Source organism: Grampus griseus, assembly GCF_964374135.1.
Source record: "Grampus griseus genome assembly, chromosome: 5".
In the NCBI taxonomy this organism is placed as follows: Eukaryota; Metazoa; Chordata; class Mammalia; order Artiodactyla; family Delphinidae; genus Grampus; species Grampus griseus.
The window spans coordinates 139,347,944-139,491,532 of NC_138998.1; the positions used below are offsets into that span (position 1 = coordinate 139,347,944).

Sequence of the window (143,589 nt, forward strand, 5' to 3'; positions counted from 1 at the left end):
GAGGTGACATAAGTGTTTCCTGTGGCAAAGTATTCGGAGCTCAGTTAGAAAACTGCAGACAAGAAGAAAGTATATTCAGTTACAAGACAGGTTTTTCTAGTTTTACCTAAAATTTCCAAGTAAGGTTAGTAGCCCTGGGGATAAATCAGGGCAGCCCTCCTAAATCAGCAAGGACCAGGTTAACAGGTGTTAAACTATACCAATAAGACAACCAGTTATTTTACCAGCCACGCAGGTTTCTTTGGGGGCAGCAAGGCACGGTAACTCAGGACAGGCAGCTCTGCGGACCCACCTACTAGCCCAGTAAAGTAAAGGAGAGGAAACACAGAGAGGAGAAGGGGAGGTGGAAGAGGCTCTCACAAACAAAAGGTCCATTGGAGGAAACTGGGCATATGAAGGATACTGGCTTGTCATTGGCTGAGCTGTTGCCAGGCAAAGAGAAAGTCTCCCTTCCTCCTGCTGGGGTTAGTAAAGCCGGGTCCCTTCCTGCCTGAGATACCAGGTACTTCTCTTTTCTGGGGATCTGTGTTGATGTCCAGTGGTAGGTGCAATCAGAGCGCCCCCTTCTGGCCTCCCAACTCCATCTTGTGAGGTTTCTCTTTATTAATTCTCCCACGAGATGACCCCACCCATCACTAGCTTGTTCCCACCTTCCCCCTCACTCCTTACTTTCCACCTTTTTCCCTCTCTCCTTCCCCCACCCCAGGTGTGTCTCTGATCCAACAGCCACTGTTACTGAACTCTATGTGTCCATCACTTGGGTACATAGCTAATGAACACACCTTCCATCAAAGCAGAAGCTTTATTATCTGTGACAAATAAGGAGTCAGGCAGAGAGCTCTCAAAGCACTGTCCCCCCCGGACAGCAAAATCAGGGAAGTTTTAAGCCCAGGGTGCAGGCACATTCATAAAAGGGCAAGTGTGACCTTCCATGTAGAGGTGGAGTCCTAGAGCCCTTGCCCAGTGTGACAACAGCTCCAACTTAAGTTTCATGTCCAAATATGGCAGCAACCCATGCCCTCGGGGCAGAGATATTAGCATTAAAACGAGGCAACGCTTACTCCAGGTTGGTGTCATGCAGGTACCTAGTTGAGTGACATCATAAGGGTCAGCAAAGGTCAGCGTCATCAATCCTTAGGCTCCAGTTAGCCTGGTGGTTGAGCACTCAAAGGGGGTTGGATCCTGCAAAACAGCTCAAGAACATACATCAGGCTGATCTTCACCTTTGGAACAGAACTGGGAGTCTTCGAGACCGATTCACTGTATCTGCTATGGTGACTTCTCTTGCCTGATAATAGTCATTTCTCTCCACCTTCATTGTTCCTTTAAAATCATCAATTACTGAGACCTACCCTTTGTTCCACATGAAGACCTAGGAGGCGATAGTTTGTCTTTCTCCCAGTCATCAGTAAAAAGAACTCAAAAGGCTTCTGAAATACACGCTCTGGTTCTTAACTTCAGCTTGTCCAGCACCATGTTATTTAATTTCTCTTATCACCCGGTATTCACACACCCTGGTTTAACCCAGCCCTCCCTTAATACTGTCCCACGAACACCAGCACTCCTGTTTTCACCTGCAGTTCCTACCTGAGGCTCCGGAGCACAGGTGCCCCGACATGGGTTCCTGTGCTCGCTGGGGCTCCCCATCTGCTGAACCTACGGCAGGGCAAGCCCCCCCACCCCAGGGCCCCATCCCTCCTCCAGGAACTCACAGTACATGGGCTCTGTGGCGCTCTGAGTGGATAAGACACGATCAGTGGCCACTGTTCAGTAAAAGGGCTGTATTGTTGAGATGATCCACCACCAGTCTTCAGGTAGGAAAAGCTGTGGTGAGGATTTGCTTCAATCGCAGAATTACGTAGTTGCTCACTTTTATTCATCAGGAAAATTGTCCAGAAACCCTCCTTCTCCAGGTCATGAGGCGAGTCTAGCCAGGCCACATTCTGCAAACTTTGGGCAGCAGGTGTGTCCCCAGCACGATGCCAGGGATAGTGGGGCCATCCAAGACTGTGTTGATATATCAGCTTCCATGGAGAAACTGGAGGAAAAGAAGCGTGAAAAACGAGTGAAAGGTGTGTGTGGAGGGTCGGCGAGGGGCCTGTGTTCTGTAGGTCATCGGAAAAACAGAGAAGGTGCATCTCTGAATGGCTGCATCTGGTGTTGGGAGAATGTGCACACGTGCACCCACACTTGTTTTTGGTGTCTATACCCAGAAGCCATAATTCTAGGAAGGAATTTGAGGTCTACAGTAGAAAAAAGTCAGAAAATCTAAAATCAAATCAAAACCTACTAGTTATTGGTGACGCCTAACAGTTCATCAAGTATATAAGCCTCGGTTTCCTCAAAATGTAAACTAGAAATAATCTTTCTTGCCCCCGACCCCTGGAAAGATGGCTGAGACAATCCAATTGAATGAGTGAATTGAATGTGGATTTTTTTAAACATAAATCACTGTAAAGACGCAAGGTACTTATTCGTCCCCTGAAATAAGGAGAACATTAGCATACTTGGTGTCGTTATATTCACTTTCTGCTCCTAGGTTTTGTGATGGTGATGATGTGCTATAGATTGTATAGCCCCCTGAAAAGCTTTATTAGACACTGATCAACGACCAAAAAACCTTTTTTCAAATATGTGATGTCTGAAAACGGCAAAATGTTTATTATAAAACCTAATAAATGCCTCTTTAGAAAGATAATCTAGCGTCTACCCATTTTCCCGTGGCTATCGTGAGGTGCGGAGGACATAGTGAAGCTGAGACCTTTGAACTCTGGAAAGTTGTTGCTGGTGTCACTGGCCGTGTCAACTGGGGAGTAGCATGTGACCAGTTCTGAGTGCCACCGAAGGGAGGTTCCAACACCATTGGAGGCTAAGGAATGACGAGGGGCGTGGGCACGGGATGATAGCCATGAGAGGGAGGAAGGTGGAAAGGAACGACAGGGGCAGAGAGCACAGAGGTTCCCTGGGCAGGAGAGGGCCTCTCCCCAGCCCCTGATGGCTACCATTACCCTCACCCCAAAGACTGCACTCCAGCTGCCCCTGAGCAGGGCACCCCTGGGCATCGGACAGGAGCATCTGGCCCCCCCTAGCCCAGTGAAGGTCATGAAACATAGCATGTCTGAGACACATGGCCACCCTCAACGGACACTGTGCAGCCATTAGGTCAAGGTCCTGAGACTAGGCGCTTGCCTGACTTTCTTCCTGGTCTTTGAGACCAAAGCCCTTGTCCTGGGTTCTCACGTCTGCTTCCCACGGATGTGACTCTGCTGTCTGCCTGCAGTCACAGTGTCCCCTTCACGTCCTGGAGCACCTCATCAGGAGAGGATTGTGAAGCAGGTGACACCTGAGAGGGCGGCAGGGACAGCTGACACGCCCCCCACCCCAGGAGCTGAGGACTTCGGGACACATTCCTGGGCGGAGGGTGGGAAAGGCTGCCAGGGCTCCCCAGAGCGGGTGTCTCTCCTGAAAGCACCCGTATTCTTCTTCGCCATCGTGGTCCCACTGAGCAGGGAGGTCACAGCCCTGGATTATTAATTAATTAGTGTGATAAAACTGGTATTTCCAGATGGCTCTGAGCCAGGTGTTACACCAAGCAAATGAGGTCTCTGGAGCAGGGTGTGGACAACACTGGCCCGACGGACCTCATTCCTGCGAACTGTGCTAGGGAACGGCCCCCCAGGGCTGTCCCGTCCCAACTGGCTCCATCCTGAGATGATCTGCAAGTCCATCTCCTCCAGAAGCAGGTCTCTGAGGACAGAAATTGACCCTGGTAATGAGGAGGTTGGTAGGTCACCGTTTGGGGAAAAAAGAAAATAAGCAGCTAAGAGATGCGGTTTCTTCAACTCCACTCCGTTCTGCGGCAGTCACTTCCTCAGCCACTTGCTTCTGGGAACGTACTCACTAGTCTGGAAATACCCCCTCTCTGTTGTTCCTTGAAAACAAAGAACGGAAACACAAGAAAAATCCTTTCATTACCTGGTACAGTGCTACACATGGACACAAGACGGGGGGAGATCAAAGCGGGGTTTGTAGTAGCGAACAAAGAGGGATTCATTGACTCAGCTGCAAACAGGCTGACACACAGCAGACAGACCAACCTAGGCCTTTTCTTTTCTTTTCTTTTCTTTTCAAAATATTCTAGAAAGGAAAAAAAAAAAGTTTGATTCAGTGAGAGGAAAAATCAACCAGGGACTGAATGGATTCCAATGGATCTGAAATCCACATTTATATTCTTAAAAGGAACCCCGGGCACAATTTCCCTGCCCACATAAGCAGGGGGCCCTGGAGAAAGTTAACGTTTACCCCCAAGGGATTTCCCAAGAGGGACGTGATTATAAACCGGCCCAGGTGTCACTTGAAATGTTTTCAACGATTTCTTCAATTGTGAAAGTGGATTGCAGACAAGACCCAGGCTAATCCCTTCTGCCCTGGAGCCCAAACCTACATGCTTAAGGGAAGGTGCTGGTGATGGGTGAGAACTGCCAAGCTCGCGGGATCTTCCAAACCTCTGTCAACTGATCAGGAAAGAGAACTATTTGCAGACACAATGTGCCCCCAGGTTTATAAATTCCTATCATGGGATAAGCAACACTGTTCATTTTCCTCACACACAGGGCATTTCACGCACGTTCCCTGACTGAGCTGCCTTGGCTGGAAGGGGGTGTGTGGAGAGGGGACAGGGGTCAGGGCACAGAGGGGCTGTGACTGAACCCCTCCTCTGCAGGGAAGATGCACGGCTTCTCAGGGGACTGTGCCCCCAGAGAGCCTGCAGAGTCCCCCAAGATTAGGACCCTTGGGCTCCAAACCACATCCCCAGGTGCCCGGATATGTTCACGGCAACCCATCTCTGCTGACGCTCTGGGCAGAACCCTCTTTTTTTGTTCTAAAGGAGTCTGTCCGGAGTCAGAGTGCTGGGCAGGCCCAGGAGAAACCTTTGCCCACGAGAGCAGATGCCCAGGGGCTGTGGCTTATGAGCCATCAATAGGAGGTCTGTTTGCTTGTGTGTGTGTGTGTGTGTGTGTGTGTGTGTGTGTAGTGTGTGTGTGTAGGGTGTGTGTGTGTGTGTAGAGTGTGTGTGTAGGGTGTGTATGTGTGTAGGGTGTGTGTGTGTAGGGTGTGTGTGTGTAGGGTGTGTGTGTGTGTAGGGTGTGTGTAGGGTGTGTGTGTGTGTGTGTGTGTGTGTGTGTGTGCCGCATGCGGTGTGTGTGATGGCAGAGGGCAGGGGTCACTGTGGACTGGGGTGCTCTGGGAACCTTCCAAGTGCGTTAGGACTTGTTGGTGCTCCCCAAACAGGAGGATGGGCAGAGCGCTGTTTGAACTGCAGGGAGTTCACTGCAGATGCAGGGAGGTGAGTACTGGCTGGTGGGTAACGGACCCCAGATCCCAGATCTCCTCACCATGAGACACGATGATGTGAGAGTTAGGATGCGTGTCAAGCTCCTCTCAGGCAGCCAGCGCTCCACAGAGTTGCCAGTGAAGCCCTTAATGATGTTGTGAACTGTGCCCTGCAATATTCTCATTTTAATATTGTAAAATGTTCTTGCAGTAAAAGATTTTATTCAGGCATTGGAATAACCTATCCTTCCTCTCCTCTAGAGACGCACAAGTAATAAAGCCCTGAGGCTTCCTTTAGGTTTGTATAGGGTTTTACATTTTGCAAAATACTCTCAAATGAAAACTCATCTCATCCCAGTTACCTACCCACCACTTACTCTCCAGGCTACTGCCCTAACCGTTTCGCACCCTAGTTTCTGCTTCTGTGAAACAGGGTTGATTGTTTATAAACAACTTAATAAAAGTACAGCATCTATACCTGTGTACACAGTGAGTTCCCAATAAATGTTAAGCAGCCTCCCAAGCTGGTCTCCTGGGCAGGTTCTCTGCTCTGCTTCAGATGTTTGGTCCTGAGGTTCCAGGGTCAGTCAGCCTGGTTGATAGAAGATACCCATGAAAGTGAACCTCAGAAAGCAACAAGTTCAAAAGGAAGAAGGAAGGGAGGGAGGAAAAGAGAGAAAGAGAAAGGAAGGAAGGAAGGGAGGGAGAGAGGGAAGGAGGGAGGAAGGAAGAGAGAAAAAAAAGGGAGAAGGAAAGAAGGAAAGAGAGGGGACCAGCCAGAACACGTATGGGAAAGGTAACCAGACCACACGTGGCTCCAAGTACAATATAACATGTTTCCATTTTCCTCTTTGATTTTCTCCCTAGCAGAATTTCCCAGCATATAGAGCTGGGGCCAAATCCAACATCTTACTGTGTTGTCTCTGGCTAGAAGTATAATTGAAAACCATGTACTATGTCCATATCCAGATCTACTCACATTAACACTATTTCAGAGTTTATGCATCTGAACTCCCAAACAGCACAGTGACTTTTTTTTTTACTGAAGTATAATTGACTTACAATATTATATTAGTTTCAGACGTACCACGTAGTGATTCAAAGTTTTTATAGATTATGCACCATTTAAAGTTGTTATCAAATATCGGCTATGTTCCCTGTGCTGGACAACATACACTTGTAGTTTATTTGTTTTATACATAGTATCTTATACCTCTTAATCCCCTACCCCTATCTTGCCCCTCCTCTCTTCCCTCTCCCCACTGGGAGCCACCATTTTGTTCTCTATATCTGTGTCTTCTTCTGTTTTGTTATATTCATTTGTTTGTTTTATTTTTTTTAGATTCCATATGTGGTAACATAAGGTACTTGTCTTTCTCTGTCTGACTTATTTTACTAAGCATAATACCCTCTAGGTCCATCCATGTTATTGTAAGTGGCAGAATTTCATTCATTTTTATGGCTGAGTAATATTCCATTGTATATATATATATATATATATATATATATATATATTTATTTATTCCAGGGATGCAAAGATGGTTCAATATCTGCAAATCCATCAGTGTGATACACCACATTAACAAAAGGAAGGATAAAAACCACATGATCATTTCAATGGACATGGAAAAAGCATTTGACAAAATTCAACATCCATTCATGATAAAAACTCTCATTAAAGTTGGTATAGAGGGAACATATCACAATGACTTTTGTAAAGTCATTTTAGTGCAAAACTATATAACATGGGAAATAGGTGTAGTAAGAAATAAATGGACTTAAAAGAATCATGCCTTAGAAAAGTGTTTAACATATATATATTCTGGGAATCAACTGGGTTTACGTGACATGTGTAAGATGAGTTATATATATCCTAAATATTTAGTGACAGAAATGATGAAAAATTATCTCATCAATCTTTTGCCAAAAATTAGAAGCTTCAGTGACCACTCACTTGAAAGTGACTTAAACCCCCATGACATCATTTTTAATTAAAGTTTTATTTACTAGGATATTCTTGTCAGTATCGGCAGAAACAAAACAAGAATTTTGATGTCCTCAGTTTGTTCTTCTAGCTTTTCCTTTAATATTTATTTTGATTGAAGTCTAGTCGATTTACAATGTTGTGTTATTTTTTTGGTATGCTGCAAAGTGATTGTTATACATAATTTCCATCATAGTTTATCACAAGATATTGAATATAGCTCCCTGTGCCATACAGTAGGACTTTGTCGTTTACTTCTAGCCTTTCCCTGATAGATGTTTCTTTTGGTCTGCACCCGGAGTGTCTCCCGCCCAGGAGAAGATGAAGAATGGGTTACAACCACATGTCTTGGGCCCAAGGCACCGCCATTTTCATAGCTTAGTAGACAATTCAGCTCAGCTAAGAACTAACACAGCCTCCCACTCACGAGAGCGATGTCACTGGAGAGTGGCCAGCAGAGCACCCAGCAGTGCACCGAGTGCAGCCCACGGCGGCAGGAACCACATTAGCCAGGAGAATTTTTAAGGGCTACCCAGGCTGTAGGACATGCTGGGACTCTAGGAAGGAAGAGGGGCCCTGGGGGCAATCGTGGGATTCCTTCAATTCTTTCCTTCCCTCCTTCCTTCCTTCCCTCCTTCCTTCCTTCCCTCCCTCCTTCCTTCCTTCCTTCCTTCCTTCCTTCCTTTCTTGCTTCCTTCCTTCCTTCCCTCCTTCCTTCCTTCCCTCCCTCCTTCCTTCCTTCCTTCCTTCCCTCTCTCCTTCCTTCCTTCCTTTCTTTCTTCCTTCCTTCCTTCCTTCCTCCTGCAAATATGCACTGAGTACTTACAGCATGCCAACCTCTGTCCTAGGCGTTTGAGATGTGTTAACAAACAAAACAGGCAAAGATTGCTGCCCATGTGGAGTTTATGAGCAGTGGGAGGGGGGTACGCAGGGAGATAGACAGTGAGCAGTAAAGAGAAAACAGAATGAGTGATTCACTTGTCTGGTTTGTTATAAAGTGAAAAGTGCTATGGGAAGAGAGAAAGAAGGAGGGAGGACGGAAGCAAGGAAGGGAGGGAGGGAGGAACTGAAGGAGGGAGAGAGGAAGGGGAGGGGAGGGAGGGAAAAGAAAGGAAGGCTGGAAGACAAAACAGTAGAGGCAGGCAAGGGTCAGGGAGCACCTGGGCCAGTCTGGGGAGAAGGGCGTGGTTGTGACTGGGAATAAAGAGGTAGCCTCTGAGCAAGGGCTTGAAGGAAGTGAGGGCGTGCAGTGTGAAGCTGTCCAGAGGACGAACACTCCAGAAGGAGCAGGCAACAAAGAGCCCTAAGGGTGCAGCACATCTGAGCATTCCCTGGAATAGCAATGAGGCTGGATGCCCCGAGGGTTCCAGGAGGAGGGGCCTCCCCAGAGGGCCTCGCAGGTCACTGCAAGATGTGAGCCCCTGGGAACGATTGCAGAAGTCTGAACAGAGGAGTGACATGATGTGACATATTTTAACAAGGTCACTGTGGCAGCTGGGCAGAGAACAGACTACGAGGACAGGGGTGACAGCCAGGAGACCAGCTGGGAGGCTAGGGCAGGGGGGAGATGATGGTGGCCCAGACCAGGGAACGGTGGAGGAATGCGAAGTGGGTGGTCAGTTTCTCATAAATTTTGAAGGTGGAGTCAGATGGTTCCTGATGCGTGCACGTGGGGTGTGAGGGAAAGAAAACTCAAGGGTGTCTCCTGAATTCGTGTTCTGAACAACTAGAAGAATGGGTGGGATATTAACTGAGGTGGAGAGCACAGCATGGAGATGGTTTGGGGGAGGGGTGGAGGGGAAGGGTAGTAAAGCAGGAGTTGGTTTTGATCATGTTGAACTTGGGATGTCTATTAAAGATCCCAGTGGATTGTCAAGGAGGCAGGGGCCCTAGGGCCCTAGTGTTGGGAGTCGAGGAGAGGGCTGAGCTGATACTGAAAACTGACGTGATACTTCACATCTGGGTGAGACCCCAAGAACACAGGAGTGGACCAAGGATGGTACCCTGGGATCTCCAACAGTGAAGGGTTGGGGAGGGAGGAGCCAGAACCTGAGAAGGAGAGAGAACAGGGAGAATAGAGGAAAAGTGGGGCAGAGATGGCAGAGAGATCAGTAGAAAAAAAGAGTGAAGGTGGAAAGGTCAGCCCTGAATCAAACGCTTCTGAGGGCCCAGATCAGATGGGACCTGAGAACTCACCAACTCCCTTCTGGGGCTCAGAGCCAAAGATCATTTTCATACCCTTGATTGTCCTTCCTGGGTTGTGCAAGCTCATCCCTAGGGTTCATGCCTGGTTTTCTTCAAGGGAGTCCATCAAGTTCAATGTCCAATGTGGTGAAAACAAGACTCAAGGAGAGGAGCTTATTTATTTAGCCTTGAGCTTCGAGTACAAAATGCCCCAGCCCAAGGTTATCGCAAAGAGCTGGGAAAAGAGAGCCGTGGCAGCCATCACATCCCTAAGCCGAAAGGCAAGTTCACCACCCTCATTTGTAAACAGAAAGCCACCAGCCTTCAAGACCCGATAAGGCAAGGTTGCTTCCCCTTCACGGGGTGGAGGTCGGGAGAGCTGAGCTCCAGGACACCCTGATAAACTACAGATGCCTTAACAGTCGTTTCTTTCAAAACCAAATAAAAGCTTCACTCAGATGGAAGTAATCTACAGGTACTGATGAAAGAAAAGCCTAAGGAAATATATTGCCCTCAAATTCTTCCTGAAGCTATGCGGTGAAACTGTTACTCCAGCCTGGGGGCCAACATCCTCTCCACCTGCCACGTGGCAAGTTCCTTAACTTGTCGGGGTCTCCATTGCCTCCCCTGTAAACTGGGGGTGATAATGTTCACTGCCCACTGCTGCTTAAGGATTCAATGAGATAAAGTGTGTAAGAGCCTGGCATAAGGGGGCTGATGAATAGGAACTATTATGATGGTGATTGTCTGGCTTTAAACACTTCCCAGGAAGATAAGTTTCGCCAGAGGTCCTCATCCCCCAAGCCCCCAGGAAGCCCGGAAGTCCAGTACTGAGAGCTCTGGATCCACCCTCCCTGACCAAAACCCCTGAGTGACTCTTACGGGAGGGTAACCCAGGTGAGAACACCTGGCCCCCAGGTGTGTGGGAGAGGTCGCTCTTGACCTTTTCTCCTCTTCATGCAGGGAAGTAAGGCCCTTTGCAGGGGTTTGGCTGGCTGAAGGGAGCTCCTCAGTGCACTGCTGGCTTGTGGTTCAAATCCTATTCTTGTGGTTTAAAAACAAATAGTTACCATCTCACTCTGTACACAGGTCCACATCCTGCTCTTTGCCCGGAGGCAGAAGTCTCCTGCGACTTTCTTTTTCAGGTGCTTTCTTGTTGGCTGTAGGCTCGGCCCCCATCCACCTGAGTGGGAGAGGCCCCAACCTCCCAGGAAAAAGCAAACAACTCCATCCTCCAGACCCAACCCAAGCCAGTCAGCCTGGCCGGGTCCACCTGCCTGGCTCACTCAGGGACAGGGCACCACACCCGCCTGCCCCAGGTCTTTAGAAAGGGATTTCCTCCACAGGACGCCATGGGGCACATGTATGTCACCAGGGCAGGAGTGTCAATACTCCAAACGCAGAGTATACGTTGAAAGGGTTTCTGGTAAGTTTTTTTCTTTCTTTTGCCGTACGCGGGTCTCTCACCGTTGTGGCCTCTCCCGTTGCGGAGCACAGGCTCCGGACGCGCAGGCTCAGCGGCCATGGCTCACGGGCTTAGCTGCTCCGCGGCATGTGGGATCTTCCCGGACCGGGGCACGAACCCGCATCCCCAGCATCGGCAGGCGGACTCTCAACCACTGCGCCACCAGGGAAGCCCTGGTAAGTTTTTATAATGGTATAAATGAAGTTCTACGTTTTTAAATTTAAAAAAATATGTTTAAACATGGTTGAACCTGTATTTTTCTATCCCATCAATAATAATAATCATTGTTATTCATTAAAATAAAAGCTAGTGACTATCAAGCAATTAAAATGTGCTAGCTCTGGATGAAGTGATTGGCATTTGTTATGTACTAATTTCATCGTCTCCAGTGAAGTGGGTTTTCTCTCCCATTTTACAGATAAGGAAGGTAAGGCAGTGTGAAGATGGGACATAGTGGAGAATCCTGCGTCAGGATTCAGTCCTTGTTGTGGGACCCGGGGCATCTCCCCTCTCTCCTCAAGTAACCCTTCCCACACACACCCCCACCATCCCCACCCTAACCCAGGCTAGACCCCTTCCTCTCATCCCCGCCCTACCCTTCCTCGCCTAAATGAAAGAGCTTGGCGAAATAATCAGGACACTGGGTTCTCAGTTGTTGAGCGGTTTTATTTTTTCACATCCTGCCTCCTCTGCTTCAAGAATCCTTCCTCAACAATTGCGTTAAGCCTTTCAGTCCTATTCTCGACAGCCGTTCAGATTCAGCTCTGAGGTTTACAGTATCACTGGTCACTGTCTCTTATACACTGCGCCTTCCTTTTCTTGAATTCCTCCTTCTAATTCATTTTTTTCCGTTTGGTTGATGTATTTCATGAATAAGATCTTTTTCAGAAGTGGCACAGGAAGGCACACCACACTCCCCGTTCCCTCCCAAAGGAAAGAGAATCCTGGTGTTACCAACAGATCCAGCTGCTTACCGCTCAAAAGTCAATCCTCAAGAGAGGCAAAGGTAGGTAGAAAGGAAGCTTGCTTTTAATCAGAAAGACAGCAATCTGGGGGAACAGTAGACTCAGTGTCTCCCAAAAACCGCCCCCGAAGATTCTGCTCAGCCATGAAAGCTTTTAAAGGGAAACAAGGGGGGACTTCCCTGGTGGTCCAGTGGTTAAGACTTTGCCTTCCAATGCAGGGGGTGCGGGTTTGACCCCTGGTCGGGGAGCTAAGATCCCACATGCCTTGTGGCCAAAAAACCAAAACATAAACCAGAAGCAGTATTGTAACAAATTCAATAAAGACTTTAAAGAATGGTCCACATCAGGAAAAAAATCTTTAAAAAAAGTGAGGCGGGGGGTGGGAGGCTTCCCTCGTGACACAGTGGTTAAAAATCCGCCTGCCAATGCAGGGAACACGGGTTCAAGCCCTGGTCCGGGAAGATCCCACATGCCGCGGAGCAACTAAGCCCGTGAGCCACAACTGCTGAGCCTGCGTGCCACAACTACTGAAGCCCACGTGCCTAGAGCCCGTGCTCCGCAACAAGAGAAGCCACCGTAATGAGAAGCCAGCGTACCTCAATGAAGAGTAGACCCCGCTCACCGCAACTAGAGAAAAGCCTGTGCGCAGCAACGAAGACCCAACGCAGCCAAAAATAAATAAATAAATAAATTTAAAAGAGGGGGGGAACGGAAGTAATCTCAGTTAATCATTGAGATGGGGGTCAGAGTGATCGCCATCCCCCACTGTGTGCAGGCTTGTTGACTCCTTGTGGTCTTTCTTTAGTTGCTACATTGTTCCTACAGTTTGTTCGTGAGACTACGGAAGGGGAAGCTAGGGAAGAGATCTGGCCATCTGTTAATTACTTAGTCTTCATTTCGACTTCTCTGATCTACAGAAAGAATCCAAAAGTTAGGCAAAGTAGGGCTTCCCTGGTGGTGCAGTGGTTGAGAGTCCGCCTGCCGATGCAGGGGACACGGGTTCGTGCCCCGGTCCGGGAAGATCCCACGTGCCGCGGAGCGGCTGCGCCCGTGAGCCATGGCCGCTGAGCCCGCGCATCTGGAGCCTGTGCTCCGCAACGGGAGAGGCCACAGCAGTGAGAGGCCCGCGTACCGTTAAAAAAAAACAAAAAAAACAAAAACAAAGACCAAAAGTTAGGCAAAGTATTGTGTGAGCAAAAGATTTGAAAAGTGCGCTTCAGTCTAAGATGAGTAGAGTATGGGGGTGCCTAGTTTAAGGTTAGTGACAAGACAGAGAGGCCTGGGGCAGAGAGCTCTTTCCCTCCAAAAGCTGCTCACACTGGGACCAGCCCCGTTCACCTCGGATTGGTTGTTCTGCCGCCATTCAGGCTTCTGGAGACACTCCCCTGCCAGCCAGACAGTTGAAACAACTTCCTCTTTATCATTGAAATTCCTGAGTGTCCTTTTCAGTAATTGCACCCAGTATTTGGTGAGGAGTTTTGACCTGATGTCTTTAGCTCAAGGAATGTTTGTATCTTTGGTCTTTGCTTCTCCTCCGTCATTTCAGTTCTACCTTCCTGAAACTTGTGACATGAAAGTGAAAGTCCCCGAGATCCCCTTCCCCATGAATCTATCCTTTCGTGGTCCCCACCTCTTCATCTCTTTACTCTGGGGCTGCCAGCCATTCCCTGACCTACACTGAGCCGCTCACTTACACTTTAGATTTCAGCTCTGTCCCTTTTGCCATGCACTGCCTCTATGAGTTTTTCTTTTATTCTCAAAAATTATGTTTTTATCTCCAAGAATTCTTTTTTGAGCTCCACTCGCATTTTTTTAACAGTAAAATCTCTTATTTCCTTCTTAGAATAGCTCCTGAAATTTCCCTCAGGAGCAAAGTCTTAGAATTCTGTGTTAAGTTCTCCACTGCCCCCTCCGACCAGTGGCTCCCCTTCAGCCGCTGGTTCTCCTGGAGTGTCTGGGAACTTCTCACTGTCTGCACGTATTGGGAAGTAAAAGCTAAGGCTGATGAATCTAGGTAGTAGCGCAGGTTCTCTCTGTAGCCAGTTTAGTGGGAGTCCTTGGGAGAGGGGAGAATGGGATGGGGGCCGGGTGTCAGCTGATGTGCTTCCTCTTGGGGATGGAGCAGGGGCAGGGTGGGCGCAGGTGCCCAGACCTAAGAACCAGGGCGCTGGGGGTGGTGCTATTTTGAGCCGGGGATGGGGGATGGGCAGTGCCTACCTGCAGGCCACGGCTGGAGAGTCACCCTATATGTGACGCTCTGGTGGAATTTCTGAGATTTTTAATGAGTTCTCCCGTAACTGCTCTGGGTTTGCCCACCCCATTTCCAGCGTTTCTGCTGGTGGGATTTTATTGGTTTCTCTGCAGTATCAAGACAAGGGCCCGGGAGCTCAGGGCAGGGGCCGGGCATGCTTGGGCATTCCACTGCTGCCTGGAGCCCTGCTCCCACCTTTGACAATGGCATCCTACAAGGAAATGCAGCACTGCCCTCTCGGTCTCCACTGTCTGCTAGGACATTGCCAGACCAGATGTCCCACATCACACAGCAGGCCACCCGGGGGGGGGTTCTGAGGTCAAGTGCCAGGGTTAGCTGCTTTTTGGAGACCAAGGGCCTTTCTGATTATCTGCCCCTTGGGGTCCTTTGCCTTCACTCCTCCAGCCCCACCCCGATGTCTCACATGGCTGCTGCACCCTGAGCTTGTGGGGGAGGGCAGTAGGGAGGGCATCCTGTGCCCTGAGCTTGAGAGAGAGGGTGGTTTCTGGGGCCCATGTTGCTTTTTTCTCCTGTGCGAGGTGAAGCTGATCTGATTTAAACTGGACGAGCCAGGGGCTCTGAAACTGCACTGGGCACGGGAATCTGCTGGGAGGGGGAGGGGGAGATGATGCTGTTTCCCAGCCGTTCCCCACACCCACTGCAGTCTGACTCACATTTTCTCCTGCCCTTTCTTCCTTATTCTTTCTCCTTCACTCCCTCCCTTTTTCATGCTTTTACTTTTTTCCTCCCACAAACTCATAAATCCACATAAAAGACAGTCCCATTCTCTAAATGGCCCCTGTCAAAACAGATGCTTTTGCAGGCGCTAGCTTGAATTTGTCTTCCTCCAGACTTCTACCAGGAAAGGGAAGCGATTTCAGACGGTGACCGAAGTAAAAACAGCACATAAAGAAGACTTTCGTGCAGAGAATGAGTTGGTCTGTGACCGGCAACCCACTTCTGAGTTCACCATTCAAGGACTCTGCCTGCATTGGCACGAATATTCATTAATTACGATGATGTAAAAATCACCGAACTTGAAGGAGCTCTGAACTCCAGAGCTTCGCTGAATGCGGCGGAGATTCCACCCTCTCACCTGTGCCATCATAACCAAGTGAGTCCCAGTCTCTTGCATGAGAAATGGAAACCGTTCCTAGTGCAACGGAAAAGAGCAGCGAAGTTGCAGAGGGGGAGAGAGGGCATCCCGACCACACCCTAGAGCCAAGTGACAGGAAGGATGACAGTGAAGACGGACACTCCCCCAAATCCCAGATATACACAGCCACGGGCACAGAGTCTTAAAATCTAAGACAGTATTTTCCAGAAAGGTACAGCATTTCTTGAGTGTCTACCGTGTAGCAAAGACTTCCACAAGTGCTGTCCATTTCACCAACTCTAATCATGGTAAGATACACACCTCAGCGGAAAGAACCACTATTTCATGCACCACTGAGAAAAAAAAAATGTTACCGTTAAATCATCATACGATACTTTCTTAGCACTTAGGTATTTTGTTTAATGCCTAGAAAAGAGGTTTTCGGCCCAATTTAGGTATTGCTATATAAACATAAAATATAGGTGAAATAAGCTGGTAAGTGATTCTTAAAATTTTTCATACTCCAGCCAGCTCTCCTGAATCCTTTTGGGACTCACAGTCATCAATGTCTGTGTTTTTCCCTACAACATCAGTCTCTGTGCTATTAAAGTTTGAAGGGATACAGTTTCCTAAGAGTGGTGTGTTAGTTTCCTACCGCTGCTGTAACAAATGACCACCAACTTGGTGGCTTAAAAACAGCATGAATTATTATTATCTTAAACTTCTAAAGGTCAGAGTCTGACTTGGATCTCGCTGGGCTAAAATCAAAGTGCCAACAGGGCTGCTTTCCTTTCTGGTGCCTCTGAAGGAGAATATTTCCTTTGCCTCTACAACTTTCTCAGGTCACCTGAATTCCTTGGCTTGTGGCCCCCCTCCTCCCTCTTCGAAGCTAGCAACATTGCATCTTTCTGACCGTTCTTCTGTAATCATGGCTCCCTCTGACCACAGCTGGGAAATTGGGATACTCCAGGCTGTTCACCCAAGCTCAAGGGCCTTAATTTAATCAGGTTTTCAAAGTCGCTTCTGTCATACAAGGTAACTTATTCACAGGTTCCGGGGACAAGGACATGGACATCTTTAGGGGACCATTATCCTGCCACCACAGGGGTTTCCTACTGTGGTCCCCAGGAATCCCCCAGCTCCTGACACCTTTTTGCAAGCATTTATGCTGGGCTTTCTGGACGTTAACAACGGAAAGTTTCAGACAATCCCATGACTCATACACCTTTCTCAAATGATCCTTTAGTGGTTTGGCAACTGAAACGCCCAGGACAGTGGTCTCTACCCATGGCACAGGAATCATAACCAAATGCATGCCTTCTCAGGTGACTAGCATCTGCATCCTGGCTTTGCAGCAGTTACAGTGTGAACAAAGAGAATCAAGGGAGCCTAATAAAGCAATCAAAACCACGCTGATACACAACTCCAGGGGGCGCCATTCATGCTGATTCGATGACAACACACCCCTGGAGGAGGGTGTTTCCTTAGAAACCAAGGCTGAGAGAGCAGAAGAAAGTTGTCTGAGGATGTTCCCGTGGTCTGTGGCAGAAGTCGATCCCAGGTCTCTGGGCTCGCAGTCTTTGGGCCTTCCTTTGGCTGTTACCTCCGCACTCATTCAAAGAGCAGGGCTGGCGGTAGACAAACATTTGGAAACGTCCACGAGTTTGGCAGCCTACCTTTCTAGGCAGAGCCTTGCCTAGGTGGAACCCAGCTGATGTAATATAATACTGATGGGCCTTATTTATCCAAGTGATGTGTTCCTGAAAGTGTACATGGCTTTCTGTAAAGTCATGACCTGTTTTAAATGCACGAGGGAAGGTTGGTATAAGGAAGTCGGAAGTGAGCCCTTACTTCCCTGTGTCCCAAGATCTGCCTGATGAGTCATTTTAAGAAGACAATGTATAAAATAACGACATTTTCAGCAACACGGATGGACCTAGAGATCATCCTACCAAGCGAAGTAAGTCAGAAAGAGAAAAACAAATACCGTATGATATCACTTATATGTGGAATCTAAAATAGGACAAAAATGAGCATATCTACAAAACAGAAACAGGCTCACAGACAAAGAGAACAGACTTGTGGTCACCAAGGGGGAGGGGGAGGGGGAGGGGAGGGAAGGATTGGGAGTTTGGGATTAGAAGATGCAAACTATTATGTATAGAATGGATAAACAACAAGGGTCTACTGTAGAGCACAGGGAACTATATTCAATATCCTGTGATAAACCATCATGGAAAAGAATATTTTTAAAACATGTATATATATGTATAACTGAATTACTTTGCTGTACAGCAGAAATTAACACAAGGTTGTAAATCAATTAAACGTCAATAAAATTTTAAAAAAATAAAGAAGGCAACGTGGTTTAGGAAAAAGAACATAGGCTTGGGCAGTTTATGGACCGGATTCATATCAGGTTGGCTAGTTACTGGCCGTGATCTCAGGCTGACCTTCGACCCTGCCTGGGCGCCCATCTCCACGGCCTGAGCACAGGATGCCCACCTCGGAGAATAAGTCAGAGGATGTGAGTTAGAGCTAAGAGCGTCCAGGATGTGGTGGGAGCTCATTGCTCCTGTCCCTCAGCATCCCCTCATAAACAGGGACATCCGCCACCCCCGCCTCCCACCGTTTGAGGATCAAGGTGAGATGGGATTTGTGGCTCAGCTCTGAAAGTGGACGGGCACCAGCCGTGGGCACACAGAAGCCATGATAACACAGATGTCTGTATACTGTGTGCTAATGTGAGCCTTATCATCCTTCTACCCTATGTTGTGCAGGTTTAACTTCTCAACATGAAACGCTAAACTCTCCTTTTCAGTGCCCGTTGCCATCATCCTCACGGACTCCTGCCGTGACCTCCAAATTGGTCTCGTCTCCAGGCTCACCGCCCTCAACTCTCCTCCACTCAGAAGCTGGAGTGGTGTCTCCAAAAAAGAAGTATATTTACAGTCTGTCTGTGGTCTCTGATGGAAGGGGCTGTCTGGTCTTATTGGTCCATGTGGCTCTGGCTGTAATGTGGCATCTGACACAGAGGGGCACTCGACGTGTGTCTTTTAAAGGAGCGATGTGGATCCGTGGACGCTGTTGGTAGGCTCTCCCCGGCAGGTGTTCCTCTGGAGGTCCTTCCCAGCTCGACCATCCTGTGATCTTCAGAAAATCCACATCAAAGGGGTGGCCCAAGCCCCGTGACGAAGAGCACAGGATCTGAAATCAGAACTCAGATTTTGAATCTGTGCCTCGGTTGTCATCTGTAAAATGGGAGTAATAATGATGCCTGTGGATAGGGTCAGTTATTAGATTATCTCTTTCACTGAGAACCCTGCCTGGTACTTTCCCCACCAACCCATATTATTTTGAAACAAACCTCATTTCATTCGTAAACACGGCAGTGTATGCCCCCACTAGATGAGAACTCCACACACACACACACTCAGCGCCATTATTCCATCTAAAGTGTTAATAATTCCACGTCATCCAACTAGTGTTCAAATGTCTCTGTCTCATAAGTAACTTTTTCAATATGTTCAAATCGGGATCTAAATAAAGTCCCTAAATCGCAGTTGATTGATAAGGGTCTTGGGACCCTTGTGATCTAGAGCAGGGTTGGCAGACTTTGTCTATAAAGGGTTAGGCAGTACATATTTTAGGTTTTAAGGGCCATACAGTCTCTGTTGCAACTAATTCAGCAAATAGGTGTGGCTGTGTTTCAACAAAGCCTTATTTATTTTTTTTTTTCAACAAAGCCTTATTAACCAAAACAGGCAGCAGGCCAGATCTGTCTCCCAGGATACGGTTTGCCAACCTGTGGTCTAGAGGCTTAATCAGATTCAGGTTTGATTTTTTGACCAGAACATTTCACAGGCAGCACGGTGGCCTTCCATCAGGAAGCACAGAATGCTGTGTGCTGTTATCAGCTGTGTGTGCTCAGTGCCCAGATCCATTAATTCTTTAGGGGCTGCAAAATGACAACAGTCTAATTCAATCATTCCTTCACTTATTAGCTCCAATACTTCTATAAAGAGGAATTTCCCTTCATCAGTTATTTGGTTCCACTGAGGCATGGTTTGTACAAGAAAGTCAAAATAATAAATGCTCGATTCTTTTCCTTTCTCTGCCAGTTTTTAAAAACAATGAATTGGGTTCCTCAGCATTCTTCAAAGATAAACAATGGACTTTTTAAAAGAACATTATGAACGAATAAGTTTCAACATAATTGAAGTGTTCTGAGCCATTGCAATTACTACTTTTAATGATGTTTCAATTGTTGCAGCTCTGCCCCAGCTCCTGATAGGACCACAGGAATCTTTGATAACATCCTTACTTTCTGGTATGACAGAATGTCCCAGGGTCATCTTGTTGGGTTTCTGTTCCAAGCCTGGAGTCAGCCTTCTCCAAGGAGGCCTGGTATAGAGGGAAATGATATTTAGAAACCCTAATTCAGGCACTGGGGATGCTCACGTTTTCTAGGTCTTTTCAGTCAACACAGCAAGGAATCGTTTTTTTGAATTTGAAAGACCTCAGGGATGCATACTGAAATTTCAGGATTATGGGGGCACTGAGCCTCTTCCATCTGACGTTTTATCTCATTTCTTCCAGGCTCAGATTCCAGATCCTCCTGGAAGCTTTGAAAACTAGCAATTCTGGAGCTCTGCCTCAAGGCGCAGGCAGGATCCCCAGTGATCCTAGTGAAGAGTCAGGCTTGAAAATGCCAGGCGTGGATGAAGAGCCCAGTGTGCAATGCTGTCAAGGGGGTGGGTAGGGACAAGGATGGAGAACTGTCCACAGGGACACAGCCTGTCAATGTGTGGGCACAGAGTGGGAGGTGAGGAGTGAGTGGGGGAGGGGAAGAAGTTGGGACGAGGGGTGCAGGCAGCATTTCCAGTGGGGGGGCATCAGAAGCAGTAGCTGCAGAGAGGCAGGATCAGGACAGGTTTAAAAAGCGAGAGAAGAGGAGCCTTTAACTTCAACTTTCTTAAGTTGCTGAGAAGGAGCCTGGGGGCAGGTGGGACATGAAGCCGCAGGGGAATGAAGAGATAAATCCACAAGCTTCCTCTGGGCTGCAGGTGGCCTGGGTCCCCCTCCTGCTAAGTCTGGGGGGGCCGCCGCTAGGATAAAGGAAAGCGCCCCTCCATCTAGTCCGCAAACGTAAGGACCAGCTCTTATCTTGCCTTTTCCGCCCAGTTGTTGACACAGTGCCTGGTACAAAGGAATCTTTATATATTGAGAAGGACTTAAGATGCAAACATAGAAACCATAGAAAGCTAGTGCAAAACAACTGTTCTCAAAGTGTGGTCTGACCCTTCAGGGGGTCCTTTAGCTCAAAACTCTTTTTATTTCCTTGTTCACGCTCATTCACTCCTGCCTGTTGGTAGAATTTTCTAGAGACTTCGTAATAGACTGAATGTATCATAGAAGCAGATATGAGAATCCAGCTGCCTCCTATTAAGGCAGAGAGGAATTTGCAAAAATGCAAAATAATGTCACTTCGAACTTTTCTCAGAAGTTAGTTTTCATTAAAATGTTATCGATCTTGTGGTGTGATGGGTTTGTTATTATGATTTTTACATGAATGACTACATACTGTTAAAATGTCTCAGTTCTAGTTCCTCATTTGCTGACTATTGGTAGATATGATCCACATAAACAAAGGCTCTTTGGGGTCCTCAATTTTTAAGAGTGTAAAGGGGGCCTGAGACCAAAAAGTCTGAGAACTGCTGGTATAAAAGGAACTCAGAGCTAGTCCTAAGAGCCAGGGAACATCAACATACGCATCAATGACAATCTTTCTGGCCAAGTGCACCTCGTATTCCTGGAAGGAATCCCTGGTGAGCTCCTTGGGCTGGGAGGTGAGACCCTTCCTCACCTCCTGCTGTCCAGGGACACGATGATGGTGTTTGCTCTTTGCAAGGAGGGAGGGCCCATCCCACTGTAGGGCTTTGGTTTTCCTGAATGGACCAAGGAAGTGTATGGCTGAAAATGGAGGTGCTCAGGCTGGAGGGAGGGAGGGGGAGAAGGGGAGGCTATGGGTGAGGTGAGGGAGCATGGGCCAGTCTGGAGAGGATGCGGGGCTGCTATCAAGGAGTGAGGGGGTCACCTCCTCCCTCCCCACTGCATGGGTCACCAGCACCATGGAAAGTGGCTTCTTTCTTGGAGAAGCCCTTCAAGGTTGCTGCCGAAGCCAGCCAACGGGAAGACTGCCACACACGATTTCAGTTAAAACACCTGGGAGGTAAAATGATTGTTCCCCAATCCAGCCAACACCATAGTTCTGAGTAGGGACCAAGAACTCTAAGACCATTCATAAAAACAGAGACACAAAGGGTACGGTCATCAGATGCTGTCCCTTCTGCCTGCATCATTTTCTGACGCGGCAGCTCTGCCCTCCATTAAAACTGCACAAGTTTCTCTGTGACTATACCTACTGCACTTGTTTACTCACAAACCTAAACTAGCCCCCTTAAAATGAAAAGCTCATGGATACTCATACTAGATGGAGTCTGGAGTGTCCTGAAGGACCAACCTTAATTAAACTGGATTTTAAAAAACTTCTCTTGTGCTGTTTAATTACTAGAGCAAACGTCTCTAATGTTGCAACTTCTATGTCATGTAGCCCATATGTCAGTGTCCTTAATAAATTTCACGGGCTTTTTACAAGGTTACAGTCTTCTGAGAACTGTCTGGATGTCTTTGGAAACCCCTCAAGACTGGACATTGAATAGTATAAATAACCATTTTTGAAAAAAATTACACTTTTTCTACAACCTTGAATTTGAAATGTGAATATATGAATGTAGTAGTTCTGGGATAACTATGCAGATTTATGGGGAATATCAACTTAGGTTATATCACGGGACCCAACCAGGACTTTCTCTGTGTGGCTGGGGATTCGTCATAGTTGGGATATAGTTTGGGGAAATGTGATTTATAGTTAAAGCCATCTGAAAATCAATACAGCTGAAGATCTCTGACATAAGGGTCCCTTGCAGAGCTAGACCTGATTCTAAAATTGGGAAGACAGCAATAAAAATCAAATCTTGAGTAGAAGTAACTGGAAGCTACAGGGAGGAGGGAAGCTTTCCTCCAACCTCCCCGCTGTTTGAAGATGGGCTTGTTTTTTTTTAAAACAGCCAACGCAATTCAGCTGGAGGAGGTAGAGTTTTCTACTTCTTGTTTCCGTAGAAATCGATGGACTTTAGCTTATGGAATTGTCTCCCCTGCGTTTCGTATCTAAAATAAAATAAAAACCCTTGTGGCTCGCATTACTGAACGCATTTCTGGGTCTCGGTGTCTGTGGCTAAACAAGTATTAATTAGATAATCCGCGGAGAGCCCGGGGGGAGCGGGGAGCGGGAAGCGGTGGGGGGGGGGGGTGCGGGGAATGGAGGCAGAGCTGTAAATTCAATGGCCCTGATTTTGGATGATGACTGTAACTTGCTGGGTGGACTGAGGGAATCCTGGGGCAGGTGAAGGAGCAGCTACTGGCAGCATCGCATCTGCATTACGGTCGAGCAGTGGGCGGAGAAGCCCAGGCTCAAAGCCAGCTGCGGACGCCACCTCCCCGGCTCAAACGGTGGGCGCAAAGGGAGAACCGAGGCTGGTGCAGCTACAGCAGCCAAGCCCCCTACCTCCCCCAGATTTCTAGAGAGAAGTCTCCAAAGCTCTCGCGTCCTCCCCGGGTTCCCGCAACCCTTGCCTCTCCCAGCCTCCACTCAGACCTCTTCAAAATCACTCAGGGGCCCCCAAAGTGGGGACGGGGGATAGGCAGGAACGGGGCTGGAGGGGGTGGGCACAGAAGAGGCCCCGAGAAGCAGCAGGACCCCAGGGGGCGGGCGGCTGCAGGGCTGCAGGGACGTACTTGGCGAGGGGAGGCGCAGACTCTTTCACTCCTAGAGATGCTCGCGGCTTTTCTGCGTTTCCCTACGCTTCCCTCTGACCCCCACGTCACCCCTGGAAGTCCCCGCCACTAGGGGGCCAGGGAACACCGGCGGGGCAGCCGGGCGCGCGCGGCCAGGGAGCCAGTTGAGGCCCTCGCTGCCCCTTTAAGGGTTCCCGAAACTTTCCCCCCTGGTATCCGATGAGTCTCGTCACATCCGTTGGCCGTGGCAGCCGGGGCGCGTTCCGAGGAAACTGGGGACTCGAGTTTCCCGGAGAAGAGGCGCGGCCCAAGACAAGCGAGGGTGAACAGGGCAGGCCTGGGTGGACCCGGGCGTACCACGCGCCTCGCTTTGACCTTGGCCGGGGAGGGGGGAGGGGCCCGGTCCTTGCGGGGCAGCCGCTGCCCGCCAGAGGGGGCAGCGGCGACCAACTTGCTTAACTTGGCGCGGGCTGGAGCGGCTCCGGCGCCTCCTCCCCGGTCCTCCTCCCGTCCCCCGCCGCCGCCGCCGGCCCCGCTGCGCGCCCAGCCCTGCCCCGCAGCCCAGCGCGCCGCAGAGTCGCTGAGCCGCTGTCGCCGGACGGGACGGGCCCGGCCAGGCGCGCCCCCCGAGCCCCGCCGCGGGCATGGGCGCGCTGGCCCGGGCGCTGCTGCTGCCGCTGCTGGCCCAGTGGCTGCTGCGCGCGGCCCCGGCGCCGGCCCCCGCGCCCTTCACGCTGCCTCTCCGGGTGGCATCGGCCAGCAGCCGCGGGGCGGCGCCCACCCCTGGGCCCGGACCCCCCGCCGAGCCCCGCGCGGACGGCCTGGCGCTCGCCCTGGAGCCCGCCGGGGGTGCAGCCAACTTCTTGGCCATGGTGGATAACCTGCAGGGGGACTCTGGCCGCGGCTACTACCTGGAGATGCTGATCGGGACGCCCCCGCAGAAGGTAGGTCGGTGCGCGCTCGCCAGCCCGCTCGGACCGGGCGCCCTGCAGCCGGGGGGCTCTTGGGGGCGCCCAGCTGTGCCTCCACGCAGCTTAGCGTCGCCCCCAAAACAGCAGCTGTCCCCGGAGAACAGATCTTGGGGACGCAGAGGGGCTCCGGACCGGGAGCCGGGGCGCGCGCACTCGGGACTCGGAGCGGTGGCAGTCCTGCCCCGGGCGCAGCCGGAGGTGTGTGCAAGCGCTTCAGAACTTGTTAAGCTCTCCGTCTCCGTGTGGCTGCGAGGCGAGAGACCTGTAACTTCCCTCTAATGGGATTGCCTTCTGGCGAGCGACACGTCTTTTCAGCGAGGAGACCTTGCGGTGGGCCCAGGGAGCGATGCTGCTGTTACCGGGGGAATCACTTAGCGTTAATATTCCCGCCCCCTACCCCCGCGCTGTCTCATCGCTAAGGAGGCTCGTGGACGGCCTCCAAAGGCGCAGTACCCTTTCAAAGGGATTCTTGCTTTATCTCAGCTCAGAGCAACCCTGCCCAAGGAGACTCGCTCGCTGGCTGCTCGCGGAGGGAGCAGCGTTTCCCCGGCTCCACTTTCCTCTCTCGGGGTTGGCTGGTCAGCTTCCTCTGGGCTGGCCCTGCTGCTTAGCCCCTCTGCGCCGATCAAAGAGTCTACACACGTGTGGGGAACGTGTTAAATGCAGTAGAGGGACTGGGAAAAAAAAAAAAGCGCTGAGCCAGGCTTCCGGGTACCAAGAGGTCTCCCAGTGACAAAATAGAAATAAAATCAAACAGCGATCTTATCCTCATTTTCAATTATTAGCACTTTTTGTAGCAAGAAACAAATGTGCCCAGGCCCGGTCATCTTAAGAAAAACAAAATCCCAGGAGTTGGTTTGGCCCCCTCCTCCTTCCTTCGAAACTACCTAATCTGTGAGTTGAAGTCAAGTTTTTCTTATCCATTGAATACGGTGTCTGAAGATACTTTATTTTTAACATTGTCATTTGGGTTTTAATTCAGCCATGATTCCCCCATAAATAGCACATACTCATGACTTTGGTGTAATTCTAATTAAATTATTCAAGACTTTCTTAAGAGGAAAGACATGCCATGCTAATCTCTTTAAAAAAAGAAACTCTACTGAATAACTTCTATACTTGTTTAATTAGTTTAAAAAAGAAAAGCCTTCAAAAATGTATTTTGGCTCAAAACTTTGATTCTAGTTGCCTTTCATCTAAGCGCTGTCTTTGGCATCTCATCGGGTGGATGGTGGCTGGAGAGCAGGGGGAGGGCGGGGGGGTGTGTGGAGAGTCAGCTGAGGAAGCTTAACTTGACAAGAGGTTGGAGCTGATAAAAGCCACCACGTGAGAACACGCGCTGGTGTGAGAACCTGGTACATTTCACTTTTCCCAAGATTTTATGAGATAGTGTGAACCTCTTTTTGTGGCCCAAGGATAATCTTTTGGAACAGGCCTTAAATCATTCACCACTTGGGAAATGTGTGCCTTGATGTTTTAAGTGGAAGGGAATTCTCTCAACTAAAGTAAAGTAAATTTGGGCAGTTTGGGTCCTGACGCCTGTCTTCCTCCAGAGAGGAGGGGAAGGGAAAAAGGCATCTAGAAGAACGAGAAAATATTTCTCTTGGGCTTGCAAAAAAACAAACAAAACAACTTTTCTAAATAATAGTTTGTCTTTATTAATTAATCCAATGACCTTTACTCTGAAATAATGAAGTTTAATGAATTAACAAGAATGTATTGAGTATCTTATGCCGATATCTTTACCTTGGCCAAGGAAATAGCTCATTCAAGGTTAGTTCTCAGTTACACATTCGCATGTTTCCGGGGAGGGCTGTTTTAAACAATCCGGATTTAATTTTTACACTTGATGGGAAGTGAAATATTCTGTGCCTCCTTCTTGGCCTGATTTAGTAATAAGCTGCTTTATAGAAGAATTCACGTGTGCGCTTTCCAGATGCCTACTGTAAACTCTTAGGTGTTAATGACGACTGCATCGGGATTCATTTCTTGCCTACCTCCCCCTGAAACATCTCCGACCACCAGTCAGGTATTTGCAGCAGGCAAGAGGGGGCAGCCATGGGGGGACTTTTGAACTTGAAGGAAGTTTTTTCCTGCTCTGTTCATCGCCGAGAGTCACGCATATGTTCTCTGCTAATTCTCTGAAGCCTAAAAGAAAACTTGCTTAGGTGGCGAGAAAAATGGAATTGTACATTCAAGCAGTAAATAATCAAGAATTTTTTGAAAATTAAATAATAGTCATAGCTAGTGTGGAGGGCTCCCCTCGTGGCTAGCACTGTGCCGTGTGCCTAATGTGCCACTGTAGGAAATCCTCACAACAGCTCCAAGTTCTTACCCTGATACAGGGGATGGGACAGCTGAGACTTGGAGAGGTTGAATGACTTTCCCAGGGCAACGGGACAAGGAAAAAGGAAAGCACCAGAAGTTGAACCCAGGCAGCTGGACTCCAGAACCCAAGTTCTCAATGACCTGGCAGATACCTGGTCCCTTCCCTTCCTCCCTTCCGACTTCTTTTCTTTGGTGTTTGGCCTCCTGTCACCCTTTTCAGCCAGAGATCCCTGAACCGTACACCCCAAGGTATTAGGAACTTAACACGTGACACAAACTGGACTCTCCCAGTCCCTGCCATTCCCTCCATCGAGTCCCCTTCCTTGCAGGCAAAGCTCAAGGCTCAGCTTCGTGAATAATTGGATCCAGGTGTGCATAGGAGCCACCATGTGGCAAGATTCAACAGGAACCAGAGCCCCGCCATCCCTGCTCTCCCATGGGGAAGGCAACTGTTGGAACTGTGCTCATTCCCTGAATGCGTTAATCAAGAACAGGGGTCCCTCATTCTGCCTGACACCCTTCAAGACATCGCAGTCGTGCGCCCGGAAGGCCGTGTGTGAGCAGCCTCACGTTGGCATGGAGATGAGCGCCGAGGCTCTGACACCATTCTGGGACTTCTCTCTAACAGTGGAGAACCAACAGCTGCTTGAACCATGTAATTTGGTCTTATTAATAATAATAGTGGTGTTCTAAAGTGATTATAATTACAGCCGTTTCCATTATTTTTTTTAAAAAAGACTTCCACGCTAACACAATAAATCCAACTGAAGGAGCTGAAGGTCTGAGGCTATATGCCTGGTAATGGCTTCAACAAGTCTTTTGGGGTTTCTGTTGAAAGATTTTCTGTCATCTCCACTAATAGAGATAAAACAGCAAAATGCGTCTCGGATTTAAACATTGGAAGGTATGTGAAGAGCTAACGAATTATTTGGGGGACTCACATTTTAATCATGGCACGTGGGCTTACTTGCTTCTTAGTACCCAGTCATCTGGGAGATTTTGGATTGAAGATATGTATCTGTCGTCTACAATTTAAAAGTTTGTCCTTTTCAGAATAAGCCACCCAGTGTCCTCAAATTACATGAAGCTCACTGCAGGGGAGGCTGAAAAAGGGTCAGCAAGAAGAAATTTGATGGAAAAAATTGAGACGGTAAACGACTAAGGACAATGAAGAAAGAATGGACCACTGGGATGGAAAGAGCCAGAAAGTCAAAGCTCGGTTCCCACCAGCTCCTTTCGGGGGGAAAGATGCCCTTCCTGAGCTTTGGAGCAATAATTCAACACCAAAGGCTTTATTATGGAGGACTGTGAAAGGCCAGGCCAAGGAATCCGCTCCGAACAACTTGGAGAGACAGAGTCTGAGAAGTGGTTAACAACTGTGTATTAATAGCTAACCTTGATTTCAGGCTTATTGGGTCCTGGACACCATGCTAAGCGTTTTGCCTGGATCACTTCATTTTCTCTTCACAACAGCATGTACCTGCTGAAGTACGTATGGTTATTTGACTTGGTTTTCAGATGGGGAAACTGAGGCTCAGAGAGGCCAAGTCATTTGGCCCAAGTCACACGGATGAGTGCCTGAGCGGGCTTATCCGTCAGGTCTGCCCCAGTCCACAGTCTAAGCACTTCACCGCTCTGCACGCTGCTGTTTGAGTTGCAGTGACTTTCTTTCTTAAAGAACCATCTTTATTTATCTGTGAATGACTTGGAGGTAGTGGGAAGCGTCCTGGACCCACTGCAGGGGCCCAGATCCTAGTGGCATTACATACTTGACGAGGGGCAGGTGGCAAGCTCCCCGTGCTTCCTTTTCCCCATTGGTTGAAGATCTTTTAAGTTCTTCTTAGTTCCCTGCAGCTGCTGTAATAAATGACCACAAACTAGGTGACTTAAAACAATAGAAACATACTCTCTCAGAGTTCTGGAGGCCAGGAGTCCAAAGTCAAGGTGTCTGTGTGGCTGCGCTCCCTCCGAAGGCTCTGAGGGAGGATCCTTCCTGCTGCTTCCAGATTCTCGTGGCTGCAGGCAGTCCTTGGTGTTCCCTGGCTCGTAGCTGCATCCCTCCCATCTCTTCCTCTGTCTTCCTGTAACATTCTCCCCCCAACCTCATGTTTCTATGTCCAAATTTGCCGCCTGTTATGAGGACACCAGCCTTTCGATGAGGGCCGTCGTGATCCATTCTGACCTCGTCGTGGCTTGATACATCTATCAAGACGGGAACTGGGGTTTAGGGCCTCAGCATTCCTTTTTTTTGGTGGGGTTTGGGGGACACAACCCATAACAAGTTCATTCTAAGTTTATCATTCTGTGGATTTTTTTTCTTTCATTCTACCCCATCTTTTAATTGCTGATAATTTTAATTTGGAATTCAAGTATAATTTTCATCAAAGGCAGCAGCACATGGTGGTTTTGGTGTTGTGTCGGCACAGAGTCTGTGACAAGATATTGTGCTGGGAACGGGGGAGGGGGGCGGGGAGGGGAGGGGAGGGGAGGGGAGGGTTTGGGTTATTTTCTGTATTTTGGTATCAGTCTCCTCACTAGAGAGTAATCGCTTAAATTTTTTAAATGTCTTTTGTCGTGTTGCATTAATTCTAGAATTGCTGTAATTATTGCATAACCTGGGAAAAGCCCACTTAGACAAGCTCAGATCACTGGTATTTAAATACGGATGACTCACAAATACTCATGTTGAAAGCTGTGTTTCATGTTTTAAAGACTTTGTAAGGCATCTGTCACCCCTTTTCAATGGAATCTATTTGATATGAAATCCACTCCTTTTCCCCTCAAGCATCTCCAGCGTTTTCTAGACTCTTCTGCCTGACTTCCTTTGTTGTCGGTAGGTGGCTTGACCTCCTCTGGGCTTCCTGTTTCCTCCTAGAATGATCGCTGACCCCGTTCTAACTAAAACCAAAAGGGAAAGGTCGAGGTGAGCCATGGCGAGAGGGATTTCTCCTCCACGGTGGGCTGGGTCAGGCCTGAGGAGAGGAACTCAGAGGCGGCATTTCCCTTCCTCGGGGTGTGGGACAGCACGCCGTGGGTTTATTTTATATTCCAGACACTGAATGGAACAGGTCAAGCCTGGATTCAGGGTCCACCTGGGCTGAGGATGGGGTTGGTGGCTGCGGACTCTCGCCCCAGCCCCAGGCAGAGGGCAGCAGGGGTGGGCGTTGGGTCCCGTCTGATGCTGAGAAAGGCGCTTCTCCCTGGAGCCTAAGAGCCTTCTTTTAGGACTAACAATGGGCTTTCTGCTTACACTTGGCTCCCCTGCCATCTGTCACAGGTTCCTCCTTTGCACTCACTCTGTTCTCCTTGCCCAGCCCGGGCTGAATGTTGACAGTGGACCTCATTGTTTGTTAGTGACAACGGATACCACCTGGAAAACAGAACCCACCTGTGAGGCAGGTGGACGGCCCACCTCGGCTTCTGTGCCTCGTGCATGGATACTGAGGGGCATGGTGTGAGTTAAGGTGTGTGTCCCATATTCTGGGCCAGTTTCCCGGGCTGTGGAGAATGTGTGTGTGATGCCTGGTTGGACTGGCTGTCATGTGGCCCCCCTTCATCCTCTCCTGGACTATTTGCTTTTTTTGCCTATCGCTACTCAATCAAAAAGTCGCTTTTTTGCTCTTGGAATTCTCAAAGAGGTGAAGAGACTCTTGGAGAGCCGACGTCACCACAGGAAGGAAACAAAACGCGTAGGTTTGTTTCTGAGTGAATGCTTGCTACCCCGCACAGGTCTCAGGTTGGGCGTTTCCTAGTTTTATTATACGGCGCATCATATTCCAGTACCTAGAAACACACAGTCTCAGCCCTGCCATTTTAGAAAGATGAAGAGGACTGTCTGCGGGGTAAAGGGTGATGTCCTGGGCCGGCTTCATCGTGCCCATGAGCCATAAAGGGCGGTGGAAAACCTCTCCCTCCATTTCCCACTAGACTGAGGACACAGGGGAGGAGGGTTTACACCCGGCCCTCCTAAGGAGCCTGCGCACCTCCAGCCCTCCCCAGCCCCCTGCTGGATACATGCACTTCTTGGCAGTGGGCTGAGAACGACTTCAGCTTGTCTGCCCTGCAAACCCCCTGCCAGAAACCCAAGAGGACCACCCACAAGGCAGCCCCCTCAGAAGGGGGCACTGTGGGGAAAAAGGGTGGAAAGCGCGAATCAAAAAGGTTTCCAGGTAGCCTAGGGAGGGCGGGATAATCAGGTCTGACCCCCTTTCAGGGCAGGATACGTTGCCAGAAGGGAAGCTGCTGCTTGGTGAAGGTGGGTGTGGACTCCAAGCCCCACACATCGGGCTGCCTCCTGGGGAAATTCATTAGCTTTTCCCAATCAGACAGGCCACCAAGGAGCAGGCAGGTCGGCACGTTTGTCACAGCCTTTGGGAATTAGGCGTTTCTGCTGCTCATCCCAGATGGGCTGCTTGCCAGATATTGATGTGGGTGAGCAAGTTCTTCAGCCTTTCGGGGCCTCAGTTTCCTCGTCTGTAAACAGGGGATTTCACCGGGTAACCTGAGACGCTTCCTAGAAGCTCTGACACTCAGTGATTATAATCCGTTTTGTTGGGGAGAGCTTCCGATAGCTCTAATTTTCAGCAGCTGCATGCAGGTGCGTCCCCTGGGGGTCTGTTAAGATGCAGAATCTGGTTCAGGCCCTGGGGAGCTGGGGGAGGCTGGGTGCTGCAGCCTCCAAGGGCAGAACTGGAGTCCTTGCTCCGCCAACCAGGGGGCTGCAGGGAGGACTAAGCACGCCTTGTAGGGTTGGTTACAAATACAGATTCCCAAGACCCAGGCCAGACTGACAGGGCGAGAGAGCCTGCACCGGGGCCTGAGAATCTGCATTTTATCACGTCTCTCAACTCCGTCCGCCACTTAAGCAACAAGCCTGGCCCCATCCCTTGGACACTATTTGGAGGGGAGGCCACGAAGAAGCCAGAGTCTCCTCTGCTGGGTGGTTTCCTGAACGGAATCGGTAGGTTCTTTCATCTTCCTAAAGGCTGTTGTCTGATTAAGTGTTAACTCTGCCCATTTAGGAGATCTCTACCTGTAGCAGACTGGGTTCCGGAAGCTTCCTTGCACTTGGCAGGTTGGAAAGGTGGAGTGCGCATTCTCCAGAGCAGGAGCTCTAGGGCCGTGCTGTTCAAAGTCTCTGTGCTGACTGTATCCTTTTTAAATTTCCAGTCTGTCCCGATCAGTCCGTTGTAAATCAATGAAAATGAATTACTTGGAAAAGGAAAGTTTAAAAGACATACACGTACAAGAGCCGTATTTTAAATGATTAGATTCAGCGGACATCCTGTGTTCTGCGCTGGAAAGTTTGCTTGCGCTCAGAGTTTCCAGGGCTTCCTCCCCCATCCTGTGGTTACCTTATTGCTGACACGTAACCATTTGTTTGTGGATGGGTGCTACCAGCAGGGCATTCATGGAGTACAGGTTAGAAGTTGTTACAGATGGTTCCACTTACGTTTGTTTTGCCACTTCCCGTCTTTAGCGGGACAGTGGTCATTTTCACTAAAGCAAAAAGGAAATGTGAGTGTTGGGTTCTCGGGTTTTAGCCCTCTCAAGAGGGGGTGGGTATAGAGCTTTATCCTAGGGGTAGCAAGTAAGTCTAACTCAGTGGTTCCCGATCCAGGGAAATCGTGTTCTCCAGGTTACATTGGGCTCTCTCTGGAGACGTTCTTGGTGTCACAGTTTGGGTGGTACCACTGGCATCTGGTGGCTGGAGGCCAGAGATGCTGCTTGACATCCTACAATGCACAGGACAGAGAGCCCCTCACCCAACAGAAGATTACCTGTTCCCAAATGTCAGCAGTACCAGGGATCTGAAATCCTGCCCAGAGCAGGGAGGGAGGCTGTCCGTCAGAAGCATCTGTGTGGGCACCAGTGGGGAGTGGCAGCAGGCTCACACCTGTGGGTCTCCGGATCTTTGCAATCCTGTCTTGTTCCAGTGCCGTGGTTCTCCTTGCCAGATGCAGTAAGGCACTTCTAACTCGAGTGATTGTGGATTAAGGAGGTGAAAGAATTTTGAACTAGACTCAAAGGATGAGCATGCTTTATTCCTTCATTCTGTGTATTTATTAAGCACCTGCTGTATGCCAGGCCCTATCCTAAGCCCAGGGATGCAACAGTCAACTAGACGAAGATGACCTTTGCTTTTCTAGAACCTGCGTGCTTGTTGGGAAGACAGATTGTAAAGCAAGTAAACAGAATTTTTGATGGGTACCGAGAGACCGTACAGCCTGGTGATGGGCGTGGGTAAAGACCCCTTTAGAAAGGGGGACCAGTGTTCCAGGATGAAGCCGGGCAGCAAAGCCTGTACCAGGAGGGCAGACAGCACCAGCACAGTGGGCCACGGGGAGCCGCTCCGACATGCCCGGCCTTTGGAGCAGTTCCTTATTCATCTGCTTTAAAATTGTGCTTTGAGGTTCGATGTTATTAGAACCAAGGCCTTGCAAAGTATGAAAACATTATGCCACATGCTTCTAGGTCACGTGTGTGCAGGGTGTGAGGAGTTGGGGGAGGGGAGTTAAGTATGGTTGTCAGGGAGAGTTTCTGAATAAGGAAGGAAAGTTAAACTCGGGGTGCCAGGGGTGGTGGGGTGCAGGAGACCACTTAGACTTGGGTCTTGGTTTGGGTTTCCCCAGAAACAGACTGAGATGAGCATGTGAGTTGGACAGTTCACTTGGAAGGGGATGGGGCAGTGAGGGGAGGGGAAGTGTGGGTGAGGAAAAGGTTGCAGGCATGGGCAGCGGGCTCAGTCCCCTGGGATCTCTGAGAGGGAATGTCACCTAGACTCAGCTGTCCCAGCTGAAGGGCAAAGGAGCTGGACAGTTATCATCCACTCCGGTTGGTCCTGGGTGAGGGCTAACGGGGGCAGGTTTGTGGTCCTGCAGCTGCTGGCGAGAGAAGCCGGCAGGCAGCGTCCCAGGAGACTTTAGGGTCAGGGGCACAGAATTATCGGCATCAGCGCAATGTACGGCGGCCACGGCATCCCTCCTGCCTGGAGCCATGGCTGGCCCAGGCTGGGCTAATATTTGAGGAATAAAAGAATGATTACTCTCTACCGCTGAATGTATTTGAGAGCATCGTTTGGGCCCACGAGTCACAAAGCGGTTTTAAAGCTCTGCTTTAAAATCCTAACTTCCTGGAGTGTTCTAGAATCTAACTCACGAAAGCCTCTGTGAGTCAGTCCGGAGCGAGCCTCTCATTGCTGCGTGTACTTTGAACTTCTTTCTGGAAAAGGAGGATGTGATGTGTAAGCACTGGGAGAACATGGTTGGGGGGCAGAGAGAGATTTCGTTTGAGGTTAAAAACAACCACAAAACCTCCTTTGAAAATCGAATGCTGTGAACATAAGGATTTTCAAAACCTTTTGAGTGGCTGGCGCCTTGTGATGTAGAAGAGCAGGGATGCAGAGGACACAAAACTGCCAAGTTCCTGATCCGGGGACACTGACGTGTCATCTAATCCGTAACCACGTTCACCCAAGCGTCGCTCCCATGTGTGTGTAAGAATTCACTACCTAATAGTTTGCTTAGCGTCTCCAGCACATCGATTCTTCAGTAGACACAAATTTCAAAAATATGTAAGAGATTTTTTGTTGTCCTTTGATCAGGAAGCGTGTGTACGTTTTCGCTCATTTACCCTGTAGGATGTGGGTGACTTCCGTTTCCCCACCTCCCTGGTTGCTTCACCCAAATAGGAGATGCTGCAGTGCCCGTTCGGGCTGGGCTGGCGGTCGGGGCAGAGTCCTCACCTTCCTCTCCACGTCTGAGCAGGTACTTCACTTGCCTGCTCATCTCTGTGTCTTCGAACGCACGCCTTGTTGTCCTGGGTTTATGAACCGTGAGGCTGGCCGGAGAACTGAGAAATCCCAGTATTTTGTGTTCAGACTTCTGGGGAGGCAGGGACCTGCTGAAACTCAAATCCGAGCTCATGCCCCAGCCGAGCTTCACCAGAGCTCTGTGGGGGGATCCTGGGGGTCAGCACAGCCAGTGGTCACTGGGACCCTCTTCCCGTTTCCTGCTGGTCCTTCAGTCAGCACCACCTCCGATCCCCACCCAAGGGGGAGTGGAGACACAGGAGCCGGGCAGTCCTGGCTCCTCTGGCCAACAGCACCTTGATGTATCCCTCAGAGACGTTTTTCTTTATTATTGAAGTATAGTTGATTTACAATACTGAATTAGTTTCAGATGTACAGCATAGTGATTCAGTATTTTTATAGATTACATTCCGTTAAAAGTTACTACAAGAGAATGGCTATAATTCCCGGTGCTGTACAATATATCCTGTTGCTTATCTATTATGTTCATAGTAGTTTGTATCTCTTAATCCCCTAGCCCGATCTTGCCCCTCCCCCTTTCCTCTCTCCAACTGTATATACACTTACTACATCTTCTTTATCCATTACTATTGATGGACAGTTGGCTTGCTTCCATATCTTGGCTATTGTAAATAGGGCTGCTATGAACATTGGGGTGCATGTGTTTTCTTATTCTTTGGCTATATACTCAGGAGTGGAATGGCTGGATCATATGACAATTCTATTTTTAGTTTTCTGCGGAACCTCCATACTGTTTTCCATAGTGACTTCACCAATTTACATTTCCACCAACAGTGCAGGAGGGTTTCCTTTTCTCCTCATCCTCACCAGTGTTTGTTATTTGTAGACTTTTTGATAATGGCTATTCTAGCAGGTATGAGTTGATATCTCATTGTGGTTTTGATTTGTGTTCCTCTGATGATTAATGATGTTGAGCATCTTTTCATGTGCCTATTGGCCATCTACATCACTTCTATGGAAAAATTTCTATTCAAGTCTTCTTCCAATTTTTTGGTTGGGTTGGTTTTTTTCATATTGTGTTGTATGAGCTGTTTATATATTTTGGATATTATCCATTGTCAGTCATATCATTTGCAAACATTTTCTCCCATTCCAAGGGTTGACTTTTCATTTTCTCAGTGGTTTCCTTTGCTGTGCAAAAGCTTTTAAGTTTAATTAGGCCCCATTTGTTTACATTTTTGCCTTAGGAAACAGAGCCAAAAAAATATTGCTACGATTTATGTCAAAGAGTGTTTTGCCCGTGTTCTCTTCTAGGAGTTTTATGGTTTTAGGTCTTACATTTAAGTCTTTAAACGATTTTGACTTTATTTTTGTATATGGTAGGAGAAAATGTTCTAATTTCATTGTTTTACATGTAGCTGTCCAGTTTTCCCAACACCACTTGTTAAAGAGGCTGTCTTTTCTCCATTGTATTTTCTTACCTCCTTTGTTATAGATTAATTGACCATAGGGTGTGGGTTTATTTCTGGCTCTCTATTCTGTTCCATTGATCTATGTGTCTGTTTTTGTGTCCGTACCATGCTGTTTTTATTCCTGTAGCTTTGTAGTATAGTCTGAAGTCTGGGAGGGTGATACCTCCAGCTTTGTTCTTCTTTCTCAGGATTGCTTTGGCAATTCGGGGTCTTTTCTGGTTCCATATGAATTTTAGGATTGTTTGTCCTAGTTCTGTGAAAAATGCCATGGGTGTTTTGATGGAGATTGCATTAAATCTGTAGATTGCTTTGGGGGGTAGTACGGCCATTTTAACAATATTAATTCTTCCACTCCAAGAGCACAAGATATCTTTACATTTCTTAGTATCGTCTTCAGTTTCTTTCATCAATATTTATAGTTTTCAGAGTACTAAGTCTGAAGGTAAGGTTAAGTTTGTTCCTAGGTATTTTATTCTTTTTGATGTGATTTTAAAGCTTTCTCTTTCTGATAGTTCATTATTACTATATAGAAGAGCAACAGATAACCGAATATTAATCTTGTATACTGCAACTCTGATGAATTCATTTATTAGTTCTAATAGTTTTTTTGGTGGAGACTTTAGGGTTTTCTATGTAGGGTACCCTCAGTCTTGAAGCTATTTTTACATTGTCATCTGCCTTGATGCTGTTGATAAGCCCAGTGCCATTGTGATTTCTGATTTTTGTCTATGAACTGTATATGAACTATACATGAGATATTGTAAATGTGTTATTATTAGACCTGGTATTCTGAAACTTCATGATGATGTCTTTTTTTTTTTTTTTTTTTTTTACACTGGATGCTTGGTGAGTCTTTTCAGTCTCGAATTTGAAGACATTCAGTTCTGAGAAATTTTTTAGTAACTGTTCTCTCCTTTGGACCTCCTATTATCCAGATGCTGGGGCCATCCTGTGTGGTCTCTCCTATTTCCCATCTCTTCGTCTTTTGGTTCTACTTTCCATATTCATTTCTGCTATCTTAATTCCAATTTTCAAGAACACTTCTGAATGTTTCTCTTTTGATTGTGCCTTATTCTTGTTTCAAAGTTGCATATTACTCTGAGAAAATTATGATTTTCTATTACTCTGAGAAAATTACTCTGAGAAAATTATGATTTTTTTTTGAAGTTTTTTCTTCTATTACTCTGAGAAAATTAGGATTTTTTTTTGAAGTTTTCTTTCAGCTTCCTGCCTTATATTCTGAATTCCTTTCCTCAGGGTGTTTGTCATGGTCTCTGCATATCACCTAGAGGCTTTTCTCAAACAGTGGTGATTGTGGCTGTCTTTTTGTATTTAAAAGAGAAACATGACAAGGCTGATTGGAAGTTCAAGGCTGTGTGTACACAGGGTATGGAGTATGTTCTCATTATGTGTGTCCATGTCTAGTTTTTGAAACATGGCAATGGTAATGATTCTGTTACCTGACCTGTGACAGATATTTTCAGTTGAGTGATCAAACTAAAACACTTTCCCCAGTCTCTTCTCTCCAGCCTGAATCTGTTCACTGGAGCATTCTTTGCGACTAAGGACACAGCTGTGGACAATGGGATCTAAATGGGGTCTCCTGAGGGATTTCAGGGAAAGTGTATGTTTTCCTGATAAAGGTGGCAGGTGTGGCTGGGATTATAATTTCTCCTCCCTCCTGTGTTTGATGCAAATGCAACGCCTTCCACAGGGGCAACCAACTTCTGACCTTGAACAGTAGGTCAGGGGGAACAGCAGAGATCTGACACTGACTTTCCCTGAGATGTTTATCTAATACCAACTTTCTCAAGAGACTTCGTGATATGGAGAAAAATAAACCCCTACTTGTTTGGGCTACTCTAAACCTATAGTTTTCTGTTTACTTGCAGACAAAAGCATTCCAAATGATGCATCATCATATCTTTGGGGGGGAAATAATAGCTTAATAATAATTTAAAAATAGTTTAGAGCAATTTGTCCTACTTTTCCTCTCCTTGAACTCTCCAAAGAAGAGAAGAACACGTCTAAAAATCTTGTCACTATCATCTTTGTTGCTGTTATGGACAAGGTGCTTATTTCCAGTGATCAAGGTGTGTCCCTGTTACAGCAATCTAGGCTTTGGTCGCCACAGAAGGAACCCCGCCAGAGAGGACCACCAGGGGGAGTTTGTATGGGGTATAGACCAGAGCTCAGCCAGCTAAGGCCTGTGGGCCACGTCTGCCGGTCTCCTTAATAAGGTTTTATTGGAACACAGCCATATGGTTTGTTCACATGTCATATGGGGCTGCTTTCATGCTGCAGTGACGGAGTTGAGTGCATGAGACAGACACCATTTGCCAAGGTCTAAGATCCTGACCATCTGGCTTTATACGGAAAAGTTGGCTGACCCCTGGGTTGGACTGTCAGGTGCTAGAGACTAAGGAGGGAGTAGTAAGGGCCAACGGACTAGCAGTGGTTTCTGCCCACTGCAGGAAGCTGCAGGTGGGAGCCATCTGTGATGGGGATGGGAAGGAAGAGACAGTGGTTCTAAGGAGCCCCCTGCATGTAGACATCAGCCACATCCAGAATCTACCAGGCATGAAGTCAGATAACAAAGTTCCCGCCTCTTACCTTTCCACTCCCCCTTGTTTCAGTCCTGGAGAAATCTGGGGCATCATTGTGATCGAGGTGGGGAAATAGAAATAAATCCAGCCGTACCTCCCCTTGCCCTCTGTCTCTCTGAGCCTCAGGCGGGCCCATTATATTGGATGCCAGAAAGAAGCTTTGACGTTAAACAGGATGGGACTTATAATACCTAAAAATAAATTTATTGCCACAAAGCTGTTAGAAAAATATAGCTTTGGCCAAGATTTCATTAAAGCAGGGGCAAGAGCAATTTACAGAGCTTGTTTGAAGGCATTTGTATGACAAGAGAAATTTCTATTAAAATATTATCCCATCCTACAGAGACTATGGAGGGGAGTTTAGAAATGTCTGGGCAGATTCATATGCATTTAGCCTTTGGCTGGGAAAGCCACCCCTAGGAATTTACACGAAAGTTACATTGGGCAAAAGTATGAAAAGTAATTCACAAGGCTATTCTTTGGAGTCTTACTTGTAATACCAAACGATTGGAAACGACCCAGATGCTCATGGGAAGGGGACTGGGGGTGTGAACTGTGGCACATCTGTCCCATGGACTGTGAGGCAGCTGCAAAGAAACGAGGACGCTCTTTAAAAGCTTCAAGTGAGGACAGCAAGGTGGAGAAAAGAGAGGACAGTGTGCATCTAAGAAAGTGGATCCAGCGCATGCAGGTGCCTCTCTCTCAAGATTGTCCAGGGCAGAAGTCTCCAGCATTGAGCAGGTTCTGCAGCCGTATGAGCACAGCTTCTGTTCCCACACACACTCCTCTTCTTACAGAGGCCGCTGGAGTTTTCAAGCTTCAGCACATCATTGGTCTGGTTTGTTTTTAAAGACAAGACCTCTGAAGGTGAGTTACATGCCTTTATCTCCCAGAAAGCCACAGTTCCAGATGTGCTGGCTTTTATTGCAACTCTAAGTGGCCGTCAGCAACATGCTGCTTCATAAGTATTAAAAAAAATAAATATAATTAAAACATGTCCTTTAAGGTGACATTTTATTTTATTTTTTTATTTTATTATTATTATTTTTTTGCAGTACGCAGGCCTCTCACTGTTGTGGCCTCTCCCATTGCGGAGCACAGGCTCCGGACGCGCAGGCTCAGCGGCCATGGCTCACGGGCCCAGCCGCTCCGCGGCATGTGGGATCTTCCCAGACCGGGGCACGAACCCGTGTCCCCTGCATCGGCAGGCGGACTCTCAACCACTGTGCCGCCAGGGAAGCCCTATTTTTTTAAATTTATTTTGTTCAGTCTTTTTGGTTTTTTTTGGCTGTGTTGCATCTTCATTGCTGCAAGAGGGCTTTCTGTAGTTGAGGCGAGCAGGGGCTACTCTTCATTGCTGTGGGCGGTCTTCTCACTGTGGTGGCTTCTCTTGTTGCAGAGCTCGGGCTCTAGTCACACGGCCTTCAGTAGTTGTGGCTCACAGGCTCAGCAGTTGTGGCTCGTGGGCTCTAGAGCACAGGCTCAGTAGTTGTGGCGCACAGACTTAGTTGCTCCGGGGCATGTGGGATCTTCCTGGACTAGGGCTCGAACACATGTACCCTGCATTGGCAGGTGGAGTCTTAACCACTGTGCCACCAGGGAAGTCCTTAAGGCGATATTTTAACCCTGAGCTGGAAGCAGCTTTTCGACAGAAACTCCTGCTTTGGAGAGTCCTTTGAAGATGATATCTTTAAGTGTCTCCATCATGATTTGGTTTCTACTACCAAAAATGATATAAGTTTGCTACCTATAAAAATAGTTTTCAACCCTTGACCTGGAAACTGAATTTTCTACCTGGGTAAAAATCTTCCAGAGGATTTCAGCTGTTTAAGAAAAATAACAACCTAGAGATAAGTTGTACCTTATGGTTGGTTTGCCAGAGCTACTTATTGACATTTGGGAAGATGAAAGGGTACCATCCACTGTCCCCATTTTACAGATGAGTAAGCAGAGGCGCAGACGGTCACAGTGTTGAGGCAACACACTGCATGAGGCCAGAGCCAGGATTTCAAAATGAGTGAGCTGGTCCCAGACCGTGTGCTCTGAACCACTTCCCCAAGCTGCCTCTTAGCACATAAGTTATGGATAGACACACATATCGGGGTTGAATACTCAGATATATTTTCCTTGATGGGGCAGTTTATCCAAAAATCTCACTAGTCTGTGAGAATTCAGGAGCCTTGTAAGGGACGGTGGACCTGGTTGGTTCAAGAGAAACTGCCCATTGCTGAACGGAGCCAATGTGTCTGGTCCTCAGGCCAGCTCTTGGGAAAGCACAGATGCTCAGAAAATAGCCATTCATTTGTTCATGCGCCAGTCTGTCCCTGACACTTGGCCTTCTGGAGAATGGACCGGCCGCCTTCTTTAATAAGCTTCTCCGCCAGAGCAGTCCCAGAATAGAATTAGACAATTGAAAGCTTTATCTAAACCATAAATATCAACTCGCAGCGGCGGTTGCCAGGCGGTGCCTGGGTGCGCATACTTACCCCTCTTTCCAACTAGCCTGTAGGAGTTACACCCCTTCGGTTTTAGCAGTGCCCACTTTTTCACGAGACAGTCTCAGAAGTCAGGGCGGCATCTGCTCCCCTTTTTCCGCCTGTGTGTGTCGTGGGGAGGTGGGTTGGCTTCCAGTGGAAAGCAGAGGCCGGAGGAGGCCAGCGGGGAGCAAGGCGCTGGAGACGCCTCTGTGGGTGCTGGAGGCCCTGCCGAGCGCACAGCTGGAGGCATCTGAGCTGGGTGCCCGGATGAAAGCGGCATCGCCCAGGCACTCGAGTAGGGAGTTTTCCTGGGACGGCCCTTCTGTCCTCCATCAGGGTGGCCAGCTTCCGTAACTGGACCGCTCAAGCTCCCTTCTCTTCTGGCTTGGGACTGGGCTCCCGACCCGCCTTCAAGCCAGGATGGGAAGGTTCCCATGGCTGCTGTTGGGTCCCGTGCAGGCCTGTGCTGACCCTCACTCCTGCCCCCCACTCCACGAGGGCCCTGCATCCAGCCTCCTCCCATGGAGCCTGGAGCAGTATCCCCTCTCCTGCTGGGCTCTGGTGGTGAGGACATCAGGGCAGCTGGTGATGATGACGGTGAGAGTGACACTTGTTTATGAGTCTGTCCTAATCTGTTGAGCCTTTGTATTCAGGCCTCAGTTTATTTGGTTTGGACAGTTTATTTGAATAGACTGAGATGCACACACTCAACCAGGTGTCCAATCCGTCTTCACCGCCATCTCCTCCTACCCTGGATCTGGATGTCAGTGTTCCCGTGCCCACGGGGTCTCGGATCGAAACTGCGTCGTCTGCAGGGTCTCAGGGCCTCACCCCCGCACTGTGCTGGCCTGGCCCCTGTTAGGAGCTGAACTGTGTCCCCAAGATCCATACGTTGAAGCCCTGACCCCCAGTAACCTCAGAACGTGACTGCATTTGGAGATACAGGGCCTCTGAAGAGTAATAAAATGAGGCTGTCAGGGTGGCCCTAATCCCATCTGACTGGTGTCCTTTCAAAAAGAAGAGATGAGGGTACACAGAGAGACACTGGGGAGCCCGGGCACAGAGGGATGAGCGCGTGAAGGGGCAGCAAGAGGGCTGACGTCTGCAAGCCAAGGAGAGGGGCTGCAGGAGAAACCAGCCCAGCTGACACCTTGATCTTGGACTTCCAGCCTCCAGGACTGGGAGAAGATGAATTTCTGTTGTTTCAGCTCCCAAGCCTGTAGTATTTTGTTCTGGGCGTCCCAGCAAACTAACACCTCCTGCTTACGTGCAGCTCCTGGTGGGGGCGGAATGCATCTGGCCGTTCCAGCTCTGGCCCCCGACCCCTCACTCAGACTCCACAGGTTTCCAGTGTCCCAGGCCCCCCCCCACCCTTCCCATCCCAACATCTCGGATCATTTTATGTTGGCAGGAATGAGAAGGGGAGGACCTCCCGGGCTAGAATCGTCCCTGTGCTGCAAGATCCCATCTGGACCATAAAAAATACTTGTCCTATGAAGTCTTTTGTTCTTCAGTAAATGCATGTTAATATGACAGAAACACACTGAACACCCACTGTGTGCCGGGCACTGTTCAGCTCTCTTCTTGCACTGAAGGTAGACCTACGAGAAACACATTTCACAGAATTAAGTTTCTTTGTTTTTCACAAATCGAGACACATCCACTCGGGGCAAAATCGTGACATTCGGGTGAATCAGAAAATTGTGGCTTCTTTTATAGCCAGTTATCCAAAGGCTAAGACCGTCTCGCTGCCTGTCCTTCGGAGCACTTGAAACCAAAAGGATTGAGATGTTTTGTACAAAACCTGGCACTTAAGCGTCTGAGGCTTTCAGCTGTGACTCTGATGGTCTCATCTCCATCTGGGCAGTTCATTGATCTCCAAACCTGGCAGCCTCCTCCAGGGAGAGAAGATTGAAGACTGAGCAGCTCAAATCTCCCTTTTGTCCAGAAATCAAGAGGTGTGGCGGGCGCACTCGTTAGGCACATATTAACACTCGGTGGTAAGGCTGCGAGACTCTTCTTTTAAATCAGAGTTCGGGAAATGGTGTGGGGAAATTTCTTTCCAAAGTCTGCACTCACACTCATTTCTGCAGGAAATCTATTTTGTCAGTGAAGGAGATGCAGTTTGAGGTAATTTTGGTAGTTTCAGACAGTAATCTATATTTTCCAAACTTGCAAGCCCAGCCTTTTTTAGGATTGTTGTCAAGGATTAAAACTTGATTGTTTTAAAACTTCAGTTGGCTGCTAACAGAGGCCCTGATTGGACAGAGCAGGGTGTACTGGAGCTCTAAAAAAATCTTTATCAAGTTCATATCCCGCCTTTGTTCGATGTCGGCTTTTCTATACTTTTTAATGTATTAGGGAACTGTGAAATCATGTAATACAAGTTTTACTATGAATTATTTTCACAGGTCTTTGTGCTAAGTGGGCAGGTGTGACTGCAATTCAGTGTTTGCTGTGTGTATCGCGGCGTGGGTAACGTTGAGTTGACATGTATGGAAATTGATCATTAGGTGATTGATAAGTGGATTGTTGGAAGTTCCTATGGAGGCTGGATATTAACTTTCAACGGGACCCTGAGAAGCTACCAAGGCGGGGAAGGGGCAGGGAGTCAGGTCATATGACCAAGGCTTGGAGGACTCCAGGGAGATATACCTCCTGCCCACCCACCATCCCAGGGGAGGGACGCCATGGGCTCTATGTAGGGCACACTCCACCACACTTCAGATATTCAACAAGCTGCTTCATGGAAGAGGGCGTTGCTGCAGAGGGCAGGCTAGGTCTCCTGGGAAGCCGTGGGGACCGTGAACTATTTAGCTGACTGGAAACTCCCTGAGGACAGGCACCGAGTCCCTCTTGCTACCCCTTCATCCCAGGATGGAGTATCATGCCTGGCACAGGGTAGGGCCTTAAAAAAATATTTGCTGAATTAAACTGAGCAAGGAAGAGCATTCCAGAATGAATACCCTGAACCTGTGACAAGTTAGGGCATAAGGTAATGAGCTCCCCATCTCTGAGGCATCCGGCAGAAACCTGACCACCTGTCAGGGTGGTTCTAGACAGCAGTGCTACGTTACGGGGAGGCTGGACCACATCAGTGGTCCCCATACCTGGCTGATAATTAGTCATCTTGTTAAGTGCTTGAACTCCAGGCTTCATTCTCTGGATTGGAGAGTCTGTATATTTTTTTAATTCCTGGAGTGATTCCAGTGGACAAAACAATGACCCCCTAAGGTTCATTTCAATGCTTCAATTTTTGTGTTCTGTAACATCTAATCTCGTGGCTGAGTTTGGTTATTGTTTTGTTAAGGCGGTTACTATAATTCACAAGTGACTAAACACATTCAATAAATATTTGATGTGCCCTGAATACTTGCCTGGCCCTCTTCTAGGCACAGAGGCTACAGCAGTGAGACATGGTAACAAGAAATCCTGCCACTTTGAATCTTACAATTTAGTGAGGAAAGACAGACAAATCAAGTCAATGTACTGTATTTGGATGGGGGTAGAGGCTATGAAAAATATTAAACCATGGGCAAAGTCATGCTGAGAGTGTGACTAATTTGTATAGGTTAGCTGGGGAAGGCACCTTTGACTTGGGAGCTGAGACCTAAAGAAAGAGGGAGTGAGGTACGTGGGGAAGGGTGTTGCCTGCAGGAGGAACAGCCAGTGCAAAGGCCCTTCTTGGGAAGAGTATGTGCTTGTGTTAGGGGGAGCCCCAAGGAGTTTCCAGAGGGCTGTAGGAGAGGGGGTAAGAGAAAAGAGGGGGCTGGGATTGTTGTGGATGAGTGCGACATGGTTTACTAGGTAAATTGGGAGGTTAGTTTTGGAAAAGCCAAATTGAGATGCCTTTTGTAACATCCAAGGTGAGTGGTCCAGGAGCAGCTGAATCTGCATCTGGAGTTCAAGCAAGAGGTTCCGGATGGAGACCTATACTTGAGAGTCACTTGGGTAGAGGAGATGTGTACAGTCTTGAGGTTGGATGCAATCCCCGTGGGGTGGGTCTAGACAGAGGAGGTGGGCTCCAAGGATGGGGACTGAGACACCCCAAAACTTAGAGGCTGGGGAGAGGAAGAGGGATCGGCCAGGGCCCTGAGAAGCCACAGAGATGGGAGGAGACTAGAAGATGGTGTGTCCGGAAGCCGAGGGAAACAGAGTTGTGATCAGTGACAAATCCTACAACGGCCCCGGGGAGGGGGGTTTAAGGGTTGACTTAGGCACGTGGGATCGTGGTTGATGTAGGGAAGAGCTGTTCCCACCGGGTGGTGGGTTCCAGTGGGAATCAGAGGAGAGGATTCGCTGTCAACTCTTTGGAGTTGCAGACACGGATGAGAGTCACAAGGAGTGCAGAGAGATGGGGCCGAGGTGGGAGGAAGATGTGGGGTGAAGAAAGTTGTGTGTCATCTTTCTTAAGATGGGAAATATCACAATCTGCTTATAAGGTGGGTGTGGTCCTGGTAGAGGAGGGAAAACCTGACGATGTGGAGGAGAGACGGGGGAGTTGGGGGTGTATTGTCCTGAGTGGTCAATGGGACGTGGGTCCACTGTCCGTGGAAAAGGCTGGAATTAGGAAGAGGTGGATCTGTGTCTACTTTTGCAGCATCTGTCATATTTGATGATGATACCCAAGAGCAGTCACATGTTTGCTAGAGATTTTGCCAAGGTTAATACGTTGCAGTTTTTTTTTTTTTTTTTTTTTTGCTAGGTCTTTGTTTCTCCCACCTCTAAAATGTTCTGGAAGGTTTCCGTGTGGCTGTTCTATACCCTAATTAGGAAAACATCTGTATTTTGCCAGTATAGATGCAAAAGAGGGATGCATCCGTTATTTCTCTTCTGGGCTAGCATTCTTTCAAAATATCTGGCCACCATAAATAATGTGGAGATTTAATGTCTTTCCTGAGAGGAATTTACTTGGAAGGGCTTTAAAAAATCTTTCCAGCAGAGAATGATATCTTTGATCGCCATAGGCCTATTAAAATATTTTTTTTCCTCGTGGGTTTAATAAGAAGAAAAAAAAAAACCAAAACCTTTTAGGAACCTCATAGAAATGTCTGTTTCTTAAATGGCTGAACTGAAATTAGCGAAGGGTAGCAAATCTGAAAACAATGGCATTTTTGTTTTATACATTCCAAGTTTGGGCCTATCAGATCAGTGTGCAAAGAGGTTCTGTAAAATGGAGATACCATTTTAGATGTTGAGAAGATGTCGTCCTAAAGGCTAGGTCACAGCATTTGACACAGAGATGCATGTGAGGAATCTTAGATTATCAGTCATTACCATTAACATACCCATGTACAGTCATCACTGCTGCTAGAAGGTGTTTGTACCCTTGTGATACTTAGGATTTAAATCCCAATTTCTGCTTTCAAAGCACTTGATGATAGTATTGTACGTGTATTTTCACTACACGCACGTGGAGTTTATTTCAAATAAACTCCGAGAGGCTAACCTCGAAAAGCTATTTGGCCAGGTCAGTTTCAGATTCAGTGCAGTTATGATGCAGTCCTTTGTATACTCAAATGCAAAATAATATGATTGGCAGTCCATTTCCCTATTAGGAAATTTACTTTCCTAATTCTTTTGTGTTTTACACAGTGTTAAAATCGATTATAGTACCCTGATAAATATCATCATAACTGGGGGGATTTTTTTTTTCTTTAAGAGTGTTGATTGGAGTGAGAAAGGGCTTAGAAATTAAACTTTTAATTCAGTGGAAAAACCTCAAACAAGTCAACTACAGTTATTTGTACTTTATTCCTCACCAGTCCTATAGCCAATTCAGCAGAGACTGAAACCCATTACAGAAGAGAAGGCTGGTCTTGGGTCTGAATGTTAGGTGATAAATTCCATAAAGGGCCCATATCTTCTGTCTCCATGGCCCCAGCACGTGGTCACCACTCACTAAATATTCACTGAAAAAAAATGAATCTTCCCAAGAAAACTGAAATGGGATTCCAAAGAGATATTTGTACACCTACATTCATAACAGCATTATTTACAGTAGCCAAAGTTGGAAGCAACCCATGTGTCCATTGATGGATAAATGGACCAAAAAAAAAAAGTGGAATATACATACAACGGAATGTTATTCAACCTTAGAAGGGAAGGAAATTCTGACACCTGCTACAATGTGAATGAAACTTGAGGACATTTTGCGAAGTGAAATAAGCCAGGACAAATACTGGATTCCAGAGGAGTCAAATCTATAGAGACAGAAAGTTGAATGGTGGTTGCCAGGGGCTGGGGGAGTGGGGAATAGAGAATTAGTTTAGTGGGTACAGAGTTTCTTTTTTTCTTTTGATTTTATTTATTTATTTTTGGCCGCACCACGTGGGATGTGGGATCTTAGTTTCCCGACCAGGGATCGAACCCAGGCCCCCTGCAGTGGAAGCGCGGAATCTTAACCACTGGACCATCAGGGAAGTCCCTAGTGGGTACAGAGTTTCTGTTTGAGATGATGCAAAATTCTGGAGATGGATGGTGGTGGTGGTTGTACAACAGTGTGAATGTCTTAACTCTGCTGAACTGTACACTTAGAAGTGGTTAAGATGCTAAATTTCATGTTCTGTGTATTTTACTACAATTTACAAAATGAATCTTGATACCTAGAATAATAGTGAGGAGTAACCATTTTATAGTAATAGTAACTTGAAAATCTTGCCCGTTGCTGCAGTGAGTATATATGCTTTATCTTAATTTTTTTTCACATTTACTGAAAGTTGTAACAATATTTGAATGTTGGGAGCCAGGATGAAGTTAATCCCATGTCTTTTCTTCTGCAAGTTCAGATCTGAAATGGCTTTCCATTCAAAGTTACCAACTCTTGAGCAAAAGGGAAAATTTAGTGAAACTCCAGAAATGTCTTGAGGGTTAAGACATTATGCCTTTGTTGAGAATCTGTTTAAACTCTTCTGAAAAATGTGCAGGAAGAACCGATTTTTAGCTAAAATGATGTCCCCTAAAAACGCTGGAAATGTGTAATGGGTTTTGGAGGGAGCGGCTATAGTCATCTCTTTGGGGAAGGAAAGGCTGACTTGCCCTCTGTTAATCACACTTTCCCTATTTAGCCCTTCCCCCCACAATCACCAAAATAAGGAGACAGACCTGCTTTTGTCCTTTTTAATAGTGCTTTCTGAGAGGCAGTTCGGCGTGAGTTTTCCTTTCTGTGGGAAAAAGGATCATGTTTATTGGCGTCAGTGAATGAGGTCCACCCAGCCTTGTGACTCTCATCCGTGTCTGTTTAAATATCCGCTTTCATTCTTCAATCGGTGGGATTGCATCCTGCCAGCAGGCAGACTGTGTAAGCTCAGAGGCTGAGGGGAACTCCGCAGCCCAGGGAGGTCCCTGGGGCCCTGACATCCGCCATAGAAAGGGCGCCCCTTGTGTTCTTTCTGCCTCCCTAGCCCGCTCCCCGAGTTTGCCTGCAAAGAGGGAGGAGCTGGCCAAGCAGGTGGAAGCATCCAGCCCACCTGTCTCTGAATTGCCCCTTGCAAACATTGAGGTACTTTCTGGCTTCCAGCTCTTACTTCCAGAAGCTTGGTGGACGCGAGGCTGCTTAGAGCATCTCCCCTTGTAGCCCGTGATCCCTGGAGACTGTGCTGCCACGTGTAGCCCTTGGCAGACAACCAAGTACCTTCTTCAGGTGTGATGGCAGCTACTCTCTGAGCTCTGAGCCCAGAGGCGAAGTGGCTCCGGCTTCTGGCCCTGGCTCAGCTGGACCAGGGGCAGCCCTGGATGCGTGATCACACCCTTGGACTTGAGTACGGATGTTGTCTCTAATTCTCAGCAGCCTGAATGGATGGCTGGAGCCTTGGAATATTAAGGGAAACTGGACCCTGAGAAAACCCAGGCCGGAGAGAGCAGAAACTAGCTGGACTTAAGTCTCTTGCGACAGGGTGGCCTCAGTGGTGTTTGGGCACCATTCATTCATTCAGCAAGCTTTATTGAGCACTTACTGTGTGCCAGGCACTGTGCTCAGAGCTAGCGACACAAAGACCCCGGGGTGAGCCAGGGAGGTGGAAGGGGAGAGGGGAGCATGAACTGTTTTAGAAACATTCTGGAAGTAGAATAGATAGGGCATACCGACTCCATGGTGGGGAAGAAAAGACAGGGTGAGCGAAAACTGCATCCCTGGCTTTGGGATTAGAGCGTTCCCGGACGGATCTCTGCCTGGTTCCGGCCAAGTGCAGGTGCCGCTGACACAGGGCATCCCCAGATGTTTCAGCGCATGGTCACGTCCCTCTCAGCATCACCTGCAGCAGGACCAGCCACGGTGCATGGGGAAAGGCTGCTAAACACACAGGGGTGCCAGTTCTGGAGCTTATGCACGTTACTTCTGGGCTGCGTCCACACTCGCTGCAGTGTGGAGACTCGGAGTGAAAGTCTGGTGGGGAGCTGGATGCGTGTGATGTTTGGCACAGTGATGTATTTGAGAAGTCAGCCCTGTAGCAAGAGGAAAACACGTCACACTGCCCCTCTCTGAGGAATTGAAGCACCCCAATGTACCAGGCACTGTTCTGGGTATATCACACATACATGAGGGGCATCTCATGTGCCCCTCAGAGCAACACTCTATCATCTTACCTTACAGGTGAGGACACCAAGGCTCAGAGATAGTAGTTTACTTAAGGTTCCATGGCCAACAGGAGTGTCAACTGCAAAAAAAAAAAAAAAAAGCATAACATAAAAGTTGAGTTATGTTTTACTCAGCGGGCAAAACTGAGGACTTAAGTCCAGGACACAGCATCTCAGATGGCTCTGAGGGACCGCTCTGAAGAGGCAAGGAGGGAGCCGGGACATACAGGAGTTTTTGCAGCAAAGACCAGGTAGTCGGAACATCAAGATATTATTGTTAATGAAAGAAAACCAGACATCTCAGCTTAACGGATTTAGTGCTTTTCTCTGTATGGGAAGATGCAAGAGTCCGGGTTCACTGAAGTCATTCCTTTGATGTGCACCTCAGCTCCCTGGGGCCAGTACTCTGTGCTTTCTCATCCTGAGTTTCCTCAGGGGGCACCATCAAGGAGGCTGTGACGTGATGGCTCGATGGCTGTAACAGCCTTTGTTTACCGATATGGCAGGTGGTATTCTTCATTCACAGGAGGCTGAGCCAGGGTTCAAATCCAGGTCTAACAGACGCTAAAGCTGATAGTTTTCATGCCACTCTGCTTTAGAGAAAGTGCAGGGTGTATCCTGGGACCACAGGTAGAAAGTGAACTTGAAACCAGCATCCCACGAATGGACATAGTTGCAGCACGTTTAAGGGCATCAGCTCTGGTGTGTGATAAAATCTCCTCCCCCCACCTTAGAAATCCGGCCTTTCCACTCATCCTAACAGGGATGGGTTGTTTGAAAAGTTAGGAAACTCAATCACAGAGCAGCCCCTCCCTCCAGTAACTGTCCCATCACCCCGGTGACAGGTTTCAGCTGCAGAGGTAGTGACAGCTCCTGTGTCCAGAAGGATTCTGATTTCGGGGTGACTTTTAGTCTCCTAGAACAAGGACCGCCACACTTAACCTTCCTACAGCCTACGACCTCTGCAGCCGGCCTCAACCTGCCAAGCCCTAAGCCTTCAGTGGAAAACTGCCGCCACGTTCGGATCAGACACAGCCAGGCGGGTGTCCCTTCTCCTCCCAGCATCCTTTCGGCAGTTGAGGTTTCCCAGGAACCAGGGAAGCCATCCGCGGGTCACAGAGCCTGAAAGGATTGTATAATCAAGCCCCTCGTAGCTAACTTCGGTAACATCTGTTTGTGTTAAGTGGAGCCCTTTGAAAATGATTTCTTTTTCCTTCTCTATAAAAACAACCTTAATTTTAGAACGTGGAGAAATGGCGCGTGGCAATTATTTTTGCTTCCTTCAACAAGGCGTGTTGAAGTAAAACGAGATTCATTTCCAGAATTGAAGCCCCAAGAGACCCTGATTAACAAGATCGGCACCTACAATCCCATGTCACAACTGTGGGCACACAGCCCTGCGGAGCCAGGCCGCCAAGGACCCCGCCGCTGTGCGTTCTGCTTGCTGGCAGACTTCAGCAGATGGGCTGCTAATGTAATTAGGAATCGTTGTGTTAAATGAGCCATTATTGAAATTATCTGCTCATTTTCCTATCTATTAACCTGCTGAAAAAGAGGCAGCGATATCTGAGAGACCTCCGGCTGCTAATCACTAACTAGACGTGGAACCAGTGCTTCTCCTTAATGCCGCCTTTTTCCTTATTACAGCAGAATTAGCAAATGGCTTTCTGTGGGGTCATTGCCCAGTGCATCACCCGCCAATTGAGAACAGACAGTGGGAGCCGTGCACAGTCTGGAGGTTTCCACAGGTGGTGAACCTTGGGGAGGGAGCCCCTCCGACAGACGTCTGGTCTCTCTGGGGCACAGGAGGCAAGGCTTGTGTGAGTCAGCCTTCCCTGTTCCTCTCTACCCGGAGGCACTGGTAGGGGCAGGGCAGCAAGGCAGGAGGGAGGAGAAGACTAATACAGGGCAGCGCTACGGGGAATCCTGGAGGTGGCGCAGGGCACACTCAGAGCCGTCCGCCCAGGGATCAGGGTGTGGGGGCTTCATCCGTCAGCTGTGTATTTGGGGTTCAGGGCTGCGCCCAGCAGTGAGCGTTCATTCCTGGGCACCTCAGGCCTGACATGGATGCTGGAGGGCATCTTTTTCTTTTTTCTGTTTTTTTGCAGGTATGACTAGGGCTTTACTGGGAATCAGACAGGGCTGGGAAGGAAGCACACTGCGCCCTGGGTGCTGGAAGAGCCCCAGCTGCTGGAGTGAGTGTGGCGTCAGGTGGAGGCACCAACAAGCTCCCCCCACCCCATCATCTTGTTCCTACCTCTGGTTAGCCTTGGATAATTAAGAGGAAGCGTGTGATCATATAGCAACTGGGAAGTTAAGTTAGCCACTCTAGCCAATTCTAGAAAAGCTAAATAAAGTATGTGCACAAGTGTATCAGGAATTCGCCCAGTGAATTCTCTCCAGCTTCTTGGCAGGCTTACCTTCTTTATCAGCTTTCCACTCCTAGGTGGAGTTCATGTGTATTTCCTCCCCATCTTATGAACCAGGTGATTATCGAATTCCTATCAAAGGTAGTCATTATGGAGATTGTTCCAAAGACTAATAAAAAGGGCTTTGCCCTCGAGCAACTTACAGGCTCACTGAGAGGAAACCTGTGCACCTCGGAGAAATGAGAGGCCAGTAAAAGACATCAGACAAGGGAGGGGGCCAAAAATCAGGCCACGGCTGTCAGAGGAGAGGAATGGATCAGGGCCGCCACTGAAAGGCCTTTTGGAGGACGTAGGACTCTGCCTGGGTCTCAAAGACAGCACTGTGTGTGGTTTGTAATTAACCTCCGCTCGCTGGCAGAGAGCAGGAGAGGTGGCTCATAATTGTATGAAAACAAAAGGAGGAAAATAAAACCCCATAAGATGTGCCATTTTAAAAACAAGCGGCTTCCCTGGTGGCGCAGTGGTTAAGAATCCGCCTGCCAATGCAGGGGACACGGGTTCGAGCCCTGGTCCGGGAAGATCCCACATGCCGTGGAGCAACTCAGCCCGTGCGCCACAACTACTGAGCCTGTGCTCTAGAACCCGCGAGCCACAACTACTGAGCCCGCGTGCCACAACTACTGAAGCCCATGCGCCTACAGTAGCCTGTGCTCCGCAACAAGAGAAGCTGCCGCAATGAGAAGCCCGCGCACCACAACAAAGAGTAGCCCCCGCTCGCCGCAACTAGAGAAAACCCGTGCGCAGCAACGAAGAACAAATGCAGCCAAAAATAAAAATAAATAAATTTAAAACAAACAAAAAAACAAGTAAGCTTTGTCTAGGCAGAGCAGGGCATGGCGATATAGAGTCCTGACTGTCCCCTAAAGGAATCTTCCTGGAGAATCTGTTAGCTTCAAATCGTTCCAGAACCGGCCCTGGCCAGAGGTTCCTTGGAGTGTCATGGAGTTTGTGGCAATGGCCACCGATGACTGACCTCTCTCCCCACCTCCTGCTGAAAGTTGCGTGTGTGATCAGCGCTAACAGTTATTACTCGCTTCATATGACTGAATTTACTCCTCGCAGGCATCCTGTGAAAGAGGTCAGCGGCCCCCTTCCCGCACGAGGGAGCAGAGGAACAGGACAGGAGGACGACGTGGTCTTGGTCCCAGGCCTTGTGTGCTCCGTCACTGCCCAGCAAAATGAAGAGCCACAGTGACGTGAGGACAGGACTGCCCTCCTGACATGGAGAAAAATCTGTCCACCATCAAAACCCGTCCGGTTCCCTCCCAGCAGTAACTTGTGCATAATGGCTGTCCTTGTTTCATGATTATTTTATAAAATTTCGTTCTGCAAGTTTGAGTGGGGCTGCTAAAACTGGGGAATATTGTCAAAGAAGCATCCTGCAAAGAAGAAAGTCTTCACTTAGAGGGTAATGGGATTTTCACACCCTGTCTTCTGGAAAAGGTCATCTGAGATCTTTTGCCCTCTCCACATTTTGTGTAGAATTGGTCGGTGCGTAATGCAGGTTGCTTTTATAAGTCAATAAACACATTCCGTTTGTCTGGAATGTGCATTTTTCCTATATTTATTTGTTTATTTTTAACATCTTTATTGGAGTATAATTGCTTTACAATAATGGTGTGTTAGTTTCTGCTGTATAACAAAGTGAATCAGCCATACATATACACATGTCCCCATATCTCCTCCCTCTTGCGTCTGCCTCCCACCCTCCCTATCCCACCCCTCTAGGTGGTCACAAAACACCGAGCTGATCTCCCTGTGCTATGCGGCTGCTTCCCACTAGCTATCTCTTTTACATGTGGTCATCTCCATTCGGTGGAAGTCTCTCAGTCCCCCACTTTTTCATTCATTCAACAGCTGTTCGTTGAGCACCTAGGTCGCCCTGGGCACTGTCCAAGGTGCTGGATGGAGAAAGGCTGGTGAGCCTCACGTGGGCCCCACTTGCATGGGGGTGCCCTGTGCTTGGATGTTCTCTGGAGAAGACAGGCTCCAGTGTGAAAATGATGCACAGTGGGGACCTGCTTCTTCCATAAAAGAGCCCTGAGGTTGGCAGAAAGATGGGAGCAGTGAAAAGCCAGTGACCATCAGAACACAGGACGCTTGCTCCTTGTGGAGACAGATTTTTGTCTGCATTCCTAAATTCTGGAAGAAATGGCACGTGGGTTCTACAGGAGGCTGCTTAGTGTAGGGCAGGAAGCGGGGACTTGCAGCTCTCGGAGGCCTTTCTGCATTTCTTGTTGTGAAGCAGGGATGATGTTTCTTACACACTTCTGCATCATTTTCAGTTGTGCTTCGAAAGTGCAAAGCATATCCCGATTTTGTATGTATTTTCAGTGTCCCTTTATGGGGCTGAGCGACAGGCTCTGTGGTTAGACTGTTGTGTGTACTTGGAGCTGAACCCAAGGAGACAGGAAGTGATGTTGGAAGTTCCCGGGATAAGGACGCAGCAGGGCATGTGCAGCGAGTGGAGTAGGGGTGAGGCATCCAGAAGACTTCTGCACCCTGAGCCTTTGCCTGTCAGTGGTTTCAGGGTGGATGCTGCAAAATTTATAGGGCAAGCGACTGTATTTTTTTTTTCCTTTGCAGTTGAGACTAGGACTTGCAAAGGGAAAATCATGGCCCTGGCGCGAGAAGTCAATGTGAGAAAAGTCCGTTTCCAGGTCATCGCACAGAAAAAAGGTGTGGGCAGCTCAGAAGCATTACTTGAAGCCCAACTCAGAGCATTTACTGCTCTCTAGAAATCCATTCCTTCCCTGGCTTTGTGGCTGCCTCATTTATCTGGGCCGTCTCTCGCCTCAAATCTTATCCTCCAGGAACGGCCGAGGTGGTGACCAACTTGGTCGAGCCGTGACTGCAAATTGAATTTTCTTGAAAGCTGTCTTGTGCTGAAACAGCTGGGGACGAACGCCTGGCCATTAGGAGTCTTCTGTGTAAAATAACGCTGTCTATGTTTGGGTGTGACTTTCTGTTTTGTGTCGCCTGCCTCTGCGAGGAGGGGTAACGTGCAGCGTGGCAGAAGCGAGGACGGGAGTGTATAAGAGGACTTGGTTCTGATGTGTGATGCGGAGGCTGTAGGTGGGATTCCACACCCAGGAGAGCAGACTGAAATGTCTGCAGGGAATGGGGCCATTATGCCCAGGACAGCGGTCCTGTGTCTGCTCTGCCTGGGGCTGGTTTTGCAGGAGCATCGTGTGTGGATGTGGAATGCCAGCCTGGGAATCGGCTGTCAGGTGGCCTGGCCTTTCCACAGGCATCCTGCTGGGCTGTTGGGTGCGTGTTTGCCAGTGAGACCCAAGAAAGGCTTGTAAAAACGGCCTGCTTTCATGGCTGCCGTGAGCCTGGAATTCTGGGCTTTTGGGTTTCTTTTCCTTTCTTCTTCATCTCTCTACTACCTTCACCAGAGCAACTTTAAAAGCTCATCTTGCCTTCAGGAACCTTTTCAATCCAGGACGTGGAGACGGCACTGAGGACGCAAGGCCGTGTGAGTTACATATATTATTAGGTCAGCTTGGACTATGTCTGCTGTGAGGACAGAGTGAGCTTTATTCCAATGATGGGTGAGGCTCCGGCCCTTGCTGAGTTCCCACTGTCCATATGTGATATTGTGATTTATATGAAGAAACACATTTATACAAAGAAATATGTATTTGGTCTTTGTCCGAGTTCCTGGCTCAGGGCTCCTGAAACCCTTGGGACTTCCTGGGTGATAAGGGTGATAAAGGTGTCTTTTGTTTCTCATAACAAGTCCCTTCCAACCGCACCTGCGTCACGTCAGTCAGCTGGCTGTTGGAAAGCCCTGAAGGATGGGAACCAGCCCTGAGAGTAGAGAGTTGCAACTTTCAGCCTCATTTCCAGGGAGGGGAGACGGGTTGGAGGTTGAATCAGTCACCAGTGGCTAATGATTTAATCATTCATCGCTACAGATGAGGCCTCCATAAAAATCCTGAAGGGCAGGATTAAAACAGAAAATGTGACAGAGGAAGTGATAGGATTAAGAAAAATGTGTATAATTGGATGTAAATGAGATAAACCCATCTCTTAAAAAAATTGAAGTTAAGGAGGTATTTTTAAAAACATGCAGAGGGCTTCCCTGGTGGCGCAGTGGTTGAGAGTCCGCCTGCCGATGCAGGGGACACGGGTTCGTGCCCCGGTCCGGGAAGATCCCACATGCAGTGGAGCGGCTGGGCCCGTGAGCCATCCGGAGCCTGTGCTCCACAATGGGAGAGGCCACAGCAGTGAGAGGCCCGCGTACCGCAAAAAAAAACAAAACAAAACAGAAAAAAAACATGCAGAGATTCTGACATGAGTGCCCACTGAAAATCAGAGCATTTAGAAGCAGCAAGAAAGGGAGAACTCTGCCTGGTAGGACTATCTGGCCCAGCCCCATGGACCTGCAGACAGATCTCCACCTAATTTTCCTTGTTACCAACTGTTCGGTGGTACATGCGAGGATTCCTCGGCATCCCCATTTCCCCTCCTGTAGAATCCAAGTTCATGCAGATTTAATTGGTGCCCTTGGAATGTTTATGTGAAATTCAGGTGAAGCCCATTCCAATCCAGGTTGTGGCTTGGGAGATCGGGCTGTTGAACATCAAATATTTGAATGGAGAACAAGGTAATATCCTTTTTTAATTGCGTTCTGTCTGAAATCTTTCCGAAGCCTCTGTCGTGAGGCCCTGCAGCTTTTCTAGTGACTGTGTTCGTAAACGGAATTAAGAGAATTCATTTCCCAGAGTTACGAGGCATAAAGGGGCATTTATCGTCTCTCTATTCAGTGCGAGAAGCCCCAAAACATGTTGAGCAGAAGAAGCTGGACCTTCCTCTCGCTCCCCTGACAAAAACTCCACGTGATTCCATTTATATAACGTCCAGGAACCGGTGAACTCAATCCCTGGTAATAGGATTCAGAAAGTGGTTGCCTCTGAGAAACAGGAGGGATTGACTGGAAAGGGGCAGAAAGGGACCTTCGGGGAATAAGAGGAATTCCTGTATCTTGGTTTGGGAGAACACCATGCCAGAGCGCACCAGTGGAAAATCCAAGATCTTCTGTTTTTATTTGTGTGTAAATGCTAGCTCGTTAAAACTAAAAAAAAAAAAAAAAAAAAAAAAAAAAGTGGTACCTCTGACAGGTATTCCTAGGTGCTATGCAGCAGAGATGAGGGATGCCCAGTGCCAGGACGAGTCTGGGAAAGCATCCTGGACGTGTGGAGGGAGAGGAGGGGGTGAATGAGGATTTCCAAGTGAGATTGGAAAGGCAGGAGGAGGGCTACCCCAGCCAAGTGACAAACCCGGCCAAGAGCCCAGGGTGAGAAAGGGCTCTGCCTGGTTACCAGGTGCCAGCAGCTGAAAAAGGAAAAGTCCCACTTATTCCACTGAATTTACCTTCGTTTAAGGTTGAGTGCCTCTCTGAGGCTAAACTGATTCCACCTCGCCCATGCGAGCTTCACGACAGACTGTTCAGGGTTCAGTTTTCTAACAGCTTTTTAAAGATATTTCTAATCGACGTAAGTTTTTTCCAAGTAATACATTGTTCTTGGTACTTAATTTTTAAAAGAAGTAGTCAAGAGTGTTGCCTTATTCAGGTAACCTGATGGTTTCTCTGTTTTTCCTTTAAAAATAAAAGCTGCAGATACTTGTTGACACTGGAAGCAGCAACTTCGCCGTGGCCGGGGCCCCGCATCCCTACGTCGACTCATACTTTGACACGGAGAGGTGAGTGATGGGTCCGTGCCTCGCACGGCCGGGCTTGGGAGCACCGCATGAACACTTCAGAACACACTGGGAGAAAGTCACCAAAACGCTGTTTCATTTTGAGGGGGATATACTCATGTATATATCTGTGTATGTATGTATATATTTGTATGTATGTGCATATGGTGGTCTGTATATATGTATGTATTTGTGTGTGTGGAGGTATCTGTGTACGTGCACATGGTGGTGTGTATATCTGTGTGTGGTGTGCAGGTGTGGCACGCGTATGTGCGTACATACATGTAAACCTCCATTCCAGATGAATTCACAGGAGGATTCTCCTAATAACCTGGGTGTGTTCTCATGAGCGCCGCTTTATAGAAACTCAGTCAGACAGCAGTTTTGTAGTCAGACCTGAGTCGCAGGGAGGTGACCCTTTGATGTTTGTTGGGCCCCTCTAGTCCTAACTTGGAGGTGCGCCTGAGCCGGGCAGGGGGCATTGGAAGTGAGTGTGAGACTGTTCCGGGCAGCAACCTGGCGTTGCTTGGAAAGCCACCTTTGCATCGCCCTGAAGATTGGTGGCATGGGTCAAGGTGTGGTTCACTGAAACACTTTCTGTGCCAGGAGGTGTTTCCGACAAGAGGAATCCGTGACTCATTGGAAAGGATGTATTGTGAACACAAAGCACTCAGGCCTGAGGCTGCAAGCTAGCAGCTGTGGGCAGGGTTGTGAGGAAGTGTGGAACGCAGATAGAAGTCTCTGGAATAAGGCCAGTCTGCGTGTCCAGGCCCTGGGACTCGTGCGTGTCACTGTTCATCTCTGAAGGGGCCCATGGGGTCAGAGTCACTATCCCCCAGGTATCTATTGCTGCCCTAATGCTGTGCACATTTTAATTTCACATCTATTTTTGTGACCCTAGAATTTAAACGAAACAGATAAGGCGAGTAAGCTGACGTGTGGTTTGCTTTTTAGGGTCGTGAGCTGGCGTATCATTTTCCTGCTGCAAATCTTCTTCGTGTCTTTCCTTTTTCACTTTCCCTACCCACAGTCTTTGGTTCTGGGGAATAAACCCCAACTTCAGTTGTTGGGGGGGGAAAGGAAGGAAACATACGAGGGAAAGTAACAACTGGGAAGGTTCAGCAAAGCCGGGGCAGCATCAATAAGGCAGGAGACGTTATACCGAAGTGCTCATCTCTCTTCTTTATACCGAAGTGCTCATCTCTCTTCTGCAAAGCCCGGGCAGCATCAGTAAGGCAGGAGACGTTATACCGAAGTGCTCATCTCTCTCTGCCCGTGCATCTTGGTCTCCATTTTGATGGTGCAAAGAGGTATGGTCTCCTGTGTGTCCAGCTGGAGGCAGTGGTAGTTGGTGCTACATGGGCCCCTGGGGCTACAGTGATAGCTGGTTGGCACCTCCTTCAGGGAATCTGTAGCTTAGTTTATGACTCAGCGTGTTGATAACCTTTAATCACTGAAATTCTGGATGAAACTCCTGGCTTGTGATTGCTTTGTGAAGATTAATGTGTGCCCTGAAGTTGTTACTGTGACCTCAGATGCCTGGAAATTGGGGCAGCGGGTGTGCAGCCAGGGGAAGGAGGTTGACTTTTGATCGCCGGCTGCCCTTGGCCCTTTCCCACTCAAATTGTGGTTTGTCTAAATCCTCTGCCCCAAACAGCCCGCTCCCCTCAACCACTTCATCATCGAACAGAAGTCAGTCCAAACCTCTCATTTTTATTCACGTAGCCCAGGAGGTCCAGGAACCAAGAGACTGGCCCAGGTTCAGGCTTCTAGGACGAGAGGTCCCAAACTTGAGCCCTGGCACCCCCTCTGTAGAGTGAGCGCTTTGTAATGCCCTGAACTGAAACGCAAAGGTAGTGTGACTCATCTCCATGTGTAATTCTAAACGCACTGATGCAATATGCAGGAGTTTGGGGGTGCGGGGTAAAAGGAGGGAATTCACAGGAAGGTGATGAGTACCTCTATGTGTAAACACCCTGGGTAGGATACACATGAAGTTGCAGGGTGCCTGAGGCTGTGAGCATCCCCACAGACATGCAGCGCCCAGTGCAGACTGACAAATCGGATTAAAATAGACTCCGACGCACAGAGCAGCTTGGTTTGGTGATGTGAATTTCCCAGATTGGTGAAGAATCTTAGTAAAGTTTCCCCCTGAAAATATCACCTTCCTCAATTTACACAGTAGTTGCATTCCTAGGAAACGCAGTGTATGTTAAACTATGTAAAAGATGTTTATCCTGGTGGCAAGGCAATCCCAGCTCTGTGTTTTCTCCACTACAAGGCTCTTCCTAGTGTACACATTCACGCCGTTTCCCCACGCCTACTGGGGGCTCTGCCTGCCGTAGAGACAGAACAGACAGCCCTGGAGCTCAGTTACATCTTTAACAGTTTTCCTCCCCAGAGCAATTTTGTTTTCCATCACGCGTCTGTGGACACACGATACAATACAGCAACGGTACAGCACAGTAAAGCCAAGTTCGGGTCATGTGTGTATCCACTTTATAGATTTAAATGTGTAAATCTAACACCAGGGGTGGGTATTTCCTTCCCAGTAGGTAAGTGGCGCAGCCAGGGGTCAATGAAGGTCAGAGTGTGCTTTCGACCAGGTTACCCTTTTGCTCTGCAGATGCAGTTATGGAAATGTACAAGGGTAAATAATAGTCAACATTACAAATACTGTGTACAGTGTCCTTTAATAAGTGTACAGTATTTAATGGATGGTAGACAACGGGCTGTCTTTCTCATTTGCCTTCGACTTTGTTCATGGTTGTGTTGAACCATGGTTCTCTTTCAGCCTTCAGTGGGACACATCCTTCTAAGCTTCCTGCTAGCCAGTTTGGGGTTCAGCTGGCAGATGGCTTTTCTCTTTTCTACTTAAAGGTGGAGCTCCTCTGGCTCTTTCGCAAACCTGATTTAATGTGAAGACTCCTGGGAACATGCATAGCTCCCAGCAGGCCTGCCCTCCTGCTAATCCCACAGAAGAATTCCGGGCTCCCTCCCAGCTTTCTGAGCACTCAAGGTTCTCATCTATTTCTCCCTTCTGAGCAAATAAAGAGAGACGTAGCAGAACCTGCCAACTTTCAGAAGCCCCAGACTCCCCTGCACTGTCAGCGTCCTCCCATTGGCACCTTCGTCATTCAGACTTCCACCTGCTTTCCTTATTTGCAAGTATTGTTGACATTTACTTAATACCTTTAAAACATGACCCATGTTGGACCTCTAGCCCTGGTACTGCCTTTCTTTTAAGGAGATCTCTTCTTCAATAGGGCTATCAGGTTTCTTCCTAACTGAATCAAAAGTAAAACATCGCATTTCTGAATTTTAGGCAAGTTCTCTTCCTAAACAGCATCCCTACTAACACGTGTGTTTTGTAGGGTAAATACTTGCTTAAATTTATAGTAACCTTTCTTTCTCTCCTTTCCTCTGTTTTTTTCTCCGCGCTTCTCATAGGCTTATGTCAACACAGATTTATCATTATAAAGACATGAACTATAATTTACATAGTAAAGTGTGTAGGATTAATTTGTCTGATGCTTTCAGCTAACTTTAGAGTTGGCCTAAGGTACACCTTCCACCATGGTATTTGATGGAAGCCGAGGGAACGTTCTACGTCCTTTCTCAATTTTTGACAAAGGTTTCTTTTCTGAGATGCAGCTCCCTGCCTTGTGATGTTTCTGTATTTGCTTTGTCCCTCTGATCTCTCTTAGTTATAATAAGGTTTCTGGTTGGGTTTGTCAGCCTCTGATTCAAGTCCCCCAGTCTCTGGATATTCAGGTTTAATGCTTCCTGAAACATGTCCCAGTAATTGGAGATTTGACTTGGGGTACTTTGACAAGATCTCTTTGATTTGTGGAATCAGACATCAGGTTACCATTAGTCATTTGTGTAGCTTTGTCCCACCAGAAGCCCTCTTTTCATGTTGGTGAATGTTCCAATGAATTACTATATAGCAAAAAGACTATCATGTATTTTTTTTAGATGTACTTCTTTTTTAGCGAGTAAAATAGCCTCCAGTCAATTGGCTTCATGAGAGAGTCAAAAGACTCATTCCCCCTGACCTTATACTAATCTTTTCAGGAAATTAAGTCCATTTTCATTAAAAAGCTTCCTCCTCCTATACTCCATCTGGGGTGAAGCCCACAGAGTAACTGTGGCAAGAGAGCAATTTCTTGTCCTCAACTGATGCTTGTAAGTAGAATTGGGATACTAGAAAATTACCAGCTAATTTCCTTAAGGAGGCTGAACTGGAGCCTTGAGACCCAGTGCCTCATCTTTCCATGTGCTGATGACAGACATTTTTGCCTGATTATTTAGATAATTTCTTGAGCCTGCCCATTACTTGCCTGTCCAGGAGAGGTCTTGCCATATTGGAGCCCTGAAGCATTTGCCATTGGCGAGGACGTTGATGACGCTCCAGGATGGATGGAAGTCCCTGGGCTGTCAGTGGCCCCGTTTACTCTGATCTGGTCACTTCCAGACCTTAGAAGAGCAAAATGGGTATCTGGTCACCCGGTCCAGGCCAGCTATCCCCAAAGGTAGACCCAGAACTGTGAAATGTGTGGAAGAGCCCCGGGGAAGTCTCTGGGCAGAGTTTTCCAGGAGACTCAGCATTCCCTGCGTGGGGTGGCTTGCGGGAACCAGAGCCGACCCCAGGATTCAACTCTTTTGAATTCTGCCCTTTCACCTTTTCACTGTATGTTCTCTGGGTTTCTTTAAAATAATAAAATGTTCTGTGGTTCTTTTCTCGTCAGTTCGATTGATTTCACTTTCCAGTCCTGCATTCCCTGAACACTCTTATCAGAGGCAGAATGTCCCCTGAATTTGGTTCAAAGTGATTTTATTGCTGTGAGTGGACTTTTTCCTGGCTACTCACATCCTTCATGGATGGCTGTTTCTGTGCACCCAGAATTGATACTGCAAAGGAGCAGTCAATCTGGGGTTCGCGCTCCACATAGTTAATTAATATGCAGAACAGTTGAGAGCCAAAGCATTTTAGTGCCCAAGAGATGGGATGTTAGAACATAAAGATGGAGGAGTGCACTTTTTAAAAAAGTCTGCTCCTGGAAACTATACATTAATGACCCTCAGAATTGCTTATGGTTCATCTATGGGGTTTCTATTCTTTGAGGTTTAGGTTTAGTTCGAGGGGCCCAGTGAATACGAGCTAAGAATTACTTTTTTCTCACATTATCTGGAACTGTGCTTCCTACAAGGGTAGCTACTAGTCACATGTGGCTATTAAAATTTTTTTTAACATCTTTATTGGAGTATAATTGCTTTACATTGTTGTGTTAGTTTCTGCTGTATAACAAAGTGAATCAGCTATACGTATACATATATCCCCATATCTCCTCCCTCTTTCATCTCCCTCCCACCCTCCCTATCCCACCCCCCTAGGTGGTCACAAAGCACCGAGCTGACCTCCCTGTGCCATGCGGCTGCTTCCCACTAGCTATCTATTTTACCTTTGGTATTGTATATATGTCCATGGCACTCTCTCACTTCGTCCCAGCTTACCCTCCCCCCTCCCCGTGTCCTCAAGTCCACTCTCTACATCTCCATCTTTATTCCTGTCCGGCCCCTAGGTTCTTCAGAGCCATTTTTTTTTTTAAGATTCCATATATATGTGTTAGCATACAGTATTTGTTTTTCTCTTTCTGACTTACTTCACTCTGTATGACAGACTCTAGGTCCATCCACCTCACTACAAATAACTCACTTTTGTTTCTTTTTATGGCTAATAGTCCATTGTATATATGTGCCACATCTTCTTTATCCAGTCATCTGTCGATGGACACTTAGGTTGCTTCCATGTCCAGGCTATTGTAAATAGTGCTGCAGTGAACATTGTAATACATGACTCCTTTTGAATTATGGTTTTCTCAGGGTATATGCCGAGTGGTGGGATTGCTGGGTCATATGGTAGTTCTATCTTTAGTTTTTTAAGGAACCTCCATACTGTTCTCCATAGTGGCTGTCTCAATTTACATTCCCACCAACAGTGCAAGAGGGTTCCCTTTTCTCCACACCCTCTCCAGCATTTATTGTTTCTAGATTTTTGATGATGGCCATTCTGATGGGTGTGAGGTGATACCTCATTGTAGTTTTGATTTGCATTTCTCTAATGATTAGTGATGTTAAGCATCCTTTCATGTGTTTGTTGGCAATCTCTATATCTTCTTTGGAGAAATGTCTGTTTAGGTCTTCTGCCCATTTTTAGATTGGGTTGTTTGTTTTCTTGATATTGAGCTGCATGAACTGCTTGTATATTTTGGAGATTAATCTTTTGTCAGTTTCTTTGTTTGCAAATATTTTCTGCCATTCTGAGGGTTGTCTTTTTGTCTTGTTTATGTTTTCCTTTGCTGTGCAAAAGCATGTAAGTTTCATTAGGTCCCATTTGTTTATTTTTGTTTTTACTTCCATTTCTCTAGGAGGTGGGTTGAAAAGGATCTTGCTGTGATTTATGTCATAGAATGTTCTGCCTATATTTCCCTCTAAGGGTTTTATAGTGTCTAGCCTTACATTTAGGTCTTCAATCCGTTTTGAGTTTATATTTGTGTATGGTGTTAGGCAGTGTTCTAATTTCATTCTTTTACATGTAGCTGTCCAGTTTTCCCAGCACCATTTATTGAAGAGGCTGTCTTTTCTCCAGGGTATGTCCTTGCCTCCTTTGTCAAAAATAGGTGACCATATGTGCATGAGTTTATCTCTGGGCTTTCTATCCTGTTCCATTGACCTATATTTCAGTTTTTGTGCCAGTACCATACTGTCTTGATTACTGTAGCTTTGTAGTATGGTATGAAGTCAGGGAGCCTGATTCCTCCAGCTCTGGTTTTCTTTCCCAAGATTGCTTTGGCTATTCGGGGTCTTTTGTGTTTCCATACAAAGTGTGAAGTTTTTTGTTCTAGTTCTATGAAAAATGCCATTGGTAGTTTGATAGGGATTGCATTGAATCTGTAGATTGCTTTGGGCAGTATAGTCATTTTCACAATGTTGATTCTTCCTATCCAAGAACATAATATATCTCTCAATCTGTTTGTAACATCTTTAATTTATTTCATCAGTGTCTTATAATTTTCTGTATATAGGTCTTTTGTCTCCTTAGGTAGGTTTATTCCTAGATATTGTATTCTTTTTGTTGCAGTGGTAAATGGGAGTGTTTCCTTAATTTCTCTTTAGGATTTTTCATCATTAGTGTATAGGAATGCAAGAGATTTCTGTGCATTAATTTTGTATCCTGCTACTTTACCAAATTCATTGATTAGCTCTAGTAGTTTTCTGGTAGCATCTTTAGGATTCTCTATGTATAGTATCATGTCATCTGCAAACAGTGACAATTTTACTTCTTTAAATTTATTTATTTTTATTTATTTTTGGCTGCGTTGGGTCTTCATTGCTGCGTGCGGGCTTTCTCTAGTTGCAGTGAGCAGGGGCTACTCTTCGTTGCAGTGAGTGGGCTTCTCATTGTGGTAGCTTCTCTTTGTTGTGGAGCACAGGCTCTAGGCACACAGGCTTCAGTAGTTGCAGCACGTGGGCTTCAGTAGTTGTGGCTCACAGGCTCTAGAGTGCAGGCTCAGTCGTTGTGACACACGGGCTTAGTTGCTCCACGGCATGTGGCATCTTCCCAGACCAGGGCTTGAACCCATGTCCCCTGCACTGGCAGGCGGATTCTTAACCACTGCGCCACCAGGGAAGACACTGTTTTACTTCTTATTTTCCGATTTTGATTCCTTTTATTTCTTTTTCTTCTCTGATTGCTGTGACTAAAACTTCCAAAGCTATGTTGAATAATAGTGACGAGAGTGAGCAACCTTGTCTTGTTCCTGATCTTAGAGGAAATGGTTTCAGTTTTTCACCATTGAGAACGATGTTGGCTGTGGTTTTGTCATATATGGACTTTATTATGTTGAGGTAAGTCCCCTCTGTGCCTACTGTCTGAAGAGATTTTATCATAAATGGGTGTTGAATTTTGTTGAAACCTTTTTTTTTTTTTTTTGCGGTTCACGGGCCTCTCACTGTTGTGGCCTCTCCTGTTGTGGAGCACAGGCTCCAGACGCGCAGGCTAGCGGCCATGGCTCACGGGCCCAGGTGCTCTGCGGCATGTGGGATCCTCCCGGACCGGGGCACAAACCCGTGTCCCCTGCATCGGCAGGTGGACTCTCAACCACTGCACCACCAGGGAAGCCCTGTTGAAAGCTTTTTATGCATCTATTGAGATTATTGTATGGTTTTTATCCTTCAGTTTGTTAATATGGTGTATCACATTGATTGATTTGCATATATTGAAGAATCCTTGCATTCCTGGGATAAACCCCACTTGATCATGGTGTATGATCTGTTTAATGTGCTGTTGGATTCTGTTTGCTAGCATTTTGTTGAGGATTTTTGCATATATGTTCATCAGAGATATTGGCCTGTACTTTTCTTTTTTTGTGACATGTCTGGTTTTGGTTATCAGGGTGGACTCGTAGAATGAGTTTGGGAGTGTTCCTCCCTCCGCTATATTTTGGAAGAGTTTGAGAAGGATACGTGTTAGCTCTTCTCTAAATGTTTGATAGATTTCGCCTGTCAAGCCATCTGGTCCTGGGCTTTTGTTTGTTGGAAGATTTTTAATCACAGTCTCAATTTCAGTGCTTGTGATTGGTCTGTTTATATTTTCTATTTCTTCCTGGTTCAGTCTGGGAAGGTTGTGCTTTTCTAACAATTTGTCCGTTTCTTCCAGTTTGTCCATTTTATTGGTATGGAGTTGCTTGTAGTAATCTCTCATGATCCTTTGTATTTCTGTAGTGTCAGTTGTTACTTCTCCTTTTTCATTTCTAATTCTATTGATTTGAGTCTTCTCCCATTTTTTCTTGATGAGCCTTGCTAATGGTTTATCAATTTTGTTTATCTTCTCAAAGAACCAACTTTTAGTTTTAATGATATTTGCTATCATTTCCTTCATTTCTTTTTCATTTATTTCTGATCTGATCTTTATGATTTCTTTCCTTCTGCTAACTTTGGGGTTTTTTGTTCTTCTTTCTCTAATTTCTTTAGGTATAACGTTTGGTTGTTTATGTGAGGTTTTTCTTGTTTCTTAAGGTAGGATTGTATTGCTATAAACTTCCCTCTTAGATCAGCTTTTGTTGCATCCCATAGGTTTTGGGTCGTCGTATTTTCATTGTCATTTGTCTCTAGGTATTTTTTGATTTCCTCTTTGATTTCTTCAGTGATCTCTTGGTTATTTAGTAGTGTATTGTTTAGCCTCCATGTGTTTGTATTTTTTACAGTTTTTTTCCTGTAATTGATATCTAGTCTCATAGCGCTGTGGTTGGAAAAGATACTTGATACGATTTCAGTTTTCTTAAATTTACCAAGGCTTGATTTGTGACCCAAGATATGATCTATCCTGGAGAATGTTCCATGAGGACTTGAGAAGAAAGTGTATTCTGTTGTTTTTGGATGGAATGTCCTATAAATATCAATTAAGTCCATCTTGTTTAATGTGTCATTTAAAACTTGTGTTTCCTTATTTATTTTCATTTTGGATGATCTGTCCATTGGTGAAAGTGGGGTGTTAAAGTCCCCTACTATGAATGTGTTACTGTCGATTTCCCCTTTTATGGCTATTATAATTTGCCTTATGTATTGAGGTGCTCCTATATTGGGTGCATAAATATTTACAATTGTTATATCTTCTTCTTGGATCGATCCCTTGATCATTATGTAGTGTCTTTCTTTGTCTCCTCTAATAGTCTTTATTTTAAAGTCTATTTTGTCTGATAGGAGAATTGCTACTGCAGCTTTCTTTTGATTTCCATGTGCATAGAATATCTTTTTCCATCCCCTCACTTCCAGTCTGTATGTGTCCATAGGTCTGAAGTGGGTCTCTTGTAGACAGCATATATACAGGTCTTGTTTTTGTATCCATTCAGCCAGTTTATGTCTTTTGGTTGGAGCATTTCATCCATTTACATTTAAGGTAGTTATCGATATGTATGTTGCTATTACCATTTTCTTAATTGTTTTGGGTTTGTTTTCGTAGGTCTTTTCCTTCTCTTGTGTTTCCTGCCTAGAGAAATGCCTTTAGCATTTGGTGTAAAGCTACTTGGCAGTGCTGAATTCTCTTAACTTTTGCTTGTCTGTAAAGGTTTTAATTTCCCTGTCGAATCTGAATGAGATCCTTGCTGGGTAGAGTAGTCTTGGTTTTTCCCTTTCATCACTTTAAATATGTCCTGTCACTCCCTTCTGGCTTGCAGAGTTTCTGCTGAAAGATCAGCTGTTAACCTTATGGGGATTCCAGTGTATGTTATTTGTTACTTTTCCCTTGCTGCTTTTAATATTTTTTCTTTGTATTTAATTTTTGATAGTTTGATTAATATGTGTCTTGGTGTGTTTCTCCTTGGATTTATCCTGTATGGGACTCTCTGCTCTTCCTGGACTTGATTGACTATTTCCTTTCTCATGTTAGGGAAATTTTCAATTATAATCTCTTCAAATATTTTCTCAGACCCTTTCTTTTTCTCTTCTTGTTCTGGGACCCCTATAATTTGAATGTTGGTGCACTTAATGTTGTCCCTGAGGTCTCTGAGACTGTCCTCAATTCTTTTCATTATTTTTTCTTTATTCTGCTCTGCAGTAGTTATTTTTAATATTTTACCTCCCAGGTCACTTTTCTGTTCTTCTGTCTCATTTATTCTGCTATTGACTCCTTCTAGAGAATTTTTAATTTCATTTATTGTGTTGTTCGTCATTGTTTGTTTGCTCTTTAGTTCTTCTAGGTCCTTGTTAAATGTTTCTTGTATTTTCTCCATTCTATTTCAAGATGTTGGATCATCTTTACTATCAGTACTCTGAATTCTTTTTCAGGTAGACTGCCTATGTCCTCTTCATTTGTTTGGTCTGGTGGGTTTTTACCTTGCTCCTTCATCTGCTGCATATTTCTGTCTTCTCATTTTGCTTAACTTACTGTGTTTGGGGTCTCCTTTGCACAGGCTGCAGGTTCATAGTTCGTGTTGTTTTTGGTGTCTGTCTCCAGTGGCTAAAGTTGGTTCAGTGGGTTGTGTAGGCTTCCTGGTAGAGGGGACTAGTGCCTGTGTTCTGGTGGATGAGGCTGGATCTTGTCTTTCTGGTGGGTAGGACTGTGTCCAGTGGTGTGTTTTGTGGTGTCTGTGAAATTATTATGATTTTAGGCAGCCTTTCTGCTAATGGGTGGGGTTGTCCTCCGGTCTTGCTAGTTGTTTGGCATGGGGTGTACAGCATTGGAGCTTGCTGGTCGTTGAGTGGAGTTGGGTCTTAGCATTGAGACGGGGATCTCTGGTAGAGCTCTCGCTGATTGAGTTTACGTGGGGCTGGGAGGTCTCTGGTGGCCCAATGTCCTGAACTCAGCTCTCCTACCTCAGAGGCTCAGGCCTGACACCCGGCTGGAGCACCGAGACCCTGTCAGCCACATGGCTCAGAAGAAAAGGGAGAAAAAAAAAAGAAAGAAAGAAAATAATAATAAAAGAAAATAGTTACTAAAATAAAATGTTTTAAAAATATATTAAAATAAAAAAATTAAAAATTAATTTAAAAAGAAAAAGAAAGAGAGCAGCCAAACCAATAAAGGAATCCACCAATGATAACAAGCACTAAAAAATAAACTAAGATAAACATAAAACCAGAAACAAATTAGATGCAGAAAGCAAACCCCAAGTCTACAGTTGCTCCTAAAGTCCACCTCCTCAATTTGGGATGATTCGTTGTCTATTCAGGTATTCCACAGGTGCAGGTACATCAAGTTGATTGTGGAGATTTAATCCACTGCTCCTGAGGCTGCTGGGAGAGATTCCCCTTCTCTTCTTTGTTCGCACAGCTCACAGGGGCTCAGCTTTGGATTTGGCCCCGCCTCTGTGTGTAGGTCTCCAGAGGGCGTCTGTTCTTCGCTCAGAGAGGACGGGGTTAAAGGAGCCGCTGATTCAGGGGCTCTGGCTCACTCAGGCCAGGGGGAGGGAGGGGTGCGGATGCGGGGCGATCCTGTGGCGGCAGAGGCCGGTGCGACGTTGCACCAGCCTGAGGCACGCTGTGCGTTCTCCCGGGGAAGTTGTCCCTGGATCCCGGGACCCTGTTAGTGGTGGGCTGCACAGGCTCCCGGGAGGGGAGGTGTGGAGAGTGACCTGTGCTCGCACACAGGTTTCTTGGTGGTGGCAGCAGCAGCCTTAGCGTCTCATGCCCGTCTCTGGGGTTCGCGCTGGTAGCCGCGGCTCACACCCGTCTCTGGAGCTCCTTTAAGCAGCGCTCTTAATCCCCTCTCCTCTCGCACCAGGAAACAAAGAGGCAAGAAAACGTCTCTTGCCTCTTTGGCAGCTCCAGACTTTTCCCCGGACTCCCTCCCGACTAGCTGTGGCGCACTGGCCCCCTTCAGGCTGTGTTCACGCCGCCAACCCCAGTCCTCTCCCCGTGATCCAACCGAAGCCCAAGCCTCAGCTCCCAGCCCCGCCTGCCCCAGCGGGTGAGCAGACAAGCCTCTCGGGCTGGTGAGTGCAGGTCCACACCGATCCTCTGTGCGGGAATCTCTCCACTTTGCCCTCCGCACCCCTGTGGCTGTGCTCTCCTCCACGGCTCCGAAGCTCCCCCCTCCACCACCCGCAGTCTCCACCCGCGAAGGGGCTCCTAGTGTGTGGAAACCTTTCCTCCTTCACGGCTCCCTCCCACTGGTGCAGGTCCCGTCCCTATCCTTTCGTCTCTGTGTTTTCTTTTTTCTTTTGCCCTACCCAGGTACGTGGGGGGTTTCTTGCCTTTGGGGAAGTCTGAGGTCTTCTGCCCGCGTTCAGTAGGTGTTCTGTAGGAGCTGTTCCACGTGTAGATGTATTTCTGATGTATCTGTGGGGAGGAAGGGGATCTCCACGTCTTACTCCTTCACCATCTTGAAGGTACTTGTGGCTATTTAAATTTAAATTAATTAATGTTAAATAAAGAGTCGTTCTGTAGTCAAACTGTCCAGATGGTCCCGGACTTATGATGGTTTGACTGATGATTTTTCACCTTGACCATGGTGCAAAAGCAATGCACGTTCAGTAGAAACTGTACTTTGAATTCTGAATTTTGATCTTCTCCCAAGCTAGCAATATGCTGGACGATCCTCTCTTGTGATGCTGGGCAGCGGCAGCCATAGCTCCCTGTCAGCCGCACAGCCATGAGGGTGAAGAGCTACACACTGATAACCATGCTGGACGCAGACAACCACTCTGTTTTTCACTTTCAGTATAATATTCAATAACTTACAGGAGATATTCAATATTTTATTATAAAATAGGCTTTGTGTTGGATGGTTTTGCCCAACTGTAGGCTAATATAAGTGTTCTGAGCATGGCTAAGGTAGGCTAGGCTAAGCTAGAGTGTTCAGTAGGTTAGGTATATCGAATGCATTTTCAACTTAATGATAATTTCAACTTACAAGGGTTTATCAGGATGTAACCCCATCGTATGTTGAGGAAGATCTACAGTCACATTTCAGGTGCTCTGTAGCCACCTGTGGCTACTGTATTGGAAGCATAGGTAGAGAATATTTCTGTCATTGCAGACGTTCTATTGGACAGCCCTGGTCCAGAGCACAGAAGAGCTCCATCTTTTAGAAACCTAGAAGGTTCCTCCCCTCCCTGGATCGTTTTAACCAAATCTTACCCAAGACTTGCCTCTTTTCCTGGAGGTTGTTGGACTTCAGAATGAGACAGTTTTGGATATTCAGAAAGAGTATCTCTATAGGAACATTTTCTAGAAAAAAATATCTTACGTTTTCTAATAGCAGTCCATAGATTGAAAAAAGGTAGCAAGTGATTAGATAATTATAATAATAGCAGCTGTGTTTGTTGTGTACCTGCTGTGTTCCAGGGTTTTGTTCTAAATGGTTTACAGTATTAACTCTCTTAATATTAACCCCATGAGGTATGGTACTGTACTTGTCCCGACTTTTTAGTTGAGGAAACCGAGGTCCAGAGAGTTAATTAACTTGACTTAAGGTCACACATGTCTCCTAAGTGGTTGAAGTACTATTTGCCTGCAGGCAGTGTAACTCCAGCTGCCTCTCGTCTCTCTGTAAATGGCACTGAAACATCCAGAATGTTCGCCCATGAGGGAAATAGCAAGCTGGTCAGTACACTGCAGAGGACGTGCTACTTAGCTGGTCAGCCTGGTCCATCTTATCAGTAACTGGCAGATTCTAATGAGTTTTCTGTAGTCTGGACAGAGTAAAAATAAAAAAAAAACTTCTCCAAAGGAAGTCATGGTACTATAGAATATTTGGGGAGATAATAATCTTCTAGATCAGGAGTTGGCAAACTAGGGCTGACAGGCCACATCCAACCTGCTGCCTGTTTTTGTAAATAAAGTTTTATTGGAACACAGACACACGTTTGTTTATCTGTCGTCTGTGGCTGCTTCTTCACTAGCAGAGTGGAGTAGTAACAGAAATCATGTGACCCGCAAAACCTGAAAGATTTGTTTTCTGGCCCTTTACAGAAAAAGTTTGCCAACCCTGTGCTAGATTACATTCTCTAAGCCTTTCAAAATAATTAGCCTCTTCCATTAGCCGTAGTGTTTTGCAGTCAAATGTTCTACCACTGATCTATACCCCCAGCAGTAGTGCAGTTTTAAACTTATGGAATGACCCCAAATTGTCAAAAGGGACTGACAATTTAGTATTTTAATTGCTTTTCATCCTAAACGTGTGCAGTCCCTGCTGTGTGCCAGGCATCGTCACTGAATTGATGTTGGCACTAAAACTTGGCACTAAAACACCAACCCTCAAGTGCCTGCATTTCAATGACCTGCTACGCGCTTTATATGTATAACTTCTGATGGGTCCCTTAGAGCTCCATGTGCCCGGGGTGCATCCCCACTTACTTTTCGGTCTGTGCCTGCCCTTGTCAGAAGACGTCTGGACGTAAAATGTTCACTTAATGCTGCTCTCTTTTTAAGATCATGGTGGAGTTAGCTAAAGTAGTCAGAAAATGTTAAGATTAAATATTTTTCATATTTCATATCCCATTATGAAGTTAGAATAAATTAAATTTCTCCAAAATGTGTCTGCCAGACATTTTAAAAATAACCTATTTTCCCTGATTATAAAAAGTTATATATGCAGAAAATATGGAAGGATCTAACCACAAGAATGAGAGTTTCCCCTACAAAACCCCACCACCCAGAGGTAGCACTGCTAATGTCGGAATGTATTAAATTTTTTGAAGAAGATTCTGCCACATATACAAATGTTTCTTTTACCTTATTTTTTTACTGTGTCATTGTCATTGTCTTACTCAACAGCATTTTTCAGGTACATCATATGGATGTACCATAATTTACTAAACTATTTCCTTTTTACTGTGCATTTAGGTTGTTTCCAACTGTTTGCTGTTATAAGTAAAACATAATGACTGTCTTTGTTCATGAATCTCTGTTTGCGTCATGGGTGTTTTTCTTAGGATCAGATTCTCAGAAGTACAATTACTGAATTAAAGACTGTTACCATTTTTAAAGCTTATGAGATGTATCGAAAAAAAGTCATATCATCCCTGACTTAACTTTCTCCCTGACTCCCAAAAAGACCATATAATCCATACAGCAAATTCATATACCCCTGTAGCAAACACTTAGTAACATGTATTAATGTTCAGAGATTTCGTATTAAAACAAAATGAAATGAAAACTGCAGACAAACAGGAACACTTTACAAGGATAGATTTGGTGATTTGACACTTCTCTTAGGAATCTGATCATTTTCCTAGGGGAAGCCTGGTTTGAATGCCCAGATATTTGCTCAGAGATGCCCCTTGGGTTCCTGCCTCTAGTCAACAGAGTTTTCAAGCTCAATTAGGTGTAAGAATGACCTCACAGGATTGGACACCCCAGGACCTTGACACCTACTGTTCTCTCTCCAGGCTGCCCCTCCCCAGATAGCCCCATAGCTTGTTGTCTTCAGGCAGGTCTTACCCAAATGTCCTCTTTCAGAGAGGCCTCAGTGACCACCCTCCCCTCACCCTGCTCTCTTCTCTGGGTGACTCATCACTCTATCATCGCCTGGAATTCTAGGGGTTCATTTGTTTACTGCCTGTCTCTGAAATCCCGAGAGCAGGATTTCCATCTCCCCCCCCACACACCCATTGTCCCGTCTTGTTCATGTTATTCTGTTTCAGTAACTCTTACCCTTAGGGGTTGTGGGGTTGTCACAGTGACTTGTCATCAGCATCCTCCTTCATGTTTTGATATGAGTATAATCAGCTTGGGGCACAGGGACGACCTTGAGAAGGAACCTGTGACACCAGGAGGTCGTGCGGGCCCTGAGGAGGGACAGCCCTGGTACTGGGGGGGTGTGGCTTGATCTTTATTCATCCCGTTGGCTGTTTGTGTGAATCTGAACCCCAGGCCACAAGCTGGTGGCCCCTCTTTCTGGGCTGCCAGCCCCTCCCTTTGTCACAGAGTAGCAGTGCAGGGTTCCCGCAGAGCCAGAGGGCCAGGCAGCCCACATCCAGTTGCGGTGTCCCAGGCCAATGCACTTAAGTACAACACCTGGCTTACGGGGCAGGACTCTGGCGGAGGGAAGAATTAAATTCGGGGCTACACGTTGACCCCAGCACTCCCTTACGCGTGGTGCAGAAGACGCCATTACCCAAATGTTAGCGATTATTTTTTATGGGAAACGTCATCTTGTCAGCGTGAGGAGTCTTAATTATGAAGAATTGCTTACGCAGACCTTCTGGGCGTAGGGCCGCTGTCTTTGCAGCCATGATCGCCATGTGGTCAGAACAGGGACAGGTGGACGGGATACAGGACATGCTGCCTCTTCTCTTTTTCCAGGTCCAGCACCTACCGCCCCAAGGGCTTTGATGTCACCGTGAAGTACACGCAAGGGAGTTGGACTGGCTTCGTTGGGGAGGACGTTGTCACCATCCCAAAAGGCTTCAACAGTTCTTTTCTGGTCAACATTGCCACCATCTTTGAGTCAGAGAATTTCTTTTTGCCTGGGATTAAATGGAATGGGATACTTGGACTGGCTTATGCTACCCTGGCCAAGGTAAGAATCATGGGTGGATCTAAGGAAATCAAGTGATGGGACAAGATTCTGAAGCCAGACATTGGAGGGGCCAACAGTTGGGTCCAGCTGTCCGAGACAGTCAGTGAGAATCACACGGTTGAAAGATCAGTGTTCGCACAATTAAGGTTATCTCTAAGCATTTTTAAAATCTAAGATGAATGGTGACATTCTTTGAACCTTCCTACAAGGTACAGTCATAGCATCACTTTTTACATTTGCCTTTCGTTTATTTTACTTGTATAGTTGACAGGTGTTAACAGAAGCTGAATCCGTTTGATCATGGTGTTTGTTTAGGGGGTTTTATTTGGGCAGGATTAAGAATAAGCACATTTATTAAATTCATACATTCACATAAAGACGTGACACTGGAACCTCGGCAGGAAGAGGTGTCCCACCAGGCAGAGAGAGCATCGTGCTGCCTTCCCCTCACTCCGTAGTGGGAGCACAGACAGCCTGCAAACGCTCCCTGGGGATTGCCAGCCACTGGAATTAGCGATGCAGCGAGGAGAGACGGTGGGACCCTCTCTCTCTTCAGCGTCAGAACCTTCACAAAACAGGGAAAGCCAGGATTGAATGTTCTCCAGTTATCTGTCCTTGATCCCACCCAGAGGAAGTGTGTTCATGAGCAGGATGGGTGAGGTGGGCTGGGAAATGTCCACCCGGAAGGGATGCCAGGGGCAGGCGGATCCGACACCCGTGCGTCCCCGGGGCTCCGGGAGACCAGGGCAGGTTAGCCTACACTTGAGGAGAGGTTGCTCCTCCTGGCCTGTAAACGGGCACCCGGGCGCAGCCTCTCCTTGTTCAGAGTTAGACTTCGAGCCGGAGCTAAGTGTGGAACAAAGAATCGTGGGTGCAGAAAGGCCTGTTTTCTCTCCGTAAGGACATTTGTTCCAGCTCAGGTTTACGAGCAAGCGACGCAGGGCAGCGACGTGAGGGGGTGGAGATGGGCCAGTAGGCAGGGGCCGTTTCCCAACACTATGGCTTCTCAAGGACAAAAGATAGCCCGTGAAGCCCTACTGAGACCATTGCAAGGTGTCTGAGACCTCCCCACAAGGCAGACTTTGTGGGCCCCTGTTATCCCCATTTTAGAGATGTGTGGACTGAGGGTCAGAGAGGTTTACCCCTTGCCTAGGGCTGTCAGAGCACAGAGACCCCTCTACGGAGCCCAGATGGCTTCTGGAGCCGATTTTTTAGCTCAGCACTGTAGGAAATGCTTAACATGAGTTCCCAAACTTGTAGCAACTTATATTCCTAAATACTTTTCACAGACGATGTGACCTCAGGCAAAACGTTTCATCTTCTTGTGACTCTGAAAATAAAAGATGTATGATCGATTTGATGCTGGTTATTTAGAGGATGGTAGCATAAAGCTAAATTATCTGGAATTATTAATATGTCAAACTTCCTTGAGAATAGACTGCTTTGGGGTTCTTTTGGGTGTCCAGACTCCCCACATGACTTTTTATCTTTTCACCTGTGAAATTCCAAGATTGCCAACAATTGTCTTCACTTCCCTAGGTTTGGGGAGACAGTAACAGGATTTGTAGGAAGTGGAGCACGGCTAGAAACAGGACTGGCAGGGCGGTCTGGGTTGGCGGCCCAAAGGTGTTTCTGAAATAGGTTCCCCGAGCACCCAGTGGGGTCACAGTGTGTGGTGGCCCCCCGCCGATGCCAGTTGCTTCTCATCGAGGATGTGGTCAGAATCACCTGTGGGGTCTCTCACACTACAGTTGCCCGCATCCAGCAGCAGCCCTGCTGAATCAGGTTCTCTTGGGCTGGTCCTGGGCAGCTGTGTGCTTTTGAACCTTAAAGGATCCCGAGTCCTACTGAAGAATGACCTGACAGAATAATAATAGATCCTATCCCGTGTGCCAGGCACCATTCCAAGCACTCTGTGTGAACTGACCCATTTAAGCCCCAGAAGGCCCTGGGATGCGACTATGATCCCCATTTTACAGATAAGGAAACAAAGGGACAAGTCACACGGTTAGCAGGTGGGCGGTGGAGCCAGGATTCAATTCCGGGCAGCGTTTTATCTCATTGCCTCTCAAGGAGGTGGACGCTGACTGGGTCATCACCAGACCCAGCCCGTTTCAAAAGGGGGCTTTGTCTCATTCCTTGACCCAAACACAAAGTATTTAGACAAGGTTACATATAGAGATGGTACTGAATTCTGCAAGAGAGTCCACAGCGGCTGGGAAAGAGGCAGACAGGAGGCCAAACACAAAGGAACTAAAGAAATGGGAAGGTTTCTGTCTGTCCGGTAACACTCCTCTCACTCCCTCTAGAATTAGAGTTTCAGTTCTTACAGATTATAAAGAATCCTTCCTTATATGAACCGTAGATGCTCAGAAGATGCCAAGAGCATCTTTGCTGCTACAGTTGTTTTCATCAAGAACTAACCATTCGTAGTAACCAACTCTAATCTCTCTCCCAGTTGTCAAAGCCAAAATCGAAACATAGGTCTATGACCTTCCTTCCTGACCACCAGCACCTGTGACCCACCCCCAGCTAAGACCTGCTCACAGACCATCCCTCCTTTTCAGTCCTGGAGAAATACAGCTGGTCTCTGAAGGTGTGGTTACATGTAACAGAAGCACAGAGGACATTATTGACATACGGCAATGGGGAATAACGAGCTTTTAAACTGCAGGAGAATAGAATCGTTCCTTTCCCGGTTGCCAGAGTTCAGTAGACAGCCGGCAGAGCTAAGCCACCTCCCAGGGTCCGGGATCTGGGATGTGACCTGTCCTCATGATTCAGGCACCTGTCATTTGCATGATGGACAACTACAGCTGAAACGGGTGAATAAAAACTTTTTCTGAAGCTGTAAAGGCAGCTCGTGGAGACACTGTTCTCTCCTTACTCTGAACTGTCTAAGATTAGAATCCACCACCTACCTGGGTAACCCACTTCCACATCTTCTCACGCCTGCCTCACAAGGCAGTCAGGATGGTAAATGGGGCAGCCTCTTAACAGCTTCCGGAAATACTATCTTATTTTTCCAACAGAGCCGCCATCCCAAAAGGAAAAATACCAAGTCTTAGGGAGTTCTGTTGGAGGTTTCTGAATCAGTGTACTTAATCATAAGCTCGTTTATTCCTTAGCCTTGAAAATATTAAATATAAAGAAATGCCATGTTGTATACCATGCCTGGTGCCTGCGTGGGGTCACTCCTTGTCTACACTGCGAGTCCTGAAGCAGCTGTGCTCTTTCCCAACCCTCCCGCAGCCATCAAGTTCTCTGGAGACATTCTTTGATTCCCTCGTGGCACAAGCGAAGATCCCCAATGTTTTCTCCATGCAGATGTGTGGGGCTGGATTGCCAGTCGCTGGATCTGGTACCAACGGAGGTAGTCTTGTGGGTATCTTTTCATTTTAAAGGGGGAACATCAGAGATCAGTGGGGCTGCTCTTTCTGCTTTATTAAGACCCTGATAGAAATATTAGACATGTAGGCATACATAGGTACTGTCTGATATGAATAATCCTTGTTTGAGAGCCCTTAAAAATGGATAAAACTAGCTCTTATTTTTATCTTTCCTAATCATCCTGCCAGCTCATAAGATGATTCTCATTGCTTCCCCAAATTCCTTTATTTTTTTTTATTCCCATACCTTTTTTTTTTTTTTCCAATTGGAGTATAGTTGTCTTGCACTGTTGAGTTAGTAAGATTCCTTTAAAGCTTTTTTAAAAAAGTTTGTTTGGAAGGTAACTGTTCTGATTGGGTGTGGTAGGGGCACATGAGGACCAGTGGGGTGGGGTGGCAGGTGGGCCTTACTCTGGGGAGGGGAATCAACGGGAGAGGACTGATTTCATAAATTTGGTGGGGAGATGGGGAAAACTGTACATCCTTTCTCTCGCTCTGAATACACGCACACACGCACACAGCCCCATACATATACACATACATATACACACATGAACACATACACAGCTATACAAACATACACATACATACTTACATACACCCACTTACATACACAGCACACACATAGTGAAGCAGAATCAACACTGTGAACATGCCATAACCCAAGTGTCCCTTTGATGGGCCCTGCACCCAGACATCTAAAGTAGGAGGTGATGGGGAGAATGTCCATGAAGGGGCCCCCTCAGGGTGGGTGATGTTGACCCCTTTGCTCTCCAGCTATGAGAAGCAGGCTCATCTACTTTGATTGCTAACAATACACCTGCTCTCAGCACCTTTTTTATCACCTTTTCAGGGGAGCGGGTAGCCTGGATTTGTGGGATGATGCTATACAGATGTGCAAACGAAGTTTGGGTTAGGGAAGCTCTTTTGTTCTGCTTTCCATGCAAATGTGTGGGGCAGGAAGTCATCCTCTGTCTTCTGAGGAAGTAAATTTTTCTCAGTCTGTATGGTTTACAATTTTATTGCATTTCTTTGCCAGTGGCTGGGGTCGGGGGCCGGAGGGGTGGGGATCTCAGTATCGTGGAGCTGGAACTGTATGTACTAACTTTAGATAAGGGGAGCCATCAAAGCATCCTGATTAGACTAGGGTACACAAGTCTTTGATCTTTGGACACATGGCCCCAGAATGTTCCCTGTTTAATTTTCAGGTGTATGTATTTATTTATAACATCCCAATAACTTGAAATTACTAATTCTAGTGAAGTTTTGCCTTATAACAACATGCTTCTCTGTGTAACTTGTTACATGCCTGTATATTTTTTTCTCTTATACCTGTAAATATCTTCCATCCCAGGTCCTGGGTGGAATTGAACCAACCTTGTACAAAGGAGACATCTGGTATACCCCTATTAAGGAGGAGTGGTATTACCAGATAGAAATTCTGAAATTGGAAATCGGAGGTCAGAGCCTTAACCTGGACTGCAGAGAGGTATTTCCGCACTGTGTCTACCTGTCTGTGTGTGCCTGGGTCACTTAAATATTACAGCTGGGACCTGAATGTGAACTCAGAGGGTACATTACATTGCGAGATAAATCAAAAGTTCATGACGTTAAAAGTTACAGGGCCTTTTTGTAGATGATTTTATACCAGTGATCCCCCCCAAAAAACATTGCTTCCTTTCAACTGCTTCTCTTAATAGAGAGGAATTAGCCTGAAATGGTGAGTGAAGAGAACTGTCCAGAACCATATCATCTTGGCCTGATGGTCCCTGATCTCGGTTCAGGACAACGAGAAGTAAGCAGGGTTTTATCAGTGTAAAGTGGGACTAAAAGATAAGCAAAATGAAACCAAAAGTAAATCAGCTTTATCCTCCATTCACAGCTAACCCCCCTTCCCCCCCAGTATACAGTTCTCACTCAAAGAAACATGTGCTCTAAAGATGTGCATGGCTTTTGATGGTGCTCGAAGGAGGCACACGTGTAGAGCTGGGAAACCACATCTCTCGTTAACCTCGTTCACACCCTCTCGCTGCAGTTTGGCTTGTTTGTGGCACATGATGACGTGATTATGAGGATCTGAGGGAGACCTGGTCCTCTACAATATTTTCAGAATGGTTTACAAAAACCACCAGCATTTCATCAGCATTCCTTGTACTCTTACCTGTCATCACTGCCTTTCAGTTTAACCATCACATTGTACCATAAGTTCTCATATACACAGATGCCTCTGAAAAAACAAGTCAAAGCTTGATAAAGGGATGGTCCGTTCCATTGGGGTGGTGTTTCAGTCCTAAGTCCACAAATCTGTTTATCGTCAAGAGGCATTTACTTGCCATTGAAGAGTCCAATGATAGAATCAGGTGGGAGGGCCTAAAAGAAAGCACCGACTCCGCGCACGTGTGTATGTGTTTGTGTGTGAGTGTGTGTTGGAGAGTGTAAGCATTTATTTGGAGGTTTGATTCTCATATTCCTGGTTCTTTTCTGCCCCCCACAATCAGCCATGCTTGCCACACAGAGCAAACAACAAAACCCAGAACGTCCCACCGCCCAGCATTTCAGTGTGCGAGCTTTTCTTACACATACAAGCGCGAACAAACTAGATTATATTTCAATTAACTTTGTTTCTAAACTGAAATTCGTTTTACATTTGAAAAACTATGCGTCAGTTGCTGTATTTCAATTTCTCAAAATTCTTCACTCCTCCCACCTGCTACCTAAACAAACCCTTATTTCCTTTTGACCTGCTTGGTGTATTTGGTCATACGGCTCATGGATTTGCCGTAGAAGCAGGAGGATTAAAGTGCCCACGACGCATTCCATTCCTGGGCAGCCTTGCTCATACAGTTATGTCCCTAGAGGTTGGGTGACTACTCTGGTCTTGGCCCACTGACCTCCATTCTTCCCACTTGGCCACATAAAGAATGACAGAGGCGGGGTCAGGGCTGGGAATGCCTCTGTGTGTGTGAGATTCTCTTGCTGAAGGTGGCTTTGGTTCCATTCTAAATGCAAATATGGGATATCTATGGAAAAACTGTCCTTCTCCCTCCCTCTCCACTAGCAGGGTAATAGAGAGTTGAGTTTTCATGATTTGTATAAATGACATTTAATGTATCATTTCAACCTCTGAAGACAAATGGGTCTTCCCTCTTTGGAGGATCCCTGACGGAATCTGGCCACACTGATTTCGGTCAATGTCACTGCCCTTTCCTGGCCTCGGTTTCTTTATCTATAATGAGAACATTGGGCAAGGAAGTTCTCGGTGCCCAAGTTCTGAGAAGATGAAATGAATTGTAGCCACCGAGGAGGTACCGTGACTGCCGAACGTGTGTATCACAGATCCACGGTGACGGCGGGCTGGAGGCGTGCCCTGATGTGGGTGCCCTGTCGCTCATGTGCCTTCTCCCCACCCCCTCTCCCCGTTCTAGTATAACGCGGACAAGGCCATCGTGGACAGTGGCACCACACTGCTGCGCCTGCCCCAGAAGGTGTTTGACGCCGTGGTCGAGGCAGTGGCCCGCACGTCTCTGGTGAGTCCCCAGGATGGATCTCAGAGGTCACACCAGGTCAGGACCGCATACTGGGGAATACCGCCACGTAGTCTAACAGTCTCTGTCTGAGGATTTTGAGGTGGTTTTATTTTAACCATTACTTATTAAGTTCACGGTCTTATTCTTTGATATTAACCAGCAAATAATTCCTTCACTTTAACCTCAGAGGACTTGGATCTGAAGGTGTAGTGCTTTTTAGTATTTCAAATAACATTGTAGTTAGCATAGTAACTTTTTTAATCTCAGGGGGAAAAGAACCACTTGGTAATATACTATAGTAAAGTAAGTAGTAAACCAGGGATATGTTTGTAGCCTTTAAAACAAACCAAAAATTGTACTCCTTTTTTGGCCTTCATCCAAGCTATGCTGGGATTGTAATTTCTACTTCTGTAAAAGAGTGAGATTCTCAGAAGACAAAGGGTAATCCACCAATGTAATAATTCTTTTCTGGCCATGCTTTGAAATACAATTAAAATCATGGTCAAGGACAACATGCCTTTTGAGGGCCTGGTTAACAGTATTCCCAATGTGACCCCAACTTTCCAGTTCGTTCAAGGCAACAGGATAGACCACAGGGCATTAGGTGGGAGGACCGCAGCCTTAAAGGGCAGATGGAATTGAATTTCATCTATAGCTTCTGCCACTTACTAGCTGAGTGCCGGGAGAGGGCTCTTGTGCCCCTTGAGCGTCTCCGTGTTCTTGTCGTGGGACTGTGAGGAGGGTCGGGCATAAAAGCCTGGCACCATGTGCTCGGTCAAGAAGAGCTTCTATTTCATGTCCAAACCACAGTGCTACTACTGTTTGTCTCGACACAAGATAAATGTTTCTCTCGACTTCGTGGGTGTCTTCGTAAGCATCTGTTCATGCAGGGCCACTCTGGCAAAGTGACCAAAAATGAGCGTTTCCTACACAAAGTCTTTCTATTGGCAGTGACCCCAGTTGGGGCTGACAGTCCCACAACTCCACCGGGCTGGCCAAATCCAAAGAATGATGTATAGGAGATGCACAGCAGTTGCTCTGTTACAGGTGACAGCAGGACAGGGGAAGGAAGAGCAGGGTTTTGCTTGTCCTGGACCCAAACTTGAAAAGTCTGAATGTGCTGTCGGAAGAACAGCAGGCAAGTCAAAAGAATGCAGACGGGAAAAAGCAGGAAGAAACAACACCGAGGTCCTTTGTGAGCTGGAAGGTCAAGGGAGCAGCGGACTGCCTTTTTTGTCCACTGCGTGTCTAATATCTGCTGAATCAGAAAAAACTGGCAGGTCACATTCTTCGTGCCTTAAATTTAGAAAACTGGCTGAAAACCAGACTGCTGGAAATGCAGGGCAATATGCTGCCTTCTTCAGAGTAAAACTGGCCTCAGTGAAATTAACATGAGCACCCTCAGATTTGCTATTCTGAGCTAGGAGTGTTTTACAGCCGTCCCAAGGACGTTCTGGCAACATCAGCATGTGACTCCAACAAGCCCGTGACCAGCCTGGGTCTCTGCAGAGTCCGTGACTTTGGCGGGGACCAGCAGGACTGTGGCAGAGGGGCGCTAGCACCCCTGAGGTCAGCACAGCACGTGTTCCGCAGTGCCTGACTGTAATTAAAGCACGAGAAGGAATGAGAGTACAAAATTTGTCTGCCTGGTCTAAAATTATCCTCTGATTTCATGCCTCCATCAGGAGGGAGAGGCCTGGGGAGAATGTTTGTCTGGAGCAGGGAAAGCTCAGCGAGGGTGGGAGCTGTCTCTGTCTCATGGTGTGTGGACCAGAGACGTGCGCGTTCTCTCCCTCTGCCAGGTTCATCTCAGCCGGCTCTCTTGGCTTGGGTTTTCTTTCTTAATTAAGGAGAGGACCAGCTTTGAAGAGTTAAACACCATACAGATGCCGGGCTGTGTCTCTGGGCCTAGATTCTTCAGATGGCATTTTAGAAATGAATGGTTTGTAGGTCCGTAGTTCTTTTTAATTATTGAAGTATAGTTAATTTGCAATGTTGTGTTACTTTCAGATGTACAGCAAAGTGATCCAGTTATACATATATATGTATTCTTTTTCAGATTCTTTTCCGTTATAGGTTATTGCACGATATTGAATCTAGTTCCCTGTGCTCTATGTGGGTCTGTAGTTTTAAATGAGCCTGGTGGGGAGTTCTGTGTGTGGCGGGGACCTGGGCTTCCTTCCTGCCCAGCTGTGGCCCCCTCGTCAGCTCAGGCACGGTGCTTCTCCCTCTGTAAGACCCAGACGTAGGAAGACACCTCCTGTAAATTGACTTCTGGCTTTCAACTCTATGATCTGAGTGTCCAAACTCTCCCCCGGGACACAAGGCTTGTCCCCCAGGGAGGCTTTCCAGACTTGTAAGCACCTCTTTGGAGGCAGACGGTCCCCCTTCCAGTCCCGAGCTGTGCCTCTTAGGCAAGTTACTTGGCCCCTCTGAGCCTCACTGCTCAGCTGGAAATTGGAGCTCTGTGCCCTCTCGTGCAGCCCTAGCCACGCTTCACTTTTCCTGGAATCCAGCAAAATGACTGCGCCACCCCTTCTCAGCTCATCCAGCGAGGGGTCCTTCCCTGTGATACATATTTCAAACTGGCTTCCTTCTCATAAAATGTACAAACCTATGAAGGCCAGCATTAGAGACTTTGCAAATCGGCACTGACAGTTTCAGTGGAGGACCTGTGATGGGTGAAGAGACCGCACGAGCTTCCTCCCGGTTCTCTGCCCCGAGGGCGGCGGCACATGTCTGCGAGGCCCTGAGCAGGCAGCTCTCACTCCGTATTCGTCCAGGGACACCCAGTTTGCTCACTTTCTATCTTCCTTGACCTCTGCAGCACCCCTGCTCACCTTCCTTACCTGTTCTCTCAGCTTCCGTAACACCCTCCTCCCAGGACCTCTTCTAATGCCTGTGTTCCTCTTCATGGGGGTCTCCTTTGCTGCTCCCTTTCTCAGGGTGGGTCCTACGCCCCTCTCTTCTCCCTGTACCCTCTCCTAAGCGATCCCATCCATGGCCACACCATCACTTCCCACCCATTGGTCACTGACTTTCAAATGCATCTGTCTAGCCCAGGCTGATTCCTTGGAGGTTAGACTCAAAGAACCAGTGACCTACACAAATCCTGCTTGGATGCCTTAATCCCACCCCATGTGCCAGAGCGCTCAGATCCCTGATGAATGATCTCTGATAAATGCACGATGGTGCCCCTAGGTCCTTCCCAGCCTCGTCTCCTGCCCCTTCCTGCCCTCAGCGCCAGCCTCCATGGCCATCACGTTGTCTAGTGGGACAGGTTCCATGCCCTGCCTGCTCTCCCCACCACATCTCCCCGACGCCCACCTGCCCCTCAACTCAGCTCATGTGCTTCTCCCTCGGGGACCTTGACAGATACCCCTTCCTCCAAGTCAACACTCTTCTAGCTCCACCCCACATCCCCGTCACATGCCCTCCTAGCTCCACCCCGTCACATGCCCTCCTAGTTCCGCCCCGTCACATGCCCTCCTAGCTCCACCCCATCACATGCCCTCCAAGCTCTGCCCCATCACATGCCCTCCTAGCTCCTCCCCCATCACATGCCCTCCTAGCTCCTTCCCATCACATGCCCTCCTAGCTCCTCCCCTGTCACGTGTCCTCCTAGCTCCTCCCCGTCACATGTCCTCCTAGCTCCTCCCCATCACATGTCCTCCTAGCTCCTCCCCATCACATGCCCTCCTAGCTCCTCCCCCGTCACATGCCCTCCTAGCTCCTCCCCATCACATGTCCTCCTAGGTCCTCCTCTGTCACGTGCCCTCCTAGCTCCTCCCCGTCACATGCCCTCCTAGCTCTGCCCTGTCATGTGCCCTCCTAGCTCCTCCCTGTCACATGCCCTCCTAGCTCCTCCCCATCACATGCCCTCCTAGCTCCTCCCCCATCACATGCCCTCCTAGCTCCGCCCTGTCACATGCCCACCTAGCTCCACCCTGTCACATGCCCTCCTAGCTCTGCCCCATCACATGCCATCCTAGCTCCTCCCCCATCACATGCCCTCCTAGCTCCACCCTGTCACATGCCCACCTAGCTCCACCCTGTCACATGCCCTCCTAGCTCTGCCCCATCACATGCTCCTCTAGTTCTGACCTGAGCAGTGCAGTGTGCTGGGTGTGTTAAAAGAGACACATCCAACATAGTCCTTCCCTCAGGGAGCTGGCAGGAACAGAGCAGGCCTGCTCTGGAAACTTCACTGGGCCTGCTGAGAAGGCACAGAAGTAATTTGTAATTAACTTGCAGATTCAGCAGTTAGTGGATAAGCATGGTTGGCATTGCCCTTCTGGTCCCCGGATGAGAGGCACAGGTGAACAAACATTCTGCATTCTCGGCCATTCATTTTTTTACCCACAAACATTCCCTGAGTCTTTCCTGTGGGCCAGGTGTTAAGGCTATGAGGAGGAGTTGGGGGAGCAGACAGCACACCTGTGTCGTTAGAAGAATCAGATTCTAGTGCAAGAAACAGAAGTTACACCACACCAATAAATTTAAAATTAAAACTGCTACAAGGAGAAAGGTCAAGGAGGAGAGATATATGGTGGAGTACCAGCACTGTGGGGGGCAGTCAAGGAGGGCTTCCTGGACAAGGTGGCATTGGAGGTGAGATCTGGGGGAGGAGAAAGATGTTCCAAAAGAGCAGAGAGCCCCCGCAGGGCTCTGCACCAGTAGGAAGCTTACTGGGCTCAGGGAATTTATAGGGAACTTGATGCCCAAAAGGGCCTTGAGCACCACATTTAAGATCTGGTCTGTCTTCTAAAGGGTATTGCCTACTGCCGTGTGACCTTGGGTGAGTTATTTCACTTCTCTGAGCATTGGTTTCCTCATCTGTAAAGTGGAGGGGATGATGTTACTGCCCTGATGCAGGTGTTTGAGGATTAAAGTACTTCGTGCTGCGAAGTGCTCCTAGCAGTGCCTAATACCAGTAAGTTTTCCACATGCCTCGGTAATTTTAATAATTGTGATTTTGTCGTCACCGTCACTCTTCCAGAGGACTGATGTCTTGCTTTACATCCAAATTAAGCAGTGTTTATCACCATGGGCATCTGGCAAGGTGATGAGGAGAGCTGAGAGCTGCTTCCTGTTGTTGTGCCAGACTCGTCATTGTTTGTCGTGTGACCTTGTTTTGTCTAGATTCCAGAATTCTCTGATGGCTTCTGGACGGGGTCCCAGCTGGCATGCTGGACAAATTCTGAAACACCTTGGTCTTATTTCCCTAAAATCTCCATCTACCTGAGAGATGAAAACTCCAGCAGATCATTCCGCATAACTATCCTGCCTCAGGTATGAACTTGGACTGTGTTTTCTCTTTTTAACATGGAACGTGCAAAAGTAAAGCACTTCATGCATAATGAGTGCATTTCAATATCACACCTGTATTAGGTAGCAATTACCACGATAGTGCTGCGTAACAAACAACCCCAAAATCCAGCGGCTTTAATCAGCGAGCTTCTATTTCTGCTCGTGAGTCTGGGCAGGTCTGCTGGTCTCATCTGGCTTGCTCACATGGTCTCTAGTCAGCTGGTGGTTGGCCAGGGATAGGTTGGCCTTGGCTTAGGATGATCTCCGACAGCCACACTTGCATATCTGGTGGCTCGATTGGTGGAGGGGTGGGGCCATTGTCTCTCACCACCCAGCAGCTGCCTCAGACAGTGGCAGCAGGATTCTGTGAGAGAGAAAAGAAACCTTCAGGTGCTCCTGAAGTCGAGGCCCTGGGACTGGCCACCACCTCTTGCACAATGTTTCCCAAACCAGGCCAGGGGCAGCCCGGATAACCGGGGTGGGGACGTAGACACCACCTCCCAATGGGAAGAGCTGCAAGGTCACATCACAAGGGTGTGGCTACAAGGAAAGTTAAGAATTGAGGCCATTTTTGCAGAATCTACCACAACATCAATGTATGTTTACTTCTGATTGATTTATGAATAGAGACTAACACTGGATGCTCAGAGATGGAAACAGCAGTTTTTCCATACTCAGTAAATCATTGATTCCTCCTTTATCCTAAGCATCTTGTTACATAGACCAAGTTCCGTCTTCCCCCATCATGTGTCTCACCTCTTCCTCCCCCTCTCCATCCCCAGAGCCCTCACTCACATCCCCTCTCACTGCCACCTCAGGACCCTCCACACACCCCCACCCTCTCCTCCTTCTAAAACTATCGCCAGATTCGTCTTGCTAAGCCACAGCTCTCCACCCCACTACTACAGTCCTGGAGGCCTCACTCGCCAGTGTGGCTTTCCATGACCTCACGGGACCCGTGCTGACTCCCCAGCGTATTTCCTGCTGCGCCCTTGACCCTCCACTCTTGGTGGCTCTCCTCCAGCACTGGGTGCCCGCTGCCGTCTCCTCGCCTTTGCTTCCGCCAACCCCCCTGCCTGAAATGCCCCCGCCTCCCCACTCCATCTGTGTATCCACATTCTTCCCATCCTTTAAGACCCAGTGCAAACAACTCCTCTTTGTTGAACCTCTGCTGAGCAGAATGACCCATTCGTGAGCTTTGCCCTTCAAACTCATAATGCATGTTTTCTAGTCTCCACTCATCTGGCCCGGAATCATATCTCCAGGGTAGAGTTTATGCCCTTGGCTTTTTCATTTGACTTCTTTTTTCTCTAATCGCACACACACTTATATTTCTTCTCCCATTAAATTCTTAATTCCTTGAAGATGAGAACCATGAGATTTAAAGATCATCCTTCCTTCCCTAGCATTGCCACGTGGTAGAGGGTGGTGCATAATAATAACTGTTTGTTGAATGGACAGATCAATGTGTCTTTGTTGCAGTTTGCTGAATTTGGGATAAAGGAGTGGGACTAGGGATAGGGAGAGAGGAATAATTTCAGAAGAAAAAAGTAAATGATAATTTGGCTTTTCCCCATTCTCAACTTTATATGGGGGGAAAGTGCATTCCACAAATGGAGAGTTGTAGGGGAAAGGATTGAAAGCTTTGTGAGAAATACGGCCCAACAGAGGACACATACGCTGAGAGCTGGAAGCTTGAGTTATATTCTCAGTACTGCCCTTGACTCACACTATAACTTTGAACAAATCACTTAGCCCTTTCTGTGTCAGTCTCTTTAACTATAAAAAAGAAATAATAATACTTGCCAAAGACGTTTTCAGAAGACTGCAGTATCCTTGGATGAACACCACTGCATGGAGTGATGTTAGAATGATATGTTTTCAGCATCCTTAAAATAATGTGCTCTCTGTGATTAAATTTTGGTCAGCCCAACAGCAAAATGTGGACATTATTTCATCAAGGCGATTTGTAACTAAAGTTGAAACCCAGCTTGAGGACAAAGGTGTATGTGAACTGGAGAATAAATGGCATGTGGGTGAGTCGACAGTCAGGGACTCATAAGTAGGAGGAAAGCAGGCACTCATGGGGAAAATCTATAATTATGTCCAGGGCAGGCAGAGCTGAAGGTCTGCTGGGGACCGCCAGCCATTTTTAGGGCTGAGCACTGGGGAGCGTGAAGATATAATGAGGGATGTTTGGGAGTATTGCATTTAATTTGCATAACTCTGGATAAGAATTCAGTTTTATTCTCACTTAGAAAACTGTAGATATCTTTTGTCTAATTTTGACATTGTCCACATTTTCACTTTTTAAAAATCTGCTTTCCCGTGTTTTCCTCATTTCTTATTCACCGTCCCAATCCCGTTTGCTTTCCATTGCCTTGTTGAGAAAGGATGGCAGTTAGGAACCATGACCCGATGAGAACCTCACAAGCGCACGCCTGGGAACAGCGCTGGGGGTACCCTCCTAACACCCCAGCTCTGCCCAACTGAAGCCCTTCCTAACATTCAGGCCAATCATCAAGGCTCCTTGTCACCAAAGTTTTAGAATGAGGCCCCTGCCCAGGACCGTTCAGGCATCAGCAACAGTAGACGGGCAACTGATTGCTAGTGCAGGAGAGTCATGCCAAAAAACAGTGTGTCCATCCCCAACCTATTTTCCAGAAACACATGTGGGCTGAATCCGATTTGGCCTGTCTAAAAAGGCAGCCCCCAAGCCCAGCCCACAGGCAAATTCTGATTTTTTTTTTCATAGAATCCTAAAAACGTAAATAGTTTCAGTCTAAATACCACCGGTTTGTCTATTTGTGCTATTTTAGTTAGAAAGCAGGCATGTTATTCTGAGACCCAGCAATACTGGAGCTTTCCCAACATGTTACAGAATTTACAGTCTGGAATTTTTATTGGAAGTCAACTGGCACACACACAGAAAGGACAGAGGGAAAGATACAAATTCAGTTTGTATCATGTTTGTATCGGTGTCATCATTTGCATTTTATTTGGTGATTTGGGGGGGTTTTAGTATGGAATTAGTTCATTCAGAGGTAGGAGTGTGTGTGTGTGTGTGTGTGTGTGTGTGTGTGTGTGTGTGTGTGTGTGTGTATGTTCTAGGACCTGCTTACAGAGCCCTAAATGGAAGCGTTTTGGTGGTAGCCAAGTGTATCCACCATCTTTTCTTAAGTTACGTTGACCCTCGGGAGAAGTTGTCTGTTTCATCACACTGCTCAAGCTCATTCATTTAATACCCATCTGCTGAGGCCCTACTGTGTGCCCGGCATATACCAGATGCCGAGGTGCCAAGAGTATGTGAAGAATAGGATGATTCCTTGCCGTGAAGAAGGGTTTACAGACAGACACCAGTCAGTGCAGGGCTCTGACTGCTGGACTCACCACCTGCACGATGTCCAGCAGGTTATGACTCTGGGAACAATCCTGGCGTGTCCTTGCTCACCTTCATGCCTTGAGACCCCTTTCCCTCCGGTCCTCCCTGCACGGGGCAAGTGCGCTGATGTTCATCTTCCTCACGTGTCAGTTCGATCATGTATGTTTTGATCATGCAGGGAGCATGTGCTGTTATTCATCTTTGTATGGCTGTACCGAGGACAGCGTCTAGGCCTTATTAAGTGCTCAGTAAGTGTTGAGCACGTAGACGACAGATGGATGGACGGACAGATAGACGTCTCCTGGATGGGTGTACTTGTGCACAGTCAGAGGTGGTGTGCATGTGCCTATCACCTCAGTAGTGTTTGTCACCAGGCACATGGTCCCAGCTCCTGGATGTCAGGGCTGGTAGCATCCTCTCCATCCTCCGTAGCTCCCAGGGCACCTTGGAGAGTCTGAGCACACGGCAGCCTCAACAGCTTGGTGACGTTGCCTGACTCGTGTTTTTTCTTGTTTGCTCTTTCCTCTTCAACAGCTTTACATTCAGCCCATGATGGGGGCTGGCCTGAATTATGAATGTTACCGATTCGGCATTTCACCTTCCACAAACGCGCTGGTGATTGGTGCTACTGTGATGGAGGGCTTCTACGTGGTCTTTGACAGAGCTCGGAAGAGGGTGGGCTTCGCAGCCAGCCCCTGTGCAGGTAAGCGATGCTTGGATTGGACAGGGGGCCCTCACAAGAGCAGTTATCTGATGTCAGATAACTGACTTGGAAGCAGTTCTTGATGATGAATCAGTTGGCATTGAATTCTTTCACTCACGCCTATCTCAGAGATCAAAGTCTTATCCTCAAAGTGCACTGGGCGATTGCGGAGAGGAGTAAGTGAGAATAACCCATGTCAGACTTTCAGTCCAGTGCTTGACACATGGCAAATGTGCACTAAATGTTAGTCATTGCAATTATCTCTCATATTAAACTTAAAACAGCATCTCATACCAGGAATAAAAATACTCTATGGGGGCTTGGGGATGAATTACAGTTTTTGGACAGTAAAAGCAAAATGAATAAAAAAGAAAATGCATAGATAAGCTGTGTGTATTTTCTTCCTCAAAGATATCCTCGTTATGAAATCAGAGGTAAATGCCTGTCATTGCTATTTCTAGAAATTCTAAAATCGTGAGTGCATTTTTCTCATAGTATTTTTTTGAAGAGTTGCTATGAGGGTGACACAGCAGCATTATTTGGTGAAGTCTAGCTTAAGGATTGGGTGTATCTTCAGAGAAACCAGGAGAGCACAGTAAAGTTGATAGGGTGGTTAAACCCCTTCCACTTGGAAATGTCACAGAGTTAGCAGCTTGCTTGAAATGAAGTGTTCCCACAGCACACGATTTAGAGGGAGAATCAGGTACTTCTGACCGATAGCCCAAGCTAGCGAGGAGAAAGCAAATCACAGAAGTGGCAGGAGATGGAGTCGCTGGAGCACGTGCACCAGGGCGGAGGCCGAGGGAGATGCCGTGCTCAGGATAGGGTTTCAGAGGACTGAAAATGTCCCAGTACATTGGATTTGGGATCAGGAACAGAAGGGAATCCCCAAGTTGTACTGGTAACATGCTAAGGGGGAGAACAAGAAATGTGAGGTAGAAAAAGAACTGACAACAAAAAGATAAAACAAGAAAATCAAGGGTTGTAGTGAAATACAAGACTGCCATGTAGTGAAGGAAAGAAAATATGAACTTGATGAAGAAAAAAGTCTTAGACATTAGATGTAGTTGTATGACAGGCAGGGATGCTGGCTGGCCGTGCTGGTAGCCTGTACTCGGACCAGACCTTCACTCTGATCTAAAACCAGCTGGGGGGTTTGGAGGCAAACAGAGGAGGTGAGGGTGCACAGGCAAAATGCCAATGATCACAGCTGATTTATTCAGGTGAGGTTTCAGTCTTATTTCTTACTACCCTAAATCGTGGTCTTAAAATAGAGGCCCAGTAAATTCCCACGAAGTAGAATAACAATTTGGAGAACAGAAAAAGAGAAATATTCAATGGAAAAATTAAGTATTAGGCCAGTTCCTATTCTATATAAATAAAATCATCTAACCGCAGGTACATATTTGATATCTTGCAATATATCTTCTTAATATCAGTGCAGATTTCTTTGTATTAGTGAAAAGGCTTGGAATCCTTGAGACTTGACATTTTCTTTTTGTCTTAGTCATGAGTAAATGTTTACCTTTCAGCTGTGTATTAACTCTTTCAACCTGTTAGATATCACTGTTAGATTATCACTGAAAGAGAGCTTTCTCTGTAGCATTACCTGGGACTGTACAACCTGGAACACCACTGTATCTCCCAACTGTGACTCTTTCCCTTCTTCTAACCCAGAGGATCTAAGAACTACAGCAATTTCCCCACAGTTTCTGTTCTCGTTAAATACCATTAAAGTAGAAGCTATGATGCCAACAGCTGTTATATCATCCACTTTACTTAATACCTCAGAGAGCGTAATCACCGTATGTTTCCCGAGTGAATTACTGTTGCAAATAGTTTAATCTTAATTGTCTCTAAGCAGACCGTCTCTTGCACTTCATCATGAATTCTTTTTTAGGTGCTCTTATACAACTTTTTTGTGGCTATTTTTTTTTAAATGTACTTAAGGTCTTGGTACTTAAACATTTGATTTTACCAGCAGTGGGAATATATTCTGATATGTCTCCTCTTTAGTGCAAATTGTTTAGCCATTAAAGTAATTACTTCCCTCAGGGCAGCAGTTAGGAGGTAGACAGTGGTCTAAATAAAGCACCATAGTAAGTGGAAGAGATACCCTGCTTTTCTTTTTCTTTTTAAAAGTGTTTATTTTTAAGTTATAGCATGTTTTAAATAACAAAATGTTTTCAATTGCAAGAAATCATGTATTATATACACACTGGGGAACACCCAGATTTAACAAATGCTAACATTTTGTTATGTTTTCTTCAAAAATTTTTCATAGAAATAAACATAAATATAGCCCCATGCCACTGCCTTCCCCAGAATTACTCTTTATCCTGAAATCTGTGTATATTCTTCTCCTAATTACCGCACACTTATAATTTCACTTTGTGGTTATAACTACCCTGGATTAGTTATCCATTGCTATATAACAATTACCCCCAATTTAGCAGCATTCCATGGCCTTGTGCAGGTGCCTAGGGGCAGGAATTGAGAGGGGGCGTAGCTGGTGGTTCTGGCCCATGGTCTCTTGTGAGGCTGCAGCCACCTGAAGGCTGGAGGGTCCACTTCCAAGTTCACTCACGTGGCTGTTGGCAGGAGTCCTCTTTCCTCACCATCTGGACCTCATCACCGGCCTACCTGAATGTCCTCAAGGTAGGGCACTGATCACCCCAGAGCAAGTGATCCCAGAGAGAGAGAGAGAGAGAGAGAGAGAGAGAGAGAGCACGCAACAGAGTCCCCCCAACAGAAGCCACAGCCCTTTTATGACCTAATCTTAGAAGTGCCGTGCTATCACTTCTGCCTACTCTTCTGGTCACACAGAGCAACCCTGGTTCTATACTACTTGGGAGGGGACTGCACGGAGTAGATATCAGGCAACAGGGGCCACTGGGGCTCATCTTAGAACCTGCCTACTGTTAACGAGTACCTATACCAAAACGTAGGTTCGCTTGTTTTGGTGTTTTGGCATTTTTAATTTATATGAATGCCTTAGTGCTGTGCAGATTCCTTGTCAACTTGCTCTGATTGCTCGACTTTACATTTGGTAGCATTTCCACGTTGAAATGAGCACTAGGTCATTCATTTTGACTGCTGTGTAGTATTCCATTGTGAGAATATACCCAGATTATTTACCCACTCTGGCCTTGAGTAACATGTGGGTCGTTTCTGATATTTCAACTGTGTTGAACATCTTTGTGCACGTGAGTGAGATCTTCTGGAAATGGAATTTCTAGGTGATTTGCTATGCCAGCCTTCAGTGTTACTGCCTGCTGACTAATTTGTCTTCCAAGTAGCTGGACCACCAAAGTTATACAAGAATTTTCATTCCCTCAAAGTATTATCATATTTGTTTTGTTTTCTTTTTTGCCAATATGTGTATGAAATAGTGCCACATTTTAATTAATTGCTCCTGAGATGACATAACTTTTGATATGTCTATGGGATGGTTAAGCTTTTTCTCTGATAGTGAATTTTTCTATTAACAGCTTGTGCACATTTTTCTAATTACTTTTTATTGACATACATAAGTTCTTCATATATTTTAGATACTGATTTTCTGGGTTATATGCATGGCACATATTTTCTCCTAATCTGTCCGGCTTTTCTTGGGTTTTGTGTCTTTTATTTACATTTTTAATTTAATGAAGTAAAATTTACTAATCCCTTTTTATGGCTTCTATTCTGTACTTTATTTGAGAAATTCTTCCTTTCTCTAAAAAAATAGAGATTATTTTTCTTCTAAAGGTACTTTATACTTTTGTTTCATTTTCTTCTAAAATGTGAAGTAGGAATCTAATTTTTATGAGGCCACTGAATTTTCTCAGCATCATTTATTGAATATATGTTTTGCCACTGATTTTTTCAATATTTTATTGTAAAAAAATTTAATATACAGAAAGGACTAAAAATAATAAAATAACATCCTGCATACTGACCATCTAGACTTAATTTTAACATTTTGCCATGTATCAGTATGTGTATATGTATATATATTTTTTTTGCTGAACCATTTGCAAATTTGCAGATATCATGACATTTCACCCCTAAATATTTCATTGTTCATCTCTTAAAAATAAGTACATTCTCCTACTTAACCATAATATCAATATGACACCTAAAAAGGTAACACCATTTACCTAATATCATATAATATCTAAGCCATATTCAACTTTCCCCAGTTGTCCCAAAACTGTTTTCCTTAGCTTTTATTTTTTTTGAAGGCCAGTTGTATTATAGAATGTATCATACTCAGATTCATCTGAGTATTTCCTGATGGTATCATTTAACATTTTTGATTGATATCATATTTCCTGGAAACTTAGGACTAGAGGCTTGATTAGATTCAGGGTAAATAGTTTTTGCAAGGTACCTACTGAATTTTAATAATTTCTTTGTCATGTATATATATCTGGGTCTATTTCTGAGCATTCTGTTCTGTCCCAGCGGGGATAGTGGTGTATCTCTGTGCTATAACATATGGTTTTAATTTCTGTAGTTTATAATAAGATTCAATGTCTGGGAGGTGTTTGACTCTTCTCCTTATTCATCTTTAAAATTGTCCTGGCTACTTTTATCCTGTTATTCAGCTTGTCAAGATCCCTGAAGAATCATATTGAGATTTTGATCAGAACTACATTGAATTTATAGATTCACTTGAGAAGACATCAGATTTTTACCGTATGAGTCTTTACCCCATGAATGTGCTGAATCTTGTTTGTTTAGGTCATCTTTGATGTCCTACAGCAAGGTCCTGTGGTTTTCTCTCAAAAGGTCTTACACGTATACTTGTTACTAGATACCTGTTAGCGCTTACTGTTATTATAGATGAGATTATTTAAAATTGTGTTTTCTAATGGATTATTTGGTATACAGGCTTTCCATTTTATTGTGTAGTAATCTTCTGTCCAGCCACCTTACTGGATTCTCCGTTTTTTAAATAGTTGTTAGAATCCCTTGGATTCTCTTTGGAAAGGTAGATGATCTGCAAATAATACGCTTTTTAGCATTTCTAATCTTTTATCTTTTAGTTATTTTTCTTTTACTGATGCTTTTAGAGACACTATTGAATAGAAAATAGTGATGGACATTTCTCCTTACTTTAATGGGGGTGATTAAAATACTTCACCATTGAGCATAATGGATGGGTTAGGTTTGTGGAAGTCCCTTCCAATCCTCAATTAAGGGATTCCTAGTTGCTGACATTGTTTAGTATGAATTTTAAAAAGCTGCTCAACAGTTTCTACTAATGTTAAAAATACTCCTACTCAATGGATTTGAGCAAATTTCACTCTTAGCTATATGCAAAGGAGAAATGAACGTGTATGTCCACTGAAAGACTTGACCAGAAACAGCTTCATTCATAAAACTAACCAAAGTGCTGCATTCATGATAATTACATAAAGCTATCATTTTCATCAAACTAAAAACAGTCCAAAGTCCTTCAAAGGAGAACAGATAAATAAATGGTCATCTTTCCATTCACTGGGACACTACACAGCAATTTTCTTTCTGCTGCAGAATGTACTTTAGGATTTCTCTTATAAAAGTTTGTGAAAGGTAATTTTTATTTTGCCACACCTCTTGAATCATAATTTAGCTGTGTGTGGAATTTCGGTCAACCGTTTTCCCTTAGTGTTCTGGAGATGCTATTTTAATACTCTCCTGCCATCATCATTGCTGGTGAAAAGACTCCAGTGAGTTTCAGTTGTTATACCTTTAAGGGTAATCTATTCCTTCTCTCTGGGTGCTGTTGAGACTTCTTTTATTTTAAATTTTTAGCATTTTGATCTTTCACCATGATATATCTAGATATAGATTTTTTTTTTTTTGCGGTATGCGGACCTCTCACTTTTGTGGCCTCTCCCGTTGCGGAGCACAGGCTCCGGACGCGCAGGCTCAGCGGCCATGGCTCACGGACCCAGACGTTCCGTGGCATGTGGGATCTTCCCGGACCGGGGCACCAACCCGTGTCTCCTGCATCGGCAGGCGGACTCTCAACCACTGCACCACCAGGGAAGCCCTAGATTATTTTTTCATTTTGCTCAAGACTCACTGTGCTCTCTGATTCTGACAACTCATGTTCCTTGTCATCAACCCTAGAAAATTCTCAGCTGTATCTCCACACCCATTCTTGTACTCTCGTCTAATCTCCTATGAAATAAATTTTGGGAGTTCTCGTTTTTTCCTCCATAACCCTTGACCTTTCATTCATATTTTCTTTGCTGCATTTTGTGTAGGTTCCTCAGGTACATCTTATATTGGTCTAGTTCTCTCTTCAGCTGTGTTCAATCTATTTAACCTATTCTGTGAGTTTTAAATTATGTTGACTGTATTTTTCATTTTCAGAAATTCTGTTTTGTACTTTCTCAAATGTACTAGTTTACTTTTCTGTAGTGGCCTGCAATAATTTTGTTGTGGCTTGTATTTCCTTTATCTCCTTTATCATTTTTTATTTAATTTTAGAAAACGGCTGGGTAATATTCAAAAGGTACAGTGATTTATACAGCACCCCACTCTCTCAGATTCAATCACATGAGTACATAAAATCTTCCCTCGTTATTACTTTTTTGAGCCTCATGATCTCCTATTGTATGGGTGTTTCCTAATTTGTTTAATTAATCTTTATTGATAGGCATTTATGTTGTTTCTAATCTTTTGTTGTTACAACAGTGCTGCAATGGATACTGTTTATATATGTCTATTCACAAATAAGAAAGTATACTTCCAGGTTAGATAACTAGAAGTAGAATTACTGGGTTGAAGGGTGTATCATTTGTAATCTTGGTGAATATTGTCACATTGCTTTCCATAGAGGTTATACTCACTTATACCTGACTATACTAGTTCTCTAGCAATGTATGTGATGGCCTGTTTCTCCAGTCAGACTCACCAACATAGTGACGCACTTTGGGGAATTTTGCCAATCTGACAGGTGAAAAAAGATCATCTCAGTGCAGTTTTAATTGTATTGCTTTATATGGGTGAGGTTGAGTTTCTTTTCATATATCTAAGGGTGTTTGCTTTTCCTTTTCTGTGATCTATCCACTCCTATCTTTTCCCCATTTTTTTCTGTTGGGTTTTTACTTTTTGGTGTCAATTTGTAAGAGCTCTTTATGTCTTCATTTGTCTGGAGGAAGAAAAGCTAAAATTCATATCTCAATCAGAAATTATTTTTAAACTTTGCTTCTGATGAATTTTAGTGTAAAAAATGTTTACTTTTATGCATGTAAATATATCAGTCTTTTGCTTTAAGTTTCTTGGGTTTAATGTCCCTTTTAAAATTACATTTCTCACTAAAATTATTTTGTGAGTTGTTTAAGTATATACTTCTATGTTTGATTTCCCTTGGCATAGAATACAGATTAAATCTTTTCTCCCCAAGATGACTACCAGATTGTTCCTATAACATTTATCAAATGAACTATCATTTCTTGACTAATTTGAAATCCCACTATTACTGCACACCAAATTCGAGTAAATATTTGGGATATATATATATATATATATTTTTTTTTTCGGTATGCGGGCCTCTCACTGTTGTGGCCTCTCCCGTTGCGGAGCACAGGCTCCGGATGCACAGGCTCAGTGGCCATGGCTCACAGGCCCAGCCGCTCTGTGGCATCTTCCTGGACCGGGGCACGAACCCGTGTCCCCTGCATCGGCAGGCGGACTCTCAACCACTGCGCCACCAGGGAAGCCCTGGGAGATATATATTTATTATTTTGTTCCATTGATATGTTGTATAGTATTAGGTCTTTTTGTTCCATTGATATGTTGTATAGTATTAGTTTCCTTTTATTGTTCTTTTTTCAAAACTTCCCTGCTAGTCTTAATTTTCTTTTCCTTTATGAACTTTTTTTTAACATCTTTATTGGAGTATAATTGCTTTACAATGGTTTTTATGAACTTTTGAATCAGCTTGTTTAAAGAAATAATCTTGTTGGTATTTTAGTGAGTTTTTAATCCCTTTAAACACAGCTGTTGTATAATGCAAGCAGATTGTTGTATTTTCTATCATTTATAGAGAACTAATCTCCTTGTTTTTGTGTCTGCTGACTGTTTTCTCCTGGTGGATTTTTTTTTTCTCACTTGGTTTGTAGTTTTTTGTTGTGAGCTTATCTTTAGTGAGAGTGTTTTGTTTTGTTTTGTTTTTTCCAATCTGAGAGAGTTCAGTGCACTCTGGGTTGTAAAAATGTTCCTGTAAAGCAATTTGCATGTTTCTGTTGAGTGTTTTTCAAACCATGAGAAGTATAGTGTTTCTACACCAAGTTGTGTAAATTTAGATGCCAGCCATGATTTAGGTATTGGTTTTGAGGTTCTGTTTCTCATGGGACAGCCTTTCTTGCACTCAGCTTCCACCCTCCTCAAACCTCAGAGTCAGGCTTCCTTGTTGGTAGAGTTTTCCTGGCTCCCTGTACTGATGGGCCAGACTTTTGCTGGCATGTCATCTCTAGCACGCATGTCCTTGGTGCTGGGGTCAAGTCTTCTGTCCACCCCCAACTTGTTGGGAATTGGAACCTAGCCCTAACACCTATTTCTGAGCTCAGCTACAAATTTAAAATTAAGGGTTGTTTTTGTACTCAATTCTGTGTGTTATAGCAGGAGAAAGTTCTACCTTTGCACCAACCAGAACTTGAAAATCTTTGGGAGCTGCCCTTCTCCCCTAGTGTCTTTATTTTGGTTTTCATAATAATCTGTGTTTGTCAGATAACACTTAGCTTATGGGATTAGGCTTCTCTATAAGGTTTGGGGTGGGAAAGAGGGCAGTGAGTGGAAGCTCTTTGATTAGAATCTCCTGGGGAGCTTTTTAAAATATGCATGGTCTACATCCTCACCTCCTTTTTCAGCCAAGGTATACAGGAATGGTGGTGGGTGGGTGCTTGATGGGTATTTTGGAAGAAGATCCCCAGATGCTTCTCTTCTGCTGCCCCTGCTTCTCCTCAACTCACCCTCCACTCCTACGAACAGTCACTATTCTAGTCTCAGATCAGAGCCAGATAAACAAGGTGGCAGTCGTGGTGTGTCATGGAGATGGCCAGCTTGGGTCTGCAGCACATAGTCGCACATACCTGGAACAGGTACCGGGGACTGGAGCACATTCACCTGCCTCTCTGTTGCCTGGACCAAATGTCCTATAGCTAGGAAAATAGTAGCGTGTTAAAACTGACAGCTTTCTCTTAATGTATCCAAAGCTTCTGAAATACCACCCATCTCTTTTTATAGATTGAGACATTTAGCACCCAAGAACTGTATAGATTTCAGCTTAGACAATTTGAGACACATCATGGATTGTGGCAGTCGTTTAACTGTGAATTTTCTTTGCGGCAGGTTGAAACTGGATATTCTGGTTCATGTTTAAAAATAGGAAAGTTAGCTATTAAGAACAGTGTCTCAGAGATATGCCTCTGCTATCTACTTAGAGTACAACCAAAAGATGGCAAAGCCAAGGGCCCCCAAAGACATAGATTAGGCAGCCCTGCTTCCTCATTTTACAGAAAAGAACACTGAGGCTTTGGGATGGTAAGTGGCTTCACATGGTTTCAGAGCAAAACGGTACTGAATCCATTGCACTGGTCCTATAACTCCAGGACACTCTTCCAAGTAAACCACGTCCACTCAGAAAGCATCTCAGTACCAACTAATCCATGGGAGGGAACGGGTCACTTCATTTTGTATGCTGTGGTGGAAAAGACCTGACTACTATAATTTTTATCGTTGGTAGAGGAGCTGTCTTCCTCAGGCACTCATTATCAGCTGGGTCCTGACCTTCTAGGAGACAAGACAGAAAATGCATAATTAAAATTTTAACCCAAGCCCTTGATGAAAGAATTTAAAGTAACTGTATTAACAGCTGACATTTAGTAAACACTCACCTTAGTCCAGGCACCCTGCTAAGTGCTTAACTCCTGTTGACTTGGTTATCTATACAACAAGACTCTGCTATTATTGGCTTCGCTTCACAGATGGGGAAACTGTGGGGCAAAGAAGTTCAGTAACTTGACCAAAATGACACAGCTCATAAGCGGCAACTAGGACTTGCACCCCAGGGACTGTGCTCTTAGCCACGGCACACTATGGCCTCTCATAAGCAGATCCAATGTGAAAAGTGAAAATCTGTTCTGTGACCGCAGAATTAGTAGTATGTGTAATAAATACACAGGCTTTTCAGTGAATGGCATTTCTAGAAAATATTCTCCAGAAGTAATTTTAAATCAACTTTAACATTGGGTGGCTGGTTAGCGAATGTGAGAAGGCTGTTGTTTCCAGATAATACATTATGTCTGACAACCTTAAATTGGGGCTAGTTCTCAAAAACTTTAAAAAAAAATACATAACTTTTCTGATTATAAAAATAATACGTGTACATTAAAGAAAATTGGATGATGTTGGGTTTTTTTTTTACTATTTTTATTGTATTTGTCTATATGTACAGATGGTCCTAGATTTATGGTGGTTTGACTTGAGATTTTTTGACTTTATGATGGTGTGAAAGCCATATGCATTCGGTAGAAAGCTGACTTTGAGGTGTGGATTTTGATCTTCGGCTGAGCTAGCAATCTGCCGTCGATGCTCTTGGGGTGCTGGGCACCAGCAGCCTCAGCTGCCACTCAGCCCCACGATCTCCAGGGTAAACAACCGATGACACGCTTAGAACCATTCTGTACCCAGACAGCCATTCTGTTTTTCACTTTCAATACAGTATTCAGTAAATTACAGGAGATATTCAACACCTTATTATAAAATAGGCTTTGTATCGGATGATTTCGCCCACCTGTAGGCTAATGTAAGTGTTCTAATGTAAGTGTTATGAGCACTGTTAAGGTAGGCTGGGCTCAGCTAGGATATTCAGTAGGTCAGGTGTATTAAATGCATTTTGACTTAATGATATTTTCAACTCATCATGGGTTTACTGGGCTGTAACCCCATCTTAAATCTAGGCAGACGTGTGTGTGTCTCATATATGGAAACATGTGTAAACTTGGGCGTTCCACTTGAAGAACAATACTAAAATACTAAAATCCCTAGGTACCTAGCAGAGCTGGCGTTGGTTTTGTTTTTCTTTTTTAACCTAAATGCAATCATGTCACATGTGTTATTCTTTGACATACTTTTTTGACTGCCTTGTTCTTTTGATTTTTTGAAAGCGTCATTGAGATATAATTGGTATGAAATGAGCTATTTGTGTTATAGGGTACAATTCGGTAAGTTTTACATTAGGTGTGCAACCTAAAAAGACATCCCCACATACAAGATGATAAACATTTTCATCATGCCCCAGAGTTTCCTTGTACTTTTCTGTCCTTCCTGCCCCCCAGCCCTTGCTGCCTCCGACCCCAACCCCAGGTAGCCACTGATCTGCCTTCTGTCACTATAGATTACTTTTCACTTTTTAGAATATCATATGAATGGAATCATAGCATGCATTCCTTTTTGTCTGGCTTCTTTCACTCGCATAATTATTTTGAGATTGATTTCTTTTTTTCATGTATCAGTAATTCATTCATTTTTATGCTGAGCAATGCTCAGTTGCATAGATATATCATAATTGGCTTACCCCTTTCACCTGTTGAACTTTTGGGTTGTTTCCAGGTTTTATTGGCTATTATAAATAAAGCTGCTCTGAAAATTAGTGTAGAAGTCCTTGGACATAATTTTCATTTCTCCTGAGTAAACACCTAGGGGTGGAATGGCTGAGTCATAGGAGAGGGATAGGTTTCACTGCCTAAGAAATTGCCAGACTGTTTTTCAGAGATGGCTCTGTCATTTCCATTTCCACCAGCTGTGTATGAGAGTTTCAGTGCCTCCACATCCTCACCAGCATTTGATATGGTCCCTCTTTTTCATTTTAACAGGTAGTTAGTTGTATCTTATTGGGGTTTAAATTTGCATTCCCTAATGACTCATGGTCTCGAACGTCTTTTCATGTGCTTATGTGCCATTTACACATTTTCTCTGGTGAAGTGTCTTTTCACATTTTCTTGCCCATTTTTGTATGGAGTTGTTTTCTTATTTTTGAGTTTTCAGAGTTCTATATATTCAGAATACAGATCCTTTATCAAAAATGTGACTCGCCAGGGGACACGGGTTCGTGCCCCGGTCCGGGAAGATCCCACATGCCGCGGAGCGACAGCTGGGCCCGTGAGCCATGGCCGCTGAGCCTGCGCGTCCGGAGCCTGTTGCTCCGCAACGGGAGAGGCCACAACAGTGAGAGGCCCGTGTACCGCAAAAAAAAAAAAAAAAATGTGACTCGCAAATATTTTCTCCCAGTCTTTTCAGTCTCTTAATATTGTCTTTGAAAGAGGACAGGTTCTTAATTTTGATGAAATAAAATTTATCAGTATTTTTCTTTTATACATTGTGCTTTTTGGTGTTAGAGCTAAGAAATGTTTTGCCTACCTCAATGACACAAAGATTTCCTCCTGTGTTTTTCCTAGACATTTTATAGTTTTAGAAATGTGTTATTTAGTTTCCAGATATTTAGGGATTTTCCAGCTATCTTAAATTTAGTTGTTGATGTCTAGTTCCACTGTTGCCAGAGAACACAGTATGAATTGAATCTTTTAAAGTTTATTGAAACTTGTAGTGTGGCCCAGGATATGCTCTATCTGGGTAAATGTCCTATGTGCTCTTGAAAACAATGTATATGCTGCTGTGTGGGTGGAGTTTTGTGTAATTGTCAAATTGATAGAATCGTTCAGGTTGTCTATATCCTTACTTACTTTCTGTCTCCTTGCTCTGTTATTGAGCAAAGGATGTTGAAATCTATGACTATATTTGTGAAGTCTATTCCTCCTTTTGTACTTTACCATTCTTCTTTTACATATTTTGAAATTCTGTTGCTAGAGGCAGAAATTATGTCATATTTATGAATTGAACATTTTATCGTTATGAAATTACCATGTTTATCTGACAGTCTTCTGCTCTGGATCTACTCTGTCTGATATTAAAATAGCCACTCTGGGTTTCTTTTTATCAGCATTAGCACTATACATCTTTTTCCATCCTGTGACTTTTAACATAATGGAGTATTTACATTTAAAGTAGGCTTCTTGTAAGCAGCCTATAGTTTGGTCTTGCTTTTTATCTAGTTTGACAATCTCAGTGTTTCAACTGGGGTGTTTAGACCAGACTTGAGCAAACAGCAGGCAGCAGGCTAAATCTGGCGCGTAGCCTGCTTTTCTGTGGCCCGTGAACTAAGAATGATTTTTACATTCTTAAAAGGTTGTTTAAAAAAATCAAAAGGAATATATGATAGAAATCATGTATGACCCAAAAAACCTAACATGTTAACATGGTCCTTTATGGAAAAAGTCCACAAACCCCTAGTGTAGAGTATTTATATTTAATGTGATGATTGATATGGTTTGGTTTAAGTCTGCAGTCTTGCTATGTGTTTTCTGTGTCTCATCTGTTCTTTCTTTCCCCTTTTTCTCTTTTTCTGCCTTTTTTTTTGGCTGCATTGGGTCTTTGTTGCTGCATACAGGCTTTCTCTAGTTGCAGTAAGCAGGGGTTACTCTTCGTTGAGGTGCGCGGGCTTCTCATTGCAGTGGCTTCTCTTGTTGCAGAGCATGGGCTCTAGGCACACGGGCTTCAGTAGTTGTGGCACGTGGGCTCAGTAGTTGTGGCACACGGGCCCAGTTGCTCCGCGGCATGTGAGATCTTCCCGTAGCTGGGCTCAAACCCATGTCCCCTGCATTGGCAGGTGGATTCTTAACCACAGCGCCCCCAGGGAAGCCCCTCTGCCTTCTTTTGAACTGAGCCTTTTTTTCCCCTTGTTTATTAGCTATGACTCTTTGCTATGTTATTTTAGTGGCTCTAGGGTTTGTAGTATCCACCTTTACCTTGTCACATCTACCACTTCCTGTAGTAAAAGAACCTACACGGCGTACTTCCCTTTCTCCCCTCTGTCATTTGTGCAGTTATTGTCATACATATTACTTAGATGTGTGTTACAAACCACCCAATATATTGTTATTATTTTTGCTTTAATCAGTTATCTTTTTAAATATTTAAAGTTAGAAATGAAGATTTTACAATTGCCTACATAGTTACAATTTATAGTGTTCTTTTCTGTGTGTAGGTCCAGTGTTCCCACCTGATATCATTTTTCTTCCGCTGGAAGGGCTTCCTTTGGTTCATTTTGTAGTGCAGCTCTGTGGTGATGACTTCTTTCTTGTTTTCAGCTTTATTGAGATATAATTGACAAAAGTTATACATATTTAAGGTATACAACTTGATGTTTTGATATATGTGTACACTGTAAAATGATTACCACACTCAAGCTAATTAACATGTTCATCGCCTCACAGAGTTAGTAGTTTCTTTCTTTCTTCCTTTTTTTTTTTCTCGGTAGTGTTAAGAACACTTAAGATACACCCTCTTAGCAAATTTCATGTATACAGTATTGTTAACTATAATCAGCATGCTGTACATTAGATCCCAGACTTAATCATCTTGCATAACCGCACCTTTGTGCCTTAACACCTCCCCACATTCCCACCCCCCAGCTCCTAGCAACCACCATTCTACTCTCTGAATCTATGAGTTTGACTTTTTTAGGTTTCACATGTAAGTGGATCATGCAGTATTTGTCATTCTGTGTCTGGCTAATTCCATTTAGCATAATGTCCTCCAGGCTCATCCATGTTACACAAATGGCAAGATATCCTTATTTTTTAAGACTGAATAATACTTCATTATGCATATGTGTGTTTGTGCACGCGCGTGTGTGTCTGCCTATGATAAATTCTTTCTGCTCGTGTGTGTCTAAAACATCTTTTTTATCTTCACTTTGGAAAAATGTTTTTGCTTTGTATAGAATTCTAGGCTGCAGGGTTTCTCCCCCTGGTATTCTAAGGATGCTGCCCCACTATCTTGTGGCTTGTGTTATTTCCGACATGAAATCTTCTGTAATCCTTTTCTTTGTTCCTTTGTACATAATATTTCCTTTTCTCTCTGCTTTAAGGATTTTTCTCTTTATCACCGGTTTTTAGCAATTCACTGGTGTATTCATGTTTCTTATACTTGGGGTTCTTTGAGCCTCCTGGATCTGTGGGTTTATACTTTCTATCAAATTTGGAAAATTTTTGTTACTGTTTCTTCAAATATTTTTTCTGTCTCCCATCCTCTCCTCTCATTTAGGTGGTCCCATCGTTTACTGATTTTCTGTTTTTTTCAGTATTTTGCTCTTTGTTTGTTTCATTTCGATAGTTCCTACTGGTATGTTTTCAAGTTCACGTGTCTTTTTTCTGCAGCGTATCATCTGCTATTCACACCATTCAGTGTATTTTTCATCTCACGTAATGCAGTTTTTAATCTCTAGAAGCTTGATGTAGGTCTTTCTTTTTTGTACAGTTTGTACGTCTCTGTTTAACATGTCTAATACTTCCTCTAGTTTCCTGAGTGGAACAGAGCTATAATAACCGTCTTAATATCCTGTCTAATAATTCTGTCACCTGTGTCGCTTCTTGCTAAGTTTTAGCTTATTCGTTTTCCCCTGCTACGTCTTGTGTTTCCTCTTTCCTTGCCTCTTGGTAATTTTGTGTTGGATGCCAGACATTGTGGATTTTACCTGGTCGGGCACTGAATACGTTTGTATTCTCTAAACTACTCTTGAGGTTTGCTCTGGGTCACAGCTAAGTTCCTTAGGAAGAGACTGATCCTTTTTAAGCTTTATCAGAGGGATCAGAGCAGTTTAGTCTGTGATTAATCTTTCCTATTACAGAGGAAAGACCCTTAGTACTCTAAGTACCCTGTGAATTGAGTGAGTTTTTCTGGGGTTTTGTTTGTTTTTTTCACTGTGGGAAACAGGGTGAACAGGAAATAATTGGCAATAGGCATTATTCTCAGCCCTGCGTGAACTCCAAGCACTGTTTCTTTTAATCCTTCCAAGTAGTTCTTTCACTGGCGTTCATTCATTTTAAGGTCAGCACTCCGCTGGAGGCTCAGGGGAGGCCCTCTGGAGATGTGTGGCATTTCTCTGTGTAGCTGTCCCCTCTGCATCCCTCTCCGTGCAAACTCTAACAGCCTTTGCTTCTCTGGATTTCTGCCTCTGTCTCCCCAACTTGGGGAGACCACCATACTCCGCCAGTGTCACCCTTCTCTGTGCCACAACCCAGAAACTCTCTCAAGGCAGTAAGAAGGGCACCTGTGCGGCTCACACCATCTGTTTCCCATCTCTCAGGATTTACTGTCTCTCCTTGTTCAAGTTTTAATATCTTCAGAGTCTTTTTTTCATGTTTGTTTTTTTTTTCTATTTTAGTTGTTTCAGGTGGGAGGATAAATCTGGTTCCTCTTCCATCTTGTCTAGAAGCAGAAGTGGTTTCAAGTGATTTTTCATTTCTTTGTGCTTTGCTCTATTAAGAGATTGTCTTTGCACTAAGCATGTTTCACTCTCATAATAGCATTTGTTAAAGCTTCTCTATTTACAAAGTAAATAAATCTTTGAAAAGACAAATGACCTACTGTGGAAAGACATTTGCAGCAAGAAAAAAGTTTTTTACCATATAAACGCCTCTTACAAATCCATGAGAAAAAGATAGAAATGATCATAGATATAGAAATGGCCAGTGAGTGTATTTTTCAAATGGTCCCCCAACTAGTAATCAAAGAATTGTAAACATTATGATGTTGGGTTGAGGACCATCACTCTTCCTTATAGATGCTGGTGCGAGAGTGGGAAGTGGCACCCCCATCCTGCGCTGGTGGGCATGTGTGCACAGTGGCTCAGCCTTTCTTGTGGGCCTGTTGTCAGCATATATCCAGATGCCTAAAAGTGAGCCTACCTTGAGCCATATTTTACTTTATTTATTCATTCTGAAACATAATAAGAATATGGGAAGAGATTTAGGTACACTGTGTTTCATATTCAGTGTTTATAATGGTGGAAATATTGAAAACCACTTAAAGTCACAGATAGGGATTGATAAGCAAATGCGATACATCTATAGTTTGGCTTTTTGTGTAGTCATAAAAACAGCATTGTGGAAAATTAATATCAAAAATTAATATCATTGTGATATCAAAAGATTTTTATCACATGTAATGTGAACATACAGTGTATGAAACAGCATGCGTGACATGATCCCATCTTTGTTTAAAAAATTGATGCCTATGATTATACTCTATGAATATTGACATTTCTGAGTGGTGAATTTATGAGTTTTTATTTCCTTATTCACTTATATTTTCAAACTTTCTATTGTACGTATGTACCGCCTTTGTAATAAGAAGAGTGGCGTGATTTTTTGTTATTTAAAATGTTTGTTAAATGCTATAGGCCAGGTATTGGCGAGCTTTTTCCACGAAGAGCCAGATAGTAAATATTTTAGGTTTTTGAGCCAGATGGTCTCTGTCACAACTGTCCCACTCTGCTGTTTTAGCACAAAAATAACCATAGACAATACATAAGTGAATGAAAGTGGCTGTGTTCCAACAAAACTTGATTTTCAAAAGGACCTGGCAGGCTGCCGGTAGCTGAAGATGCTGTAGGCACTTGGGTGTCTAGATTAACTGAAGGCCAGCATCCCTCTGCTCGTAGGTATTTGCAGGCTCTGTTCCTTGGATCAGAGGATCCACATTAACAAAATCCACATTTGTAACAAGAAAACGTAACCTCTTTGCAAACTATTTGAGTTTGTCTTTTCCCGCATTTTAAACCATACTTTTAACTATTATTCCATTGTTATTTTGACTTTTTCTTTCCTCAGTAAAAAAAAAAAAAGATCTTACTTGGTAGGTCTTAGGATCTGGAGGCTTTACTTACAGGAAAATTAATGCTTAGCAATGTTCTTTTCTGGCACCTAAATATTCATTTCTGCAGTTAAATACAGGTAGATGGGTCATGAGGCCTTTTTCTTTTTCCAGGTAGAACTGGAGATGCCAAGCAAATTCTATCCTTCTGAAAGGAGCCGATCAGGCTAGTGTAGACAAATGAAATACTGGCAATCCCCAACCTGCTTCAGGAAATCCCTTCAACTTCCTTCTCCAGGAAGAACATTTTTCAAGAGTCAGTTTGCAAAAGTCACGGGATGAATTGCAGCCGTGCTTTTTCTTGGTTACCCGTCACGTCCTGAATCTGCTGTTGCACTCACGAACCACTCTTGATTCTGCGTCCTGTGTACACTGGAGATGTGACATAGGACAGGAGTGCAGTGGGGAAGGGTCTCCTGGGCCAGGCTTACCCAGCTGGTCTTGGAACCCATTAGGAATGTGGGTCAGGCTGACGTGAGCATGTTACCTCCTGGGGAAGCCACCGCGGAGCACGCACTCCGGTGGACTCCACGGGGGAGATCCGTGAGAGTCTGGCAGGTGCGGCTGAGTTTTCTGTTCTAGATGCTACTTCTCTTCCTACTTCCTTGTCCTGCTCTTCCTTCCTCATCTCCTCTGAGGAAGCACGACCACACAGCTCCTAACAGGCTCTGACTGACACACCCTCACCTGCACAGCGCTCCAGCCTTGCCAGCCTCCTCGAATCACCTGACGCCTCCGCGTGGGCCCTTCCGCACATTGCTCCCCACCGTGTGGGTCCAATGCCTGCAGACCTTGAAACATGCTGCCGTTCCAGCGCGAAGGGGACCGGACCCTCTGAAGGCACACGGCCACCGAGACCCCCCTCGGTGCGTGCGCAGAGGCCTGGGCCCTTGGAACCTGGTGCCCATGTGGCCTGACTGATAAAGCACAGGGTTATCTCTTTTGTCATGTGATAGAGGTGGACTGCTCATTTCACAGCTGTGGATTTTCCCCCTTCTGTCTCCTCAGAAATCGCAGGTGCTCCGGTGTCTGAAATTTCTGGGCCTTTCTCGACAGAGGACATAGCCAGTAACTGCGTCCCTGCCCTGCCTCTGAGCGAGCCCATTTTGTGGATCGTGTCCTACACTCTCATGAGCGTGTGTGGAATCATCCTTCTTACCTTAATCATCCTGCTGCTACTTCCGTTCCGGTGCCGGCATCTACCCCCAGATCCCGAGGTCGTCAATGATGAGTCCTCTCTCGTCCGGCATCGCTGGAAATGAAGAGAAAAGCCTAAACTCTAGCAACCTTGAACTCAAGGATTATGACAATTCAAGGGGCAGCAGGCAGGGGTTATAAGGCAAGGTTTCTTCCTGTGTCCATTAGTCTTAAGTCTCTGTTCTGCTCCCAGATGCCTTCCAGATTCACTGTATTTTGATTCTTGATTTTAAAGCTTCCGCCTACTCTCCTACTTCCAAGGAAAATGATAATAAAAGACACCTCATTCATAATCAAAACAGAGTGAATTGGGCTTCAGGCTTTATGTAGCTGGTTATGCCAAACTATCTAGGTGTGCCACCCCCCCACCCCCCAAAAGAAAGAAAAGGAAAGAAAAGAAAACCAAGAGCCTTGCTTGTTTGGCTTGTTCTCTTCTCCCTCCTCTCTCTGGAGAAATAAGTGCATATAGTTTATAACTCTTCTTAGCTAATGGGAAGCTTTTTGTATTAATCACATTTAAGGGTATTTTGTACCAGGCTCGGCCTGCGTCAACGTGGTACAAGAAGGCTCACAGTATGACTGCAGAAGAAGTCTGGGGCCTGATGGTCTAACCATCCTGCCCCCTTCTGAGTTGGAGAAAGAGCAGCAGGCCCCTTTTCTGGGTCTCTCTGTGCTCTGACCGGGAGCTGGACTCTACTAGGGAGAGATGAGCACTCAAGTCTTCACCAGCCTCTTCTGAAGATGGAAGGCCTTCGAGTGGGAAGGAAACCTACTCTTTGTACTCAGTACTTCCATAGTATTGTGGGTATAAAAGTAAAAACTACCTCTGTTGAGACTTTTTCCCAGGGTCCTGTGCCTGATGGGGGTACAGGCAGCCTGGTTCCAGCCGCTGCCCTCACCTTAAGAATCCTCTTTCCAGCAGGCGAGACCTTATAGGTGCTGAACCACACGTCAACCTGGAGACGTTCTGTCACCAAGCTGGTTACCGTCACATAAGCTTACTCTTACTTAAAATGAACAAACACTGTATTAAGGAGAAAAACAAATTCTCTTTCACTAGCTTAATTGTTTCTTTTTCCAATTCTCCTCTGAAGGTAGGTTGCTGATTATTCTTTTGGGGAATAGATAAATGGCTAAATACCCATACTCCTGACCAGCTCTCCGAGGAAGGAAGGCACAAGACATGCAAAAGATGCTAGGGAATTTCTACTTTTTCCTGTGCTTTGGAACCATGTGCTTCTCTTTGCAGGACTCCCTAGGCTCGAGCACACCCATCTGAAACAGCTTAACCAAGTCCGTCAACAGTTGACCTACATGCATCTTCCCTTTGGCGTGTTCAGTCTTTGGTGATGAGTTGGGTGTGCAGTGGTATCCTTATTTGGGGAAATCCACACTTGCTGTCATTTATTTGAGGGCTTTGGCGAAAGAAAAGCAGATGACTTTAACGTGATGTCATTTGAAGAAGGGTTTAAAGCCAATATCCCTTCTGTCACTGGGTGCCAAGTTCAGGGTTCCCTTTGCATTGCTATTGGGATGGGTTGGATATATACTACAACCCCATTGGAAGGGCTAACTGAAGTATCTCCTCTGGCTGGAGTGTTATGTGTGTTCAAAATAGGCTTCCTATGGATGTTTCAGCGACCTGCCCTGCACAGTGTCTCCCCAGGTCACCTCCGTATTGAGAAATAGGTGACCATGCCAAAGAGATGTGGAGCCACTTATACATCTCTTGGTGTCCTCACAGACCCTCTAGAAGCCACAAGAATCTGTGGGATTCTTGTGAAGAAGGTTTGAGTTGTGTCTTAGAACATGGACCTTCTGTGTTCTTCAAGATTCATTCAGGCATGGCCGTGGTGGGAACGATGCCCTCTTGAAATGGGATGATAGGAGATTCTGTTATCAGAAGCTCATTATCATTTCCACTCTCAGCTAGTTGAGAGGTAATAATTTCAAAATACATTTCAGAGATAGAAACCTCTGGAATTCCAATTCTCTTTTTGCCCTCTTGGCTTTTTCATGGGTTCCTATTTTGTGGGCCGCTTTACCTAGGTGTGAAGGCAACAACCCTAGACAGTGCCTTCCCCTTGGTGTGAAAAATCCAAACCCCTGAAATAAAAGGAGGGAATTGCAAGTATGACCCTGTTAGTTTTGCTACTTATTTCCTCACTCAGGCATCTTCTGTTTCATTTTCCCGTGTTCTGTTTCCAAGCTGGGGACCATTTCTCTAGTTGTAGACTCGCAGGCACTGTTCCCAAAACACTTGATAAGAGCAAGTTAGATTTCAAGCTTGGGTATTTGAATGAAATTTGCTATAATGCTCTGTATTTCCTATCAAATTTCTCTACCTTTTCATCTGAGATGTCATTGGATGTGACATTTTAATGGAAATGCTTAAATTACAAAAGCATAACTTAGCAACAAGAATGAAATAGATAGTTGAAAGTACGACATTCTCCTGGCATACCTTGCTGCTGAAAATTGGACTTTGAGTCAAAACCCTGTTAGTGACACTCAACTCCTCCAGTTATGTAAATTGATACTTAGCTTGGCAAACCTTCAAGGAGGCTTGCTTTGAACAGGAAAGGGGGTAGCAGTCCTCTGGGGGTGTCGTTTTTACCTCACAGCACACTGTGGAAGGTTATAGAAGATGGTCCTCTCCGGAAAGACAAAAATTAGCATTAGGTTTTTGTCAGAATCTTGTCAACTCTCTGATGGGACATGGATGCTTCTACATGAACAATGTTTTGTTTTTGTTTCTGTTTTTAATAGGCTGATGCTTTATAGTCTTGATAATTTATTCAGAAGCCTGAAATGAAATCCTGTCTTCAGAAACAGAAACTTGATGAAAAATAGTAATGGATGGGGATTCGTTCATTCTTTTCCTCTGGAAAAGAACAAGTGATTGGTGTCTGATCACTATGGCATTTACCATGGTGAACAATTCTGTATTTCTCATGAACCAAAAAACAAGTACCTGGCATTAAAGAAACAGATTCCTTGTGTGTGACAACAGGGAAGGTCTCCCTGAACGCAGTCCACTCCCAAACTTTTGTAAGGACTTTTTTTTTACCTGATTCTGTGTAACGCAGATGTTGAGGTCAGAGATAAATTTGGGGTCAATTACAGTTCAAAACTATGAAAGTAACTCACAGTAATGCAGCATTAACAACTTCACAGAGCTTTGGGTAGTAGATTTTGCAAAGCAGTTTTGATTTGGGGATTCTGTCATCTCCTTTAAGAGGAGAGGAAGGATTATTTCTTTATTTAATAGGTTCTCCTCTCAAATGGAAATTGGTTAAATCCCTCTTACCAAGTCCCCACCGGTGGAGTTGCCAGGCATGGTTCAGTTTCAAGTTCTGGCCTAGGGCCACTTGATGTCATTGGAAATAAATCACTGCCCGACAGCTGGTTCCATAAACAACAATAATTGAGTTTCATAGACTTTATCCTTATTAGTAGAAACCAAATAATTGAGTGGAATTCCAGTGCATTTTTCTCTTGCACAAACTTACTAGAATTTATTACAGAACTGTTCAGAGGGAAAACTTGCCACTGAGTTTGTGGTTTTTTTTTTTTCTTTTTTAGGAAAAACAGCTAAACACCATAAAATGTAAAATTATGGGTTTTGCCAAGAGGGATACTAGATTTCCAGTGCAAAAAACCCTCCACACAACAGAAGTTATTGTGTACATTTCTAGTGGGTTTTCAGAATTTCAGATTTGAACTTATGGCAGTTTACCAATTAAATAGCAAGAGAGTGGGGAGGAAAAAAATAAAAATATAATCGAAAGTGTGCTAACAAAATAAGCAGAATTAGCTCTTTTGGAAAAGTAGCTTCAATTCCAGGAATCCTCAGATTCCTTTTACCCTTAAAGCTGCCGGAGCAGTTGCAGATGTGATTTATTTCACGCAGCCACAACCCCCAACCTTCAAGAACATTCAGGCTGGAGTCGTGTGTCAAATGTCAGCACGGAAACGGAGAAAAGGTGGCCCCTTACGCTTACACCGATCCCGGGGAAGATTGGGGCATCCAAGGAACACAGAGTAGGTGATGGTTGGGAGTGGGAAAATTCTAGAACCTGGGAAGGGTGGTGGGGTAAGAAGTCGTGTCCCTTGGTCAGCAGATGACTGCAAAGGTCTGGACAAACTGAGAACAACACAGGATGTCGCAGGAAACTCATTTCCCTGAGTTTTTGGCACGGCCTACATTTTTTAGGAATTTTCCAAGGGAACCCCTCAGGATGCGTAATTTGTCAAAGAGAAACTTGCTTTGCGGCCATCACCTGTGTTCTAACAAAACTAGAGACACCTGAACTCCCAAGCAGGACCCTGTCCTTAGGCTGTAGGTTCAGGGTTGTGCCCTGGGAAGTTCATAGGGCAGGGGTCAAGGGTCTGGAGCCAAAGGGAGGTTGGCAGAGTTTGGGATCTGAGCATCTGGGGAGGCCTCCTGGCTGCAGCCACCCTGGTAGTTGCACTGAAAGCTGGAAAACTCAGATATGGCCATGTCCACCCAGCCCTGCTGGCCAGCCCACTGACTCAGAAAGAGTCCTGCAGCTTCTTGACCGTACTCCTTCTCTGGGGACACCTGCTGTCAGGTACACTTCCAGAAAGAAGGGCTTGAGGGCAGCAGAAGGCTCCCTTGGGGCACTGCTATGCCTACTGAGAGCCTGGGCACCAGCATCCTCGAGTCCACGCAGTCGCAGAGTGCACGCCAGCCCTCATCAGAACCGTGCAGCTCCGGGCTCCCTGGGAGACTTGGTGAGAATGCCTTCCCTGTGGGGAGAGGGGGGTGGCCAGTGGAAACAGCCTGATGCCCCAGGTCAGCAACCTTGTGAGATGTGGTCGTGAGAGCAAAGCCGGGCCTCCTGGTGATGCAGTCTGCAAAACCTCTAGTTAGTGGGATCGAGTAGGAGTGTCACAAGGACAAGATGTGACCAATCAGTACAGTGTTTTCCCCCCATCTCTCAGCTTTCTCTGGGTTTCCTATAATCAGATATTGCCTACAGACGTCCAGTGTTTGTAAACTACATTGTACTGTGTGACCTCACAGCACACGTGCTCTTAAAGGGCACCCAGTACCTAAAGGCTGGCAAGAGGCACATGAAGGTTCCAGATAAACTCAGATGCAGCCCACAGCAAGAGTGACCCCACAGCACCTGAGCTTTGGTGCTCAAGGGCCTCCATGTGTCCCATAAAGCCTTCGGGTACTTGCTGGGACACCACTGGCAGAGCGGTGATTCTGATGTGTCGAGCTAGCATCTCAGGATACGGGAGAGGGTGTGATGGTAAATCTCACCTCTAGATATCGTCTGGTCAGGGCTTGCCAGTACCCTGGGAACAGCAATGAGAAGTGGGCAGTTCTTTTTGCAGGTGGAGAGTCATCTGTAGAGGATCACCTGGGTAAAGTTTAAATTGCACGTAACACACAGGTGTACCCCACACCTATCAGTCTGAATAGAATATTTTTTGCCAATGTAGATTTATAAATTATATAATTATTAATTATAGGTTTATAAAATAGATTTTGAATACAAGCACAGCTGTCATACTAATGATAGCACTAAAAGGAGATTTGAGGTCTTAAAAATCTTTGAAACCTAGCCTAATTTGACACTGATGTTTTTCCATACAATTTCCTTCCTTTTGGTTGGAATAATTGGGTTTTTTTGTTGGTATTTTTTTTGCGGTACGCAGGCTTCTCACTGCTGTGGCCTCTCCCATTGCGGAGCACAGGCTCCGGACGCGCAGGCTCAGCGGCCATGGCTCACGGGCCCAGCCGCTCCGTAGCATGTGGGATCCTCCCGGACCGGGGCACGAACCCGTGTCCCCTGCATCGGCAGGCGGACTCTCAACCACTGCGCCACCAGGGAAGCCCGGAATAATTGTATTTTTATTCATGATGCACGCATGGATCAGAATCGCATGAGAAGGCAAGTGTCTCCAAGAGGGCTTATTTTTTCTTCTTTTTAAACGCTCCGTGTGAGGGTAGTTGAAAGTTTCCTAATATAACTAAGGTTTCAACTTGCTTTAAAATTTCACCTGCGCCTCACGCCCTGGTAGTCAACACTTCTGAGTGAAAGCTAAGAAAACCTTCAAAACTTATCTCTGTGAGATAAAAAATAAGCAAAGCTAATTAAGGATTTATTCACTTATAATGAAAATCACCAAAAAGAAACTTCCGTAACCCCAGTTTCTTTTACAGTTTTGTGTTCTTTGCTGCTAGTATGAACAACTTGGAATTGTTTTTTCTCATTTCCTAATTGTGGATGTAATCTTATACATTCTTATCAGTGAGGCTGGAAATTCTGTTTAGGGTTGGAATTAGCATAATGAGAGGGAAAAGAATGAATGAGATTTACCATGTGCTAATATGAGATGAATTTTTGTAATCTAGGATGATGTATTTCCTACTGTATCTGTTAATTCGCACCGTTAAATATACTTAAAATGTAAAATCCCTATGTTCATTCACGTAAAGCAGCCACTCATTTTTTTCTCAAAAAGGGTGACTTTTCTGCACCCGCAGTGTTTCTCTTTGGGCTGAAGGGCTACAAGCCTTGTATTCTAAAAGAAAAAGTCCTGAAAGTAGTGCTTTAGAACATGTACTTATGTGTGTATCTCACATTTACATCCTTTAATACACAATGCTTAAGTGTAACCTGTATTTCTGAAAATGCTTCAGGTTATTTTATATTTCCCTTTTGAAATTTTCCTCTATTTTTAGTATATCATGTTGATTTAAATCAAAGTCGTGATAGGACCAGGAGCTGGACTACAGAGGTATTCATGCTGTCTGAGAAGATGCTATCTTAGCTACTGACAAGTATTCAAATTGTTACGCACCTCAAAAGTGGAATTTTCTACAATAATCTTATTTTTCTACCTGTCTGTTCCAATTTGAGATATGTACCATTGAAAAGGAGATAAAAGAGTTTGGTTTGTTTGAATAAATAATACTTCCAATTTGTTGGGTTTGGGATTTTTTTTAATACTTGGGTCAAGTCACGCTTCTGAAATTACTGTCGGTGACGTGTCACGCTCTGCTTACCTCCCCTACTTTAATGTGGGTTCCTGGAAAGTATCCAAGAGAAAACCGAATGAAGGCAGGGGCCAAGTCCAACCGTTAAGGTATACAATAGGCTGGAAGTGGGAGAAGAGAACCGTCCCGGGGAGGAGTGGAGAGAAACCGCCTATAGAAAAGCCCCCAATAAGCACATCTAAACAGTCAAGAATTTAACAGGGCTGTCACACGGGGACTGAAAACGGCCGGATTGGGAATGCTCCGGACCCACTCCCACAATCACCCAGCAAGGAGATGGCATTCTCCAAATTCTACAGGTGAGAAACCAGCTCCAAGTCACATGCCCAGGAAAACACAAGCAAAGGGTTAGCCCTGGGAATGGAGCCAGCCTCGTCCACCTCCAAAAGCAAAGCTTCCAGGACTGCACTACATTCTCCCGCCCAGGTGCCATGCTAAATCACGCCTTCCAGAAGCCTAAGGATCCAGCCGATGGGTCAGTCTCTAGAGAGGGGTGTGCGCCAACTCAGGCGAAGCAGAAATACTTTATGGAGACGGACATCATCCCTGACCCGTAAGCAACACTCGAAAAGTACCCTTCTTTCGGGCACTAGACACTTTTTGGTTGACAATACCCAGACAAGGAAAAAAAAAAGAGGGTCAGACCATTAGGAGGGAAAGCAATAGTTACTGGAGAAACAGAATAGGAGGTATAATTTCTAATAATAAAGGAGATTATTTGATTTCAGTTTTCACTTTTTTCTATGCTAGATTCCCAGGTTTATCAGTTTTGCGATCCATCAGCTGTGGGTGGCATTGCAAATGTGATTTTTCATGATTGCCACTAGGTGGTGCTGTTGTGAAACTTTGCGGAATGGCGTTTGTGCCTTTATATTTTTCATCCTGTGTGGCTTCACAGACCTGTATCCACTGTGTCTGTAATGAAACTACATCCAGCAACTATCAAGAGTATCCACTCCTCCATTTTTCTCCAAAATAGACTCTGCCAAATATACTGTCCAGATGTGCAGTAAATCTTGGAGGCAGTCCCCAAATACGCATCTCCTGCCGTGGCGGGAGAACTTGGCTGTGTCACGGAGAAGTAAACCGAGTTAGGGAGATGCGGAAAAGTCCCCACGTGTGGTGGCAGAGTCCAGACTGGAGAAACCAGCTTGTCTGATGACCAGACCTATGATCTCAACCATTAAGCTACTGTCTTGGTAAGGTTAAAAATTGGAAATTGAAAGGAAAGTTATTTTAAAAAATTAAAAAGATGTATGCTAAGAAAAAACGCTACCACGGAAAATATTGGGGAAAGTATTTGTCACAAATACAAGGAGAGAAGCTAACATTTATTGAACAGCAAATTCTAGCATCTTAGATGCATTATGACATCTCATCCTCAGAACTCCCCTTCAGGTACACATTGTTACTACAAAATATTGTAGGCAGGGGGCCCAGAGATCACAGATTCAGAGAAATCGAAGGGTACAGAGAAAGGAAGGTCTCAACCCGGTGTGTCACCGTGGTAAATAAATAAAACTGAAAAGGTCCTTCACATGTAAAAATTGCATACAAATATTCTAAATATTCTGATGCTTTGAAATCTGGGTCCTTGCTGACCCTGGAGAGACGGGACTCCCAGGGCTGGCCAACTCCCAGAGAGAGCAGGCAACTCACCCGCAAGCAAACAACTCACCTGGCTGTGTGTCTTTCAAATACAGAGCAACCAATCCAGAGCCTGCATCCCTGAGATCTCCTTTACCCTTTACGGACTGTCACACTCTGGGCCACCATCCACTGCCCTAATCACCCCAGGGTCAGGTACCAGACGATTAAGGGCAGCCCCCATGCCCCAGAGCCTGCTGAAATTACTCAGTCTGGGCAGAGTCCTAAACCTATTCACCCTGCCTTGCTCATTGCTTCCTGTGGAAACTACAGTAAATCCTCTTGCTCTCTCCCTTCCTCTCCCTCCTGCATGCTCCCTTGGCCTGGTGCTTCCCTGAGTGGCCCACACGGGACGCTGTGCCTCCTGTCTCTAGGGATCTGTGAGTAAAACAAACTTCCTCCTTCGTGACAGTCATTTCTGCTGCTGCATGTCTTACCCTCATTAAAGCAAACCCAAGGTACCCTTAAGCACTGAAGAAAAAGAACATGAGAGCCCTGGAGAAAAACATGCAAAAGCTATGAACGAGAGCTGACAAATACGGTCAAGAAACCTGCAAGTGTGCAGTCTTAAGGATAAATGAAGTAGCTAAAAATCAAATGAACAAAGTTTTCAAGGGCAAATAAGCTGCCCAAGTGGTGCGCAATCTCCTCTTTTGCTGATGAGAAGCGTAAATTGGAAAAATCATTTGAGAGAGCCCTAAAACATCCAAGTCATTGCTGAATCAATACTTCTTTTAGAAATCTATTCTAAAGAAACAGAAATGTGGGCAGACAAGGGAATAGTGTAGAGCGAGAAAAGCGATTTGCTGAATAATATGCCAAAACGGCATCCATTTTTGAAGAGAAATATATTAATGTGAATGTGAGGGTATAAACTATGAGTCTAGGGAGTATATGAAATTCACACTAACCTGTTACCCCAAGAAGTGGGGATCATGAATGGAAAGGGATGGCTTAGGGGTTTTTCAATTAATTTTTATTTTAATTCAAGTAACACATTTACAGCATTATTAAAAATTCAGATAATCTCAAGAGAGGCTTATCACAAAAAAACAGTGGTCACCTGCCTCCCCCCTACCCACCTTTAGATGCTGCTTGCAGAGGTAACCTTCAGTCTTGTTTGCCCTGGTACTTAACTTCCATGTTTCTAAACGACGTATTCATGCTGTGTTTGCTACATGATCAGCCAACAGACTTGATTCTGTTGATTGAGTAATCGCCAGCCTGAGCATCTTCTAAATTCCTACATTCACTAGGGCCATTGCTGCCCCTTTCGGATTCTATGTGAGTATCTGCTTCCACACCTGTGCCCAGTGTTTTAGTTACTGTCACTGTTGATATGGTTTTAATACATAGGAGGAATAATATAATTAATTAATATTAAAATAGGGTTAATATGTTATATCCTGCAGTTAGTCATCTCACATAATAGTATCATATACTTAGTCTCCTAGATGTCCTTTAGAAATATTGGGTAATGTTTCTAAAATCATCCTGTGGGGATCTGTTTTGGAATCATGCTAAATTTATGGATGAATTTAGGAAGAATCTACATTGTGCAAAACAGAGCCTTCGAATTCAATAGAATGGTGTAGTTCTATCTTTAGCTGTCATCTCTCACATCCCTCAGTAAAGTTTATTTCATGTACATCCATGCCTATTTCTTGATAATTTAATTCCCAAGGGTTTTGAATTTTCTGTTGTCATTACGGGTGGGGTATTTTTTTTTCTATAATATTTTTAAATTGGTTATTGCTCATATATCTGAAAGTACCTATTTTTCTATGTCCTGTAATTGAACATAGAAAACTAGGTTAATGTTAGGAAACTAGTGTTTCTAACAAGTTTTTTTTCCTGCTTTTATTTTCTGGGAGTTTCCAAGAAGAAACTAATGTCATCTGCAAATGATGGTAATCTTATCTCCTTTGTAATATGTGCACCTTTTATTTTCTGTTCCTTTCTTCTTTTTTTAATGCCTATCATGGCATATAGCACACTGTTTAAGCCAGTTTTTTAAACTTAATTTTTAATAGGTTATACATTCGCAAAGTTCAAAAATCAAAACAACATGTGGTGAAAAATCTCCTTCCCACTACTGACCCCTCATCTATCTAGTTTCAACTCCTTCCCCCCAACCTCTGCCAAGGTGACCTGTTATGAGTTTGTCATGTAGACTTTCAATTTATCTTTAGGCACTGATTGGCATATATTCTTATTTCCCTCTTTTTTCCATAAAAAGGTAGCAAACTATATATGCTGGGCTGCTTTCTTTCAAAAGGAAGAAAAAAGTCACGTAGTTTACCTTGGAGATCGCTCATTTTTCCAGATGCATTATTCTCTGTTTAACCAGTCCCATGTTGAGAACATCTGGGTTTCCCATCTTTGCTCCTACAAACGTTGCTGCAATGAATAACCTTATACAAACATCATTATGTGTGCAGGTCCATCTGTAGGATTCATTTCCAGGAAGGGAACTGTGAATCAGAAGACACCTACATTTGTCATCCTTACAAGCACTGTCCAATTGTCTTTCTAGGGATTTGGTCCAGTTGACACTCGTACAGGTAATCGATGACTGAGCCTTTTTCCCTGTTTTCTCGTCAGGAAGTTGAGTATTACGCTTTCGAACGTTTGCCCAGCTAATAGGTGGAAAATGATATTTTAGTGAAGTTCTAATTTGCATATCTTTTATTATGAGCAACTTTATACGTCTTCATATACGTAAGAGCCAGTTGGAGTTCTTTTTTTATGAACTCTTCGAATCTCTTGCCCACTTTTCTATGGGGCTGTTGGTCAATTTCTAGGGAATCCTCTATATTGGTATACACGTTACAGGGTTCATATATGAAGGTCTCTTTGTACTAGCTCTCTGACCTCGGTAAATTACTTACCCTTCCCTGCTTGAATTTCCCAGTTGTGAAATGAGGTTAGTAATAATTCTCAGGGTTGGTGTACCGTTTAACTGAGCTGATCTTTTTAAGTGCTTAGTTCAGTGCCCGTCACATAAGAAGAACCGTATGTGATGATAATTACTTTAAGGGGTATGATTATCAGTTGCAGTTTTTCTTTCCAGTTTGTCATGTCCTCTGGCTTTGCTTGTGTTGGTTTTGGGGTTTTCTTGGTTTTGTTTCTGCCTTTGAGAAAGGTGTATACACACACATATTCAAATTTACGAAACATGTTTTACTGAGTCTTCTGGATTGGAGTCTGTTAGAAAAGCCTACCCGACTCCAACTTTATAAAGAAACGTATAAACATGTTTTCTTCTAGTGTGTTTATGGCTTGTTTTTTTAAACATTTAATCTTTAATCCATGTGGAATATATGCGCGTGCAAGATGTGGGGTATGGTTTTTCTGTCGGATGGCTTACCCAGTTATGTCAACACTGTTAGTTAAATAGTTCATCATTTCCACTGGTTTAAAATGGCATCACACACTTAATTGTTGTGTGTATTTGGGTCTCTTTCTGAACTTTCTTCTTCCATTTATATTTCTTCTCCATTGGTCTGTCCCATCACTTGCTGGAACTCTGCTGTTTCAGGTGTTAAAACTTTAAACCTTTAACAGCTTTAATAGTCATCATGGCTACTTCATTCACATTACCCTTCTTTTTCAAAGTTATTTCTTCATATCAACACCTGAATCAGCCCCCCTCCAGAATACACATTAGGATTTGGTGGGGATCACACATAATTTATCTTAGGGAGAGTTGACCCCTTTCTGATCTTGAGATAGCCTATCCAAGAAGAGGAAGTGTGTTTCTATTTGTTAATTACATCTATTTTGTTCCTTCAGAACATTTTTAAACTTCCTTGACATAGGTCTTGCCAAGTTCTTACTAAATTTATTTCTAGGCATTTAATCTTTTTTGTTATTGCAAAAGAGATCTTTTCTCCCATTAAAACTTCTAACTGGTTGATTTTTTGTGAATATGGAACCTGATGGTTTCTGTGTATTAATTTGGTATTGTGCTATCTTCATGACTTCTTTTGTCTGAGCTTTTCAGGCGAGTATTTGTGGTTTTGCAGGTATACGATTAGAGATAGTATCATATCATTCTTTCCAATTTTATACCTCTATTTCCCTTCTCTTGTCTGATTACATTGTCCAGTACCTTTAGTAGAGAGCTAAACAGTAAAGCGCATCCTTATTTTGTTCCCAACTTTAAAAACTGACACTAATGGCTGAGAAAGATACAGTTTCTTATGTTGAGGAAGAATCTATCTCTGATGGTTAATTTTATGTGTCAGTGTTTCTATGAAGGTATTTTCGGGTGATATTAACATTTAAATCAGTGAATGCTGAGTAAAGCACATTACCCTCTGTAATGTGATTGGGCCTCATCCAATCAGTTGAAGGTCTTAGGAGAAAAAGACTGAGGTCCCTGCAGAAAGAGGGAACTCTGCCTCCAGATTGCCTTCGGACTTGAGCTGCAACATCAACTTTTCCCTGGGTCTCCAGCCTGCCGGCCTGCCCTGTAGATTTTGGACTTGCCAGCCTCTACCATCATGGGAGCCAATTCCTTAAAATAAATCTGTGTCCTGTTGGTTCTCTGAAGAACCCTGACTCACATACCATCTCTTCCTATTTCCTTGAGAACTTTATCATAAATCTTACAATTTTGTGAGGTGCCTTTTCATCACCTGTGGAGGATATCATGTTTTATCTCCTTAGATTTAACAACATTGTGAGTTATATTACGAGCTTTCCTAATACGAAACCACTTGTGCTTCTGGCATCATCTTTATTTGATCATGATGTGTTATTGCTTTAACGTGCTTTTATATTCTGTTTCATCGTACTTTACTTAGCATTTTCTAGCCATATTCGCAAGCGTAGTGGGTCTGTAGTTTTCTTTTTCTGCAGTTTGTCAGGTGTTGCTATCAATGCCGCATTCACTTCTTAAAAAGAAATTTGATGTTTACCCTTTTTCCTGTGCTCAAGGAAGAGCTTCTGTACAGAAATGGAGCATCTGCTCTTTAAGAGTTTGGTAGAATTCCCTTAAGAAGTTCCCTGGGCATAGTGTTCTTTGAGGAGCTAGCACCTTGACAACATTCTCTGTCTTCTATGGAAATAACTCTGTTTAGATGTTCTCTCTCTACTAAAATGTTTTGATAAATTAGATTTCATATAAAATTATCCACTATAACCCAAGTTTCCAAATTTTATTTAAAGCACCACAGTCTTATGATTCTTTTCCCCATTTCTCCTGTCTTTGTGGTTATTTTCCCCTTATTTCCTATTGTGTGTCTTTGTGTTCTTTTGTAATATGTATCAGGTAGCTCATGCTCTATCCATTTTATTGTTTACTCTAAGGATTTATTTTTAAATAAGTTTTCATTGATTAGTTCTACTGTTTACTGCTCTTATTTCCACTTTTAGTTTTATGAATCTCTCCCTCTTAGTTTTTGATTGATAATTTGTTTTCATTCCGTTTCCTTGATATAAGCAGTTATGGCAATAAATATTCCTCTGAGTGCTGACTTAATTATATTTCAGACATTCTGACATATAGTGTTATTATCATTATTTTCTAAAAACTCTATAATTTTTCGGTTTATTTCCTCTTTCACCAAAGGGAGTCAGAGAGATTTTTTTTTGAAATTTTCCAGTGGAATTGGCTTTTTGCTTTCTAATAGTTTCCTCTTTGGTTGCTCTGGGATCAGTCAGTTTTACCTGTAACATGTCCAGCCTTTGGAACTGACTGAGATTTTCTTTGTGGCTTAATACAGGCCAGTTTCCATGCTCTATGGGTGCTCGAAAAGACGATGCTTTTTTTCCCTCATGGCAAACAATTTGAACTACATCCATCAATTCTACTTTACTAGGCTATGTGGGTTTTCACATCTTTCCTTTTTAAGAGAAGGTGTTACGGGCTGAATTGTGGTCCCCTCCCCACCAAAATTCATATGTTGAAATCCCAGCCCCCAGCACCTCAGAATGTACCCGTATTTGGAGATAAGGCCTTTACAGAAGTGATTATAACAAGATGAGGCCCCTGGAAGGGCCCTGACCCAAAATGACTGGCATCCTTACAAGAAGAGGAAGAGATCCCAGAGGTACCCGTGTGCAGACGGACAACCATGTAAAGAGGCAGCAAGAGGGTGGCCGTCTGCAAGACAAGGAGAGCCGCCTCAGGAGAACCCAGCTCTGCTGCCACCTTGATCTTGGACTGCTGGCCTCCAAAAGTGTGAGAAAATAAATTTCCGTTTAAGCCCCCCAGCCTGTCGTATTTAGTTCTGGCGGCCCCAGCAAACTAATACAGGAGGACTTGAAGTCTCCTGTTTCCATAGAGCTCATCTAATCTGTTCTAGAAACGTTGCTACTGTCTTACTTTGTCCATAGGTATGATATTATATATCCATTAGGAATTGTCCCTTTAACAAATAAGGCAAAGTGCTCCCTTTTATATCATTTAATGCCTTTTGGCTTAAATTCCTCCTTGACTGGTATTAAGACCCCAGACCTTATGTTATTGTTTGCATAAGCCTCCTGGGATGTGCCCAACCCTTATTTCCAATCTTTCCGAATCATCCACAAAATGGAGTTTTTCTGTCTATCCATTCAAGAAATCTTTAAAATAGATAAGCTAAGTCCATTTACGTTCATTCTCATGACAATCATCTTGTATCTGTCTTACTATTATGTTTTATGTTCAATTCGTATCATTCTTCTTTTTCTCTATGCGTTTTTTTGTTTTGTTTTGTTTGAGGGGTTTGTGTGTCTGTGTGTGTATGTGTGTGTATGTAGTTCTTTTATCCAGGAAAGCGTGTGCTTTTAGTATGGTGGTTACTTTTATACTTACAGCTTATATGATGGCAGAGAGAGAATCCCTTAGTCTTACATTTTTTTTTTTATTGGAGTATAGTTGTTTTACAATGTTGTGTTAGTTTCTGCTGTACAGCAAAGTGAATCAGCTGAATGTATACATATATCCCCTCCTTTTTGGATTTCCTTCCCATATAGGTCACCACAGAGCACTGAGTAGAGTTCCCTGTGCTATACAGAAGGTTCTCATTAGTTATCTATTTTAGACATAGTAGTGTATATATGTCAGTCCCAATCTCCCGATTCATCCCACCCCCCTCCCCCCTTGGTGTCCATACATTTGTTCTCCACGTCTGTGTCTCCATTTCTGCTTTGCAAATAGGTTCATCTGTACCATTTCTCTAGATTCCACATATATGTGTTAATACATGATATTTGTTTTTCTCTTTCTGACTTACTTCACCCTGTGTGACAGTCTCTAGATCCATCCACGTCTCGCAAATGGTACAATTTCGTTCCTTCTTATTATGGCTGAGTAATTTTCCATTGTATATATGTACCACATCTTCTTTATCCATTTCTCTGTTGATGGACATTTAGCTCCCCTCCGTGGGCAATGATCAGATGAGCATTTCTTTCCTGCTCCCCCACCCCTGCCTTCACCTTATTTTGCCAGTCTTAATATTACCTTTGTACTGTGATGTACGTGTACACTACTTTTGATTGACTTGCAGCTTTATTTTATGTCTTTTGGCTCTCGGCCATTGTAGATGAGAATCAGTGAGTTTATTCCACCTCTTGCTTTCCTTCCTGTTCACTTCTCAGTTTTGTTAGTTTTATTGTTTCTGCCTTGTCCAGGACATATAAAAGGTACATTCTGTCCTGTCTCCCTAATCCTAACCCACACTCTGGGTGTTATCATTACAAAATACTGGGCTGTCACCACTTGCCTCTTGATTGGCTAAAGTTTTCTTCTGTTTCCTCAGAAAGGACTTAGAGAAACAATATTTCCTGAGTCCTTGCTGGTGAAAATTATTTGGCCAGGTATACAAGCTTCATCTGGTCCTTCTTTCTCTTGAGCAGCCTGTGGCCTGGCATCACTGCCTTCTGGCTTTGAACAACGTTCGGAGGAAACTGAGGCCAGCTTTACATCCCTTCCCTACCACCTCCTCTTTTAAGTGATTTAATTTTTTTTTCCCAGCTGCCCAAAAGATTCTTTTTTTATCTTTAAAGCCCTGTAACTCAAGGATGTGACTTACGCTGACCATTTGGGGTCAAATTTCCTGGCACAAGGAAAGTTCACTCTTTCTTCTGATTCATGGCTTTAGCCCCTCACTCTTTCTATGTGGACTTAAATTTTACATGTTAGATCAGCTTTGATTTCATTCTCTAGCTATCACTATTATAGGATTTTAAAATATTCCTTTATTTCCATACATTTTTACTTGCCTCATTTCTTCTATTTTCATTGTTTTATATTTTTAATTAATTTTTATTGGAGTATAGTTGATTTACAATGTTGTGTTAGTTTCAGGTGTACAGCAAAGCGAATCAGTTATACATACACATATATCCACTTTTTTAGATTCTTTTCTCATATAGGTCATTAGAGTGTTGAGTAGAGTTCCTTGTGCTATACACTAGGTCCTTATTAGTTATCTATTTTATATATAGTAGTGTGTATATGTCAATCCCAATCTCCCAGTTTATCCCTCCCCCCACTTCCCCTTGGTAGCCATTAGTTTGTTTTAAAAGTCTCTGAGTCTGTTTCTGTTCTGTAAATAAGTTCATTTGTATCATTTTTTTTAGAGTCCACATATAAGTGATATCATATGATATTTGTCTTTCTCTGTCTGACTCACTTCACTTACTGTGATAATCTCCAGGTCCATCCATGTTGCTGCAAATGGCATTATTTCATTCTTTTTATGGCTGAGTAATATTCCATTGTATACATGTACCATCTTCTTTATCCATTCATCTGTCGATGGACATTTAGGCTGCTTCCATGTCTTGGCTACTGTAAACTGTGCTGCAATGAACACTGGGGTGCATGTATCCTTTTGAACCACGTTTTTCTCCAGATATATGCCCAGGAGTGAGATTGCTGGATCATATGGTAGCTCTATTTTTAGATTTTTAAGGAACCTCCATGCTGTTCTCCATAGTGGCTGCACCAATTTACATTCCCACCAACAGTGTAGGAAGGTTCCCTTTTCTCCACACCCTCTCCAGCATTTATTGTTTGTAGATTTTTTGATGATGGCCATTCTGACTGGTGTGAGGTGATATCTCATTGTAGTTTTGATTTGCATTTCTCTAATAATTAGCAATGGTGAGCCTCATTTCATGTGATTTTTGACCATCTGTATGTCTTCTTTGGAGAAATGTCTACTTAGATCTTCCTCCCATTTTTTGATTGGGTTGTTTGTTTTTTTGATATTGAGCTACATGATCTGTTTGTATATTTTGGAGATTAATCCCTTGTTGGTTGCTTCATTTGCAAATATTTTCTCCCATTCTATGAGTTGTCTTTTCGTTTTGTTTATGGTTCCCTTTGCTGTGCAAAGGCTTTTAAGCTTAATTATGTCCCACTTGTTTATTTTTGTTTTTATTTTCATTACTCTAGGAGGTGGATCAAAAAGATCTTGCTGTGATTTATGTCAGAGAGTGTTCTGCCTATGTTTTCCTTTAAGAGGTTTATAGTATCCAGTCTTACATTGAGGTCTTTAATCCAATTTGAGTTTACTTTTATGTATGGTGTTAGAGAATGTTCTAATTTTATTCTTTTACATGTAGCTGTCCAGTTTTCCCAGCACCATTTATTGAAGAGACTGTCTTTTCTCCATTGTATGTTCTTGCCTCCTTTGTCATACATTAGTGTGACCATAGGTGCGTGAGTTTATCTCTGGACTTTCTATTCTGTTCCATTGATCTGTATCTCTGTTTTTGTGCCAGAAACATACTGTTTTGATTACTGTAGCTTTGTAGTACAGTCTGAAGTCAGGGAGCCTGATTCCTCCGGCTCTGTTTTTCTTTCTCAAGATTGCTTTGCCCATTCAGGTCTTTTGTGTTTCCATACAAATTGTATATTTTTTGGTTCGAATTCTGTGAAAATGCTGTTGGTAATTTGATAGGGATTGCATCGAATCTATAGATTACTTTGTGTAGTATAGCCATTTTGACAATATTGACTCTTCCAATCCAGGAACGTGGTATATCTCTCCATCCGTTTGTGTCATCTTTGATTTCTTTCATCAGTATCTTATAGTTTTCTGAGTTCAGGTGTTTTGCCTCCTTAGATAAGTTTATTCTGAGGTATATTTTTCTTTTTGGTGCAGTGGTAAATGGGATCATTTCCTTAATTTCTCTTTCTGGTCCTTCATTGATAGTATATAGGAATGCAAGAGATTTCTGTGCATTAATTTTGTATCCTGCAACTTTACCAAACTCATTGATGAGCTCTAGTAGTTTTCTGGTAACACCTTTAGGATTTTCTATGTATAGTATCATGTCATCTGCAAACAGCGACAGTTTTACTTCTTCTTTTCCAGTTTGGATTCCTTTTATTTCTTTTTCTTCTCTGAATGCCATGGCTAGGACTTCCAAAATTATACTGAATAAAAGTGGTGAGGGGCTTCCCTGGTGGCGCAGTGGTTGAGAGTCTGCCTGCCGATGCAGGGGACACGGGTTCATGCCCTGGTGCAGGAAGATCCCACATGCTGCGGAGCAGCTGGACCCATGAGCCATGGCCGCTGAGCCTGCATGTCCGGAGCCTGTGCTCCACAATGGGAGAGGCCACAGCAGTGAGAGGCCCATGTACCACAAAAGAAAAAAAAAAGTGGTGAGAGTGGAAATCCTTGTCTTGTTCCTGATCTTAGAGAAAATGCTTTTAGTTTTTCACCACTGAGAATGATGTTTGCTGTGGGTTTGTCATATATGGCCTTTATTATGTTGAGGTATGTTCCCTCTACGGGCACTTTCTGGAGAGTTTTTATCATAAGTGGGTGTTGAATTTTTCAGCATCTATTGAAATGATCATATGGTTTTTATTCTTCAGTTTGTTAATGAGATGTATCACATTGACTGATTTATGTATATTGAGGAATCCTTGCATCTGTGGTATAAATCCCACTTGATCATGGTGTATGATCATTTTAATATGTTGTTGGATTCGGTTTGCTAGTATTTTATTGAGGATTTTTGTGTCTATGTTCACCAATGATATTGGCCTGTAATTTTCTTTTTTTGTGATATCTTTGTCTGGCTTTGGTATCAAGGTGATGGTGGCCTTGTAGAATGAGCTTGGGAATGTTCCTTCATCTGCAATTTTTTGGAATAGTTTGAGAAGGATGGGTGTTAACTCTTCTCTAAATGTTTGATAGAATTTGCCTGCTAGGCCTTCTGGTCCTGAACTTATGCTTGTTGGAAGTTTTTTAATCACAGTTTCAATTTCAGTTCCTGTGACTGGTCTTTATTTGAGATTTTTCTTGTTTCCTGAGGTAAGACTGTATTGCTATAAACTTCCCTCTTAGAACAGCTTTTGCTGCATCCCATAGGTTTTTGGATCATGGTGTTTTCATTGTCAGTTGTCTCTAGGTATTTTTTTATTTCCTCTTTGATTTCTTCAGTGATCAATTGGTTGTTTAGTAACATATTGTTTAGCCTCCATGTGTTTGTGTTTTTTACAGTTTTTTTTCCCTGTAATTGATTTTTAATCTCATAGCATTGTGGTCGGAAAAGATGCTTGATATGATTTCAATTTTCTTAATATACCAAAGCTTGATTTGTGGCCCAAGAAGTGATCTATTCCTGGAGAGTGTTCCATGTGTACTTGAGAAGAAATTGTATTCTGCTGCTTTTGGATGGACTGTCCTATAAATATCAATTAAGTCTGTCTGGTCTAATGTGTCATTTATGGCTTGTGTTTCCTTATTAATTTTCTGTCTTGATGATCTGTCCATTGATATAAGTGGGGTGTTAAAGTCCCCCATTATTACTGTTGATTTCCCCTTTTATGGCTGTTAGCATTTGCCTTTTTGAGGTGCTCCTATGTTTGGTGCATACATATTTACAATTGTTCTATCTTCTTCTTGGATTGATCCCTTGATCATTATGTAGTGTCCTTCCTTGTCTCTTGTAACAGTATTTTAAGTCAATTTTGTTTGATATGAGTATTGCTACTCCAGCTTTCTTTTGATTTCCATTTTCATGGAATATTTTTTACCATGCCCTCACTTTCAGTCTGTATGTGTCCCTAGATCTGAAGTTGGTCTCCTGTAGACAGCGTATATATATGGGTCTTGTTTTTGTATCCATTCAGCCAGTCTATGTCTTTTGGTTGCAGCATTTAATACATTTACATTCAAGGTAATTATCAATATGTATGCTCCTATTGCCATTTTCTTAATTGTTTTGGGTTTGTTTTTGTAAGTCTTTTTTCTGCCCTGCCTCTTTTGTTCTCTTATCTTGTGGTTTGATGACCATCTTTAGTGCTGTGTTTGGGTTGCTTTTTCTTTCACGTGTGTGTATCTATTGCAGTTTTGGGGTTTGCTGTTCCCATGAAGTTTTGATATAGCAGTCTATATATGTACAAGGTTGCTTTTAGTTGCTGGTCTCTTTGCTGCCTAGAGAAGTTCCAGCATTTGTTGTAAAGCTGGTTTGGTGGTGCTGAATTCTCTTAGCTTTTGCTTGTCTGTAAAGCCTTTGATTTCTCTGTAGAATCTGCATGAGAGGCTTGCTGTGTAAAGTATTCTTTGTTGTAGTTTTTCCCTTTCATCACTTGAAATATATTGTGCCATTCCCTTCTGGCCTGCAGAGTTTCTGCTGAAAAATCAGCTGAGAACCTTATGAGGATTCTCTTGTATGTTATCTGTTGCTTTTCTCTTGTTGCTTTTAATATTTTTTCTGTCTTTAATTTTTGTCAGTTTGATTAATATGTGTCTCAGCATGTTCCTCCTTGGGTTCACCCTATATGGGACTCTCTGAGCTTCCTGGACTTGAGTGAGTGTTTCCTTTCTCATGTTAGGGAAGTTTGGGGCTATAATATTTTCAAATATTTTCTCAGGCCCTTTCTCTTTCTCTTCTCCTGCTGGGACCCCTATAATGAGAATGTTGGTGCATTTAATGTTGTCCCAGATGTCTCTGAGACTTTCCTCATTTCTTTTCATTCTTTTTTCTTTATTCTGTTTTCTGGCATTGATTTCCACCATTCCATCTTCTAGCTCACTTATTCGTTCTTCTGCCTCATTATTCTGCTATTGATTCCTTCTAGGGTATTTTTCATTTCGGTTGTTGTATTATTCATCTCTGTGTTCTTTAAATCTTCCCGCTCTTTGTTAAACATTTCCTGTGTCTTCCTGGTCTGTGTGTCCATTCTTTTTATGAGATTTTGGATCGTCTTTACTATCATTACTCTGAAATCTTTTACAGATAGATCGCATATCTCCTCTTCGTTCAGTTGTTCTTCTGGGTTTTTATCTTGTTCCTTCGTTTGCAACATATTTCTCTGTCATCTCATTTTGTCTAACTTTCTGTGCTTGTGGTCTCCTTTCCACAGGCTGCAGGATTGTAGTTCCTGTTGCTCTGGTGTCTGCCCCCTCGTTGGTGAGGTTGGTCCAGGGGCTTGTGCAGGCTTCCTGGTGGGAGGGACTGGTGCCTGCCCTCTGGTGGATGGAGCTGGGTCTTGTCCCTCTGATGGGCAGGGCCATGTCAAGGGGTGTGTTTTGAGGTGGCTGTGAACTCAGTACGACTTTATGCAGCTTGTCTTCTGATGGGTGGGGCTGTGTTGTTTGGCCTGAGGCTTTCCAGCAGTGGATCCTGCAGGCTGTTGGGTGGGGCCAGGTCTTGGTGCTGAAGTGTGGACCTTCAGGAGAGCTCACTCCAATCAGTATTCCCTGGGGCTTCCGCTATCAGTGTCCTTGCCCCAACAGTGAGCTATAGTCAACTTTTGTCTCCCCAGGAGACACTCCCTAGGTAGGTGTAGCCCAGGTTCCTATGGAGGTACTTCTTTGTGCTGGGTCACAGTGCACGTGAGACCTTGTGTGCACCCTCCAAGAGTGGAGTTTCTTTTTCCCCCAGCCCTGAGGATCTCCTTCCTCCAAGCCCTGTTGACCTTCAAGCTAAATGCTCTGGGAGTTCTTCCACCCAATGCCAGACCTTCAGACTGTCTTGGAGGGCTAATTTTCTGTGGGAGTGCCCCTTTGTAGCCTGCGTGGATCTAATATTTTTTGGTGTGAGGGTTGTTTTTACTATAGATGTCTTTCACCTCTTTCCTCCGTGTATGCTGGCCATTATCCCCTCTGATAGGAGGTGTGACTGATGTTGTGGTGACCAGAGCCTGCACTGGATACTGAACAGGGCCTCTCCTTCGCTCTGTGGTTATCCCTGCCTGTCAGGGGCAGGGTCTGCTCCCTAGTTATTGGAGTAGAGGGCCTCAAATCTGTTTCTTAGCTGTGTTTCTGATCTGTGGTGCAAGGTAGCTGGGGTTGGAGCACTCCCACTGGGAGAGAAGCCACTGTTCACCTGTGGGTGTGCTCTGTTGTGTCACCTTTCACCCAATGTGCGAGCTCTCAGATTACACTGTTGTTGGCACTGCTCTCAGCCCCACCTTAACCATGGGCATGCCAGCAATTGGCCCTGGTGTCTCTCAGATGTTGCTTTCACCAGGCCACCAGCATAGCTCCACTGAAGTCAGGTCCCAGGATTGCAGTAATCATGGATCTGGACCCACTGTGGGCATGATGGGAGCACCTCAGACTCTGGCCTGGCCCAACCCTCACGTGTATGTACCCACTCAATGGGCACTCAATGTCCATTCAGATGTTCTATAAGTGCTGGGTTTACAAAGCTGGTCACAGGGTTGTCAATTTGCAGTTTGCCCAGCTGCAAGGAGAGATTTCAGCTTTTACTCCTTAGTTGCACAGCCCCTGGGGCTCAGCTGCGGTTTCAGCCCCACCTCTGAATGTGGGCCACCCACAGAGGTCTGTTCCTGAGGCTGCCACAGAGTGCACAATTCCTCCCCGGCAAGGAGGGGGCGTGGAGGTGATGGTGGCTGGGTTGTGAGAGTTCCCACTGTGGTGGGGACAGGCTGCAGAGGAGGAGGTGGCAGCAGCTGGGGTCACAGGAGCCCCGGTGGGGATGGGTTGTGCCGGCGAGCCTGCAGCCACGGGCACAAGAGAGCAGGCCCTGGCAGGAGCCCTTCCTAGGTGTCTGGGGAGGCAGCGGCTGGTGTGTGGGGAGAGGCTGCAGTGACGGCCCCCCCCCCTTGCATATCACTCAACAGAGGCGCACTTCTATGGCAGTCTGGGTTTCCTACACAAGCATTCCCGGTTGCAGAGCTCCTCACTCCTGTCCCCTCGGGCTGTCTCCTTGCAGCCAACAGCAGTCCCCTCCCTGGGTCTGCTCTCCAAACCCCACGTTCCAGCACCCAGGCCCTGTGCACACTGGCGGATACCCATCTCAGGCTGGGGCTCACAGGGCTGTGGCACGGACGATCTGTGTAGGTCTCACTCTGTCCTGCCTGCCACAGACCAGTTGCTGCACTCTCCTCTGACTGCCACCGAAGCTCCCCTTCTGTCCCAACTGAGCTCCCCGCTGGAGAGGGTCTTCCCCAGATGCGGGAACCTCTCCTCTCCTTCAGCTCCCTCCCACCAGGGGCACAGGTCCTGTCCCACTTCCTCTCCTCTTCCTTTCCCCTTCTTCTTTCCTTTGTCCTACCTGGTTATGCAGGGATCCTTTAGGGGTCCGAGGTTCTCTGCTACTGTTCAGGCAGTGCTTTGTGGGAACTGTTCCATTTGTGGATGTATTCTTTTTTTTTTTTTGCGGTACGCGGGCCTCTCACTGTTGTAGCCTCTCCCGTTGCGGAGCACAGGCTCCAGACGCGCAGGCTCAGCAGCCATGGCTCACGGGCCCAGCCGCTCCGCAGCATGTGGGATCTTCCCAGACCGGGGCACGAACCCGCGTCCCCTGCATCGACAGGCGGACGCTCAACCACTGCGCCACCAGGGAAGCCCTGAGGATGTGTTCGTGGTGCATTTGTGGGGAGATGAACTGCACATGCTTCTAGTCCTCCAACATCCTGACTCCTTTTTCACTTGTCTCATTTCCGTCTACTGTGTTCCTACTAGGTTTTCATAAGCATTTATTTTCTCTGGGGCTTCTCTGAGTGACTTCACCTTTTTCTTCCAGGTCTTTCTTGAGTTTGGTCAGCTTGAATTTTATCTCCTCCAGTGATTTTGCTATTTCCCCTAATCTTTGCACATCTTCCTATGGGCCTCCTTCATGGAAGGAATTGCTTCAATGAGTTGTTTTTGTGTTTTTTTAAAAAAAAATTTGTGATGAAACACATGCTTCTGTTCTCTACCTGCTTTCTGAAGACCTTTTTCTGGTGAGTGTTCTTCATTAGATGGTAAGTTTTGTTCCTCTTTTTCACACTTTTAAAATAAAATAACACCTCATAAGTATGCTTGAGTTGCTTTTTTAGATCAGACACTCACTCACTCACCATGGAACTGTAGAACAGCTACTTGTTGGAGGTTCCAAGGGAGCAGCAAGCGTAGGTTTCACCCAACCTCCGAGACTCACAATACTAATATTCTCTCTTTCTCGGCTGCCAAATAAGTGGACTGTTTTCTGGAAATGTGGAACGTGCGTTTGCAGTTTCACAGCCCTGGTTCTTCTGATTCTCCCAGGAGTGCCGTCAGCCCTGGTCCGTCTCCTTCCCTTTTCCCTTGCTGAAAAGAAGGAACAGGCTTTCACACTTCAGTGTGAGCCCCTCGTGTGGGGAAATGAATGTTCTCTGGTGCCTTCTGAGGCTGGGTGCTGCTGGAACCTGTCGTCGCTGGCCATCGCTTATCACTTCATTCCCTCCCCGTGGCCTCTGCCGTCTCTCAGCCACTTCTGGCAGCTTCTACACACTGTTTCCATCTGCAGCTTCTCTCTCCCTCCTACTTACACTGAAAATGCAGGGTTCAGGGCATGAAGTTCGTTGTCTGTTTCATTTTTCTGGTTTCTCTTCTGTGACTTCCGAGAGAAGCAGGGAGCGTTGCTATATCTAACATGCCCATGTTCATACTAGATGTCTGGTCTTCCAGGGGTTTTTTTTTTTCTTTCTTTTTTCTTTTTTTTCCTTTGGTTGCACCACACTGCATGTGGGATCTTAGTTTCCCGACCAGGGGTTGAACCCGTGCCCCCTGCAGTAGAAGCATGGAGTCCTCACCGCTGGAGCGCCAGGGAATTCCCCGGTCTTCCATTGTTATCGTATATATTTCGGTATCATTTAAGGTTTTTGTTTGCTTGTTTCTTTTTTTCTACAGGAATGTTGAGTTTGGTTATTTAAATGTTTTTACACTTTTTTATTGAAACTTGGGTAAAGATTTAATACAAATACAAGGTGGAAAAAATGGAAGTGATCTACGAGTCCAACAGTAAAGAAATAGAGTTAACTATTACACGTTCCTAGGGTGGAATACTCAGCAACCATTAAAAATATACAGGCAAACTCTGGAGATGTTAACAGGTTTGGTTCCAAACCAGCACAACAAAGCGAATATCACAATAAAGCGAGTCACACAAAATTTTTGGCTTCCCAGTGCATGTAAAAGTTACGTTTACACTATACTGTAGTTTATTAAATGCACAACAGCATGTCTCTAAAAAATATACCTGCCCTAATTAAAAAGTACTTTATTGCTAAAAAATGCTAACCATCATCTGAGCCTGCAGTGAGTCGTAGCAGTAACATCACAGATCACTGATGACAGATCACCACGACTAATATAATAGTAATGAAAAAGTTTGAAATATGGTGAAAATTATCAAAATGTGACCCAGAGACATGATGTAAGCAACATTCACTTCGTCAAAAAAACACAATATCTATGAAGTGCAATGAAACAAGTCTGCCTGCATTTTAATAATTTAAAGGTCAGGAAATGATTATATTCTATTAAAAGAAAAAATAAAATAAACTGTCTATGCAGTGAGATCAGTAATTTTAAATGCACCCCTACCTTTACAGAAACGCACACACAAACACATACAGAAAATATATGGTATCACTTACTTGTGGAATCTAAAAAAAAATGATACAAGTGAACTTATTTACAAAACGGAAATAGACCCACAGACATAGAAAACAAACTGATGGTTACCAAAGGGGAAGGGGGGTGAGGGATAAATTAGGAGTTTGGGATTAACACATACACACTACTGTATATAAAATAGATAACCAACAAGGACCTACTGTATAGCACAGGGAACTATACTCAATACCTTATATTAACCTATAATGGAAAAGAATCTGAAAAAGAATATATATATACACACAGTTATATATATATTCAGTTATATATATATAGATATTCAGTTTTATATATATGCATAACTGAATCACTTTGCTGTATACCAGAAAACTAACACAACACTGTAAATCAACTATACTTCAGTTTAAAAAAAAATATTTAAGGAAGTGTAAAAAAAGAGAGAGAGAGACCAAAAACTGGAAAAAAAAAATGCACCAAAAATCAGAGAAGTTATTTCTAAAAGAACTCCAGGTGAGTTACAATATTCTTTTTAAAATTCTATGTTTTCTAAATATATATTACTTTTACAATGAGGAAAAACTATTGAAAAAGCAACCTGCTCATTATTTCCTCCCACTTGACCCTGTTCTTATTTCGTTCTCTGTCTTGGTGGATGGCAACCCCTCCGGCCACCAAAAACTGGGCAGGAATCCCGAGTCATCCCATGCCCTCCCTTTCATTATTCCCCACCCCAAATTGCTTTGGGCCCTACCTCCTAAAGAGCTCAAACTCCCTCACCCTCACCAGGATTGCTATAGCCCTCTGTCCTCTGGGCTCTTGAGTTGGTTCCCATATTCATCTCCTCATCCCATCTTGAAACCACCTTCTGTATATGAGCTGGACCACTAAACACTTCTATGGCTCATGGCAGCCACAGAAGAAAAATCAGTATACAAGTACTCAAGGCCAGCCCCAGCCTGACCTGACTCTACCTCTCCCAGGACACACCTGTCACACTCCAGTGTCTAGGTAGCCTGCATTCTGACACAGTACCTGGATGATTATTACATAATCATCAAATTATGTAATAACTGGCACACAACAGACTCCACACAACCAGAGCAGATGCCGGCCATGCCAGCTGTGGTGGGCTGACTGGATCTTCCCTGCTGGGAATGGAACAGGTGTAATGCATGAAGCGTAGAGGAAGGGATTCAGCCTGGCACCCAGTTCCAAACGGAACCAGTTCTAAGCCATGCTAGAAAAATGATGATTGTCCTGGTTTAGGAGTGTGAAAAGGTAGGAATCTCAGATTCCTACACGGCAGCCGTGACAATACCCAATCCGTGCTTTGCTTGTTTGAATAGCATTCGGTTTGAATAGCATTTGCTATGTCACCTCTGCACTTTCACTCTTTCCTTGGATTCTCTGGTCACCTGATCAAGACAGCTGGAGCAGATGGCAGCCCCGTGTTATAAAAAGCAGAGGGTTGGGCTTCCCTGGTGGCGCAGTGGTTGAGAGTCCGCCTGCCGATGCAGGGGACACGGGTTCGTGCCCCGGTCCGGGAGGATCCCACGTGCCGCGGAGCGGCTGGGCCCGTGAGCCATGGCCGCTGAGCCTGCACGTCCGGAGCCTGTGCTCCGCAACGGGAGAGGCCACAACAGTGAGAGGCCCGCGTACCGCAAAAACAAAAAAAAACAAACAAAAAAAAACTGTCGGGTCAGGGCTTTAGTTGGATACTTTTCCAGTGAAGCTATTCAAATTCACACTCCACTCATCAGTGGCTGAAAGCAGCCACCTGACTGCTGGTAATATTGTTATTTGTTAAATCCTTGCTAATTTTGGAGGTATCTGCTTATTTGTAAGATTCATCTTTTTCTTCTGTGTATCACACATTTTGTGAACTGTTGCTTCTTTTGTTTGGCCCATTTTTCACTTGGGGTTTCAAGTTTGCTCTGCCTTGAGAGCATTAGTGCTTTACATCCCCCGGGATCTTGTTAAAATGCATGCTCCGATTCTGTAGGTCTGGGCCTGGGCCTTCTGACAAGCTCCCAGTGATGTGAGGCTGCTCCGTGGGGCCCCTTAAGTAGCAAGGTCTAGATAACACCCTCTCCCCAAACCCCACCATCAGGAAACACCCTGCCTGGTTACTGCCTCTCATCCTTCCGGCCCCAGCCCAGCCTCATCTCCCCCTGGGAGCCCTCCAGGTCCCCCTGAGATGGGATAAAAACCAAGCACTCCCCCTGATGGTGTGAGTCAGCTCGGCCCATGTCCCAGCCTGACTGTCACCTGCCGGGAAGCAGGCCGTGGAGGTGGTCGGCACCGTTTACCACAATCCTGCTCTACGCTTGGCTTCCGGAAGATGGTAACTCTTTTCCGGATCCGTGAATGAATGGTTGCTTTTGCTTGTGTTTCTCTGTGCCTTTTACAATCTCATTAAAACATTTTGAATCCTCAGACAGTAAACATCTTAAATGCACTAGGTGTGCGTGTCGAGAGCCATTTCTGTACCTGCGCTTGGCAAAAACCTGTCAGTTTTCGGAATTCCGTGGCGGTCCAGTGGTTAGGACTCCGGGCTTTCACTGCTGAGGGCCCAGCTTCAGTCCCTGGTCAGGGAACTGAGATCCTGCAAGCCATGTAGCACGGCCAAAATAAGAAAAAAGAGAAGAAAAAACATGTCAGTTTCACCTTGGAGAGCTCCTGTGAGCCTCCCGTGAGTTCACCTATGCCCTTCAGCCCCTGCCAGGTGTCCATCTGTGGACCGAGCAGGGAAGGCGCTTTGAACTTTTCTAGCCCCTCCAGGATGGAGAAGGCCATGCGAGTGGGTCACACGTGCGGTGGCCTGGGCGGCTGGTCTCACGATTCCTAAGGTGGTCAGCCTTGCGTCACTCATAGGCCTGTGTTTCCCTCGTCCCGTAAAACTAGCTGATGTGCTGAGCCTCAGGCCTGCTCTTCTAAGGCTTCCATGGGGCAGCTATGTGACCGATGTGGGCAGGGCCCCTCTGACAATCCCCTCCCTATAAGATATGGATGCTAGCGGCCACCTGACCATGGACACGCAGGTTTGCATGACACAGGCTATGCGTATCTTTCTGTCCCAGCACCTGCCGTGTTGCCTGACAGGTAGTAGTAACTCAGTTACGTTCTTTCAACGAATACATGAACACATGAATCAATGAACGCATTCACTAAGCTGAACTCTTCAAAGACACAGGAGGTGTGAATAGAAGCAGTTTTTAACATCTTTTAAAAGAGAAGAAAGTGAATCGAAGCAACAGAACTCCCCCCGCCCCCGCCAGGAACAGCAAAACTGAGGCTTTCCTGTGGGTCCTTTATTGGGGAAACCTCAAGTAGATTTTTAAAAAGCAGGTAAATATACAATCAACTCATCACGGGGAGAGGAAGAAGGAAGACGTGTTCCCTGCAGCTACGGTTTAAACAAACACGGGACTTATCTATTTGCTCGGTCATTTGTCCAGTCATTGAAGAAAGATTGAGGGAGTGCCAGCTGTGGCCGGGTCCTGTCCAAGGCCCTGGGGATTCTGCTGTGAACAGGTCAAGGGCCCTATCTATCGTCACGGAACTTGTGGTCTGACAGAGAGGATTGCACTCCAGATGATAAGCCAGGTAACATGAAAATGCCTAAACTAGAGTAGGTCCCCTACACATGAACGAGTTCCGTTCCGAAAGCGCGTTCATGAGTCCAATTTGTTCACAAGTCCAACAAAGTTAGCCTAGGTACCCAATCAACACAATTGGCTATATAGTACTGTACTGTAACAGCCCTGTTTGCAACAGCGCCCAGGTTGCATAACCCTACATACTAACTCAGTAGAACCTAATTCTGTCTATACCCTGGAGCTACCTAGAGTTCTAAACATGTCAGTTCCTGGGCTCCTTTCTGGACAATGACATCAGAACCTCAGGGGTGAGGCCTTTTGGTTCTGCAGATGCGCCTTGTGATTCCAACGTGCGTCCCCAGCTGAGAACAGCGGCCTCCACCAGCATCCACCATAATGGTGGAAATCGTGGGCTGGGGGAGAAGGTTGGTATTTGGGAACTTTTTACATTCCTTGCTATTTCCCAGCATACATTTTTTTTCTAACACCGGCTGCCAGTGGCAGGGGGTGGAGCGGGGGGTAGCCTGAAGACAAAGCGCTTTTTGTGGTCTGCTCAGTGTGAGGGCCTCCCTCCGTGTCCTGGTGGTTTCCAACTCTGCCCTGGTGCCCAGAGAGCAGGCCAGGGCTCTCTTCTGCTCCCTTTCCAGAAGACTCACTGGCCATTTACATTTGTCACTATTAGCTTCAAACCCCACAGGAGCTGCAGGTGAGTTTTCATTTCATCTTTATGAAAATATGGAGGTAGAAGGTTAATAACAACCATCAACATCATGCTGTCTTACAGGTGAGAAAACAAAGGGCTGGAAGAATTAGGGGAACTGGTTAGCAAAACGGCAGGGCTGGGACTGGAACGCAGAATTTATCAATTCAAAGCCAACGCAGTGTTCACTTTATTCCATTGCTTTCCAGAGCCCATTTGTTCATTCGTTCGTTCGTTCATTCAGAAGGCATTGAAAATTTGCTCTGTACCAAGTATGGTTCTAGCTGCTGGATAAACAAGTCTTAGAGAGTTCCTGTCCACAAGTAAAGGGAACAGGTCATCGGAATACAGTGTGATAAATGCCCCCGGAGGAGCACGAAGGAGAGAGCCCATCGTGCTGTGCTGCCCGCAGCCCGAGTCCCACCAGCCGTGTGACAGTGCACAACTCACTGCACTTCTCAGATCCTCAGCTGCCTCATCTGCAAAATGAGGAGAACAATCCTACCCTCCCTGGATTGTCATGCTATACAGTGACATCACGGAAGTCACAGGTCTCATTACGGGTCTGTTCATTCACTCATTCGCTCTGTTAACATATTGGGGGAGGGAAGGGAGGAAGGTGATGACCGTGTGAATCCGAGTCAGTGAAAAACGTGACAACTTCTCTCTTTCTCTCCTTAGAAAGAAGGCAGACATTTTTATTAAACGGGTTTTAAAATTTTTTCTTGTCATCTCTTGAAAAACGTGTGTGTGTGTGTGTGTGTGTGTGTGTTTAACTACTTGTCACTCCACTGGTCACTGTTAGACTTTATGAGGGAAAAGCAGCTTTTGGCTTTTAAAAGGGACGTTTCCATCACGAGAACAGAGTAAGCCAGTAAACTGGCTTACAGCGATGTAAGGCTATGCAACCAAAAGGAGGTTTTGCTTTGCATTCCTCACCAGGTATTCTGACTTTTTCCCCACGCTCTGAGGTCAAGACCAAACTGTGAGAATGATTTTTATGTTTTTATTTCTCTCAGAAAACCTCTCTTCTCCAGCCAGATCCTGTGTTGATCAAACAGCTTAGCTGTCAACACTGATGATGGTGATCACTGGAGATGCACTCCTCTCCCTGATCCGGTGGCCTGAACTCCAATTACAGTTACTGCTAGGAGCCAAAAGCATTGTTTTATGGAATAAATGTCCATAAGTACAAGCTTATTATCACTCCCAGTTGAATCCAGTTCGAGGCCCTTGAAGATCAGGCCTTCAAAGAGGTAAGATTTGTACGTAACACATAGGTATGGAGACATGGCCATGGGCAAGCCACTGAACCCATGAGTATCAATTTCCTTATCGGCAAGAGAAGGGTTTGGAGAAGACTCCCCATAAGAGGTCTCCTTCCAGCTCCTGGAAGGGCATGTAACCCCAGGTTTGGATTATCACTGCTTGTGTCCCCCCACCCCCTGTTCATATGTGGAAGCCCTAACCTACAGCATGATTTGGACATGAGATCCCTGGGGGTAATTGGGTCTAGATGAGGTCATGAGGGTGAAGCCTCCTGATGGGATCAGTGTTCTGATAGGAAGAGGAAGAGACACCACAGGGCTCTCTCAGACACACACACACACACACTCTCGGTCATGTGAGAGGTCAGCTGTCTGCAAGCCTAGAAGAGAGAACTCACCAGGAACCTCATCTGCAGGAACCTTGATCTTGGGCTTTCAGCCTTCAGACCCGAAGCAAATAAATTTCTGTGACTGAAGCCCCCCAGCCTGTGCTATTTTGTTACAGCCGCCCCAGATGACTAACACAACTGCACTGGGATTAAAATGCTCGGAGGGAGTTGAACTAAGCGAAGCCCGGACTTTTCACCTGCTCTGCATTTTCGGAGGCATCCATCCGTTCAACACATATTTTATTCCTGAGCGTTTGCTGGGTGCCCCACCTGTGCTGGGCGCTGGGGACGTATAGAATAAACACAGTCCCAGCCTGCCAGGGCCCTACAGGCCAGCAGGTGCGACAGCCATGGAAAGGAGCCATTAACCCGGCTTTATAACAAATAGAGAACTGTGAGGGGCACGGGTCAGGAGAACGAAGGGGAGGTGGGGAGCATTTTCACAGAAACATTTTAATATGGAAGTTAATTCTACAGCACTTCATCCGGGGCTTCTCATACTTTTTTCTTTTTTTTAAATGAAGCATGATTATAAAAGGACAGAGGACTTTGGCAGTGGGGAAGCCAAGCCCTGACCTGAAGAAGTGGCGAGGATTGTGCTGGTGGACAGAGCACTGAATGGGGGCTTCCTGGCTGAGGGAGCTCATACACTGCACCTGAAGTGGGCCATTTCCAACATCCAGCCCTTTTTTTTTATTGAAGTGTAGTTGACTCAGTGTGGTGGCAGTCTCTGCTGTACAGCAGTGACTCAGTTATAGACATTCTTTTTTTAATATTCTTTTCCATTATGTTTATCACAGGATATTGAGTATAGTTCCCTGTCCTATAGATTAGGACCTTGTTTATCCACGCTCAATGTAATAGTCTGCATCTACCAACCCCAGACCCCCAGTCCATCCATCTCCCTCCCCCCTTCCCCCTTGGCAACCACAAGTTCATAGCAACACGGCCTTCATCAAAAACCAAGAAAAATCTCAACTAAACAACCTAACCTAGCACCTAAAAGAATTAGAAAAAGAAGAACAAACAAAATGTAGAGTCAGCAGAAGAAGGAAATAATAACGATCAGGGAGGAAATAAATAAAATAGATATTAAAAAAACAACAGAAAAAAATCAACAAAACCAAGAGCTGTTTCTTTGAAAAGGTAAACAAAATTGACAAACCTCTGGCTAGGCTCACCAAGAAGAGAGAGAACCCAAATAAACAAAATAAGAAATGAAAAAGGAGAAATCTCAACTGATACTGCAGAAATACAAAAAAAAACATAAAAGAATACTATGAACAATTACATGCCAACAAATTTGACAACCTAGAAGAAATGCACAACTTTCTAGAAACACACAGCCCACCCTTTTTGAATGCACTCCC

At 45.2% G+C, this 143,589-nt stretch overlaps 1 protein-coding gene across 2 annotated transcripts; it reads left to right on the forward strand.

Moving 5' to 3' along the window:
* Window positions 1–23,773: 23,773 nt before the first annotated feature.
* Window positions 23,774–110,036, forward strand: BACE2 (beta-secretase 2). Of its 2 annotated transcripts, none has more exons than XM_082655158.1 (9): window positions 23,774–24,080; window positions 57,388–57,476; window positions 74,283–74,499; window positions 77,752–77,880; window positions 79,243–79,377; window positions 81,314–81,415; window positions 86,558–86,707; window positions 90,642–90,810; window positions 109,576–110,036. In XM_082655158.1, the coding sequence occupies exons 1-9, from the start codon at window positions 23,781–23,783 to the stop codon at window positions 109,827–109,829; spliced, it is 1,545 nt and encodes a 514-aa protein (XP_082511284.1). In that variant the 5' UTR covers window positions 23,774–23,780; the 3' UTR covers window positions 109,830–110,036. The 2 variants fall into 2 exon arrangements, with proteins under 2 accessions (XP_082511284.1, XP_082511285.1); XM_082655159.1 differs by lacking the exon at window positions 109,576–110,036 and adding an exon at window positions 108,682–108,760.
* The last annotated feature ends 33,553 nt before the right edge of the window (window positions 110,037–143,589 follow it).

Coding starts and splice junctions, on each gene's coding strand:
- BACE2 (XM_082655158.1), top strand. CDS start 23,781: ATGGGCGCGCTGGCCCGGGCGCTGCTGCTGCCGCTGCTGGCCCAGTGG. Junction 57,477..74,282: donor TCATACTTTGACACGGAGAG/GTGAGTGATGGG, acceptor CTCTTTTTCCAG/GTCCAGCACCTACCGCCCCA. Junction 86,708..90,641: donor GCATAACTATCCTGCCTCAG/GTATGAACTTGG, acceptor CCTCTTCAACAG/CTTTACATTCAGCCCATGAT.